Source organism: Corvus kubaryi, unplaced genomic scaffold (genome assembly GCF_017639235.1).
Source record: "Corvus kubaryi isolate FWS band 111438036 unplaced genomic scaffold, C.kubaryi_AGA036_p1.0 68, whole genome shotgun sequence".
NCBI lineage: Eukaryota > Metazoa > Chordata > Aves > Passeriformes > Corvidae > Corvus > Corvus kubaryi.
Window position 1 is genome coordinate 4,081,627 of NW_024582056.1, and position 144,179 is coordinate 4,225,805.

At 37.6% G+C, this 144,179-nt stretch overlaps 1 long non-coding RNA gene across 2 annotated transcripts; it reads left to right on the forward strand.

Annotated features, from left to right (window-relative positions):
• Positions 1-17,477: 17,477 nt before the first annotated feature.
• Positions 17,478-67,784, forward strand: LOC121674495. 2 transcript variants are annotated; one of them, XR_006019643.1, is made up of 7 exons: positions 17,478-17,550; positions 56,423-56,525; positions 58,052-58,203; positions 63,637-63,734; positions 63,844-63,991; positions 66,607-66,689; positions 67,606-67,784. It is a non-coding gene; the product is annotated as an uncharacterized LOC121674495 (long non-coding RNA). The 2 variants fall into 2 exon arrangements; XR_006019644.1 differs by having other exon boundaries at positions 58,104-58,203.
• Positions 67,785-144,179: the final 76,395 nt, after the last annotated feature.

Here is a 144,179-nt window from a genome sequence, read left to right on the forward strand (position 1 = left end):
AAAGCTGGCTAGAAAATAGCAAGCTGGGTGCTTCCTCGCTCTCCTGCCACAGTTGAAAAAAAAGTCGCTATCTCTGTGTGACCTTGAACAAGCTGCAAACTGCTTTGAAGAAGTTTTGTTCAAGTTTTCCTCCCCCCTCTCGGGCTCAGTTTAAAGGCATAGAAAGGCACAAAATTAATTCCTGGGCATAGGGCAGCAATATGGGATACACATCATAAAGTCACCCCAAGACACCTGGGTATGTGTATAGACTAGGGAATGAGATGCTGGAGAGCAGTGCGGCAGAAAGGGACCTGGGGGTCCTGATCAATCTCAAGTTAAAGGTGAGTCAGCAGTGCCCTGGCAGCCAGGAGGGCCAGCCATGTCCTGGGGTGCATCAGGCACAGCATCGCCAGCCGGGCAAGGGAGGGATTGTCCCGCTCTGCTCTGCACTGGGGCGGCCTCACCTTGAATATTGTGTGTGGTTTTGGGTGCCACAACATAAAAAAAGACATTAAACTATTAAAGAGCATCCAAAGGAGGGCAACAAAGATGGCGAAGGGTCTGGAGGGGAAGCTGTATGAGGAGCAGCCGAAGTCATTTGGTCTGTTCAGCCTGGAGGAGACTGAGGGGAGACCTCATTGTGGTCCATCTTGAGCTCTTCCTAATGGAGGAGTTGTTCCCTATTGGAAGTTTCAGCTGTTCCTGCTCCTGTTAATTGGCTGCATATAAAAAGACTGCATGAGGTTCTTCTTAAGAAATGGGATTGTTTCTGGGCCTTCGTGTTAGCAGTGATTTTTGCTATAATGTCAAAATCCTTGTAAGAATAACTACTTTGGAGAGGGAGAAAATATGAATCACTGAAAGATTTTACAGACCTTCCCTACAATTTTCCTTAAAATATTGTCACAGCTGTCCATCACAAATGTGCATATGCTAACAATTTTTTCTTTTTTCATTTCTCTGATGGAAAAAAAAAATAGAGTTCTTCAAACATCTCTGTGGCAAAGAGACAACATTTTCTTTTGCTTACTGTCAAGGAAACTGAACAAAAGAAAAATACTTACTTTTTGAAAGGAAAGAAATACTGAACTACCTTCAAAGAAGGCATCATTTTCACCAGAAGAGAAATAAAGGTTGTACCAGTCCCACAGTCCATTCTCTTCTAGTCCTCTCACATAGATGAGTCATGTTCTCTCTGTCAGCATGCTTAAAGAATCCTCACTTACACCTCCACAAGTCTCTTAATGGACTCTCTTCATGAACTTTACATTGTATAAGGTAATCTAATGAGTCTTTTCATAAAAACAGGCATCCAGACATTTTAAAGATATTCTCATCTACTCCAGTGGGAAAAGTTTCTATTTAAAAATGGGACTACAGAGTCAAAATTACTCTCCAGATCTAGCCCATAGGGAAATGACAGAATGAGCAACATATTCAGCCCACTTTTCCACTGTTTCTCTCTCTTTCCTCCACTTCCTCAGTCCCAAATGAGCACCTTTTTCATGGCTTTTAGAAGCTATGCAGTATTCCATCATATATCAGGAAAAGTTACATGAAAGCTGTACCAGTCAGCTTCTAGTAAGCAGTCTGAAAAGTTTCTGGGGAAATAATTAATGAAGGCAGAAAGAAAGCTAAGAATGGGAAGTCAGAACTACTTGGAGCTAATCTATTACTTGAAATTGTCAGCAGCAGCAAAAGTGTTATCTACTGTTTCCAGCAGGATTGTGGATATGTGTTATGCCTGGATTTCTACTTTATTTACCCTAGGGCTCCTCTTAAGGTTTGGGAAGCATTTGGCTTTATTAGTGTGATTAAATCAATGTGCTTTAAAGGATTTAGATCTTTAATTTCTGGCCACCATAGTCAAAATTGGTCCTATGCTCTCAGAAGACTAGACAAAACTGAATTTTGCAGTCAGTAGAAGAAAAGCATAAGAAAGAAATACTAATTTTGGGAGGAGAATGATAATTGATAAATCTTTCTCCTTTCTGCCCTCCGAAGGGACAAGGCTTCCATTTTCCCTGGAAGAGGTATTCATTAAGGCTATACCAACAATAGTCTGCAGGACTGAGATTCAAAATCCATTGTATTCACAACAATTCCAAGGAGATGTTGCTATGCTCAATGTACTAGTAGCATGTTGCTATTCTGGGAAAATCCAAACTTCTGTCAAAAAATTGGTGCACAGCTGTTTGCAATGGCAGCAGGACTGACAGGACTGCCTGTTAATGAGGGTGTTTTCTTACCCTCAGCAATCTACCTGGGACAAGTATTTGTCTATTGTAATAACACCAACCTAGTTTCACTCAAAAGGAGCAGGACTTTTCTGCTATTCAAGCAGAACAGCTAAAATCAGTTTTAACTTTGTTAATGCATTTCCTGGAAGACAAGGAGTAAATTGTTAGGTGAAACTAAGAGCTTAATAATTACACCTTTCTTTTTTCTCAATTTCTTCATGAGGTAAAATGGTTTATATTTATGGGTAATCAATTCTTAAATGTATTAATTTAATTGCTGTTTCAATGCCATTTTGTTGTAAGTTGTGCAACCTTATTCAAAGCATTTGAAAGAAAAGTTTAAAAATCTATAGCTCAATTATAGTTCCAAAACTAATGCTGAAGACCACATCTCATTCAGTTTGAGGTTAAGACAAGTAAATTTAGTTTTGACAGACTGGATTGCCCATGTGCACACAACATCTCTAAACTCATCTGTTCCTGACATTCCTAGGCCCAATTTGTCTTTTTAAATATTACTGTCTGCTGAGATTTCATAGTTTATCTTAGACATCTCCCCCAGGATATGTATGATACAGATGCAGATCACAAGGGAGGCTCACATCATCCTGCAACAGTAGACAGAGGCAGACAAGACACATTAGAAGAGCTGAAGTAGCACTTCCTGCCCTTGTGAGGAAATGGAGCTGAGCTCCTGATGGCAGCCCAATGCAGTGGCAGCCTCTGCAGTGACTGACAACTGTCTTAAGAAAGCTGCATGAAAGTACTGGAGGCAAAAGGGGGTTTGATCAAAAAAATGGTCATGAGTTTAGAATGCATTTGGGAATGAATTGGGAAAACAATACTGGCTGACTGACTAGGTGGAACACCCTCTCTACAGGATTGTGAATGATGCCAAATTGGAAAAAAAGGGTCTGGAGGGTTGGATTGCTGTGTAAAGGGGCTTAAACAGAAAACATAATATGACAGAAATTTGATAAAGTGTTAAAATGGTAAACACTGAGTCCTGCACCATGAACATAATAACCAAAAAACCCCAGCAGTGGCTGGACATCAAGTGAGCAGAAAGCAGTTTAGTGAAAGAGAGATGAGGGTCCTGGCAGGAAGCAAATCAGTTTGAGCCACCACTGTGCCCTTGCAGCAAAGAAGGGCAGCAGCACCTTGGGCTGTGTTAGGAGGAGTGTTGCAAGCAGGTCCAGAGAAGTGATTGATTCTTTTCCTCCCTTTGGCATTTGTGGCACTAAATCTGGACTACTGTACCCAATCTTGGTCTCATTACCACGAGAAAGACATTTTTGTGCTGGAGCAAATCCAGCAAAGGTATACCAAAGCAATTAGAGCACTTGACACATGACATACGAGGAGGGGCTAACAGATGAGTTTGGTCTTAACAAGAGACGCTAAGAGGAACGTCTCATAAATACCTTTTAACAAGCTAGTGAAAGCATACAGAGAGAACAGAGCCAGGCTCTCCTAGAATGAGAGGCAGTGGACACAGTTTACAACACAGGGAAGTCTGAATATATAAAAGGAAATCTATTCTCAGTATGAGGGTGGTTAAGTTGGCTTCCAGAGAGTTTGCAGAATGTTCATCTGTGAATATATTCAAAACTCGACAGGATAAAGCCTTAATTTACATGGTGTAAATTGGCTCGTTTTGAGCAAGAGTTTGGACAAGATGACCTCCAGAGGTTTCTTTCAACCTAAGTTATTCTGTAGTTAATGATTCTATGAAAAAAAAAAACAACCAAAGAAAAAAAGTGATATATAGTAATGTCATTAAATCACAACTTTTATATTAGTCTATGGATAAGGAATGAGTGGTTTCCAAACTGTTAAAACTGGAATATTCTAATGGTACTGAGAGTTTGAGACTAACAGTTGAGATTTTTTTCCTAATGCACCTTTATTTTTTTTTAAATTTTTTTAATTTTAAATGTTCTTGACTGATTATCTTCAGAAACACAAAAGGCTACAGACCTTGCAAAAAGAGAGTAAACATATTTCTACAGGCAGCAAACACAGAGAGAGTGTGAACTGTTAGCAGTCTCATCGGTTTGTTTTATGGGACTGGTGTATCATTGCTGTATTGCATAGGTAAATAACTGTGTATGAGAGCATAAGGAATAGAACATAAGGAAAAATGTAATTTTGTTCTCCTATACATGTAGAGAGCAGGGGTAACTTGATGATATACAAATTAAATAAAATAAACTGTTCTCTCTGCATATCCTATTTTTATACAAAGACAACTATATTTAATGACACGCCTTTTAAAATTAGCAAGTATCTCAAAAAAAAAAAAAAAGCATTTTTCCCATCTGTGGTACTTATTTAAATCCATCAAGTAGATAGATTTTCATTTTGCAAGACAGAGAGAACAGAGAAATATTGTCAAGCACAGACCATAATAGATGGGGATTACACAACTGTTAATTGAGTTGACAAGCATATATTTAGAAAGTGTCCTGGACTTTTCAAAGGAATATAGCTTCATCTTCACTGCAATGCAACAGGAGAAAAGGGCTTAAGAGAAAAATACAGGAAAAACAGGCTTTAGCAGTGGCTCACCAAGAGCAGAGATCAACACATATATGAACAAATGTACTGACTTTCCTGATAAGTGACATGTGTTGATAGATTCCAAGTATCTGGTCTCATTGTCACTATTTCTTCCATAACTGAGTTGTTCTTTTGGACCTCTCCCTCTGTTCCAAGTTTAGCTGGCACACAAATATATTGGCACAAATAAAAATACATTCATATACTGCCATGGTTCATCTCTCCAAACAATCCTGATCTCTTCTTTATTATAAATTCACAAAACAAAAATATTGAAATGGGGTAACTGTGACCATAGAAAAAAGATACATTCTGTAAGTTAAGAGACTTTGATGTTTCTGTCAGACTTAAAGAACCCTGATAAAACACTAGTTAGGTATATAAAGACAACCATATTTGTCTTAGTTAAGTGACAGTTTTAAAAATACCTCTTTAACATACATTCTTAAAATTCCCAGGACTCTTCATTTTTATGCATATAAAATTCTTTGCATTTTAGGAAGACAAGCAGCAATAAGATTTTTTATGTCTCCTTAAAGAATTCATGCAGAGTTACAAATTGCTTTTAGCTTTACAGAATATTAAAACTGTGTGTTTTTTCATACTTCGCAATTTCTCTTTCCATTTACTAAAAATATCAATGCTCTTACTAAGAAACAATTTACTAAGAATTTTACTACATCTTGTAAAGAATTTTGCAGCCCTATCTTAGGACACTTTTATCCCTGTTTTAAATAGATTATGTATCTCCTCACATAGGGAATTAAGACATTAAATTGGCTAAAATTTGCCGTAGATCCTAAGCAAAATGAAGTACATACACAACTACGAGACTGCTGCCTGTTAAACTGTTGCAGAGAGAGGGATGTTTGTTATTGTCCTCATGGAGGACTAAAACAAAGTCATGGGGCTTTTGAATTAAAATATAAATACTAAGTAAATGCAGATAAGAGTTTCAGTCAGGCAGTAGATTGCATGCTGTCAGAAGGAATGTGAAAAAGGACTTGCTTTTATCCAACTCAAACTGGAACCAAAAAAAGTAGAGTGATTTTCAATGTTACTTAGCAAAGCCTATTTTAGGAGATGATAAAGGCAAAGCTTGAAGCCATACATTATATTTCCACAGATTTACTCCACTGAATATAAATTGTGTTTAATGGCTTTATTTCACACATATTCCAATTGACTTAGGGGCATGGCCTGCAAACAAAATGGCAGTACTGACTTTATAGTCTTGCCTTTCATGCTCCTCTTAGCCAGTGGAACTCATTTTAATCATCTCACCTCATTGTCCAAGAGAAATATTATCACACAGAGAAGAAATTGCTGTCTAGGCTGCACACTGAAGATCAGTATTCATCACACTATGGAGAATGCTAAAACCAGATTCAAGAGAAAACTTCAGCACTCCAAATTAATTTGCAACGAGTTTTTATATACTGAGCAGAGTTATTATTGGCTCCCCTAAGTCAGAGTTTTGAAGAGGAAAAAATGTATTTACCAAAGCAGACTTACTGATTGGTTAGCTAAAGTTAGGGAACTCACTGAATATGAACGGCCAGCTATACATGGTATAAAATTACCTAAGCATTATTTGCAAAAGGAATTTTTTTTTTTTTCAAATTCCTGTGGGCAATTGTGAGACTTAGAGAGGACATGGCTTCTGACATGGAATTTATGCATAACACCTATAGTATTTTATACATTGTAAAAACAATAATTATGTTGAAACAAACAAAAAAAGAGAACAATTAAAATTACTGGCTCATTTAAAGAAAATTAAAATGTCGGAAAAAGGTCCGTGGACTCCGGCGGGGGGAGGAATTGCAGTCCAAACCAATATGGTTGATAAAAGCAAGCTCCGTTTATTAGCAATCCAGAGGCACTTATATAATATACCAGCTTGTTAACTCTTAAGTGGCTTAAAACTTATCAAAGCACATTTCTACTTCTACATAATTGGACTACATTGGCAAGCTTCTACAGTTATGTTATGATTAAAAGAATTCAGAGTTCAGCCTCCCTCCTCCCAGTCAGCACATCTTATCTGCGCAGCTGCATTGCTTCAAAACTCCCTTTTTGCTTCCCAGGCCTGTTTCTCACACAGGGATTTTTCCTCATGCAGCGTTTTTCTCACACAGGCCTTTTGCTTGCAGGGTCTTGCTTGTACAGTTCTTTTATTGATCCCATAATTCTATCAATGATCCATGCCCCTGATCCTCTAACCATTCTTCAATATTAAAATCCTGCTGCTGAACAAGATAATATTCCAAAGTTCATTTTACTGAGATAATTTAATTTTACATGTTGGATAACTTAAATTTAGTAAGTAATATGTATTTGGGGGGAAAAGGTAATTTCTCAAAAATTATGTTTTCTAGTTGAAGTGGCAGCAAATTTTATTTATGAAATTATTATGCTGTTTCTGGACTATTAACCAACAACTAAGTTTCTCTAACAATCTTTCCACCCAGCTATAAAGGCCTCTAGAATACACTCACAAATTAAAGAAAAAATACATTCTGTAGCCAGCAAAAAACCTGAACCTAATATAGGCAAAAAAACCCCAAACAAATTAATTCTAATTAATTTGTGAATTAAAATCTGTTTACTCAAGCATAAGCAGAAAACTATAGTTATATGACCATTTTGTGCTTCCTTCCAACCTACTATTCCAACCTTGACATCTGCTGGGAAAGTAGCACAATGAGCTGTAGGTAATCCAGGAGACTCCTGGAATGCATGTAGGGTAACTTCCTAAGCCAGGTAATAAATAGACAGACCTACCGGGGGAAGGTGATACTGGACCTCATGGTTAAGACTGGAGGTAGCCTGGGCTGTGATGATCATGTGCTGGTGGAGTTCATAGTCATCAGGGATATGGGTCAGATCAAGAGTAAAGTCATGCTACTGAACTACAGAAAAGCAAAATTCAGCTTTTCAAGGAGATAGTCAATAGGACACCTTAGGAAACTGCCCTCAGAGGCAAAGGAACAGAACAGAGCTGGCAGATTTTTAAGGAAGTTGTCCATAGAGTGCAAGAGCTATGATTCTCAGGAGTAAGAAACAAGGCAAGGAAGGCAAGAGACCAGCATGTCTGAGTTGGCACCTGCTGGTCAAACTAAAGAGCAAGAAGCAAATGCACAGGTTGTGAAAGAAAGGACAAGTACTCTGGGGAGAGTATATGGATTCAGTCCACTTTTGTAGGGATGAGGCAAGGAATATAAAAACTAAGCTAGAGCTGAACCTGGCAAGTGATAAAAAGATCAACGAGGGCTTCTACAGATATTGCAGGTAGAAAATATACCCCCAAAATAAACAAGGCTGCCAAACTGGTAACTACAGATGAGAAGGCTGAGATACTCAACAACTTTTTTGCTTCAGCCTTCAATGGAAGTCTCTCTTTCCATACTTCCTCAGTGAGTGGACATGAGACAAGGACAGGGGAGCAGTAAGTGAATATCAGGCTCGTGACCACCAGAGAATCTGATTGTACATAGCTCTGTGGGTCCTAAATGAGATGCATTCCAGAATCCTGAAGGAACTGGCTGATGTAGATGTCAAGCTACTGTGCACGGTTTTTGAAAAGTTGTGACAGTCAGCTAAAGTCCCAGGTGACTGGAAAAAGGGAAACATTGCACCCATCTTTAAAAGGGGTAGGAGGAAAGGAACTACCAACCTGTCAGTTTCACTTCTGTGCCTGGGAAGATAAAGGAACAGATGTTATACTAAGGCATGTGGAGGATAGGGAGGTGATTCGAGACAGCCAACATGGCTTCACCAAAGGCAAGTCTTGACTGACCAACTTAGTGGCCTCCTATGATGGAGATTTCATCTAGGTAGAGTTCTGTAAGGCTTTTGGCATGGTCCCCAGAACATCCTTCTCTCTAAATTGGAAAGAGATGGATTTGATGGGTGGACTGTTCAGTGGATAAGAAATTGGTTGGATGGTTACATCTAGAAAGTAGTGGTCAATGGCTCTATGTCCAGATGGAGACCTTGTGACAAGTGGTGGTCCTCAGGGATCTGTGTTAAGACCAGTATTGATTAATATTTTCACCAGCAACATAGACAAAAGGATCAAGTACACTCGCAGAAAATTTGCAGATGAAACCAAGCTGAGTAGTGTGGTTGATATTCCTGCCATCCAGAGGGACCTGGGTAAGTTTGAAAAATGTGCCCATAGAAACCTCAAAAAGTTTAATAAGTTTAAGTGCAAGGTGCGGCACCTGAGTCAAGACAACCCCCAGTATCAACACAGGCTGGGGGAAAACAGATCAAGAACAGCTCTGCTGAGAAGAACTTGGGAGTGCTGGTGGATGAGAGGCTGGACATGACCCAGCAATGTGCACTTGCAGCCCAGAAAGCCAGATGTGTCCTGGGCTGCATCCAAAGCAGCATGGCCAGCAGGGCGAGGGAGGGGATTCTGCCCCTCTGCTCTGGTGAGACCCCACCTCAAATACTGCATCCAGCTCAGGAGGCTTGGAACTAGACGGTCCCTTCCAGTGCAGATTATTATTCACGATTCTGTGATTCATTCTGACTTTATCTGCAATTAGAGTTCCAGAAGTTGTATAAGAATTAAATGTAAGAAAACTCAAAGCAAGAACTTTCGGAACAGATATTTTGTTTTAAAGAAAAATGTTTTCAGTCATTCCCACCCATTCCCTCATGTGTTTTACTTATTCATTCTTTCATAATAGTACCAAGAGGTGTATATTCAATCAGTTAGGTTACCATTACTTGTGGTGAGGCAGAAGGTAAGTTTGACAGCTCTTGAGTCATCTCTTAGTTTCTTCTTGACTGGTGACAATGAACTGATTTTTGGCTAAAATATTTTCTTTCTTATGAGTCGACACTTTGTATGGCCTGGTATTTCATCCCAAGGTCTTCTATCCCCCACTTCACTTCCTATAAATCTCTAAGCAAGGTTGGTGCCCATTGCCTTTTTTTCCATTCCTTGCAGTTAAAGGCTTTTTTTTCAGTTGAAATGACAAGAAGAGGAACCACACTTGCAAGATTTCCATCCATCTTCTGTAATAGTGTAGATCTTCTACTGAAAATCATCTGTACTGTAGTCTTGTTGCAAATACATCTGCTTCAGTGCTCACCAGCTTTTTGTGGTCAGTCACGTCCTATTTCTAAATACATGATTTTTTTTGCTCTGTTATTTCTTCTGGTACTTAAAACCCTATGCATTCCCATTCAAACTTCCCTCATGCCAGAATTTACAGGTCTCTGTGGAACACGTTTACTTCATGCACAGTCCTTCAGACAAGCACAGGTGTATGCAAAATGACAATGCATGAACAGAATTATGGCCTTTTTTACTTAAACCTACTGACACAAGCTTGTTCTACACAAGAAGTATTTTGAACACAGTTAAAGTACATGGCATCTATTACGAACCGTTTTAATCACAAAGGAGTAAAGAGAACTAGCTCTGTAAATAAAATGGAAAGAACTTTGAAGGTTTGAAATATTCCCAAAAAAATGAGATAAAAACCAAATGAGATTAACTGTTGATGTCAAAATATTGATCTATTTTTATTTATTAGTAAAAGAGACAAAGAGAAAGAAAGAGAGAAGTAAAGAAAAGTTAGAAAAAGCCAAGGTTACTTTAAAAAGCATAGGATAGGTCACCACCACACTGTGCTGCTTTTGTTGGTGCAGAAACAGGGTGGAGGGAGCAAAGGACTTTTTGCCTTTTTTTTCCCCTGAAAGTGTCTTACTGTTGCGGTGAGCTATGATCAGCTAATATCACGGAGACCAAACGGTCCAGTGGTTTGATCCTTCCACAGCCCAAACCCCCTGAAATTACAGGGAGCACCCCAAAAGCTGCAATCCGAGCCTTACCTTTAGCTGCATATCTCCCTTCCCCCATCGGGCCGCTTTCCCAGAGTGACCCAAGGCCAGCTTTATGTTCTTGAGCAGCTAATTGGTCCTTGTTAATACTCCCTGCCTACCCCTTCCTGCATTGGCTGTAATCCCTTTTCCCCGCCCCGGTAACACCCCCTGGCTGATATATTATTTGTTACTGTGTGTTTTCCACGCCTGCTTGTTGGGGTACAAACTGCCTCGCCTGATCACCTGGTGGCCTCTTCTCCTGGGCTCTTGCTCTGGAGTAATGTCTCTTCCCCCACAAGGGGCCCTCGCTTTTTCCTACCTCCTCCATGCGCATCAGCCATCGGGAGCCGGGCGAACCCAGACGGAGATTCACCCACCCTGCCATGTGCCGTGATCGGACTCTTATCTGTCCTGCTCAGGGCAAGCAGCAGTTTGCACGGTACCAGGACAACACGCTAGCCATGGGACAATACCGTTGCAGTTGGCACCCAATGTGTGGCTCAAACCCACGACCCTGAGATTAAGTCTCATGCTCTACCAACTGAGCTAGCCAGGCCACCTGGGTGGCCTCCTCTCGTGGGCTCTTCCCCTGGAATAAACTCTCTTCCCCCACTAGGGGCCCTCCACTTTTTCCTACTTCCTCCACGTGCATCAGCCATTGGGAGCCGGGCGAACCCCAGCCGGAGATTCGCCCGCCCCACGGCACACCACGATAGGACTCCATCTGTCCCGCTCAGGGCAAGCAGCAGTCTGCACGGTACCAGGACAATGCGCTAGCCACAGGATGGTACCATTGCATCTTACTTGCCTTCTCCATCCTTGGGAACAGTTTGGTTGGAATGCAGTGGCCTGTCCTCTGGAATGCAGGCACAGTGCCTGATCTCTGCAGCCAAACCTCGGTCCACTCACAGTGCTCTCGCCATGCGATGCGGGAGTAGGGATTCCACAACTCAGTCATGACTTCAGTCCAGGGGTGCAGGGTCGGGGGGGTTCTCCCCATGCATTGTATCCCGGAGGCCTCAGGGTGACTCGCAGCAGACGATGGTGGTGGTGGAAGGGGGGAAGGTGAAGGTCAGGGATTCTGTCCCTCACTTTCCCCTCCACATTTTGCACCAGTTGCACCTTCCTTTTTATGGGCCTGTAAGCGGCCTACTCATGGTCAATACCAAATGTAGTTTTCAGGTGTTTGAGAGTGATTATAATAAGCAGACATAATGACGAAGCAGTTTTTGAAGCCTTTCTCTTTTTATCAGGCTCTTACAGCATGTTAACCTCAGAATCACTGGTTCAAAAAATATCATGTGTTGGAAATCTGTCAATTGTATTCTTCTGGGTGTTTTGAATATTATTAAATTATGATAAAAAACAGGCCTGCTACTTAGTTTTAAAACCGTAGACATGTAGAACTGGAGAAAACAGAAACAGTATCCTGCTTTCATGTGTCTAAATTTTTCCAATTCAAGTCTGTTCTGGTACCTGTCTCTTCCAGTATTAGCTTCCTAATACTTCTGTCTTTCTCGTTGCAGACTCTGCAAAATTCATTTTATTTTCTTGTGATATGCTGAGGACCAGTCAGTACTATTTCTCTCTAAGAGTCAATGGAGCATGTTCTCTTCACTGTTGGCTCACTATTGGGAAATTGGACTAAGGAAAAAACCTAGACAGCTATACTTCAAAGCTCTAATTGACTACAATCATCTAAGCATTTTGGAAGATATGTATTCCTTCATACTTCTGGTTTTTTTTAAAGAAAAACAAACAAAACCAGTTACCTTTTGTATCTCACAGCACTTTCTATTTTGTCAGTCTCCTACACTTTTTGTCTCCTCAGCTATTTTTCTATGTGTTTTTCATAAAAAGTACTGCTATATACTAAGGAGAATGTGACATTAGCAAAACTGACAAGAGGAGAATAATTTTGTTACTTATAAAGTAAGTACATCCTGTAACTGAGCTTTATATTTGCCTTTTTATTTTTCTTTCCTTTATTATAATACTGTATCATTGATGTGATTTACAGTCTTTTAAATCTATAGACATATATTTTCTATTTTTGTGTCTCTCAATCTTATTTTTCCTCCTGATTTATATTATATTGCTTTTCTTTTTTGTTAACTCGATCTTACTAAATTGGACTCAAGAGTGATTTTGACAAGCTGATTCAGATCTGTCTTTGGAAGTGTTTACTCTTTTCCTGGTTTGGTGATATCTGCAAAATGTCAAAGAGCATTTCACACTCTGTTGTCTGAATCATTAATGAAAACAGTGATTTGAACTGGGTCCATCCCAGGCTTTTGCAAGGATCTCACATCATATGTTCACACAGTCTGAGTGAATTTCAAATATGTGTTAGCTGAATATGACCCGTTGTGTACTTATCTTACAGTGGTTTTTATCTAGGCTGTTGAACTTCTTTTATTGCACTGAAAAATACTAGAGAGCAGCATGATTTGAGAGAACAGATAGATGTTGAGTGGCTGTGTTTTCTTCAAGGGACTGGGCATCATGAGTGGTTCTATTCTATTTTTTTTCAGTGCTTGTAAAGGCATAACCCTTATCCTATATCTTCTTTCATGCCTTTTACTAGTTTATTGTATGCGTGTGATAAACTGATACTCTCTGACATTTCCCTTCCTTACCTGCTCCAGTACCTTTCCTTATACCTTGTGAAGTTCTATAAGTTATAACAGCCAGTCAAGTACATCTTCTAACAAAAGATTATCTATGGAATTTAACTTCAAAACTTGCTTTTAATAACAGTGCTTGAACCACAGTACTGTTATTTTTTCAAGACTCAATTCCAGTGCTGTCCTTCTTTTGGTAACCCAAGTTACTCAGGTTAGTCTAAAACTTAGGATTGTGAGGTCCATACATATATATATGTGTATGATCTGTGCACATATGCATATATTTATATAACATTTATATGTACATGTGTACAGGTACATACCCATATCACAGAATCACAGAATAACAGAATATTCTGAGTTGGAAGGGACTCACTAGGATTATCAAAGTCCAACTACCAACCCTGCACAACACACCCCAAGAATCATACCATGTGCCTGAGACCATTCTTGAAATGCTTGAATCTTGAACTCTACAAGACTTAGTGTTGTGACCACTTCCCTGGGAAGCCTGTTCCAGTGCCCAACCACACTCTGGGAAAAGAACCTTTTCTAAAATCCAACCTAAACCTCCCCAACACAACTTCAGGCCATTCCCTTGGGTCTTGTCATTGGTCATGACAAAGAAGACATCAGTGCCTGCCCCTCCTCTTCCCCTCCTAAGAAAATTGTAGACTGCAATGAGGTCTCCCCTCAGTCTCCTCTCACTGAAGAGACCAAGTGACCTCAGTCACTCCTCATACACCTTCCCCTCAAGGCCCTTCACCATCTCCACTGACCTCCTTTGGACACTCTAATAGCTTAATTGATGTCTTTTTTATATTGTGGTATCCAAAACTGCACATGGGATGCAAGGTGAGGCCACCCCAGTGCAGAGCAGAGTGGGACAATGCCCTCTCTTTCCCAGCTGGCGATGCTGTGCCTGATGCCCCCCAGGACAGGGTTGACCCTCCTGGCTGCCAGGGTACTGCTGACTCAGATTCAACTTGCCATCAGCCAGGACCCCCAGATCCCTTTCCATGGCACTGCTGTCTAGCATCTCATTTCCCAGTTTGTCTGTACATCCAGGGTTGCCCCATCCCAGGTGCAGAATCTGGCACTTTCCCTTGTTAGACTTCATATGGTTGGTGATTGCCCATGTCTCTAATTTGTTGAGGTCTCTCTGCAGAGCCTCCCTGCCTTCGAGGGAGTCACTGGGTCCTCCAAATTTTGTATCATCTGCAAACTTACTTAGTATTCCTTCAAGTCCTGCATCCAGGTTGTTCAGGTAGATTATATGCATATATGTATACAAATAGGCACACATACCGTTTGTATAGTTAAGGGTTCTCTTTTCCTAATCAAATTTTAATGAGGGTATTTTCCTTTTGAATACTTAGGCTTTGTATTAACAACACAACTCTATTTCAAAGTAGAAAACCAATATATAACAAAATAAATAATTACAAATAATAAAAAAGTCAGAAGGTTGGGCAGAACTGCAATTTTGTTAGATATCAGAAAAACCAGCATCTTACTTGTGTGAAGTTTTAGGTTTCAGAATTTCATTGATAAGGATAGAATATCACATTCTACCATGTCTGATATTTGTAATTCTTCACATGTTCTGATAATGTTTTCTCCCTCTTTCTTCTGGCTGACTGTCTTTTAATCATGTGATTTTAATCTGGGGATTGGCCTGCTCAGGAGAACACTAGTGTCTTTGCTTTCTTCTTGTTAAATTAGTTATATTTGATTTATTTGACTTAAATTAGTTATATTTGACTTACGTAACTGTAACTATCAACTTATTAGGTACATTTGTTGGCCTGTTTTTTGGAATAGGTTATGGCTTGTTAAGTTCTCCCCTGTATGATTGTTGATCAAATTGTTATTATCAGTTGCTGTAATAATAATTTACACTATAAGCCAGAGGGCTGTTGCAGCATACGTTAGATCACTACTTACATCAATTATTCTCCTGCCATAAAATAATTATAAAACCTTTAAAGTCTTAGGACATTAAATTGGCTGGTGGGAGCTGGTGTTCTAGAGGTTTTGATATTCAGAAGGATCTGCATATTACATGTGTCAATGGAGGAATCATCCCTTTTGGATTATTATTCTGAAATTACATTAATGGTTGGCCAATGGAGTGATCACAGTTTCCTGTTACCACAGCACATTGGGCCCTTCAAATTGTGACCTTTATGATCCCATTAGTGACATGGCAAGTTCAGACTGGATTTTACCTTAGTCTGGATGGATTCTGTCGCTAATCTTAGCTGAGGTTATGAAAGAGTCATTTTGCTTAACAGTTAATACAAAAAATTATGTATTATTTTTTATTATACTTCAAAAAATTAATCTCAGCTTCCTTGCAATTACAAGTAAAGTGCATTTTATAACCACAGCTTCAGTTCAGCTTAAGTTCAAAACCTGCAATAAACAAACACCTTCACTGAAATCAGAAAACGGTTTAGTGGTCAAGCTCAGAAAGGCTGAGGCCTAATTTTTACTTTTATACTGTGTTGTGCAGTAATTTCATCCCTTATGTTAGCATGTATTACACATTCTCAATATTGTTTAAATGTTTTGTTCAGATTGGGCCTATAGTTGGCTTCCTTACGAGGTCTCATGTGGCACTGTGTAAAAAGCTTTATTAAAGTAAAGCAATCTCATCTTCTACTTCCTTCTTATCCATTATACTGAAAGTTACTGTGTCAAAGGAGGAAATTAGATTGTTTTGACATGATTTACTCTTGAGAGAGCTGTGTTGGCTGTTTTTCATCATCTTTTCTTTTCCTGTAGAGTGGTTATAAATTGTCTGTTTAATAACTTCTCCCAGTATGTTTCCACACACTGAAAGTACTGTGGCTGGTCAGTGGTTTCTCAAGTCTTCCCTTTCCTAGTGGAATGAAATGGCTTGCCCTTCTTCAGTTCCCTGAGACTTCTCTCTTCTACAAGATCTCAATGGTAATGACTTGTGATTCAGATACTACTTTGGTTATTTTATTAAGTGCTCAAGGTTTTATTCCTTTCCTCCCCCCTTCCCCTGGCCCATCTAATTGTATCAAATATATTTAAATACCTTTTACCATAATATTTTGTTTTGAAATTCAGTATTAGAGTTAACTACACTTGCTCTTTGGTCACAAAGAGAAGGATAATACAGCAATGAAAACTATATCACTCTTGAAATCACATCCTTTCTTCCCCTCCCCTCCCAGACTAACAAAACACCTGATTTAGCTATATTGTATTTTTTTTTGTAGAGTTTTCTGCTGTCTCTCCATTTCTAGTAATTTCTATTTATTCTCAATACTTGTGGGTTATTTAGCAGGGTATTTTTCCATAGTAAATCAAACTTTGCTATGTCATTCATCTGATCCCAAAGTGGATGGAAACATAAAAAAAAAACCCCTTAGCCCCCCCCCCTCCCCCAAATAAACTTGTTATTTCAGGCCTTTCTTTCTTTCGGTTTACAATTTTGAACCTAAACCTCCTATGACCATCACTAGTATCTTACACATTCTAATCCTCAGCTACGTCCTGTCAGTTGCAATTGAGGCTGGAGACAGCTGTTTCCTAAACTACCTCCCATTTCACATTCTCCCCAGTGTAGTCTCTAACTTCTGTTAGAAGTTGAGTCTTTGTTCTTTTCTAACAGGTATTAGATAATTAATGTTTCCCTTTATCACTGGGTCTCACTTTTTCTGCTGCCAAAAATATCTCATTTCCTACCTGTGGTACAGTGGTTTAAAAGAGTTTCTTATCATTACAAATCTTTGTTCTTTGCTTTCTATATTCATTAAAAATAGCCCCAAAAACCCCCAAACTAGTTTAGTCTATTGCTGTGTTTTTAGAACAAATATATATTTCTTAATATTTAACATTTCCTCCATTTTTAGTTCTGTACTTGTCCTTTTAAATTCTAATCTGGGATGTGTTTTCACAATGTAGAAAAAAAAAATTCATATTAATTCCATAGAAAATATTTCATCCTTGTACAAGTGAAAAATAACTTTTCAAGTCCTTTGCCCTTACTGTGACCACAAATGCAAATAAGATTGGGTAAACCTGCAGCATGTGGCACCCCTAGTTACTGTAGTTTGTGTATCTAATCCTAAATATACGTCATGATTTGAGGAGATTACAAGATTAAAATTATTTAAATAGACTAGCGACTCTTAATTACCAGCACCCATTACTGGTGCTTTTGTTTCTCCTGCACTGAAAAGGCCTTATAGGACACAGAGGAGCACAACACTAGAAAAGAGGGAGACACTAAGAAGGTTTTGTACAACTTCCTTGTAAGGCTTTTCTGTATTAATTATGTAAGGTTGACTGACAGCAATTTCTTATTTATTACTTTTTTATTTATTACAATTCCATGTGTATGGTGTAGTTTTTTTTCTAATAAGATGGTTCTGGTTGCAACACCTTCATGGAACTCTAGCTGATCATTAAAAAATTCAGTGTTTGGGGATATATATGTAGAAGTTAGAAATCTTGCCTAAAGTCTTTATCCTAAACTAGAAAACCTGATGAACATCATCTGTTTCTTGTCTGATTAAATCTCACTTCCAGAGCCTTTTACATTAGGGTTTTATATATGTATCATGTGTATTATACACATATCATATAATTATGTATATATAGATTACACATATACAGAGTGTACACCTAGAAAATATATCTTGCTGCTCACATAGTGATAAAGATACAGGATCAAGAAGTATGTTTATTTTGTCAAGAGTGTGTCTAAACAGAGAGCTGTTCATCAGTCTTCCCAGGTTACAGGACTGACCAAACTAGGAATGTCAGGCAGGAGCATCATCAGTACAGCATGAAGAAGTAGTTGTTTCAAGCTGAACAATTCAACCAGAAAATACCTGTCAGATCATGTGCAATGTTCTATCTAAACTCCTTTCCAAGGAATATACACTTAGGTTAGCTGTAAGACCCATTTCTAAAAGTGAGATATCCAGACTTGGATGTCACTTTGTAGGATAAATTTTTAGAGATTAAAACAAAGGGGGAGCTTTCCAAAATGTTAGTACATTTTGTTTGATTGCCTTTCCCCTTACTCCTTTCCCCTTTTTACCCTTTTCCCTTTCCCCTTCCACTTTCCCTTCCTTTTTTCCCTTTTTCCTTTTGGGATAACTGTTATTAGGAAGAAAAAAGTTCACTGCATTAAACAATCTAACAAGAAAACATTTCTCTTACAATTAATGGCATCTGCAGGACAGATTCTCCTCTCAGTGCTCTCTCTGTATGAACGGCATGTGTATACTGTCTTACGAAACCTATTATAATTAAACTCTAAATCCATCATTCACTTTAATATAAACAGACAGTTGGGGAATATAAAATTAGGTGTAAAATCATGTGCTTTTCTAGGTGTATCAGAACCAAATTGATAACAACATAATCAAATACTATTTAAAATAAAGTTGAATTAACTGGTTACTCTTTCTGGTGATTAAGCTTCATTTTGATTGAAACACAGTAGTCACGTCACTTAAAAAAAAACCCCTAATAATTAACACCAGCATTATCAGCATTGTCACTGGCAAAGCAACATACAGCACAAGTCATAACAATATAAGAAATTGCATTTCCTATAGGGGATGTAGCAAACGTGAACTTATATTTCAGTAAAGTTCTGAAGCCACTTGAACTTTGTTTTGTTATCTTAAGAAGACTTCTTATATATTTTAAAACCATGATGATACTTGACTCCAGACCCTATTAATAGTACATCTTTCACTTGGAAAAAACTGCAAAGAATGCATGCTTTTGAAATATGCTGCCAGGATACATTTGGCACTAAAAAATAAAATTTAAGTGTAAGTTAGATGTGGGGAATTATTTGGATAACAGGAGTCCATTGTATTTGCACCCTGCTCTCTTCTTTAAAGTGAGATGAACTAATCTTATGTCTCTGCTCTATAACTTTACAAGGGCAAAAAAGGGACATAATTTTCTTCCTCCAGATTACTGTGTTATATGCACTTAGTGTTCATGTTCATGAATTCACACCATGAATTAATTCATGAATTCATGAATCACACCATGCATTAATGTCATGTGCTATTCATCTGATTTTCCTTCTAGCAGTGGCTAGGAAGGTGCAGAAAGGCCATGTTCAGGAGTTAATGCTCATATTGCCAATGTTTGCATGCTGAAAGAATGGTTTATTTGCCTTTCCAAACATATTTCTAAGACATTTGGTGTGTTGGTGACATCTTACCAAAAATGTGTTTTCACAGTTATTTTGTCTCAAAGACCTTCAACTATTCTACTCTTAGGAATAATCACATTAATGTCTATTGATCCCTTGAGAAACAGTAAAACAAAGCCACACTACAAGATGAAAAACGCTCAATATCAAAGTCTGTTTTGGCAATATTTACTGATCAGAACTATGTAGGGACAGAGTAAATGGCTCAAGAATTTACATAAAATTGTCTGTTTTCTGTACTGGGTAGGAGGCAATAAGCAAACCCTATATTGCTTGTCTTCTTGATTGAATGTGATAGAAAAGCTTAGCTATCCTGAGAAAACACTTTTGAAGGTAACCATTTTCTGATACTATTTCATCTTATGTAGTTCCCCCTCAGTTTAAGATCCCACTAGAGTTACTAACTGTGAACAAAGCTGGCCCTTTACTATCCTGAAACAGATTTTTTTTTTTATATCTGATTTGATCTAGTATCAGCAAAAGGCATCAGGAAGTAACTGATACAGATGAGACAGATTATCTGCAGCTTCCCATGCATAAAGCGCACACACATACAAAGTCTGTAGTCTTCCTACTGGAGCTTCATTGCCTCAGACAAACCTGTACACCTGATTCTTGGCCTACACTCCTGCCAGAAGGATGACAGCCATGAATTCTACACTTCGGGTGCCCTCGTCTTGAGTTTCTGCCTTGGCTGCTGGAGTAGGAAGCTACCTTCCAGGCCTCTTCCAGTCAGGGGTTCAACACAACTGCCATAGAAGCAGGATCCAAGGCTAACTTGAGAGAGTGGCAAGTTTTTCTGCCCTTCCCAGCAGCCTTTGAAGTATACCTAGGAGACGAATGTTACTTAGAATCACTCACCTTACACAGAACTGAAAATGGGCTGTGCTACCTGAGTCAGCATCTGTGATTCATCATCACCTACCACTTGCTATGGCTGCAGTAGCAGAGCACTGCTTGCTCCCCCAATGATTTCATATACAGATTTCATAGCTAAAATCTGTACCCATCAAGAGCCCAGAAAGCAACTGTGTATTAGGAAGAATCATCTGGCATCTGGAAAGGATGAAGTAGGTATCTATTCACAGCCAGGCATGGGCATATCACTCCTGTGATACTGCGTACCTTTCTCTCACCAGCCCTACAATAGCCCCTTGAATCAGAGCACAAACCAGATTTTTCCCATGATGTACTTGTGAAGGCAACAGCTCCAACCAGTAACAGCAGACTCCTAGTCATAGATGACATGGCTGAAGATAGGAACTTTCCATGTCCCAGCAGCATTCCTCAATCTGCTGTCAGATTTCTCTCTGGATTACCAAAGCACAACTGGCACATGAGAGAAGTTGGGAGTGTGTGTATGACTGGGCACAAGGACAATGTTTGCAAGACATACAGCAGAAAGAGTAAGAATTGGTGAACCTGAGTACTTGCTGCTCTGAATCCTCCCTCCCCTGCCTTTTTCCTGAGAATGTTAATTGCATGTCAGGCAGAGGAGACACAGGTCTCCAGATACCAAAAAATGGCAGAAATACTGCAGGCATGGCTACGGGTACACTGGCAAAGAATCGCCTGGTCCATTGGCAGTAGGATGGATGAGCCTTATTTCATTGTGTCTCCTCCACGCCATGTAAACATAGCTGCTGATCTGAAAATTAAGGGTACTTCTGGCAGTTGTTGAGCCTTCCTGGCTCATGGAACCACTGAAGTAGCTTCATCCTTCTTCTAACTGCCCATCAGTCCAGCTACAGCAACTAGACCAAACACTGTGGCAATCAGCCCAATGGAGCTAAGACAGGACCACATCCCTGTTGCTTTTATTGGTTGTTGGGGTTTTTTTTATGGAAAAGAGGCCCAGTAGCCATTCAGCCTATTTTTCCCTTTGTTTTCCCACTGTAAGAGTAACTTTGCTAATGTGATAAATTTTGCGGTCTGGTGACACCTTGCCCAGTGCATTTCCTCCCGTCTTCCCTGGGCCCTGCTTTGACACTGGTGTAGCAAGCCCACAGTCTAGGTCTGACAAATCAGAAGATGTCCAAGGCAAAGTAAGGCTTGCACTGGGAGACGGCAGGTAATGGCCTGCTCTCTGTTACTTGAAGAAGTCCATAATGGAGTTTCTGAGAACATTGAAAACTCAGGGGCGTAATAAAGGGAGAGGTGGGAAAAGGTCTTGGGGAAGGGGAACAACTTCATCAAGGAATGCTTAACAGTGCAGGTGTAGAGAGTTCCTACAGGAACTGGATGCAGAAAGCAGCCCAGGGCAGCAATACTCAGCTACAGCAAGGCTGGGGAAGAGGTAGGTAATTGTGTGTGCTACAAACCATTAAATGCTTTGATCTGATACAGCAGAAAGGAAATCTACAAATCTACTGATGGATTAACTACATATAATTCAGCAGTATGAGAAGAGTAGAAACTTAGAGAAAAAGAGCACTTACATGAAGTCTGTCTAGCACAAAAGGCTTATATTAAGATAGAATAAAAGTCTAATTAGGATTCTTGCATGTGACAGCATGATAGTAACCACTTGTGAGAAAAGACAAGTTTACAGATGTTTTCTTCTGAGATCTAGCAGTTTGGGGATTTCTTCAGCCCTACTGTTGAATCTAATATGCCATGTTATTGCTGTCATTCTTGAATTTGATTATGAGGTATCTTTTAGGATAGGATCAAATAGAATAAAATTTACTTGTTTGCTGAGAACCTGCTGTGACAGTGAAAGTAATTTTATTGTTTATGAAAAAGAAGCGTTCTGCTGTACAAGCCACCCTAAGTGGCTTAGGTATTTTCAATTTGAATCACATCATTGACATATTAATAGTTTTGCTGAAATCCATCTTAATATATATATATCAGAAACTACTGAAGATGGAATTTCAGGAGTTCTCTACCTCCACTGAAGTTTATTTCTCAGATGAAGTACATTAAACTCTATATCAGAACATAAAGGTGTAGACTGTGTTACATTTCTGTAGCACACACTTTTAGTCAATTTAGATATGGTTGAACTCAATTATATTAAAGTTTTTTTTCCAGCTGAAATGATCCTATGGTTCTATGTTTCCATGATTCTGTAATTCAGTGCCAGGTCCAGCAGCTGAATGGAGTCCACAGTGACTGTGCATCAAGTCTGCTGCCTCACTGCATCTCTCTGGAACCCATATTTGGGCCACAGACAGGAACTCGGCCTACTAGGAAGGACCAAGATAATTAGACAGTATGGTTTGCTGATGCTGTCTCATACCCAGTCAGCTCAAACAATCTGCAATAATCTATACAGATCTGTACAGATATATCTGTATACTCTTAAGTGCACTAAAACATGTCATTTATTTTTGTTCACACTAAAATAATTGGATGCTTAGTACTGAAAAAACACTGAAGTTTGGGTACTAATCCGGGTACTACCTTCAGATTAGGAAACACTTGATTCTCTTTCTACTAATTTTCCTACTTCTGCATGTCTTTCCCCTATCTGTGAAATGATGCTTAAAAAAACTCTTATTATTACAAAAATATCCATATATATAGATAGATATGGATACATATGCTCCTATATACTCTTCTATGTAATAATGCTCTTCTCTATTATTTTAACTTTCCAGTTTTAGGACCTAAATATTTTCTCTGGGTGTATTGGCAAAATAACTACCTCACCTTTTGTTAACTTAGGAAGTATTAAGAATTTGACCAGTAGGATTCTGTACCATCTGTACAGAAGTGTATGGCATTTAGCTAGAAGATGAAGCTTCTACAGATGAAATATTAGTGTTTCAGGAAAACTAATTGATATCTGTGAAAATCCAGCCTCACTGAGTAGTGACAGACTTGAAATTATTAAAAGCAAAAAAAGAGGAGACTGCAGTCAAGTCTTGTCACTTTTGCTTCCCTCTAGAGGGTTAAATAAAAATATTCAATGTTATAGTAGCACAGGAGCAAGAAAACCCACACTGTATTTATTAGGGCCTGCCAAAGATACGTTATTCGGTGTAATATGTCTCTGTATATAGCCTTGGAAATATTAAGAACAAGTAGACTCAATTGAACCATGTAGAAACTTGCATCCTGTTTTATGAAGAATTTGTCATAAAGAGTGATTCAGTGGTGTTCTATGAGGAAGAAGGTTATTATAAGATGGTTTTAGTAAAAAAAGATTGTGCTTACACAGAGGATATCTAGGAGAGCAGTGTGTATAACAGACACTAGAACTTTAGCAGCTATTCTGGACTATTTAATATAGAGGTGGATGTATAGCAGAAGAGCAGTCTACAAAAGGAGTGCAGTGATATAAACTCAGTTTTCAATCTGTTTGGCAGCTAGCCTTGAGCTGTGATTATTTTTAAAGGTTTTCAGTAAAAGTGGGTAAATTAAGTACAGAAAAATGACTCAAAAAATCAATGAGAAAGTTATCCCAGCCAATGGTATTACCTGCAGACTTTCTTACCACATTCAGTGACTTTTGCACCAATAAGTCCTATATCAAAAATGCTTTTCTATTCTGATCTTCATCATAAGATTTGCAAGGGCTGTTCTTTCACCAAGAAAGTCTACAGCTTTTGAAAAATAATTGTGAATATAATTAATGACGAAATTTAATCTAAAAATGAGTATTAAACCACAAAATGGTCAAGATGTTTTGGTGTCTCATGCTGACCAGTTTCAAAAGCAGTTTAGTACCTACGTAGAAGGGTTTGTACAGGTACCTTCCAGCTCAGAGTAAATGGGAAGCCAATCACTTAATGCAACTACTTTGAAAAATTGATCCCCAGATGAATTTAGGTAGCAAAATCTACTCATAAAATTGAAACATGGTGTATTTTACCCTTAGAAAACCTGGTATCAAAGTTATATGTAAAGAAATCTGAAGCAGATCTTTGCTGCTTGAGAGTTATGCTACTGTCAGTACCCGAACCAGCTTGTTTAGACATTCATCTTGAAATCTACCTTACAGCCTGCAATATCAAAACCTTAGCATATAGACGAGGTCTCAGTCTTACAACACCATGAACTAAATGGTGCATTTTCTAGGTCTGCTTACACTTTTTCTGAAACATTATCTTGTAAATTCTCACCTATGAGCAAATTGACTAATCAATAAACCATCTATCTGAAAACAGAAGAAAAAATAACTAAATTACATTGATTTTACTGGTAACTACTGCGCTATTCATGCACAAAACAAATATTATGGACTTAAAAATGATGGATATATCCTTTATATTTGCTCAAAGAACTCATAACATTTGTAGTCCTATAGCAAAATGTTGATCTTCTGTTGTTGTATAATGCAAAAATTCACAGTGCCATGCCTATGCATATTGAACAGAAAAATTCATGGATATAGTAAGTGTTTTGTTACCAACCATTGTCTCTCATACAAGTATCACATATTGAAATGCAATCCTCATGACTTTTGCATGAAATCACTGTTCCTAAACAAAGCCATAAGATTTTCTATGTATATCTGTTTTATTCATTCACATAAACTCAAACACAAATAGCAATTATTGTATATCTGTATTGTCGCTAAAACTAGCAGTGTCCTATGACCACAGGGCTTTAATCATGGGTGCTATCTCTTTTCATGAAAAACAGCAGAATGTGCTTCTGTCTTACCACAGCATGGTAGAAAGCCCAACAGTAAAGATGGAAGAAGGAACTTGATGTTTTTTTATGTTACTGGTATAATAAACAAGAGCTGTTTTAATTCAAAGGTGTGTTGGATATTAAAAAGTCATTACTTTTGCAGGCCAGATTGTGCCTTATAGCAAATTATATATAATATGTATTGATAGTGGTGGTTTAATATTTGTTGACATAAAAAAATGCACTACTAAATCATCCCTTGGGAAGTATAGCACAGCAGCCAGAACGCAGCCCTCAGTTACAGGCTGCCTTCCTTCTTCTAGTCTGAAAATAGTTTACTAAAGAATCTGCCTGATACAACAGTGGAAATGACATTACATATAATTGAACTAAAAGCTTTTGACTGCTTAAGTGGTGAGGAATTTCAGTGTCTACACCATCAGTTGATTGAGCCCTACAATTACAGCCACTTGAATTGTCATGCTTGATCTCAAAATACATGCCCCATCTTTTAAGTGTTAAGCCTGGGGACTCCAATGTGAGTATTTGCCTTCACAAGTGTGGAGTTACCCTTCAGCCATCTCACACTCACAGAGTGATGTTAACGTGACCGCAAGTAGCATGACCCCCCCTTGGATACTCTCACTTTCTCACCAGGCCTAAATACATTTTCTTTCTTACTCTCGGGGCCCCTAAGTAAGAGTTACGTTAAGGCCTCTCCAGATGGAGGTGGCGGTGTTTACATAAATTCCTATCCTTGGCTCTTCCCACACCTATTAGTTAATAGAGTCCTACCTTGTCCTTGATGTCAGATTAGCCTTTGCAGCCTTAAGAATAGGGAAAGCCCTGCCTCACCCTCTGTATACCAGAATCATCACTAGACTAGCAGGACAACACCTCCTTCCCATTTTAGATTTTTTTGCAAAGTTTTCTGGTTTTATTATTTTTCAATAGCACAGTGAGATTTTATTGCATGTCCTGCTTGCAATTCATATGTTAATTGGCTTTCAAATTGCCTGTTGTCAGAGGAATCTGCTGCTTTGCCAGAATTTTTGATTTGAGTTCAGTCTAAGGCCAGTACTTCTCTGTGCTGTATTTATGAGATTGTTTTCCATAACCTATTCCCCCCAGTTTCCTTGCAAAACCCTCAGATTTGCACATGCATTTACTCCTTCAGATATTTTGATAGTTCTAATTAGCATACATCTTCAACATTGTGCAATTGTCTTCAATTATCTGTTTCAGTTTTAGAGGTTTTTAAATTGCCCCTATGAAAGTGCACTGTCAACAGAGACTAGCAATAAAGGTAATCCTGAGAATAGCAGACCCCAAAATGCATGGTGACAAGGTTTGTTAATTACTGAAGTGGAATTAGAGTGTATAATTAAGATAAAATTATCCAGTTCATAGACGGAGAATGTCAGAATATGGCCCTTCAAATATATCACTCATCTATTCTGTAATTCTTTTCCTCTAATTTTATAGCATATTTGTTGGCTCAGTAAATGTCAGCTGCGAGCTGAAAACTTTTTTAACTGGAAGAAATGATTTATAAAAATGAAAGTGGTTTCAGTTACGGTAGTTAAATTCCCTAGAAATAGTCTGGAAATTGCTTGCTAATGCTGAGAACACTCAAAAGGTTTCAGCCTTTTAGAGCCATTAGTGATACTGCCTTATTAACTACCTTACCTCACACAGGTGTGAATGAACTATGTTATACAGCAGCTTTGAATTATCGTACACTCAGAAACTTTTTCTCAATATTGGAAAGAAAAAAGGTTTTTCAAATTACATAGTAATACAACATTTACCTTGTAATGTTTTGATAGCCCAGATTATGAGAATAGACTTTAATACTTTGTTTAGCATAAGAAATATTGCTGCCCTCTACCATTGGCAGCCGACTTTGTTGATGTGGTGGGATGACCTTGGCCATCTGCAAGACTCCTCTCAGTTGCTCTCTCAGTCCCCTTCCTCTAGGGAGGACCAGGGAAATGGAAAAGCATGTTGGTCAAGATGAGGACAGGGACATCACTAGCCAGTTATTGTGATGGGGAAAAACAGGCTCAACTTGGGGAAAAGTAATTCAGTATATTCCACTGGCATGCATTTCTTTCTTACTTCTCAGTTTGAGCGGCAGGTCCTTGCTCAGCCACTTCAGTTTTCTGCCTGACTTGTTTGATTCCTTACACATGGGGATGGACAGCTCTTGCACTCTAAGAAGTGCCCTTATTTTTAGTTGTGTCCTTATTTGTAATAAAAGTTATGTAACGTGAAATATTTTTGTACATTAATAATTTTCTTTTTCACTGTTTATCTGTACATCTTTTTCCCCTTTCATATTGGTAGGTAAGACTGAGCTCACCACATGCTACGTACGAAGTTCATTATACATGTGTGAACAATCTTACTGATGCCAGTGGAACAGCTTATCTCTGTAAAATACGTTTTATGTATAAACTCTTGAGATTTGAGTCCAAGTATTTATATTTGGATTCCACATAGGAAGAAAATTAACCAAAGGAAAATAAATTATTTCTTTAATATTTCCTTGTTTGATGGGAAATGGGTTTTTTGCAATGCATATGATGAAATCATGATAGTAGTTCCTTAGGCACATAAATCCTCATGTCTCCTTAAATTTACACTGTGTAATTGTCATAATTTTGAAATAAGTCTGACCAGTGATTCTTGTATATAATCAACAAATTGAACCACAATACTATGGTTTATCACATGGTTGATGTTTTAGGAGAGACGTTTGAAAGTGGAAATATAAACACTGGGATACATAAAATTAGTCCGTATGAACAGTTCTCTCATTTTTTGTGTCAGATCTTAGTGAAGATTGCAGCTACATTCCTTAGAAACATAGTCTGTAACATTTTTGTTTGAAAAATGAAAAATTAAAACTTTTCAGAGGCCTCAACTGAGTTTTTAAAAAGTCTCATTAAGTGGATGGTTGTACACTTTGGGTTTGTTTATTTCCTGATGGATTGCAAACATAATTAATCAATCTAAGAAATGTTTAAAGTATCTGTAGTAATTTCCATCAGTTGAAAGACTCAGCAGTACTTCATGGATAAACTTGTTTCCCTTCTGTATTTTAATTGGGCACTAATAATGTGCTAGTTTATAATTTAAGGGTAATTTCCATAATTGATTTTTTAGAGTTGCAACCATTCCACATCCAAAACATCAGATGCTTTTAGAAGAAAAATTCAATTACAAAATTCTTCTGCACCATACTTGACTTTTCTTAAGCAATCAAATGATAATCAGATAATGTTTAAGCTTTATTGAGTGATTTTCCCCCCAGTAATCTTTCAGTGCTCATCAACAATAAATTACTTTATGGAGAAAATGCTATTTGGATTGATAGTGGTTTTAATCCTTATTTTGTAAGCCAAATTACTTATTTTACCTTTTTTCACTAAGCAATATACTTCAAAATGCAGAAATCTCTATAATTTACTAAGTTAATGGCTTTCTCAACTCTACCCCACATGATTTTCTGTGGAAAATAGCAGACCTTAATTATGGCATCTGATAATGCTGCCTTAATTTGCAGATAGTCAACATCACTAGCCCCATATATTTTTGTTTTCCTGTGGAAAACTGTATAAGGAAAATAATATCCTGTTTAAGTATAGGCCTATTTTTGAGCTAGTAGTCAGCTATACAAGCATTTCTAAGGTTTGAGGACTATGACTTGTTGAAAAATTAGAAGGAGTGTATAAACATCAATTGTGACATTCAGCATTTCTCCACAATTCAGTGATCTTCTCCAGTTGTTCTGCTCTTTGGGAACTATGGAACATATGAATCCCGTGACAGTCATAATAAAAGGAAACACTGCCCTTCTGTACACTGGCTCTGGGGTTTTTATTCACAGAAGATGGAACTGAGAAGTGATGACTGGTTGGCCTAAAAGATAAAGCCTTTTCAACAACACAGTCTAGATGCTGCAAAAGACATGGAGCCAAAACATGGGTATTCCAGAAGAAAAATGTGAGAAGAGATTCTGTGAAGTGAGAGAGAAAACAAATGAACAAAACCATAAAAACCCTCACTTTAAATGCAAATTTTTAAATACAATTGCCCAAAGACAACAAAATTGCATGGCAGTTACTTGTTTCAGCTTGACTGGAGTATGCCACTTAAAGATTACCTAAACAATTATTTAACTGTAAGAGCGAGTCAGATGTAGACACAGAATTGCTTGCAGCAGTATTCCAATACTACTCCAAATAGAAGTTTTGAGAGGAGGGGATTTTATTTTTGCCCTGGATTTCACCTCATTGTTAAATGTTAGTTTCAAAGGAAAGCAATTCCAGAAATATTGTGTTGTAAGCAATTAAACTTTTTATTTCTAGGTATGTAACAATGTAGGAATATGACAATATATATCTATTTCAATGATATATGTAAGTATAGCAATTTACCCAAATGAGTATCTAGCTATGCTTTCTCATGAGACATTGACCTTTGTCTTCCTTTGTCTTACTGGAAGAAAAGTAAATATTGACCCCCTCAGTTAATGCCTGTAAGTCAGTAAATGCTCCATAGAACTCTATCACTGCCACCAGCCAGCTAAACTAGCAGTACAGAAACTTGGACAAACATCTGTATCACCATTTTCAAACATCTACTTCATATGGAGTAATGTATTTTTGTGTATATGACAGTCCACATTCAATATTTCATCTGCTTGTTGGAGAAGTGCATTTAAGTGGCAAAATATCTGTCTGTTGTTTTTAATAAAAACTTTTTTTTTTCCCCTGAAAATTAGTGTTTTTTAAAAGTCACATATGCTACAGAATTAAGCTTTCCTAACTTCTGGGTTGTTTCCAAATGCACTTTCAAGTAAAAATCTCTGGTTCAGGTATAAAATCATTTTAAAATCACAGGATAAATCTGCCATCATAACCTTTTTTGTTACTGTTGAATATAAACAAGGAAACAAACAAACCAGCCTGAAAATGGCTGTCATGACCTGAACTGTAGGGAAGTTAAACAATAACAGGTGTCCTTGCATTTGGAAGTAAGTTTGGATTTAGAATAAATTATCTCAAAAGTTCACACCTAGAAAAGAGACTCCAGACAAAATCCTAACCCATTTTTTGTGAAGCCTAAGTTAATAAATGACTGCATACAGAAATTCAATAGACCAGGCATATTTCCAGCTTCATCCAAATCTGAAAGGTTTATAAAACTGAATCCTGCTCTGTGATTAATACCCCTCACGGAAGTTCCATAAGCTCTAAAAAGTATATTTTTGCATCCTACCTGTTCTAAAGTTTGTACTTCTGAGAAAGATGGTATGTGCACTTTGAAATATGATTTCTTCAACTGGATTTTTGCTACTGCAAGTTTGATGAGACACATGTTTCTTCAAATTGGCAGAACACTAAATAACTGATTTCTGTACAGAAGTGCCCCGGCTGGATTACTTCAATGTGATTCCTGCTTTTCTTTTACATGCTTTTTGACAAGTAATCCACTCTTAAACTGCTTTCCAGAAACACTGTTCTTATCATAATGGTCAGTTTTTCAAATCTCCATAGTGTATGGATTTGTTTCCTAAAGAAATTTGTCTTAAAGATTTTTTTTTTGAATATGAATATTTTTGTCATTTTTTTCCTTAATTTTATAGTGCCTGTATTTAAGTTCATTATTAAGTCAGCCCTAGTCAGAGTAGTTTTCCTGTCATTCTTTGAGCCATGCAAATGACTGTTGTCCTCCAGAATAATTTCTGATAGGGTAATCATTTCTGATAGGCACTGCAGGATAAATGAACTATATTGTGGGGGCTCTTACAGACTGCATGTGTTTGGGAAGTTATTAATTGAACACCCTGGATTGCGAAAGGTATTCTTTAAGCATGGCTTCTGAAAGACTACTCAGAGTTCAGTATCATGTTATTATAATTAAACAGAAATCTTGGCCAGTGAGCTGAGTATTGTAGCCACCATTACTGACACAGGGCTATGCATATTACAAATTGCAATTGACAGCAACTTTTCCTTGCTGTTAAGTGTTGGAAAACACTTGTTGGATATTAGATTTCCTCATGAAATAGAATGGGAGAATGAATAAGATGCAATGGTTAAAGTAACACTTCTAAAGATGAAGAGTTCCTTTGAGGATGGGACTTGTCAAACAAACAGCAGTAGTGTGGGGATTGTATTATGGAGTTGTGGGGTTTTGGTGGCTCTTTTAATGAGACAGGGTAAAATTTTTATTAATGACTTGGGCTTGATTCTGCCTTCAGTGCTGTATCATGGGGATTTTTTTTTTTTTTTTTTGATGGAGTTAATCAGCATAAAGATGGAAAAATAAAATCTATGAGAATGGTTTTTCCTTCTGGTTCACTTATTTAGGTCATATTTTTAACAGAAATGAAGTAAATCATATGTTTTCATTCCACATACATCACTTTGAACTTATTGTTACTGACTCATTTGAAAGGAAAAGACTGGTCTCTATTGAAAACTGCCTTCTTTTGGAACAATTGGGGCTTTTTTTAAAATATAGCAAACAATGTAGCTGAAGTTCAGCAAGAAAATATAGAAAACAAAGACTTGTCAATGAGTAATATATATATATTTCTCCTTTAGACTTTAAAAAACCACAAATGTACTGTTAAAACCTTATATTAATTGCAAGAGAAGTCTTAGTCATAAGAGTGTTCTTATACCAGACTGAGTTTTTTGTGTGACACACTGAAAGTCTGGGTAATTTTTTTGGCAAGTTGAAGTCCCTTGAAAAATATTTTCACAGTTGAAGTGCTGACATAATCTTAACTACAGCAGTGTGATCATACAATAATTAAAATTTAAAAAAAAATCATTAAATAATCGATCTCCACAAAACAAAAACAAGTGAAAAGCATGTATCTGTACTTGCATTTCCTGAAGGGATATCAAAGTCTGGGTGCTGCCAAAGTGCACTATTTTTCTTGATATTTACTCTGCATAAAAGAAACTGATTTTTTTTTCTTTTTTTCAGCAACAGTGCTCAATTTCTATTAAGAGCATTGTATATTATCCTGTCAAGACAAAACATCACATAGCAGCTCCAGATATCTTTCTAACATTCTTTTATGGGTTTCTACTAATGTATATGTGCCATTAAGACAGACCACTCTGATGTAGTCATGTCTGTCTACAGGTGGCTGCCTGTGCACTGCACAATTATGTTGCTGAGCGTATACCAGACTTTTCATTCCATGAGTAGAACAGAAATTTACATATAAAGTGAGCTTCTTTCCTGCTCACCCTGGTGATAGGTGTTACATTTTTAACACATAGCAGTTTGTTTAAAATTCGGTTCCAGTTCTCAGGATACATTTTCCTCAGGTATTTTATTTCTTCAGATGAAGAAGGACAAGAGGCTGTGTGTGCTGACTATTTTAGAACTACTTTTTCTAAGTCATTGATTTTGTTTACCATTATACTCTTCCCTTATTTCTGTTTGGAGCTGAAAGAATTCTCCCTTACATTCTGACATAAGGATGTATCATTTTGAAGTAGAATAACCAGATCTCAGTCAAGAACCATGCAGTTTCCAACACAGCAGCATCTAACAGCATAGTGGTTTGAATCATGCAGAATTATACTTTACTGTAGGTACTTACAGTGGAAGGATTAAACTGAAATCCACTGTTTTCTTGGGATGTTTGCGGTGTAATTCATTGTCATGGTTTAACCCCAGCCAGTAGCCAGGCCAAGCAACACAGTTATTCAGTCACTCCTCTACCAGTAGGATTAAGAGACCAGAAGGGTAAAGCTGGAGAACTCAAGGGTTGAGATACAGACAGTTTAAGAGGGAAAGCATAAGCTCCACACAGAAGGAAAGCAAAACAAGGAATTAATTCACTGATTCCCAAGGGCAGGCAGGTGTTCAGCTGTCTCCAGGAGAGCAGGGCCCCATCACATGTAACAGTGACTTGGGAAGACAAACATCATCACTCCAAATGTCCCACCATTCCTCCTACTTCCCCCCACTTTATATACTGAGCATGATGTCATATGGTCTGGAATATCCCTTTGGTCAGTTTGGGTCACCTGTCCTGGCTGTGTCTCCTCACACTTCCTAAGCATCCAAAAATTCCTCTCCAGCATGGCAGTGCAAATAGCAGAAAAGGCCTTGAAAAGGCCTTGTGAAAGTCCTGCTCAAGAATAACAAAAACATCTCTATATTATCAAGCCCCGTGTTCAGCACAAATTCAAAATACAGCCCCACACCAGCCACTGTGAGGATAGTTAACTCTACCCCACCCAAAACCAGTACATGCATGTGTGTGCATGTGCTACCTCTAATGAACACTGGTTTTTCATCTTCTGCTGTTTCTCTTTGTACTCTGACATCTGGGTCCTTATTCCTTTGTTGATACTTGTGGAGAATGCGCCTGAATAGGTAGTACTGAGTAGGTATTTAGTAAATATTCCTGCACAATGAGACAAGAAGGAATACTAGAAGAAGAAAAGAGAGAAACACGCAGGTGTTGTAGCCACTGAGCCAGCAGCTATGATGGCTGAGGGGCCAAGGAGCCCCGAAATAGCAGGGGCCTGCTGGTAGACCAGTTTCGAGGTTTGAGAACACCCCCTGACCTCTTGGTGAGAAAGGAAAAGCCTCTCCCGTCACGCTTTGTGCTGCTGTGCGGACTTGGTCTGTCTGAATGGCTTGTTACCCTGCATGCCCCAGGCCCTCCCCATTGACTCCCATTCCCCAGTCCCGCCTTTGCACTGCCCCTGTGCCCTCAGACCATTGGTCTCTGATGCTCTCCCCGCTCCCGTACAAAAACACTGGACCCTGCATGGTCCGCTCCCTTTAGTGTCTGGTCTTCCTTCGCCACAGGATGCAATAAACCTCATCCATGGAATACCCAAATGGGAGAGCCCTCCTGACTCTTTGCCTCTGGTAATGCTGAGCAATCCGGCTTGAGTGTGTGTGCGTGAGAGTCCGCGCCCGAGAGCCGCGCGGGTGAAAGGAGTCAGCTTGCTGGAGTGCAGTACTGCACCCACCGGAACGATCCCACAGCCAGGGACGTTTCAGGGAAACGCAGCTACCCTTCGAGGACCCCACATACAGTGCATTACACAGGAAGAACAATTAATCTGTAGGGTATTACCTGCTAATTAGAATGGGAAAGAATTACCACTGCAACGGAAATCATCATCATCAAATGTTTGTATCCTAAGCTTGTAAGCCTGCATCATATAAATTATAGTCTGCTGTAAACCTGAAGACTCAGCCTGAGTTGAGTGTTCAGGCTGTTAATAAATCACCATGGTTTCTTTCTAATGGGTTTTGAATCTTTAATAAGAAGCAAAATTTCTATCAAATCAATGATAAAAAATTATTGCCTTTATGAAAATAAGCTTTCCAGATGAACTTCACAAAAAAAGTCAGATGATTTAAACAATAATTTGAAATTGCTGAGAAAACTTAATAGAAAAACTGAGTTCTGTGTGGTGACATTTGTCCACACATGGAGAGTATTACAGGTGTTTAATGCTTGCAGGTGGAACAGAAGGAAAAGAAGAGAATTGTTGTGTTCATTATACCATATACTGAAGCAAAATATCAATGATTCATTTATTCGTTGTACATGTATGCATATATGTTTAATTTTAGTGTACTTTGCTTGAGGGGGTGAGTTTTGTAGGAAACAGTTCAAATTTCCACAATTGGAGTATCATCTCCAATACTTAAATATGAAAAAGGCTTTCTAGGCTGATAACAACATAAGGTCATCTTTAGGCAGCTGTAGTCTTTGTATATATAGTAGGAAGATTACATTAAGATTAATCCAGAACAATATTCTGGAAAATAACAGAGATAAAGTGCAGAAGAATGCTTTTAGGCCTTGTTTTTGGAGACAGTGTCCATCTGCTGATGAAGGTTCTCAGAAAATTATTGTAGAAATAGATGTAGAAGTGATTTCATTTGCGGGAAATGGCTTTTTAATTCGACTATATTGATGTAATTTTGTCCACATTTCAAATAGTCAAGTTCCTATCAGGAGCTTCCTTTATGCAGCAAACTTCTGATAACTTGGGCAAACATCATATGACATGTGAAACCCTGTTCAGGTATATGATTGTGTGAAAATTACAATTACCATGTACTTGGAATAAACCTTCTATAAGCTGAAACTTTGAGAAGCTGCAGTGTGGCCAGATCAAATCTCAGTGGGAATGATGAAAAGCCTATCTTTGATATGTGACTAATTCAGGTCTCTGACTAGATGGAAGAAGAGGTGAGAATTCTTCCCCTGATCCTCTGCCTTATATTTCACCACAAAGCATCACCAAACAGAATCAACACCATTCAATAAGAACAGGCAAACAGCTGGCATAATATTTAGCGCTGGTTTATTACTGCTGTAAAGTGTCACTCCACATTTAGTATTGATGTATGTCATAGGATGGTACAGTGGTCTAGTACCTCCCTCAAAAATATGTATTCAAAGGAGAAAAATTTGAATATTTGTAACTTCAAACTTAAAATTTATGATTTTTCCCCCTTCAGTGCTTTGATTGACAAAATTCCCATTTTCTGAAATGTAAATTTCATTCTAACTAGCACAGAAATCCAAAACAGAATATAGAATTTAGAAGTATATCATTAGAGCTAAAAATATAGACTAACATTACCTTTTTGTCACTCTTACACTCACATAGCAATAATTTAATAGCTGAACTATATTATCACCTTCTTGCCCAGTCATGCCATGTCCTGCATCTTTCCCTAAAACAAAAGTACTGTTAATTCTGAATAAGCTTTTGCATTTCTTGAAACCAAAATTCTTTCACTTTACAGGGCAGAAAAGGCTTTTGCTGTTTAAGTGGAAAGTACATTACGTTGTTCTCTGAAAGTTTAAAGCACCTATGTTTTTAATATAACCATAACTTCTGGTTAAAAGCTTGAAGAATAGAACTCAAAATTAAGTTCATTTCCAGAGAATTTCAACCAAAGCCTATCTTGAAGCCTTATGTACATAAAGTACACTAGCAGAGAACTACGTCGCTTTTTTCTGATAGGTTGTCTGGAAAATGTATTAGAGGAATGTAAGAAATGCAAAGAAAAAGACCATGAAAGACTGTGATTTGTAGAAGTAACAGCTGATGACTGTCATCCACAAAAATAACCCTAAAGTAATAAGTAAAGGAATCACAAAAGCAAAAAAGACGTTAATATTAAAGTCTCTATTGCCAGATTTCATGGTTTGGTTTTTCCTAAATATTACAGTTCAAAAGCTAACCTGAATTGTCCGTCTTGATATTTAAAAGCACAACTTCATCATTAACATTATGTAACATGTCCTAGGCAGTACCTTTGCAGTGTCCAATATATGAAAATAATCTGGTTTACTCTCTGTTTAACATTTACTTTGTGTCACCTAATTTTCAGAGAGAAATGTGACAAAGAAACAAGATGGAGGGGCTGAAATGTCTGGCCATACATGAAGTCTCTGACACATTACTCAACAGCAGGCTTGTGGAAGGACAATACTCTCTCATTTTCACATTGAAATACAAAAAAAGTCACAGTAAGCCATGTTGGTCACAAATTAGTAGTGTAAGTTAAAGAGAGCTAGAATCAAATCAAATAAAATAACCATCCCAGCAAGTAATTCAGATTCCACATGCAATGAGTCTTCAAACAGCCATTTACCACCAAATGCCAAGACACATAAAGAGGCAGAAAGAGAAATTAAAGCATGTGGGAGACCCCACTTTCTCCCCTTCCCTCTTCCTCTGCTATGCATATGGGCCAAACATAACCCCAGGATGCAATGCAGCGGAAAAAGTTTTAAATGGGGTGATTATTTGTTTAATGGAACAGCTGCATAGGAAGCCTGCAAGAGGAGGTGCTACCTGTGATTTGGTGCCAAGCAGTGTCCAGGGTCTGGGTAAAGATTTTGTTGATGAGAAGTAACGGTTTAACAATGATTGTCATCATATTTGGCATCCTCACAGCATTTACAAAAGCCAGTAGGCCCATTGAAAAGTAGCCTGTGTAAAAATAAAGACACTTGTAAGGAAGAAATTGAAAAGCAAAGCTAAGGGAATTAAATCTGTATAGGTTTTATGGTCATTACTGAAGGATGCCTTTTGAAAAGTGCAACACTAATGAACACAATAAAAAAGGTGGTTTAGACAAAAGATAAGAAAAATCATTAGACAAAAGAAACTATCTCTAAAAATCTGATGAGAGCTTTTTCAGAAAGAAAGCAGAAAATATGAGGAACCCTGGGGAAAAAAAAAATTATGCAAAAGACTTTGAAAAGCAATTGACGTAGGAATCAATATCAACAGCAATACTTTCTTCAGATACGGGAAAAAAAAAAACATTTAAGAAGTCTGCTCAGCTAGTTGCAGAGCAGGTTGTTAAAGAGTGCTTAGAGAAGGCAAGACCTGTACAGAAAAGTTAAAATTGTCCAAGAGGTTACACTATGAAAGAATGACAGCAATTCACATGCTAGAACTCATCATAGCAGATGGCTCAGCAGAGGATAAGTCTGAAATTGAGGAGGATATGGAACAGGTTGATAGCATAAACACTCACAAGTCAGCAGGACTGTAATGGCATTCACTTTCTAACAGAACTTAGGGGTAGACCAGATAAATTGCTAATAGTATTTGTAAGCAGGAGTTTATCAGTTTTCTTGCTACAAAGCTAGGGTAGAAATTGTAGCACTGACTTTAAAAATAAAAGTTCTAGAAAGATATGGTACAGATCTATTAGCCTGACATTAGTATTAAACCAGTTAAATAAAAACAATATTCATTAATCAGCATCTGTATTTGCATAGTCTGTTTGGAAATGTATTTTTTTGAAGAAAAAGACCTCCCTACCTCCTTCTCTTAAAAGTTTTCTGAAGAAATTAGCAAAGATGAAGATAGGACTGACTCATATATCCCCGACTGATTTTTCAAAGAGTTTTACAAAATGTCTCCCAAAACTTATTTAGCCACTTCTGCTTTATAACACTATTGTTTTTAAAACAATAGTGACAAGTGACAGCTAAAGCAAGGCTAACTTCAAAATTAGCTCAACAAATGTAACAAGGATATTTAAATCTAGAGAAAATAAACTAAGAGGAATAATCAGCTCTTTCATCTTTTCATAATGCATTTCAAAGATTTAGGGTTAGAACCTCCAAGTTTTCAGACATGAAGAAGGTTAGAACTTGAACCCATTTCTCCTTCTGGATTCCATTTTGGGTTTGGCTCTGTTTTTTTCCCCAATGTAATTTATGTTTCTGCTTATTTCTTAAATGAAAGTACCAAGTTCTGTTTGGACCTACTGTTATGCAAAAACACCACTATCTGAGAAAAGTCTACTTCCTTTGTAAACCCTTCTGACAATGAAAACTCTCCAGTATGGCAACTCTAAGTATACAGACAATTACTGCAGTCTTAATAGGGGATATCATTACAGAATACAGATTCTCAAAATTAGGAGGTTGAGTATCCTTAAAATGCCTATTGTTTGTATTGAAAATGGCTTTTCAGAAGCCTTTCCTGTCTTTTATGTGTGCAATTGCAGGAACTCAGTGGAAAAATACAAATGCTAAATTGTGTGCTTGCTATGTTGGTGTTTTGATGGGGAGGGTGATTGTTTGTTTTGGGTTTTCTTTTAAGAAAAACCCACATATTTTAGTACAATTTGTAAAATAAATGGCAGGTGAAAGTAAGCTGCTGGAGCCAAGAACAGAATTTAATCAGACTGTACACACTGTTGACAGATTATGTTTAACTGCATTTTTCTGATGAAGAAAAATCTTTGGATAGATTTTTGAAACACACTTTAGTGAAGATTAAAGTGCCTCATTATATTAGGATAATTAGAGATTCCAGCTGTTATTAAATCAAGAGTGAATCTCACTAATTTTCAGTGTTACAGTTGGTATTTCCTTTGGCTTTGTTTCCAGTTAAAGAATGTTCGTTCCTTATTGCATACAGATGTTCAGCCTTCACAACCCTCTTTTTCTGACATAATAAGCTTATTAGTTTATTCCACTTCAGCTTGGAGAATACTATTAGTGATAGGTTTTGTTAAAATATTCGTCATGGGCATTGCAATACGGAGTCTAGATTCATTTTCTTGTTTTCCTACTGCATGGTATTGATCACATCAGCTCTTGGCTCCTACAATCTATCATATTTTATGCTATGAGGATATTAAGAAAACATTTGAATTTGCTCTCCTTCAGACTATCAATCCTTTTGTTCTGTGTGTTATCAAAATCCACAGCAGTACTTTAAAGTCATGTCTGCAAAGTCACTGTGTTACAGAAGTTGTTTGTATCAGACATTGGCATCAGAAGCAGCAGCTACTATAGCAATTTTAAGTTTGATGTCTGATGTTTCTCAGACATCAATTAAGCCTGGTTGAATGAGGATTCAAAGTGACATACACACTATGCTTCTCTTATGAGCTCTGTATTAAGAAAGCATCCTCTAACAAGATGAATCGTAACAGTCATCAACTTCTGTCAGTGCTGCTATAATTTTATAAACTTTAAGTGTCAGAATTTTATAACTGTCTTCTCCTATTGTTTAAAAATAAGCAAGGATGAATACGGCTGGATTGTTTTTGCCTGGCCTGTTTTGGGGAGGCGGGGGTGGGGGGCCAGGGGGGGAGCTATAGGGATGGCTTCTGTGAGAAGCTACGAGAGGCTTCTTCCATGTCCTCCAGATCAAATCCCTGATGGCTCCAAAGAGGGATGTGCACCTGGCCAAAGCTGGGCCGATTAGGAATGGTGGCAGCATCTCTGTGGCAATGTATTTGAGAAGAAATCAAAACAAAAAGTTTTTGTACAGTTTTAATTGTGGCCACAGAAGAGCTGAGCGAGAACCTGTAAGGAGAACAACATGCAGATACCAAGGTCAGTGAACAAGGACGGGCAGGAGGTGCTCCAGGCTCCAGAGCTGAGATTCCCCTGCAGGCCGTGGTGATGACCATGGTGAAGAAGCTCTACCCCTGCAGCCCATGGAGGTCCATGGAGGATGCAAAGATCCATCTGCAGCCCGTGGAGGAGCACCACCTGCCAGAGCAGGTGGATGCCTGAGAGGAGGGTGTGAGCCCGTGGGAGACTCATGGAGAGAGGGCCCCTGCTCCCAGGCTGGAGCATCCTGTCCTTGAAGGACTGCACCCTGTGGAAGAGTGACTGACCCTTCAGCAGTTTTGGGACAACCGTTGCCCATGGAATGGACTCATGTTGCAACAGTTTGAAGGGAGCTGCTGCTCGTGAGATAGAGCAATGTCAGAGAAGCTAATGGAGAACTGTCTCCCATGGGAGAGACCCCATGGTGCAGCAGGAGAAGGGCTCCTCTCCCTGATGAGTTCATCGGGTGATGAACTGACCACAAACCCCATTCCCTGTCTTCTTGCGCTGCTGGGGCAGAAGATAGGACTGGGAAGGAGGGAGGGGTAGGGAGAAGGTGTTTTTAAGGGTTTATTTTACTTCTCATTATCCTACTCTGATTTTGTTTATAATATTCAATGCATATCTCTTAAGTTGAGCCTGTTGTACCCATGACAGTATTTGATGAGCCATCTCTCCTGGTTGTTATCTCAACTCATAAACCCTTCATTAAATTTTCTCTCCTCCGTCCAGCTGTGAAGGGGAGTGACTGAACAGTTTTGGTGAGTCCCTGGTATTGGTCTGTTCTCTGAACTGGCTGTTCAGAGATTTAATTAACATATAGTGTAATTTGCAGGTATTGTGAACATGGATACATCCTTCACTGGAAATGAGCCTGTAATTCTTTGATGTAATTTTGTGATATGTTTGTGCAGATGAAATTGCAATATAAATAGCTTTGATACCTGTCCTGGTTTCAGCTGTGCACATGCATGCAGCTTTAACTTGTGATGTGGCTTTAAGTTATCAGGCTCACTGGATCTAATGTTCACTTCTGAACTATGCAGCTAAACTTTATAATCTGTTAAAAGAAAGAGATGCTCAAAGTGCAAGATTGATCTTAATCTAAAGAAAATGTTTGAAAGAGGTTATAAGATTCATATCCTAAAACTATGAATTTCATTTTATTGACTGAAAAACTGAAGCAGCACTCTCAGATGCAGACTCATGCACAGTAGATACTGAAATACTGAGAAGAAGATGAATCCCAATACCAGACAATCAGTTTCCTTACATTCTGTTTTGAGCACAGTGCTTCAACTGCAGATCTTGTGAATGAACTATTTAAAAATGTGGAGCCACAGTTACTCTCCAGCTGTTCTGTATTCGGACATTAAATATACTTCTCAAATAGGAGGAAACAAAGACTTTTCCCCTTGTCATGTGATAAAATGTTCCTATTGTACATCCCAGAGTCAGTGAGAATTATGTATGCTTAATGAAATGCCTAAGTATTTATATGGACTCTCCAATTCCATTTTTTAAAGTCTTACGAATATCAGTAACCAGTGGAGCTTTTTGAAAATGAGAGCTGTTATATAAAGGATAAGCTTTGGAATTCTTGCTAACTGTTGCACAGTAGATTCAACCCACTACAAAGGGTATGAATGAAATTGAAAGCAATTAATTAAAAAGAAGATAAATATTTAATATTCAGTACTAATTATTTTCTGGCACTCATTGCTACAAACTATGACTAACACAAAGTCTGTAGTATTAAAGGATTAATTCTTTATATTACTGAGGGTACACCCTTAGATAAGATAAATCTCCTCAGGAAGAGGAGATAAAATCTTCATGTTTCCAGGGATAAAAAAGAGATTTCCTGTGTGATTGGATTACATTTCCAGGCAGGTTTGCCTGCCACTTAGCTAACATGATGATAAGAACTGCTGCCTACTTTTGCTGACACCTAAATTTTGGTTAATGTCATATTAGGGAACTTTTACCATAACTTAATCACAACCTATTTTTATCTTATTGTTTATCAGTCACAGGGAAGTTCTTTGTCTTTCTTTGAATCACTTATAAGCACTTGGTGTTGAACAAAATCTTCAACAGATGTGCCATCAGATCTGGCATGGAGATTACAAGGCTTTCTGCAAACTAACTTAAACTGTGCTGAAAACCGTAAGAGGTGCATTCTTTAGAACAAAACCTGCTTGGGTTCACTTCTGATTGAAGCTTCTCTGTGATTTTTATTAAATTAATTAACTTGAATTTAAGATACTGTACTTTAGCCCTTTAAGAAAATCCAAACACTTAGCTTTCTTTGCAGGCTGGTGGCTTACCTTTCTCACAAACTGTATTTAAAGTTCAGGGTGGTGGGTTTTTTTTTCTGCTGAAAACTAGGAATTATTGTTTAATCGGAAATTTTATTAGTAGTTTATAAGTATCATGTCATTGTTTTTAAAAAGTATTAAACAAAAATGAGAGGAGACATGTCTGTGCATACCAATACCATCTTCTAACAAGATCAGAATTAGCAGTCAAACCCAATACTGAGCTCAGAATGCCCTGCTGGCCAGGCCTTTAGGTTTGCCTACACTGAAAATCCCCCACACTATTATTTCTCACTTCTTGGCTTTTTATATGTCACATGTAGTTGCTGACATTAAGCTTCTGCTCATTCTGCGAGCCTTCATGTTCTTCTTTTGGAAACAAAGAGTACACGTGACAGCAAGCATCACATAGTTGAACGATCAAAGATGATAGCTGTTGATAAGCAAAACCAAGGCGGACTAAAGAAAGCCAAAAACATGCTAGAGTGTAATTTTGTTTTTAAATTAATACAGATATATGCAAAGTGAACATTACAATGGCTTTTAAACCTGAAATAACTTGTAGGCTTGACACAGTCTGATCTGAAACTTGTACACTTAAATCTAAGATACGTAACCGTTGCTGTCTTGCTTCAGAATTAATGGTTTGGGACTTTTTTCTTGTATCTTTTTCTTGGTTCTTTTACTTTGCAAAGTATGACATACATGAGTCCCATTATTAACAAATAGATGCATATTCACCTGCTCTTTCAATATCATATTACAGAAAGAGGATGACTGCAACTTTTGTGGCAATTACTTCTGGCAGTTCCACAGGAATATAGAAACAATGAGGAATATATTCATTGAAGATATGAGCTTCTCTGAAATGAATCTCCTTTCAGTGAAATCGTGTATTTGTTGTTCCTATAGATAGCAAATGTAAGATAAAAGGATAACCAAAAGTCAGAAATGCTGTAAGACCAAGATTTGTTTTTATTTAAACTATGATAATAGACTTTCTTGGAAAACAATATCTGCAATCAGTTTTCTTGCTTAGATGTCAACATGAAAGTTAACATCACTATGCAATATTGAAATACCTGTCATCTATCAGCTTGGAGAATTCTGATTTGGTTTACTGGAAAAATCCTGACAGATCCAGCATATCTACAGTGCATTTCTTTAAGTAGGTCTGATTTATCCTGAATTTCACAGTGCATATTTTGGTTTTGGGTTGGGGTTTTTTCTGGGTTTTCAATTTGGTTTGATTTGGTTTTTTTTTTGCTGTTTTTTCTTTTACTTCGTATTATAGTTCCTGTTTGCTGACTTGATTTATCAGAGCATTGGAAAGATGTGGATACACTGACAATGCTTGAGGTAATTGCTCAGTGGTTGAGAGATTGGTCGATCTGTTTTACCACAGTATAAATCCTTTCATTAAGCTGTAAAAAGATTTTACACTACTGTTATGTGAGTTACTTTGGATTTCTATAGAACTTGCAGAGCCACGAAGAATGAAGTTATATTCAGTGTTTGTGTTTTTTTAAGCTGTTGTTTGGTTAAATCTTAGTAAGATGCATTTGACTTGTTAGTACCTATATATGTTTTCACATAACAGGTTTGATAAAGTGAGTTGTCTTTTAACTGGCTCCTGTTGTATTTATTCACCTCTGCATATATATGAAATAGATTTTTTGGATTATATTAAAGCATTAATATTATATGATTCTTCCATGAAGTATTCAAACAACATCCAAAATGCAATAGATTTTTTTAAAAAAACTGCGAAAATTTGAAAAAACCCTGGAGATTAGGAACAAGATGGGATGCATTTCTAATTTCTATCATGTGCAGAAACATAAGAATATGACTCAATAGTAGCTTATACCATGACAGCAGCTTAACAGAGTTTTGATTTATGTTTAGCTCATTCATCAGGGACATGGAATAAACATTGAGAGAGCAAGGTTTGCAGGTGATAGGAAAGAAGGTTATTAAACCTGAAAGAAAATACAAGGAAGCTGAGGGAGTAAATTAAGCCAATGTGTACTATGATACTGAAAGAAATTAAGTATTTATGAAGGCAGTGCAGTTGGAGGAGGGGATGACACCCTGTAACTACACAACTGCTACAGATTTCAAAATTAAATGCACCCACTCCTGAAAGTGATCTAGTTACTAAACTGGAAAACTCGCTATAGGTTGATCAACGAGCAATTTCAATTCAAAAGTAAAACCAAAATGTTTAATAAGGACATTAAATCTGTAACTGTGTTATTTATATGAGAAGCAATATAGGGTAGCTCATCTCAGAGGTCTCAAATTGCTCTGAAAGACTCACTATGAATATGATAAGCAGTGGATGAAGTAGTGTTTACACTTTTTAATCCAGGGAAGAGGATGTATAAGAAGCAGCATGATAAGAATGTAAAATCAGAAACAGCTTAAAGAAGTTAAATTGGATGGAGGATAGAAGAGCAATGGGGTGGCAATCTACCATTCAGTTTACAGGCTACTTCCTTTATTTATCTAAAATTACATCTTTAAATTCAGGGTGCTTGTGCATTCATACAGATTTTAAATTTTGTAGATGTTACAATGTGAACTTAATTGAGCTGCAAAGGGGCATATGGACAGAATTTGAGAGAGTTATGGAGGTGTTTAAGGTGTGAACTATGCAGGCATGAATTAAAACTCAAACTACAGGATATAAAACGCACAAGTAGATTTTGGTTGGATCAGGGTGTCAGTACTTCTGTTATCATACATACAGGTTTGGCCACCAGGGCTCTCAATTTATAGATGTTATGCAGGTCTAAGCTCTTAACCAGGCACTATTTTCAGGTATTTTACTTCATGGTATGCTTTTGAGCTAACAGACACACTCCAAGTAAGCAGGCTGTTGCAGAATTCAGCCCAAAAGCTGAGCAGACTGGCTGGGAGATACACACCCTCCAACCAAGTGTTCTTTTAAGGTATCTGTCCGGTAAACAAGGAAAGCCCTTTAAATCTGCATTACTGGAATACTTTGTCTGAAATAACCTGATCACTTGCCTGTATTTCATGTACTGTGTCACTCTGTAGATTAGCTGACTATAAAATAACTTCTCTGGAATAAAATTCAACATGCCTTAGAATGACATTTGAGTTTAATGTGAAAATCAGTTGATTAGTAGTCTGGAGAAAACAATACATTTATGTTCCATTAATTCCACAAGCTCTTTTTCTGCTTTCCAGAAAAACCTGCTTTTTCATCTCAGAACTAAAATTCTGTGCAGTAAGTAAATAAGAATAATCAAAATCCATTGCTGAATTTAAAAGTTGTATTTCCCTTAAGCCCTCTCCAGTCATAAACAAATTCAACAGAATACTCCTCCTTCTTTTTAAACATGTTTTAAAATTTAATTTATCACAGGTCATTGATACTGTTTGCCACCCATGAACACTGGGCCATTATTTTCTTCTTGCTATGCACCACTGGTTTATATGCTTTCTAAAATGCAAAGCCAAATTAAGAACTGTTGAAACATCACATGAAAAAGGAAATATTTTATGAATAATGGAATAAAGAAAACGATTACACAGCCTAGAATTTTAGCATCCTGTTTCCATCTTGTATATCAATAAATAAAGCTGCAATATAAAAACATCTTTAATGCCTAGAAACACTTGTAACAGCATCTTGTTCATGTATGAATAACAAACTGAAATTTTGCTTTAGAACATAAGATGTAGATGTGCCTGATATGTGGAAAGAAATCAGCCTCAGTTAAAGCAAAATTGTTCTGTGGGCTGTACATTTCCCCCCACAAAAAAGAGTTTAAAATAGCAGAAATAAAGAAAATGACTTAATGATAGACAGGATCATCAGTTTGTTTGTTTGTGTTGTTGTAAAATGCTTTCAGACAGGTGAATAATTTCACTTTTCAAAACAATATTTTACTCTTTGGTGCTATGAGACAGTTGCTAACCTCAGCTGGATTTGTGTTTTTTCCAGTTGAATCTTCAGTGTGGAGTCTTTCAAGGAGTACAGCAGAAAAGAATATATATACCTACCATTTTGTCTTACTTTGGTCTCTTTCCACTGGGTTCTGACATTTTATACGCATTTTCTTTTATTCTTCATAGAAACTTCATTTCTGTTCTCTTTGTGACGTGAAAGATAACACATGATCTGAGACAAGTTTTGACATGCAATCCAGTTTACATCTCATTATGACTACAAAGTTATAAAAAATCTAAAAAAAAACTCCAGATCAATCAAACTTTTGTAGTTAAAAGGTTAAGTATGTTCATATTTAAAGAGCAAAATGTGAGTCATCTTACTAGAACCAAGAATTTCATCTTATGGATGTTATAAATTGGTACTGTGCCAACTTCTGTGCCATTGCTTCCTTACTATCAAGTGCATTCACCCTCTTTTTACATTTAAATTTCGGTGAAAATACATAATAAAAATAAGGGGACTAGTTAAAAGAGCAATGGAACTGTGATCAGTATTGTGTTTTAAACAGATGACACATCAAAGTTTCATGTGTCGTGCACCACTCCTCTGAAAGCTTGTCTTCCATACATAGAAAAAGCTGCTGAAGATTACCTACTATTGCACACTCGTAACATTTACTTCAATTTTTTTTTTTTTTTCTGAAACAGGTATTTTCATGTAATGCACATTCACTAATATCTTCTTCTGAATTTTAACAAAGATTTGATCCCTCTGTTTTCCTTGATGCAGGGATTATTGTGTCCTAGGGGTATTAACTTATTCATAGACTATTAAGAAGAGACTTCATTTTCTTCATCTGTATATCAAAAGAAGGTTAAACGGCAGCAGTCTACATGGTGATGCAGAGCATTAACTAGTTTTTCAGAGAAAGCTTTCCTGTGAGCAGTCTGGACAATATCTTTTGTTTATCAGCTAGCCTTGAGCATGTAAGTGCATAAATGACAGTTAAAAAAAAGATTCTATTTCCTTTTAGAGCTACTAGACTAAGACTTTTTTTTTTTGTATTAGAAAAGATTCTTTAAAAATCAAAAGCAACTATCCATAAGAGACAGGCAAATTCTTTTTGAATCTTTCAGAGCAACAAGGTTGTTGGTGTAGATTTGTCAAATCACTTTGAATTTATTTAAGATATAGTTAAAGAGGTAACAGCATAAAAAATTCCCTACTTGAAATAGCAGAGAGGAAGTGAGGGGAGAAAATAACTGTTAACATATTTTTTCATACCAGATACTAATTTGCACACTCTTCTGATAAAATCTAGTGAAGAGAATTATGTTTTTGTCTCATTCTCTGAAATAATTCTGTTAATTTTTTTCAATTCAGGAAACAAAAACCATTTTAAGTAACTAACTACATCTTATCAATTGCATGCTTCTTCCTTGCATATGGTATAAAGTTTATCCAATCATTTTTAGGTTGCTTTTAAATTATTCCTCCATTTCTATGAAGAGTGGGAAAGCATAATTGATATTAAATAATGAACAAGATGGTTGTTTTCTGGTTTTGGGTTGGTTTTGTTTGTTTTTAATGGGTGTAAGGAGAGACTATATGTTTAATGTACCACTGAAATCAACAAAATATTTTCAGGAATTGCAACTTTTTGCAGTTTACCCAGCCTCAAATTTACAGTTAGATGATTCTGAAATATCTAAGATTCAAAATTCCATTGTCAGGAAAAAGTGAAGAAGCTACTTTCAGAGATCAGTGATTCCTTAGCTGTCCATTAAACAGTGTTTCAGCTGCCTTTGGCATTGAGACAAGTTGCATAAATACATGGAAATAGATTTAAAGCAATATGAGAGTTCTTGTGCTTAAGAAAAATGTCATCATACATGTTACTTCAGATGATATTATTATTATAAAGCTTGTACTAATTTAGCCCAAGCAGTACTCAAAGGTGTGATTTGGGATTTATAACTGTGCTGTATCCAGTAAGACATGCATAAAGATCCTTGAGTGGCCTGATATTCATTTTCTTTTTATCTCTCAAAGAGATGTAAGATCAGGTGTAAATTCTACGAGAGGTACAGGCCAGTCAGAACCACCACTTCATATGGTTGGTGATTGCCCAGCCATCTAGTTTGTCCAGGTGTCTCTGCAGGGCCTCCCTGTCTCAAGGGAGTCAACAGCTCCTGTGTCCAAGTAATTTGTGAAGATGTTGAAGAGCACAGGGCCGAGAATGGAGCCCTGCAGAACCCCATTAGTGACAGATCTGATGTCACCCCATTCACTATGACCCTTTGTGCCTGACCCATGAGCCAGTTGCTCACCCATCCCATGATGTGTTTATCCAGCTGTGTGCTGGACACTGTGTCCAGAAGGATCCTGTGATAGACAGTATGGAAAGCTTTACTGAGAACCAAAAAGAATACATCAGCTGAGACTTCCTTGTCTCTAAACTGAAGAGACAAGGATTTGATGGCTGGACCACTTAGTGGATAAGGAACTGGCTGGATGATTATAGCTGAAAAGTTGCAATTAGCTGCTTGATGTCCAGGTGGAGACCAGCAACTATTGGCGTTCCCTCAGGGACACGGACAGTGCTACTGAGGAAGAAATTCTTTACTGTGAGGGTGGTGAGACACTGGAAGGGGTTACCCAGAGAAGTTGTGGATGTGTCATCCCTAGAATTGTTCAAGGACAGGTTGAGTGAGGCTTTGAGGAATCTAGTCCATTGGAAGGTTCCCTGTCTGTGGCAGCAGGGATGGAAGTAGATGATTTTTAAGGTCCCTTCCAAACCCAATCTCTTTATAAATGTATGGTTCTTCTTGATTCATGAATGTATTACTTGCAGAAACAGGAAGACTACTACATAGGAAGCAGAGGTATCACATAATCAGCTTTAGCTGAGAGATTTGGGGGGATGGAGAAGAGAGTTAATAATTATGTCACTGTATTCAATTATTATAATTACCTTCTTTATGTAGCAAGTTAATGCTTCCTAGGAAAAAAGCTTCATATTTATTATTTCTGTCTGCTTTGGAGAGTGATGGAATAAGAACTGGACAGACACATTCTTGTGCTTAGATTTCAAACAGATTTGCTGATGAACTTGAATAGTAATATCTTTCAAAAATGGAAGCAATACAGTTGACCTTGGTGGGATAGAAAAATCACATCTAAAGCAAATTGATATGATCCACAGAAAATTGACAGCAAAATTCAACATATTTAGTTCCCATTATAGGGAAGGGCAATTTCATCATCATCTTTATAGCCTATGTAGGCTCTTTTTGCCTTGCACAGTTCAGCATTACTTCACTACACAGATGTTCATTTTATGCTACAAGTTTTGTGGCAGTCAGTCAGGATTAGTGATAAACAAGATGCACTAGCACAGAAAATGCTTTTTCACTGAGAACTCACTTGAAAACATCCAACTATGCTATACCCAAAGATTTGCAAATAGAACGTTTGTGTGCAGACAGGGCAGAAGCACCCAAGTACAGATTTGCCTATGTAATGATACAGTCTTCATATCCAGTGGTTTTACTGTGCCTAATTTGCAAATGCTTTCGGTGTATATTTGATTATTGTTCCCAGCAGTATTACCAATATAAGAAGCAAAATCTCCTGAGTCCTGTAATAAATACAAAAGCTCTTACTTAAAGACCTTTCTAAGAATAAGACTTGTTCTGGGGACTTCAGGTCCTTGTGTAATTCTCTAATGACATCCTGATGAGCATCCACTAAGTGGATCTGACTCCTCTTTCCATCTTAGTCTTGGGAGAAATCAGTATGTGCTCAGGGTTGTAGGTAAGGGTAGGGGGTTGACCTTGGTACTCATATTCCCATCCAAACCATCTTGCGAGCAAATGTTTTAATGAAGAATTCATACTAACAAAAGTTCTATAAAATTGTGCTGGGTAGACTGTGGCCAGATGCCAGATCCCCATCCAGCCACTCTCTCACTTTCATTTTTAAACAGTATAGGGAGGAAATAAGATGGTAGTTTGTGGGGTGAGGTAAAGACAGCCACCATCTACACACAAAGCAGACTCAACTTTGAGAAAATTAATTTCATTTGTTTCTAGTTAAAAACAGAGTCGTACAGTGAGAAAAGAGTGAAAAATCTTCCCTCTATGCCCCCTCCTTCCTAGGCTCACCTTCACTATTCCATTCCCCACTGCCCGGCTCGTGCAAGGGGGTGGGGAATGGGGGGACTGCGGTCAGCTTACGCATCCTTCCTCCTCACACATTATCCCTGCTCCAGCCTGGAGCATTCCCAGTGGCCGCAGGGAAGCCCCTGTCCCGCCGGGGTCTCTCCGTGGCCCAGGGCCATCCGTGCCGGGTCTCTCCCGCCTCCGTCCCCGCTCCCGCTGTCCCCTCAGGCTCGCAGGGCTGTTTCCCGCACGGTTCCCCCGCTCAGCCCTGGCTGCCGGGCAGCGTTTTGCCCTCCCTTGGCCAGGCTTTTTCCGGGGCTCTCGGCCGCCCGCCCGTGGCTGAGGGGCTCAGCCGTGCCCTGCGCTGGGGCCGCTGCAGCCGCTGGCACCGCCTGGGCCCGGCCCGGGCAGCCCCGGCACTGCCCCAGCGCTGCCGCCGCCACCGGGGCACCTCGGCCTGTAAAGTAAGTGCGTAGCAAACTGCCTTTGCTTACCTTCTTAAAAATAAATATTTTAAAGTGTGTAAATATGTTGCCTCATTTATTGCCAGTGTGCACCTTTCACTGTGGAATACCTGTCTAAATGGAAAGAACTGAGAGGATCAGCTGTACTCGGTACCACTGTGCCACCCCAAAAGCTCAGAGCACAGAGCTAACATTCTGCAGTATTCATACTTGGTGATACAGTATAGATGAAACAAATGTTGAAGAGTAAAAGCACTGTGTCTGGCCTCCATCTATGGGGAATTCTCCCTAGCGCTCATGATCCCTCCTGTGGGTTCAGTCTACTGGGTTCCACAAAGCGCTGTGGAAACTATTAGAAAACTGCCATGAGATGAGCCATAGTTTCTTGATAATATTTATCAGAAAGAATTCAGGTCACGAGCTTTCATTGATTTCTTTCCGTGTACCTCGAAACATATTATGAATTTTGATGTAGTTATTTAGAAGCTAGATATAGTTATTAACATACAGGGACGGTAGAATTGATGGGCTCAATAAAGCGTAAATGTTTTCCAGAAGCTGTTTGTTTGTGAGTCCTCTCAAACTACAGTCTTGTCTTAGAGAAACTGAGACAAAACTGAGAAAAATTATTGACAAATTTAATTAAAAAATATAAAAGGAATTTCATGTACAGAATGCCAGATATGTACTGGATGTGTAGAATAAACATTACCTTCAATAAATGTTTGTTTAAGCAGCATAACATTTCATGCTTTCATTGCAAAAAGCCTACGCTTGGCAAACTTTCGAAAAATATTTTGAACTTCGATAGAAACAAGTGTGCTAATGTAGTTTTAATAAGCAAAGACATGTTGGAGGTTAAGATAAGAGGGTAGTCTGTTTTTCATTACGATCAGTGCCTCATTTTTTCAATTAAAACAAAAGCCATAAAAGTTTCATGTAGTCTATTATTGTATCAGTTTTTTGGTCTTGTCTCATGTGCTTTAAAAGTCACTGAGACTAATATAAAACCTTGACCTTACATTGTGGTTGAGGTTGAATGCTGTGGTTACCTACAGTTCAAAAAATATAATTAGCTTTATAATACAAAGGTAGTGAATATGTTCCTTTCTGGGATTCTATGTGGAATGACTTCAGAAAAAAAGGCATGGTCTCCAATTTGAGGTCTTTGTGACTGTCACAGCCCTCTGGATTAAAGCTGTGTAGGGCAGTGTATGCCTATGTCAACTTGTTGGGGTTTTAGTTTAGTCTTAGTTTTTTCCTGTTAAAGGAATTTTCTCCCATATGCATGTTGCTAGGGGACAAATAGCTGTACTTAAGAAAGACAAAAAGGGGAGTGGGGCGGGCCTGGCTACTCCTTTGTCTACACCTGGGTGTGGGGTCAGTTCGCTCTGAGCGTCCAGAGAGAGAAGCTGCAGAGAAAGGAGCTGCTGCTTCTTTCTTTTTGGCCGTTCTTTCTTTCTGCTGGAAGCAACGCCGGGACCCCCAAAAGCCGCTTTCCTGCCCTGCTGGAGACCGGGCTGTGGCTGCCCTGCCCCGCTGCTGCTTCGAGCTTTCGCTACGCTGTAGCCCTGCTCGCCCTGCCTGCCTGGGCCTCCGTGGGGTTCTCCCGTCTGGATACATCTCGCCTGCCACCCGGGATTTGCGTTAGTCCCTGCCGCTCCAGTCTGCCGTTCCAGCCTGCTGTTCCTGAGAGCCCGGGATCAACTGCCCAGGGGTTTGTGAAGCCTTTGTTCCATCCCTTCCCGGGATCCCGGGGCACCGGTGCCGCGGGCTCCCCGAGCTCGCTCCGGAGCGCCCCCTGCAGCCGCGGGGGAACCATCGCACCTGCCCTGCTCACCGGGAGCCGCCAGCGCCCCTGCCGGCTGCGAGAGGAACTGCACCCGAGGGGAAAGGGCCCGACAGCCGAGAAGGCTGGGACTGGGTTTGTGATTGCTGTCACTGCCATAGTTGTTGTTGTTTTGTTTGACTGGTTATATACATATATATATATATATATAGTAAAGAACTGTTATTCCTATTTCCCACATCGTCGCCTAAAGGCCCTTGATTTCAAAATATAATAACTTAGAGGGAAAAAGGGGTTATATCTGCCACTTCAAGGGGGGGCTTCTGCCTTCCTTAGCAGACACCTGTCTTTCAAAACTGAGACACAACTCTAAAAAAAAATTGTGTCAACATCTGTGTCTGTCTACAGCAGATTTTTGTCCAGAGGAATAATCTCTATGAAAAGCTGTAGTTTGTAATATCAGAAGTCCATCAAGACCTTTGTCATTTCTCCATTGTAAAGAGCTTTTAGGTCCCTTTATAGTTAAGGGCTACCAAGAAGGGTATATAGCTGGATGAGTTCTCCTGCAATACCAGATGAATCTTTTGGATTGATCCATTCCATGTCTTCTGGTCCCTTTGGCTCTGAGTAGCTACTGACTGCTTAATGCCTGCTAAATGTTACATGTAGAAGCGAGTGCCTGGGCTGCTGGTATTTCAGAAAATCGTGAGATACGTGTGGGATGGAGGACAAATACTTTATTTGTGTCAGATGGGAAACAGTTCTCAGGGGCCTTGTTTTCCAGATGTTAAAGCACACTTTTTCTTTTATTATGACAAAGTGGAAGTTATTTGCCTATTTTTTTTTTTTTTTTTTTTTACTGCCTCTCAGGATTTTTCTTTGTGTCTCTGTCCCACACATGATGAGTATGGAGGTAGGGAGAAAATAATATTTTCACCTCATGGCTGCATAAATACTTGTATCGACATAAGTGAAGAAGCAGTGTAAAATGTTAACTTGGGGTATTGTACTGGTTTTGGCTGAAATAGAGTTAAATTTGTTCACAGTAGCTTGTATGGGGCTATGTCTTGCTGAAAAAGGTGTTGGTAAACCACTGGTTGATAACTCACTGTTTTTGTTAATGCTGAGCAGAGCTTACAATACAGCAAGGCCTTTTCTGCTCCTCAGACTGCCCTGCCAGCAGGTTGTCTGGGGGTGCAGGGAAGCTGAGAGGGGACGTATTTGGGCAGCTGACCCCAACTGACCAAAAGGGTGTCATGCTCTCCTTATAAAATTTTGGGGGTGGGTAGTGCTCAGGAATTAGCTGGGCATTGGTCAGTTGGTTTATTTTTAATTATTAAGCTGTTTTTATGTGAACTCATGAATTTTCTCACTTTTATCCTTCTGTTTCTGTCCCCCATCTCACGTAGGGGTTAAGGGGACAGTGAGTGAGGGGCTTTGTTGTGCTCAGTTGCCATCTGTAGCTAAACCATGACAGGTGATTTAAAAAATATATGAAACTTTGGCTTGCTTGTCGCCAGATGCACTTCCAGGAATGATTTAGTCTTGGATTCAGAAGTCTTTTGAGATTAAAATGCAATTTCAAAAATACACCATAGCTGTGATCAGATTCTTTGCAACCAGATTGTTTGGGGTTTTCAATCAGTACTGCTCATATCAACTCTGTTAAGTCAACTCAGTAAGTCACAAGAAAAAACATGATTGAGCACAATATGTACTTTGGTTGCTGGTCTAGTCCCAAACAGGCAAAAGAGCTAATCCAGCTGAGGATATTTTGCCCTCTTATATGTGGATATTTAACTTCTGTTAATTCCAGGTATTGCCCACATTTGTTGAGCTGCTAAGTTTATCGCCTGGACAGTGTCAGTGGAACTGATTAAAATTTATGCAGCACTGTGCTGTTGAAAGTAAAATAACATAAGAAATTAAAATTAATAAAGAGTTGGGGGACTTTTCTGGGGTTCTCTTGAGACATATGTAAGTGAAAAAAACAATTCCTGTGTACTTAAAAAAAAGAAAACAAAACAACAAAACAAACCAACTCCCTGAAAAATTTATTTTGGGGAAGTTTTCTTATAAGTATACTTTAAAACACAGATAGATATATATATAACCACTGGTATTTTGAAAAGATTCCTGTCTGCCTCAGTGACAAAATACTTTTGACCATATACAGAGGATCATATTTTATTAATGGCTGTATTTGAAACAAAATATATGATTACATACAATTTTCTGCTAAATTATGTGTCTTTCACATCATTAATATAACAGCTACCTCATCAAAATATTAGCTACCATTCCATCATGAGAAGATTAATAGAAAAGTTTAGAAAGAAGCTGAGCCTGATCAGAGTTTTGGAAATTTTGATTTGGAATGGCTTTGACCATCATTCGGAGTCTTTTGAAAGTAGAGAGATTTCAGCTGCTTTCATTTACTTGGACATGTGAGTTATTGGCAAGAATAACAAATATTCTGTGGTCATCAAACTGGAGCATGAGATACTTCACTACAGATGATCTGCTAACTTTTCATTTCCTCGTGTAGCTTGATAAATTTAAACAGGTTCACTGATGGCCTCTAAGCCCTGTAAGAGCTAGGCCTTTCAGTTCTGCAGTGCATTTTTCAGTTACAGATCACTACAAATGTCAAATCTCTAATCAACTACATGATAATACCAATAGTTAAAAAAGAGAAAGCAGGCAATAACAAAGAAATGTTAAAAGTGGCAAGTATTCTTCTGTAAATGCTGGCTTTAAATTCTTCAATTTCATTTTCACTGTAATATCTGTGTTCAATTTTTAAAATTTGATTTAGTATTTTTTTATTATAAGTTGAATGTTAGACATTTCAGTGAAGTCCTTGTGTTTTCTGTCACCCAAATAATCTGAAATTTAACCTATTCATACGAATTATTTGCATGATATCGAAAGTGAATCCACATACACAGTACAAAATCTTAATACTTCTGAAAAGAAAATACCTCTGAAGACTACTGACTCAGGCAAAGGCTGGCCTTCATGATACCAGAAACAGAACTGTTCTTCACACATTTAGAACAGGGCCCACCATGTGCCTTATCCATAACTGAGATGGTAGGTAGGACTTCTGCTATGCTGATAACAAAATACCCACTTTGCCCAAGCTAGAAAGGTTAATGGACACCATATACAATACAGTCAGACAAGGGCTGAAGTGGGATTCTGCTACAGAGAGTTGGTATCACCAGTTACAGCAAATAGATTTCTGCCAATAAGACTCTAATGCTAATGCATTGTGCAATGCCTGCACAATTGAGCTGTCCGAGATTTACACTGATTTTCCTCATTTATGTGGGCCTGGGAGCAACCCTTAACTGATTATATGAATAGATCTGCAAATTTCATAGCAAAATTAGGTGTATTTATAGTTGGGTTGGTCCTCTGTCCATTCAAAATACAGTGTATTCCAGTCACTTTGTAAAGAAGTATTAATCAAATGCTACTTAAGTTGATATAGTGACAGAATTGAGCAAAACTTATAAGACTGCTCCAATACCTTGAAAATTAATTCATTTTTATTAATTTTTGTTTTGTGTATTTGCCTTTTGTGTTTGCTTTCTATGAACACCAAGTGTTTTGCTTGCATAAATGTTCTCAGAAAAAGCATTTTACCCAAATTCTCTGAGTGCACAGCACATATCAAGGCAATCCATCAATAAAATTATGACTAAAATGAAACATTAGTAAGTAATTGAGTTTGAGTCATCCTTGGTTATTCAGCTATATGTTGTTTCTTGCAGAACATTTAAAGTATTTGGAGTATTTTTCAAAACATCCTCCTGCTTGAAGAATGACAAGTAATCAAACTTTCTATTGTAATAGGTCAAATGATGTTTTGTCATGGTAAGTACATTTTTCATTTTTAAGGCTTAGAAGACTAGAATAAACGACACATTTGTTAGTTTATCTGTAATAAGCTGTGAACATTTTTTAAAAATTGATTTCTCAGAAGCATCGTGTATCCTAAGCCTGGTCTGGTGAAAGTAACAGCTCTCTAAATAAACTACTCAACTCCTGAAAGAATGAGAAGCAGCAAACCCAAAACCATGCAAGGATTGGATGCTTATACTCAGAAACAGATCAATATTTAATGCAACTTTCAGAACATTCACAGTATTCTGAAGAAAAAAAAAATTGTTAGACTCAACACACATATTGTGGTTTAGTAGAGAATGTCCTAGACCTGCTATAACTACTGTGTGTTTTAAATTAGATTCTGCCATTGTTCTGTGTAATATCTGCTTGAAAAATAGTCCCATTGTCAGCATGGGTGAAATACTGACTGTCCAATTTAACACATCTCTCTACGAGTCTGAATTAAAAACCTCATTAGAGGGTACTTGGAACACAGGCTTGTGCCTTTGTCACACAGGCTGTGTGCCTAGGGTTAGGCAGCAGTGTGAGTATTTGTAGAGTGCAACTGCAAAGTCTACTGAAATACTGTTAAGGACTCTGATCTGCAAAAATTGGAAACAGGGATTCTGATAGGTTGGAAGAGAATCACTCTAACCAGAGACAGTATTTTTACAGTTGTAATAAAAAATTATGTACCTGGAAAATTTTGATCCAGCCATGGATTAGGACATCAAATACCTCTTAAATCCATTTGTATTTCGATCTTGTAATATTTAACGTGTCTCTTGCTCTTAAAAGTTTCTCTGTAGATGTTTTACATCTTTAAATCTGATACATATTTTCGCTTTCCATTTGCATGATTTTCACTGACAGTTTTTTGCTATTATAATAAAAAATATTATGTTAAATCTTACATTCCACCTTAAGTAAAACATTTAATAGATTCTCAGAAGGAATCTGATCACCTGTGATACCTAAAGGATGTCAACAGACAAGATAGAATGGTAACAGAAGAAGAGTGGAAAGGAACTGATACACAGTGTTGAACACAAATTCTTTGTCTTTTTCTGGTTTGATAGCTGAATTTGACCTTTTCTAAAGAATTTGGCTGGAGATAGGTCAGCACTGGAAAAAAATAAAAAGTAAGATATAACAAAAATCATTTGGGGGCTGAGAGATCATGTGGCTTATAGGTTCAAGGGAGCTGTTTCGTTTGGGAAGTGAGATGTTTGCCAAGGAAGCAAAAACTGAGAAAATAAAAATCTGTTAGAGGCAAACCTCAGTGTTAGTATTTAGAAGTTATTTAGACCCTGAAGAAAAATCAGATTTGCAGTTGATGTAGGAAAAAAAAGGAAAGCAGAAGAGAACTTGTAATACAATAGATAGGGAAGATTTCTTTATTAAGGAAACAAATTATCTGCATACCTAAAATACAATTGCAGTAGCATTTTATCATGGTGTTGGTATTCTTGGCAAGATTGGTGTTGTATTTTTGTTGGTTTGTTTTTGAGTAGAGAGTTTACTTGAAAAAGACTCTTCCAGATTGTTTGGGATTGACTTTATTAGGGCACACGTGCCAGCCTCTACACTGTGTGATGAAGAATGATAGAATGCTTTCAAGTGGAACTGAGTGTATCAGGCTTTGAGACACAGCTTCTACATAAAAGTAAGTTATTTGACTAGAAAGTCACTAAATCAAACCTGAACCCACAGGCCATGGAGACATATGTCTTGAGCTACCTGGTTTCTATAAAATCAGACTCAGACATTTTAAATGGTGTTTCAGTTTAGGAAATAAATCTATTTATGATAACCATTTCCAGATCACTTGCATAGTACTTAATGCTGTATAAATATCACTCTTGAAGATGCACTTGGTAAATGTGAGGAGTTTGTAGATTCCAGAAATTTCTATTTCAGATGATCACAGCTTACACAGATCCATTCAAATAGTCTGCTTAGTCTGACTTTTGGTAAACTTTTTCACTACATGAATTCCAAAACTACTTGTTATTTCTTATTCAAGTGAAGAAAAAAAAAAAAAAAAAAAAGCCTAAAATCCAGCAGATGCATTTTTTCACTTCTAGTGGAATAAAAATATTCCTAGAAGTATTCAGAAAATCTGTATTTTTGTGTAATATTCTTTGTCCTTTCCTCAGAATCCCTATTCTGTCAGTGGTCCAGTTCAGAGAGACTTGTTAGTTGATAGGTTCAATGAATATTATATGAAGAAAAAATATCTTTTAACATGAATGTACCTATATATGTGTCAACATTTATTGTCTTCCATGACTAAGTATTAATCCTAGCTAATCCATCAAAACTGAACACTCAATATTCTTTCCTGATTTACAGCTTTTTCTAGCAATACCAGTAAAGCTTTAATCTTCATACTACAGGACTTTAAAGATAACAGTATAAATCAGAAGATGAATATTTATGGAGTAGGTTCATCATTCCAGGTGATTATCTTAGCCTGTGATGGATGCAAATATATTGATGTTAATAGAATATATCTCTATAAGAATGAAAAAATTACCCCATACAAAGGATGGAAAAAAATCAAATCAGCTTCATTTCTTTTTCTCAAGTGAATATGCAACTCCTCCCATTTACTTTGCAAAAGCAGTTGCCTTGAAACATCAGACTATTTTACTCCATCTTCTGTATTGTTCAGTTTGTTTCAGTCAGACAAATAGAGCATATAGTCAAGACTTAATTTCCTTATTCACTGAACACAATACAGTAGAAGTATGAGTGTAATACTTCTATTGTATAGCTGTATAAGCTAATGTGAAGTGAGAGTAAAACTTTCACTCAGGTGCGCATTAGAATGCGGAGAATTTCTACAGAATGTGGCAAATAACGCTGGTTAAATAAAAAGGGTTGACATATATTACATGATCGGACCATTATTTCACTGCCAATATATGTAACTTTCTCAAAGGATTCAATGTGACAGCCTAATTTGGCTAGAGACAAAACAGGTACATTTGATTAGAGAAAATATTTTGGTGTGTGTCAACTGAACAGTTAATGACTTTTATTTCTTTCAAATGATACATTAATCTGTCACCTACCTCAAAAGACCTTAATTATTACTGGTTCTGACTCTTGATTTTGCTTATTTTTTTCTGAATGTTGTTATATACACTTCATAATCTAAAGTGCTGAAAGAGCAGATAGGAGAAATTATGGCCAGATTCTCAGACTTAGCACTTTATCCAAATTTTTTTTTCATCAGTTTCAATGGAATTACTAATGAAATAAAGCACTAATATAATCTGAGTAAAAATGTGAACCTCCTGTAATAAATCTGATGGTGATTTGACAACAGCAATCTGTCCCACTGTTGTGCCTTACAGAATAACGAAACAAATTACCATCTGTTACTGAAGGAAAGGGGTATATACCATACAAGCCTGCTACCAGAACAGGATACGTCCCTCCTAACCCTGCTTCTTGGTATCAGTAAGCAGTAGTGGGTGGAATGTGCAGAGTAGATAAAATATCAGGTATTTGATGATTATATGAACATATTCAGAAACATGGTAAAATCTGAAAAGCTACCAAACAGAGGCTTGTTGTTCTTAATAACATGACTTGCTCCAAGTGAAATTGCAAGATAATTTCCATACCTTCTGGAAAGCTCATCCTTAAAATGATGAGTCAGTCATGAATTAGCAGATGGACGTAACAGGATCTCCTCTGATCAGGCCCCTGGTACTCTGACTGTGTTTTATCGGAGCCTTTGTGGAATCTCATTCCACAGGCATTCCTTTTCTTCTGCCACTTCTCTAAAGTTCATCCTTGGTAAACCAGATAGGCTTTAACCCATAGGCTTATTGTGGCATTCAAGGTTAGGAAAATAATCATTGTAGTATCAATTAATGAAATAAGAATGAAGCCAGTTCTAATATAGTCAGCTCAGAAAACAAGATATGTTGGTTGAACACAATTACTTAAAGGTGCCTCAGAGAAGAAAATTGCGTCTGTGGCCTTTTTTTTTAATTATGAAATATAAACAAGGCCAGAAAGTTTGTTATTTGTCTTTAAATAAATGATATTTACATTCACACTGAATATAAAAAAAACCCCAAACAAATTAATCTTTCTTGGAACATTTTTCAGATAAACTAATTAATACCTTTGAATAGCAGGCAGCACTTTTTAATGTCAAACATCATGTAAAGAAGAGTAAAAAATGTTCTCATGTCACTGACATGAGTCATGCATAGGCATGAGTATTGGACAGTTATTACCTGATATTTCTGCAGACAAAATCAACTGATCTGTAACTGTTCTACATTGATTGTAGAATATTTTTAAGCAGAACCTTGCAATCATACTTATCATGGCAATGAGATTGACAGTGAATAAGCTTTACAAAAACTATACATAAAGGGTCTGAAGTTCTCCAGAGATTGAAATGACACTTCAAACTCCTTGGTTGGTCATACTGCTGAAGACGTAATTCAGCTAGCAAGGACAAGTTAAAAAACCCAGGGGTATGGGTGGGTTACCTTCTAGTGTTTGCAGCCAGCCTGGAAACTGGTCCATATCTGCTCTAATAATTTACATGCTTGCTTCTCAGCTAACCTGAAAGCATTTCCAATTGATTTTAGTGGGTTGAAATCTGTGTCCTCATTTTTCTCTGTGCTATCAACATCTACAGCACTTCTGAAGAAGGAGCAATAATGGTACCATTGCCATATTTTATGAGGCAATAATAATGACCCTAGTAAAGTTAAAATGAAGAAATGTAATAAAAGGAAGGATATATGCCCAGGAGTGTAATCATGGGCATTTTTTTCCCTATCCTGACTGAAGGATTATCTTTCTGTGAGCAGACAGATTTAGAAACAGTTCCTATGAAAGAGGAAGGTAAAGAAAAGGGCAGTGTGTGATAATAACTACTCTCTAGCTCTAAAGGGAACATTCTCAGCTGGATGGAAAAGGTGAAGATTACCATGTCATAAATTCTTAAAGACTCTCATTTTCTCCAGTGTTGTCACAAAACTCTCTCTGTTTGTTGAATAAGGAAATTACAACTTTAAGTCGCTGGAAGCTGTCACTGCCAGCAAGGATGCCAGTTACATTTTTGGAACACTCTCTTACTACACCATCTGGATGCCTTTAGTACAAAGTCCAAACATGAAATCACATGGGACCACATTTGTAACAGACATACTTATTTGAGAAGAGGAAACATTTTTCCTCCATACAGAAATACTAGACTAAATCCTTAATAATATAAAAATAAACTGGATTTCTCATATTTTTGTTACTCAGTTCTTCATCTGATCTTTCTTAGACATTTTTAATAGTACATGGGATATAGATGACAGAATGTCACGTCATGGTTTTAACATTGTGAGGTGTGCAGAGAACAGCCAGGGATTGCTTCCTTGTTTTTTCCAGTGTGACAGCTGTACTCTGTACACTGCAGTCTTACTTATCATTCATATTTACGTAAATATTAAGTATTTTACTGTCTGATAGTAAATTGTTTTGCTTACATTTTCACAATACACCATTTTCTCCTTCTAGAGGTACATAATGAAAATACATGTTCAAACCAAACATTAATTTAATTTGAAACTTTTTGCTCAAGTCTTAACCAATTCTTTTCAAAGTGTCAACTGTTGCTAAAGAAAAGTAAGAATCTGTGGCTTTGCAGTATTGAAGACTTCTGTCTTCAAAGTAGTTGAATACTTGATGACTGAGCCTTATATCTGTTACAATCACATTACAACAGCAGTTTTTGTAATAGTTTCTACCCTGTGCAACTTCCATTCTCAGCATCTGTTCTGAGGTTAGGCTAAATAGATGTGAATGTTCACCCACTCTGATGGGGTATTACTGATAAATTTTCAGTTATGCAGCAGGATCACAGTTTTTCTCAGTTCTCTTACCTGTAGTCTTTCCATATGCAAAACCAGAAAGAACAAAACATTATAAACTTACTTACACTGTTTATCTTCATTATAAATTCCAAATTGACTCTCACTTAGGTAAATAGAATCTATTATGAAGTGTTGCAGTGGGGAAACAATGAAGGGTTTAGGTCAGCATAAAACTTTGAAAATACTTCAGATTTTTCTGTATGTTTATGTGTCACATAAAATATTGGGTGGTTAATACAAATTGCTGTGGTTAGGCCTGTAAACAGAAATGACTACCTCCTAGATGTTTTCATTGCTGTAACTATAGTCAAAGAATTATTTATGTTTGTGGCTTTTTCTTGGGGAAATGCAATCTTAAAAATATATGAGACTTTTTGGTAAGATATAGTTCACTAATAATGATGCCAATGGTGCCAAAGAACTGATGCCTTAAGGCCTGGAAATAAAATCACATACAGGCTACCTTAAACCAGAAGACATTAGGCTTTCTTGAAGGCATATTAGCTCTGGGTGGTTTTCTGATTATTTCAGTTTTTCTTGTTTCAACTAACCAACAATATGGTGTGTAGTTTTTTGTACAAACTTAAACATTACCCTCAAATATGGTCCAAACCTGTGTATAGCGGGACAGTCTGCTCTTTTGGTAAGTCCTCAGTTCACAAAAGATAATACCACAATCTGTGCATTACCTGAGATGTAGTTCCTTAGAAACCAATGTACTTGTATCCATGTAGACAATGAGACAAAAGGAGAAATTGCATAGCTGCTTGTAATGTGACAGGATGCTTTATGAAGCAATAGGATAAAGCAATATGTTACTCAAATAAAGCTATTTCTGTGGCTAATTCTGACAAAGCCAGAAGAAATGAGATTTGCAGATTTGTGCTTTAACAGCAGTGTAAGTTTATTTTAGAATTGCAACCTTGAACTGCCGGTGCATCTTACTGTGACAGTAGAATTTCAGTTTTACTGAAATTGCACTTTAGGAAAAAAAATACGAGCCTGAAAAATTATCTTTGCATGCAGTCAACATTACTTATCTCTAGAAAAAAAGGATCAGAACATTTTTTGATGCTACATTCATTTGCTACATGAGTATTGAACTTAGAACTGAATGTTTTGTGTAAAGAATGGAAAATAAATTCTTGGCTTTCATGTCTTTAACTCCTCCCTTTGTTTATCTTTTGCACTAGACTGCACTAACATCTCAGTTCATGAGAAAATGTAGAGAAGTGGATCTCTGTCTCATTTATCAACTTTCTTAGGGTGACTGAGCACTAGTGGAGCATCTGTAAGTATCAGTTATATAATAAGATTATGTGATAAAGGTGTTTAAAATAAATGCAATGTATTTTGAGAATGAGGATCATTTCAATGGCATAACATTTCTTCTTGGACAGGAAAGAAAATGTGCGCTTCCAAATTAAAAAAAAAAAAAAAAAGGAAGACGAAGAAGAAAGAAAAAGAAAGGATTAATTATGCTTTTATGTTTTATTCCCTGTTTCTGACTGGTTTAGCAGCTACCAGCTACAAGCTGGACGTCAACAGGTAAGTCCTCTGTTACTCTCAATGCTTTGCAACCTCATATTTTGGCAAAATAAGCTTTAAATGCGTAAGGAAATTTATCTCAAGTCAGGAAGTTTCTTAAAAATGGTATTTTCAAAGTCCTTAAGTTACAGATAAAAAAATAATGACCTATGATTTGCAATGCCAAATAAAATGAATGGGTAGGCCAACCAGATACTAAGCACCTTTGAAAAATCAGTCTATCAATCTCAGTGTCCATTATCTTCCAGAAATGTGAAACAGGAATAACAGAAGCACCCTACAAGTTGGTGGATTTATGTGTAATTCACTGAAATTTCTAAGATGCTCAGATACTGTGGTGATGAATTCTTACAGCTACAATGGCAAATAATAGAAGTAAGCAGAATTAATTATTAATTTATGTGATGTTATTTCTTTTTACACTTACATCTGCTGAAAAGGACTAAAAATAAGATTATTTTGAACTGAAAAATAACTGGTATTTTTCTTCTCGAAAATGCAGGATACGGAATTTAAAAGCTGACTCGAAAGTGTTTGTGACTATGTCAAAACCAAATTCTGTCTTCTTTAAGGTGTAGACAACTTCAGTTAATAGTACTGATAGCTGTGAATTTCAGTTATTAGATATACATTAACAAAATAAATGTACACATCATTAATTTTTAATTTTAGTCTCCAAATTTATGTTGCATGAAAGACATAAGATGAAGAGATTTCCTTCTGTTTTAGTCTCTGCTTAGATGTTATGTGCAGTATCAAATCAAAATCTTTTTGTGTTTTCTTGCCCAGGAGAAATCCATAATGTTATTTGGAATACATTCTCCCAGTGAAATACATTCTCTCAAATATTTTCATATTTGTTTCTTCAGTGAAAATGGCTTTAGAAGAATTGTAGCATGGGAGAGTAGAGTTCTCATCTCCACCAAAAAAAAGGCTTTGAAATACTATGCCCTTGCTGAATAGCACCAGGGTGGACTTGGAAATAAGACATGTGTGTCACATAGAGGGAATACCTAAACAAAACATCCCAGTCCTGGAGTAAACTAGTAGACCACTTGAATGAGAGATGTGCACCAGTTACAGAGGGAAAACTTATGTCCTTCTTCACCTCTTCTACATCAAATGCCACTTTCACATTTTGTGCTAGTCACAAAAACAGGGTCCTCGCTTCCAGCACTTCTCTTTCTTCCTGACTGGAGTGTCCATCATCCTCCCTCTCGATCTCTATGCAGATATTCTGTCTCACAGCCTTGGACAAATTAAGTCATCTTACCTGTAACAACACAGACAATTTGCACTAGTTGAAATGGAATCAATCAGATTGCTAGGGCAGCTCTAGCTGACTTTCACACCATTCAGTTTCTTCTCTCCTCTCATGGTATGACTGGCCATTAATCACCTTTCCTCTGGGCTGATAAGTTGATCTTGAATGAAAAGTGCAGAATTCTCTGGCTGAATAGTCTGGCAACAGCTTCAGTGTTTTAGTGCAAAAGACCAGATACTCTTGACTTTGGAGTGTGGTGTACTTCTGTTTGTCTTTGGCTTCAGCTATAGCTGGCTTCCTTCTTTAGTTGTGGCAGATTATATCAAATTTGTAGCACTTTAATTTTCTGTAACTATATTATCACTGATTATGTAAATTATGTGAAAATATTCTGTTTATTGACAATGAAGGAAGAAAGATCTCGGCAAATATGCTCTTCAGAATAGTAGCCATCACTCTGTAAGGGTTGTTTGCAAGCCTACAATGTTTTAGAGAAACTATCATATGTTAAAGACATTAGATTTTACATGTAGGTAAGACATGCAAATGTCTCTACTCACTCTAAACCTCTAGTCTTCAGTTTTAGTTATTTCTATGTGAATGACATTTCCCTTGTGAGTCTGCTTCTATCCATATTTCAGTAACAGAGATGGGCCACTCAGTATTTGGTTTGGTGGGTTGACCTCATCTAATGGAACTGACTCCTTTCTGCTGTGTGTCAGGGAGAAAAAATAAGGCAGGTGATAAGATTCATGGATTGAGAAAAAAAAAAAAAGGTCTAATATGTGGAGCAAAAGGTACATGTGCAAGGAGAGAAAAAAAGGAATTATTTCTTTCTTCCTGTCAGCAGACAGAGGTCTAGCCACTTCCTGGGAAGCAGAGCTTCAGAATGCATAACAGTTACTTGGAAAGAAAATGCTTTAACCATCAACATACCTGCTTTTTTTTTTGGTTTCTTTGAGCTTTTTGAAGACAAAATCATATGGTACAGAATATTGCTTGGTCACTTGTTGCAGTTGTATCCTCCCAGCCTCTTGCTCACCTCCAGCAAACTCACTGGGGGAGCAGAGTGGGAGAAAAAAGAAGCCTTGACTGTGCAAGTACTGTTCAACAATAGCCAAAACACTGCTGTGTTATCAACACTGTTTAGTCACAAAGTCAAAGCACAGCACCACACTGGCTCCTGAGAAGAAAGTTACTTCTATCCCAGCCAGGCCTGGAACAGGTGGGGACCAGCAGAAGACTAGAAGGCTCACTGGTTCTTTCTTTTCCATATGACAGTTCTAGGTTGATGCTTGTTGCATTAAAAGGCAGATAGGACATGAATTTTCAGAACAATTTTCTTTTTCAGTGCCTGCTGTTAAAGTAATTTTATTTCACCTTGGAGACTGCAGTATTGTGAATGGCAGGGGAGATGTTTCTTCAGTATCTTCAGTAAGTACTCTGCTCTCTGGAATAGTTTTCAAGGACTGTTGCTCCAGCATAATGCCACACAATGTAAGCAACTTCTATATCTGTAGCATTTCATTTGACATTTTCAGTTCTCTGTGTGTCATTAAATGTACGTACAAACTAACATTCATTAAAGAACAGTGGCATTTTCCCCTCTTCCCAGCACAGAGTCAGGGCTACATTTCAGAATCACGTCAATGGTGGGTGAGGGAGATTGGTGGGCTGGGCTGGAGACTCTCAAACCCCAGAGGAGCCAGATGGGATATTTTATCACAGTGAGGTGTGTTCCACTCGCCCATTATTTAGAGAGTTTGTTTGACTACAGCATGAGATAAAATATCACACATTTTAAATGCACAATGGCTGCTGCAAATTTAAATTATGTTAAAAACCAAAAAATGAAAGACCAAATACCTAGGTGAAAACTAAAACTGTAATTGTTGTAAACCTTTTTGATGGATTTTCATTGGGTACTGTACTGTGTTTGTGTGATGGGGTTTGGGGGAGGTGGGGAGGTGGTGCTACAGGGATATCATCAGTGAGATGCAGCCAGAAGTTTCTGCTGTGTCTGACAGACCCAGTTCCCAGCTCCAGGACAGACCCGCTTTTGGCCATGGCCAAGCCAATCAGAGGTGGTGATAGCACTTTTGGGGTTGCATATCTAAGAATTAAAATGCTACAATAAGAAGCAAAGCAGAATCCTCAGACAGGTGCAAAAAGGGAGCTCGCTTATTGCCAAAACCAGGACTTTTTAAGTAATTAGGCCTTTATCAGTAACATTCCATTAAAGCCAAACAAGTATAATTCAACCAACCATCATAAACCACGATGTGAACACGTGGTGGTTATATAACTTGTTTTCTACGGTTAGATAACTTGTTTTCCACCTCTATTCTAGCTGAGTCATTATCTGGAATCCTTCTCTACTTAGCTGAAGTACAAGGAGTTAGCCATGATTTTACAAAGGCAACCAGGCCCTTATTCTGTAAGGCTTCGCTTATCTGTAACATTAAAAACAGAAAAGTTTTTGAGCAGTGGGGTGAGAACATGTGAGAGGAACAACTCTGCAGGCACCAAGGTCAGTGCAGAAGGAGAGGCAGAAGGTGCTCCAGGCACCAGAGCTGATTCCCCTGCAGCCTGTGGTGCAGACCATGGTGAGGCAGCTGTGCCCCTGCAGCCCATGGAGATCCCTGGGAGTGCAGAAATCCACTTGCAGCCCCTGGAGGAGACCCACACTGGAGCAGGTGGATGCCTGAGAGGAGGCTGAGAACCCGTGGGAAACACATGCTGGAACAGGCTCCTGGCAGGGACCTGCAGACCCATGGAGAGAGGAGCCTACACTGGAGACATTTTCCTGTTTTGTGACCCCATGGGGGACCCACGCTGGAGCAGGCTGTCCTTGAAGGGCTGCACCCTGTGGAAGAGTGACCCACATTGGAGCAGTCTGTGAAGAACTGTTGCTTGTGGGATGGACTCATGTTGGAGAAGTTCATGGAGAACTGTCTCCTGTAGGAGGGACTCCACACTGGAGCCAGGGAAGGACTCCTCTCCATGAGCAGTAGCAGAAACAATGTGTGATGAACTGACCATAACTTCCATTCCGTGTCTCTCTGCACTGCTTGTGGGGAGGAGGTAGATCTGGGAACGAGGGAGGAGTGGGGGGAAGATTTTTAAGATCTATTTTCTTCTCATTATTCTGCTCTGATTTTGTTGGTAATAAATTCAAGTAATATCCCCAAGTTCAGCCTGTTCTGTGACTGTACTCGATGAGTGATCTCTCGCTGTCCTTACTTCCAGTCATGAACCTTTAACTGTATTTTCTGTTCCTGTCCACTTGCAGAGGGAGGTGATAGAGCAGCTTTCATGGGTACCTGGCATACATCCAGGGTCAACAGGCCACAATGTTTTTGGTGCTGAAAACGGGGAATGAGCCAGGGACCTTTAGGGACCTTGGAATTTTTAGTCTGTCAAACTATTCTAATAAGAAATACAATATTCATCATTTATATATTGTGTTAACTGCAAGACAAATATCACTGATGCCATTTTTGAAGTTTAAAATTAGATTTGTCTCTAAACATACCATTGTTAAGTATTTTCTTTTTGTGTCTGTCTTCCTCTGTCTGTCTCCCAAATCCATACCTTATTTTACTTATTCCAAAAGAATTAACTGCTAACAAGAGCTCTTAGGTTTGTCAGCTACACTTCACAGACAGTTTAACAAGCTACTTATTATAAATCTTCTTAGAGAAAATCTTGTTTAAAATTACATAGTTTGCATTTATAATGCTGAAGTAATGCTAGTTTACAGGTTTATAGGAATAAGAATAATAACAAGAAATAAACGTAAGCTGTGCAACGAACATCCCTTCATGAAGAAAAAGCTGCAGTTTAAAGATCAACTGTTGACAGAAACATGGTTTCTGATCAAACAGCTGGAGGAAATCCTGAGTTAAAAGATGTCTTTTGTTAAGCATCTTACAAGAATTATCCATACACTTGCATAGCTAATCCAGGTTACTGATCTTCAAAAAGACATGACAACATAACACATGGGCTGTAACTTGTTAAAATGCCCATAAATCATTATGACATGAATAATAAACTTAGCTAAATGCATGGTTGTCATTTCTATAGGATTAAAAAGGTTTATTTGAAGGGTTTAATTTAAAGGGTTCATGTAAATATCCCCAAGGCTTTGCATTAATGCACAAGTTATTCTGCAAATCTGCTTTTTAAATTGACAGTGACAGCAAAAAGAGAATTTATTTTTTTTTCCTTTGGATAAAACCTGTACACAAATGCCATAAAGCCTTCATGCCATGGTGACTAAGACTAGATCTAATGAAGAAATTAAGCACCTACAACTTAGGTCCTACAATGTCTCAATGGTTAGCTCCTCCTCACTAACACAAGTACAGAAAGAGGTATTGAGTTTGCTTCAAATAAATGGGGCATTCAGATTCCACAGCATTCATTTGAAAATCTAGATGTTTATCAGGGAATTTTGGTTAGTTTCCATTCCCTCTGAAACTACAGGATGATAGGAAGATTGCTCAGACAAGGTTGTTCAGGGCTTTATCCTGAAAATCTTGAACCTTGAAAATCTTCAAGGATGGAGAGAGCACAGCCTCTCTGGGCTGTCTCTTCAACTGCTTGGCTGTCTGCAGGGTGAAAGAGTCTCCTTACAAACAACTGTTTTTCCCTGTGCTTGTCATCTCTCATTTCCCCACCGTGCACCACAGCGAAGGTAACTCCATGTTGTCAATAAACTATTCAGAGGTACCAGCAGGCTGCATTTATTTCCACCCAAGGCCATTTCTCCTCCAGGCTGAACAAGCCCTGGTCTATCAGCCTCTCCTCACAGGAAAAGTGTCACAGACCTCAGCCGTCTTGAAGGCCCTCCCTCCTTCCTGTGCTGGAGGGATCCCACAGCTTGGAGTATACAGACAGGAACTTAGGAGTGCTGAGCAGAGGTGGAGAGTCCCTCCCCTCAGGGTCCTGGCTATGTCCCTGTGAATAACTCCCAGGGTGCTGTTGGCCATCTCTGTACCTGGGCACACTGCTAGCTCATGCTCAGCTGGTGTTTCCCAAGGCCTCCAGGTTCTTTCCATCCACCTTGCCAAGGGAAGCACTAACTTTGTTGAATGTCATAAAGTTCAGTACTATGAACTGACTGAAATAATACACCTAGTATTATTTCCCAAAAGATTGAGAATGAAAATAAGATCATTAAATCCATGAATGAACCATCCATCACTGCTAGATGTTCTAGCTATCAGAGTATCGAACTGCAATCACATACTTTCTGAATTTTGGTGTGGTGCCTTATCTCTAAATCCCATTTTAGATTAGTATATCTTTTACTAAATGATTATTGATAGCTTCTAAACATATGGTCTTATAGGAGAACATTTGCTAGACCCTGTTATGTTCAAACTTATTCCAGCACTACACGGCTCTTAGTCTAAATAAGTCTTCTAGGATGTTTCCTTTGTTGTTGCTTTATAGTTTTGTTTGTCTAACAGTGTTGGTTTTCCTCAGACAGTTTCCTGGTAAGGCATATCACTCTGGTCCACCTCAGCTATCAATAAACTAGGTTTCTGCATCTACTCCAAAAGCAAAATACGCTGTTGGGATTTAGCCTTCCACAGGAAATTTATTTCTGGAGTTACTCAGAAATGAACAGATAAATATACTGCCATTGTTCAAAGAAATGAAGAAGGCAGAAAATTTATTAATTTTCATAACCAGTTTTAAAGCAAATATGAAAAGCAGGATAGTGTACAATATAAATTAAAATAAAATTCTCTAAACCCATGGAAATCTGGCAGTAAAAATTATGTGTCTCTCTTCTAATGGCTAATAGAACATTGAACTGTGGCTTTGGTATGATTTTTACTAAGGTTTGCTCTAAGTTGTCTAAGTTGCTGTACAATGTGAGCATTTATTTTATTTACTAACTAATTGGGGAGCTGTGACAACATTTAAGTAAGTTTGGGGGGTTTTGTAGGTTTTGTTGGTTTGTTTGTTGAGGATTTTTACGGTGAAGGTAAATGTTAAAGGGTGTTCTCTGAGAGGACTTTACAAAGAAAAGAAAGGTGGAATAGAATTAAATGCTGCGATCAGAAAATGTCATAATGGAATCTTCTGTGTTTATTATTTTAAGCAATTTTTCCTTGTCTTCCTGACATCTATGGAAAAATCCTGGATGTTTTTAAGGTGGTTTTTGTATCTCATATTGAAAATGAAAAATGGTAGACTGGTCCAGCATTTTTCAAACAACACAGACATTTCAGTACTTGCCTTTTTTTGTCAAGTTTGTTTTTTTTTTTTAATTGACAGCATCTGACAATTTCTGAGCTCATAATACTAAATGAAAACAATTGAAACTTTATCAAGGTCTTTGCAGGATTTGTAGAAGTGTTATAACGAACGGCCAGGCTTTTTTCACTACTCTTCCCATAATGAGATTTTGGTTACAGTACTGGAATATTAAAAATCAATATAATGTGGAATACTCAAACAGGCTAATGTCATATGAGGAAAAATTATGAACAAAGAAAATGGAATTTAAATCTTCAAATAAAAGGAACCTAATAAGCCATTAAGTGAATGGCATATGCAGATTGAAAAGGAAATTAAGGAAATCCTTCAAAGAAGAAGAAAACCTCGAAATTTCAGTGGTCTAAATGTTTTTTAAAAGTAGGCCAAGAGAGTATTTTTACAGAACTATTTGATACCATTGTAAACTAATACAAAAACAATGAAAGACTTACTCAGTTTCTAATGCCAAGTCCACTGCTGGTGTTCCTGCCCCCTGGCGTGGGGTCCTGGGAGAGGGGCCCTGGGGGGAGGCATGGGGTTTCCCTGCCCCTGGTCAGCCTCGTTCCCCGTTGGTTGTTTTGTGTTCCCCTGCCCGGCAAGGACCCTCGGGTCCCGTGATTGCGGCAGCTCCTCAGCAGTCACTGGCCATGCAGTTGGACAATAAACATCTCTCTGAAAACATCTACCAAGAATCGGTCCTTATATTTCTTTTCCACGGGCCTCGCTGTATATACGTGTTGTAGGAATCCCCATTACAACAGTCCACCAAGAGCACATATGATTATTGTACATGCTTTTTTCAAATGTTGTTTAACCAGGAAATTCAGTGTCTAAATGTTTTACTTTTTTCAAATAGGTTCCTCGGCTGATAAAGCACCAATCCTTATTCACCTGTGCTTTGGATTTGACATAGGTTGTTGGTGAGAAACTTGTTTTTTTTTTTAGCCAGTGTATATACAGGAAAAAGTACTTACATATTTTTCTTACAGAAGTTTAAGTTGTTAATTTGTTACCTTTTTATTTGCTTATCTGTGTTCATTTAAGCACAACTGGCCAGTGGGTTTAGAATTTTTTTCCCCCAATTCAAACTCTTGTCAAATTATAATTTTGTTGTTGCCTTAAAATATGCTAATATGATATTATTCTCCCTACTCTCCTACCAAATCTAGCATTGAACTTTTATGCTTAAAAGTGAAACTGGTTTACTAAATTGTTTCACAAGCATTCTGATTAGAAATGCATTATTTTCGTAGTAGAATTATTTATCATGAGAATCTGAAGGAATTATTTGGAACTGAAAAAAATCAACAAAACAAAAATAAGAATTTAAAGATAGAGGTCATTAAATAAAGAAATAAAGGCAACATCATGGCTCTTATATAACTGGTTATGAAATGGTACAGGCAAACGCTCAGTCAAGTCTGGTATCACAACCAAAACTTTTAGAAATGTTTAAAAGTTGCTTTTGCTCTGTTGTGCTAAAGCAATCTTTCAGTGCCATAGCTGTTATCAGACAAAAAAAAAAGAAAAGCAATTTTAATTTAGTCTTTAACTGCTTATGCAGGTTAGAATCCTCCACAAATACAAAAATATACTTTGATGTCTCTGATGTTACTGAATTTCTGCCAAGAAAGAAGAAGTGCTGCCAAGAAAAATTATTCCTGTTGAAGATACACTGTGACTTTTTTGATGTGGCATTCTGCCTTTTTTTTTTTTTTTCATTTTGGAAACATTGGGTGTTTGATTGAATATATGATGGCTGAAGAAACAGTCAACAGATTAACGACAGGACTGTGGGTGATCAAGAGCATGAGAATGTAAGACTGTCTATTCAAATTTAGAGTAATACATGCTACTCTTTTTATAGTCACACTGAAGGCGAAAAAAATTATTCTTTTCAGCAACTTCATTGGTTTCACATATCACCAGCTGTTACTTTTCATTGACTCAACACTTCTGTGGAAAGCTGTTGCTTCTACTTAATGTCATGAACTTGAAATTTGCTACTATATATGAAATGAGTTGTAGTTGTTCCTAAATTTTATATTCACACTTCCTTTATTATGGGAACCTGTCATGACACCTTTAAAAAGCATTTAATTCTTTCTTTCTTTCATCCAGTGTAGTCTCTGAGATATCTGTTTATTTTCATTGGATTTTAACAAGTATTTTAATTTAGTTTGAAACTAATCCAAAGTCTATACTCTGCACAGATACTGCAAGCTCTTTGAATAATATTTTTCGGTTTAAATGGATCTTAATGATTTTTCTAATACAGAGTGATTATCAAAAAATGTGATGTCATTTTTTGCTTGGTATTCTGAGGTATCATGTTCTTACCTTTTCAGTATAGTAAGGATGATCAGACAATTGATAAATTCTTTACTTAATACAGGTAGTGTAATATTTAAATGCCATGTAAGTAACCTGCAGTGATATCACACAGAACAAAAAAACACTGAATGAAAGAAGCAATCATTCTTGAAAGTCAAGAGGGTTTTGTTCCTTGAAGGAAACTATTTTCTTCAAGAAGTGTTCAAAAGAGAAAATTTAATTTTATAACTAAAGGATGTTATAAAAACAAATAACTCCTCCATACACTCCCACTAAATTAGTTTGCTTTGTGAGGTTTGCAAAAACCTGCAAGGCCAAACTTGGTAGATTAGACTTTGGCCTGAACTCTTAAGTCTTGTTCCTGTGGGGTTCATGAGATTTAGTGATTTTGCATCTGGTGGTTATTTACTGTTATTTTTTCTCCTGTTGCTCTTTCACACAGTTAGTGAACTGTTATTTTTTTAACTTATACTTGTATGCATTCCTTATTGGTGGAAAGGGATTGGTTGAAACTACAGGGAGATGACTCTGTTTTAAGAGTGCCCACCTCCTAAATTTTCTTGAACCAAGACAAGCATATGGTTATTTCTGCTGAATAATTTCATTTTTTCAGGGGAAAATAATTACAAAAATGGAGTTTTTCTGACTACAGCTTTATTAGCTTCACTGTTACGTTAAGTCCTCTTAAAAAGTCTCATTTAAGTTTTTTTCTGCAGTGTCAGATACTTTGACAGGACTGCTATAAATGTTTGTCTCCATTCTCCTTTACACATTATGGGATTTCTAGATGTATCTCCTTGTATGACAAAGAAGGAAGTAATTCTCCAGTGAGTTACACATGAGAGGTCTGACATCCCCTGTGAAGGAATCTATTTATGTAATTCTATTTCCAGCTCTGGGCAGTTAATGAGGAAAGACATGACCTTATTTTAGATGAAACAGATCATCCAAGTTGACAGTATCATTTATTCTAACAAATAGGTCTTGTCCTGCAACCCGCCTCAGAAACACCAACTCTTTTTTTTTTTCAGTTCACAAAGGAAAAAACCAAACAGGTCACTATATTTGTACATGACATTCAGGTAAAATGAGCATAAGTATCATCTTAAAGAGTCATATAGACTGACAGCACCAGGATGAGTAGTGACCAGTACCTGTATATCCTTGCATGGCATACTCTTGTGGTTTCAAGGATTTCTTCTTAGCACAGTTTTTCTGTCATCAATCACGTTTCGTACTGCCACATTCTCTGTCTGCCAAGCTATACATGTTGTTCTCATTACAGCTGGCCTTTATACTTCCTCTGTAAAGTGCTTGGTTTTATTTGTCTAATATTAAATTAAGTCTTATGTATCTGTCATGCCCGATCAACTTCATAATTTATGAAAAGATTTCTCTGTATGAATGGCTGCCTGAAGTGAACATGAGAAATGGGTAGAATTTTAGAAGATATGGAATGTCTCCCACATTTGAAAAATGTGCTTATTTACTGTGATATTTTATGCCACAGAGAGAAATACTAATTAAATTTTTTTCCACATCCTGTGATCTGTGCAGGCTATCTATATTCAAAGCACTCATTTTACATGTTGTGTTGTTTTTGCTGAGTCTGTAAAATATGAATTTAGGAAGAAAAATTATTTTTTTGTCTATAAATTGTTAGAATGCCTATTGCCACTACTTCTTGGAATGTTCACAAGAATAATTATAAACAGAAACAAACAAAAAACCCAAACCAAAGCAAAACAAAACAAAAAACCCAAACAAAGAAATAAAGCAAACAGACAAGCAAAAAAACCCCAAACTTGTATTTCTACCACTCTCCGACTTTTCCATTCATGATATGGTGAAGAGCTAATTCCTGGTTCTCTTTGGTAACCTCAGAGGCTGGACTACAAATCAAACCATGCAGGTATTGTTACAAAGAATATATGCATCTCAAACACCCTAAGATACATCACCCAGATATAACTAAGTATCACACTAAAGAAATATCATGGTAAGAAAGATGAAATTACTTTGACAACTATCCCTACATCCTACTTGCATATTATTTTCCAACTAAATTAAAGTGTAATTTATGAAGGAGACCAAAAGATTTTTGGTACCTACTAGGTTGCATAATTCTAATGCAGTCGGAAAACTGCTTATGTTTCTGATATTTGAAATATCCAGTTTTTTCAGTGCTGATAATGGCTTTCAGCTTACTCTTTTGCCAGCCAGGTTTTATTCCCCCAACACTGAGTCATTAGCAGTAGGATTAGTGCTTCCTACTGTCTTTTAGTCAACTGCATCTCCACAGAGGCTTTGCAAATGTCCAGGTCACTTTAACTAGCCGCGTTATCTCTTCGGAGTGATATCGAATGGAGAACTGTCAATATTTTGCAGGCACTTCTCCATGTCTCTGTGGGCTTACCAGGAATGTCATGGTAAAAAAGATTGTTTTAAACAAGTCTCACTTAAGAAATTATTTAAAATGCAATATCCAAACTCATTCAATAGAACTTCTCTGCTTTAGTCTGAGTACAGCATTTGCAGGAAATGCTGAGATTTGATAGACTCTGTTCTGTCAAATGATGTGCACTGTAGAAGAGGAATAAAAAAGTTATCTGCAGCTGCAGGCTGACAGACTGCATAGACAGCCCTAGCTATCCTGGCATTTTTGTACAGTGCTGTGTGCTGACATGGTGGAAAACAGAACAACTGATAAAACCCCCATAATATGAACATTTTTGCTACTTTAAATAGAGTAATTTAACTCTATATAATATAAACATATTTGCTATTTTAAATCTAGCAATTTAAATCTGTATACACTTCAGTACACTTGGTTTTATTGGAATTTGCACTTTGAGCATTTATTACGCTCTGAGACCCCACAGCAACAAAAGCATTGAGGCAGAACTTTATATTTTCCTTAGAGGAAGGACACTGAGAGATATCAGAAATCTTTTCATATTTAATGATGTTATATTGCAGCATATTTTATATTGAAATTAATTCTGAATTTTTAAAAAATCATTTTTGCCAGTAGATACAGGTTCTGAAAGTTATTTCCTCCCTCTGCCTCAGTCTTACACATTGAAATTGGGAAAATTATCACCTCAAACTTTCTCTCATTTATCAAGTGTCAAGGGCATCTTAGGCTGGTAAAGGCTTCACACAGTCTTCACCAAAATGATGACCAAGTCTCTAGGAAAGTCTGTTGGTTTTCTTCTTATCACACCAAAGTTTGGCTCACAGCTGCCCTTCTGCCACCTTAGAAAATTCCTGTCTCTCACGGGCGATGGTCTCCCTGCTGATCTGGGGTTTGGTGTGGTCCTCTGCTCTCCAAGAAAGATTCAGTCACATTCCAGCTTCTCATAGTTGTGCCTTACCCAGTGTGCAGCAGCAACAACATGGTAAAGTCAGTCTTCATACCTGCTTTTAGTCAAATATAACATGAATTTAAAATTAAGTCAATCAAATTATTATCTTGATCATAGGAAGCAAGCCCATTGAACCTCCTAGGTGTACAGAGACCACCCGCCAGCTAATGGAAGTGGAGCCAGCCAAAAAAAAAAAGGTAATTGGAAAGGTAATACCGCTGTTTGAACAACAGTCACTCCTCAACCATGTCTTAGCCATCCAATACTATTAGGCAACCTAATGAATTTCCTTTCAGAAAACTTCCAAACTTCATTTGGGAATTGCAACCTTAATGTTGCAATGAGGTAACACAAAGAACAGCACCTCGTAACTGAACTGCATTCCTAAAATTTACAATAAATTGAAATAGTTTAAAAGTCTCTGTACATGCACTGTCATATGTTTGCTTTACATACCCCACAACAAATCAGTCTTTATATAGTCTGTATTCAGAATATTCGTTTTTGTCTTGTGACACAGATCCATGCCGTAAATCAAATCTCTCCTGATGGGAGAGAATTTTTAAAGTCCTTTCTAGGAGTTAGTTTGAGACACAAACGGAGACTTTCAGCCTTCACTGATGCTGCCAGATAGAATCACTAGCATGACTCAGACACAGCACAGAGCAGAGAATGCAGGAGAAAGCCCGATTATCAAGATTTACATAGCCTTTTAAAGATAATTTAACCAATGGTTACTAAAAACGTACATTATTTTCACTTTCCTACCAATTATTCAGTAACACAGCCAGGAACTGCAGAATTTTTTGCCCAATCATCCCAAATTACTTTTACTGCAGAATATGGAGTAGTAGAAGAAGAAGAAGGTTTGGAGAACAACAACAATCCTCCATTTTGATGGTTTTTGCTCTTATCTATTTACTACAAAGAGAAGCCCAAAACCTCTAAATTTTTCACCCTGTGACACTCTTACATAGTAGTCTATCACCTAATTCACACCATTGTATTTTCTAGTTCTTGTCTAATAGTAGGCAGTTTTTTTCAAGGCTGGAGGTCAAAACAGTGTTGTTCAGGGGGGTAAGAACCCTTAAAAACAGGCAGAGAAATATTCTTGGCATTCTGGGTTCCTACAGTCTTGGATATCAAGCAATAGCTTCCTTATTATTCCTGGCAATCTGAATCCGTGTCAGAGTACATCTGTTGGGATTTTATGTTGTCCTCATCAAAAGACAAACCTCAGATGTTCAGTTTTTGCAAGCCACATTTCTTTCTGTTATTGGAGATCATAGTAACAAAATACTTTTATATAAGTAATTATTTTGAGCTTTCTGCTATGATAATTCACTGGAAAGAAAACCTGTGCAATCTGTAATATTTAATAAAGTTATATCCTTGCATACCAAAACATTCTAGTGACAGTTTGTTCAGCTCCTATTCAAAAATTAGTGAAATGAGGTGTGGCTTTCACCGGAGAATTCCCCCTGGAAACCAGTCCCAAGGGTCTTAGGGAAGTAGTATATATTAACAGTGAATTTTTGTAAAATGTACTCAGGTATTCTAAGCTATACTTTAGACTAGAGTTAAAGAGGAGGTCTCTTCGGTACTCCTTTTCCCTCCTTTCCTTAAGTTATCAAAGATTAAATGCAACACTTTCAGACAGTAAATGGGCTCACAAATTGCATTCATTCCCAACTCTGACTTCTGTCTTCAAAACTTTGCTCTCTTATGCTGGGCCTAGCTGTGTTTTGCCACATGCTTTTACTCTAGATGTGTACTTCAGCTCTCTGGCTCCTGCAGAGGGTATAAGCCAGGCAGAATAATGTTGAAATTCACAATTCGCATGTGCTGGGAAAACACTATTGTGTATTCCATAATTGAAACTATTACTGTGTCCTAAATATCCTGAAAATTTTTGTACATTAATTGTAGCCATCGTTATCAATTTTCTGTAAAACATTATCCACAAAGGTTCAGAAAGTTTCATTGGGGTTGCTATAAAAGTCAGCTATACCATGTTTTATGTCTTCTCTTAAGCTGAAATATCTTGCACCTAATAGAAAGCACTTTGTAGACCACTTGTTAAATAAATGTGTGGCAGACAAACAGTGTAGATGATTCATTTTTATAGAGAGATATGGAGTGATAATATTTGAAGAGTTAGAAGCTAATACATCTCTATCTAACGATTTTTCTTTTGTTTTCAGCACATGAAACAGTAGTTCATGCCCATTTTTCTATTTCTTTGCCCTAGTTTTGGCTGAGATAGAGTTAATTTTCTTCTTAGTAGCTGGTACACTGCTGTTTGTTGGATTTCATATGAGAATAATATTGATAACACACTATAAAATATTGGCATTTTAGTTGTTAAGTAGTGCTTACTCTGAATCAAAGGACTTTTCAGATTCCCATGCTCCAACAGTGAAGAGTTGCACAAGAAGCTGGGAGGGAGCACAGCCAGGACAGCTGATCCAGGCTGGTCAAGGGCTTAATCCATACATGACATGTCATGTCCAGTACCTAATATCATCCATGAGGGAAAGGTCGCTGCTTGGGGATGGGCTGGGCATCAGTCAGTGGGTGGTGAGCAATTGCATTGTGCATCACTTGTTTTTCTTGGCTTCTCATTCTATCACCTTGCAATGCAGTTAGTAGTTGTAGTAGTAATAGCTGTAGTAGTAGTATATTTTACTTTATTTCAATTATGAAACTGTTCTTATCTCAGCTGATGAGTTTTACCCTTTTTCAATTCTCCCCCTCATTGCATGGGGGCACAGTGTGGAAGGTAGTGAACAAGCATCTGTGTGGTGCTTGCTGGCTGAGGTTAAACCACAACTGTCTTTCTTGGTGCCTAGTGTGGGGTGATACAGCAGAAGTTTTTGAGAAAAGGAAGAATATCCCAAATCTTTCTGAAAGCTGATTTTGCCATAAACCAAAGTAAGGTAAAGGGACCTGCACAGGAGATCCAGCTTTTAGGAATAAACTGGCAAAATGTATGTTGTCAGATCCCAGTGGATGTGAAGAACAAGATAATAGCAATGTTTTCACCAACTAACACAAAAGAAACACAAGCTTTTTTTAGGCATTTTGGGCTTTTGGAGAAAGCACATTTCAAACTGCAGTCTGATTGTAAGCCATCTCTATCAAATGACCCAGTAGAAAAATTATTTCAAATGGAGCCCTCAGCAATGAAAAGCCTTTGAAAAAATCAGACATGAGTTAGTTCATTCAGTAGCCCTTGGGCTAGTCAGGACAGGGCAAGATGTAAAAAATGTTCCCTACACTGCACCTGGAAAGAATGGCCCTATTTGGAGCCTCTGGCAGAAAACAGCAGGGAAGACCTGAAGTTTACCTCTAGGCTTTTGGAGTCAGGGATACAGAAGATCTGAACCCACTATACTCCAACTGAGGAGATACTGGCAGCTTACAAAAGGGTTTGAGATGCTTCAGAAGTGATTAATACTGAAGCACAACTCCTCCTGGCACCCCAGCTGCCAGTTCTGGGCTGGATATTCAAAGGGAGGTTCTCCTGTACGTATCATGTAACTGATGCTGCATGAATTAAGTGAGTTGCACTGATCAAACAATAAGCTCAAATAATAACCCCCAATCATCCAGAAATCCTGGAAGTGGTCTATCTGGCCAAGAGGCAAATACTTGGGAATGTCACCAGAGGACGGAGTGACCTGTGCTGGAGAGGCCCCAGTGTGTAATTAATCACCAGAAAGTGAGAAGCAGTATGCCTTGATGGGTCCTGCTGGACTGTAGGAAAGCATTGGAGGTTGGGTTATATGGAGTCCCCCACTGCAAGTCACAGAAACTGCTGAAGGAGAAGGTGAATCAAGTCAGTTTGCAGAGGTGAAAGCCATCCATCTAGCTTTAGACCTTGCTGACCAAGAAAAATGGCTAGTATTCTATCTCTGCCCTGGCTCATGGAGATTGGCAAATGCCCTGTGGAAGTGGTACAGAAATGGAAGTAAAGCAACTGGCAGCACAGAGTTAAACCCATCTGAGCTGCGGCAAAATATTGTTGCTTGGGTGAAGAACCTGGTTGTGAAGGTACCTCGTGTAGATGCTCATGTACCCAAGTCGGGCAACTGAAGAACATCAAAACAACCAGCAGGTAGATCAGGTCGCTAAGATTGAAGTGGCTCAGGTAGTTCTGGACTGGCAATATGAGTGACTTATTTCTAGCTCAGTTGGCCCATGACACCCCAGGCCCCCAAGAAAGAGATGCAACATATACATGGGCTGGTGATCAAGGGGCAGACTTACACAGAGTCACAGAATATTCTGCTTTGGAAGGGATCAACAAGGATCACCGAGTCCAGTTGTTAAGTGAATGGCCCATGCAGGGATCAAAGCCATGACCTCAGTGTTATTAGCACAATGTTCTAACTGACTGAGCTAACTTAGCCATGGACACTATGGCACAGGTTATCCATGGATGTGAAATGTTCTGCAATAAAGAAGGCCAAGCAGTAAAAGCCTCCCTAGTATGAAGAGCAATGGCTGAAACATGAATATGGGGACGCCTGGCAGATTGACTCTATCACACTCCCCCAAACCTGTGACATCAAGTGCCATGCGCTTACAATGGTGGAAGCAACAACCAGATGTCTGGACACATATCCTGTGCCACATGCTACTGCCTGGAACCATCCTGGCCTTCAAAAAGCAAGCCTTATGGTGACACATACCCCAGAAAGAATGGAGTCAGAAAACAGGGCTCATTTTTGAAACAACCTCATAAACACTTGAGCCAAAGAGCATGGCATTGAGTGAGTATATCTCATTCCCTATCATGCACCAGCCTCCAGAAAGATGGAACAATACAGTGCACTATTAAAGACTACTCTGAGAGTAATGGATAGTGGGACCTTCAGACATCAGGATACACATTCAGCAAAAGCCACCTGATTAGTCAGCAATAGAGGTGGGCCCTTCGCAATCAAAACTTCTATATACTGTAGAAGGGGATAACGTTTCTGAAGTGCATATTAAAAATATGCTTAGGAAAACAGTTTGAATTATTCCTGCCTCAGACAAAGAAAAAGCTGTCTTTGGGATTGCTTTCACTCAAGGACGTGACTGCACTTTGCGGGCAATGCAGGAGGATGGGGACATCCAGTAGGTACCTCAAGGGATTTGTTTTTGGGTGAGAATAGCCAATTAATTAAGTTGTACATTGTAACTTGCTATATAACACTGTATAGCATCACCTCTATGATGGGCATGTGCCCATCACTGCACAGGAGATCTCACAGTGCCCATCTCTGCCACTCCAGATTTGCGAATCTGAACCTGATTCCCTTTTAATCGCCACATTAGTGAAGAATGGACCTTGATTAATTCAGGCAAGTCCAGCAGTGATGGAATCTGGCTTCTGCTTTCAAAAATCCAGCACCACTTTTCCTGAGCTGAAAGGCTGTTACATTTGCATCTAATACAAAACACTTCATAGACTATTTGCTAAATGAGTGTAGCAGAGAAGCAGTATAGGTGATTCATTTTTATATGGAATGATGAGAAGAGTTAGAAGCTAATACATCCTCAGCTAATGACTTTTCTTGTGTTTTCAGCACATGAAACATTATTTCATGCATTTATTTCTGTCTCTGCAAAGCATCTAAATCTGCATTTGGACTGAGCCTATTTTTATTGAATAAGTGAAATGTATTCTTCCATGTACAAGTTTTTGTAAGAAACAATGCAGATGGATTCAAAATTAAAAATTTAGACATAAGAAATACTTAGCTCACTTATTTTTCCCCATACATCCTGCAAAGAACCTTACAGGGAGGTTATGGCTTTTAGAGTAGAAAACTAGTACTGGACAATAGAGATTGGTCACTAAATGTACAATTCCATGAGGGATATAGCGACATGTTTTTCTGTTCTGCAGCAGATATTATGAGTCAATCAGATGTAAGAGGAGTCCGGATCACAAAATCGCAGTACAAAGGACCTGTGCCCACGAAGAGTTTTCATGACGGGAAATGTGATTTTGATCCTGCTGTACTTCCTGCTTTTGTGAGCATAGAAACCAATTAAACTTTCTCATGCCCTGCTCCGAGTGATACTTCAGTATGTTAAATGAACTACAGCTACTCTGGTGATAAATTATAAAGTCATATATTTTTGAATAATTTTCCTTTTTTTTTTAAAGCACTAATCAAAGATTTCATATGTGACAGGTAGAAGTGAAAAGAGGAAAAAGAGGAAACAGCACACAAGAAAAAGAGTTGAAAAACTTAGGATTAAAAGTAGGACTAGACAGCTAGCTTGAAGCTACACAAGTTCATACAGGGACATTTACTCCTATGTAGCACATCCCTCCCTTGGCCACTATCCTTTTCTATTTCTTTGACTGTCATGGTTTAACCCCAGCCAGCAGCCAAGCCCCATGCAGATGCTCATGCACTCCCCCACCAGCAGGATCAGAGAAACAATAGCAAAGGTAAAAGGTAGAAAGCTCATGGGTTGAGATAGAGGCAGTTTAAGAGGGAAAGCAAAAGTCGTGCACACGAGTAAAACAAAATAAGGAATAACTTGTTAATTCCAACAGACAGGCAGATGTTCAGCCATCTCCAGGAGAGCAGGGCCTCGTAAGACCTAGCAGTGACTTGGGAAGACAAACACCATCACTACAAATGTCTCCCACTTCCTCCTACTTCACCCCAAGTTATATACTGAGCATGATGTCACACGGTCTGCAATACCTCTTTAGTCAGTTGAGGTCAGCTCTCCTGGCTGTGTCTCCACCCAGCGTCCCATGCACCCTCAAATTCCTCACCAGTGGGGCAGTAGGAAAAGCAGGAAAAGCCTTGGCTCTGCATAAGCCCCGTTCAGAAATAACAAAAACATCTCTGTTTTATCAAACCTGTGTTCAGCACAAATCAAAAACACAGCCCCACATCAGCACTGTGAAGAAAATTAACTCTACCTTGATGCCTTTTCCCGGTCTTAAAATCAAGAGTCATACACAGTTAGAAGGGGAAAAGGGATTTTGCCTTGGTGCACATGTCCAAGTCATATGCATCGAAATGCAGCCCGCAAAAATGCCCACCCCAAAAGATCTGGTATAATATTATAAGTCTTAATAATTAGCATATCTATCAAAGATTCCCCAATGAGAGGCTCAACTGAGCCCCCCTCCCCAAGGAGCCTTCCCCTGGATGGTTCTATCTTTGTTTACAGAATGTGTTCTGGAGAGGACCTTGGGGTCTGGGGCACACTGATCCCTAACTATGAAGCTTCTAAAATGTTTAGTCTCTCAGCTTGACAAACAAGTCCAAGAATGTAGGGAAAAAGCACTAAGAGTACAGAAGTTGCAAAAAAGGTACAACAGGGGTATAGAAGAAAAGGCAAAAAATCCTCATGGCATCAACCTCAGCGAAAACTAGCACATTCTACTCCTTGTGTCCCATCAGGCTAATCTTAGCCTCCAATACAGTCAGTTGTTTGGATCCCCCTGTCACTACACGCAGGTCACTGATCAGTACAGGAAGAGTACTGTATTCACCAATAATTGCTGAAAATCCTGTCCTACTTAGTAAAATAAATCTTTATCTGTTGGGGTTCAGGACCAATAGATAAATTAATACACTTTTTTTTGGTAGGAATAAAATGCTGAAATTTGAGATTCCCATTAAATAATAACTTCCATTTCACTCAGAAATACAAATGTGTCTTGGTAGGATGGAGATTTGAAAGTATATGGAAGAGAAGAAAGAATATCCGGCAATAGAACCCTATTCTTTTGGCTCTCGAAGAAAAATGAAATAATGTTTTAATAATAATCTGCCAGTTTTGGTCCAGATAGAACTTTTAAACAAACCTTATATTTTTTCAAAATCAGCAATGGCAGGATCTGCATTTTTCTTTAAATATTTTGTTTAGTTAAAAAACTTCTTAAACCTGATCTTAAGGGAGTAGTATTTTGCTCACACGAGGTTTTCTAGTGGATCAGTTTAATCCTGTAAATCCTGAACACAGACATGGCCTATTTCAGTACAAGTATACACTGCTGTGTTAGAACTGTTGCAGTGAAGGCTACTTTAAGTAGAGCAAATAACCTCCCAAGAGCAGCAAAAAAACTTGACTTATAAAATAATTGTCCAAATATTCGTGAACAGAGTTTTGGGAACCCCTTCAAAGAGCTTTTCATTCCTCACCTGACACTCTGTGTAAAAAGCTTTAATCTTTCTTAGGAGTAATAGGTAATTTGGCACCAAATGCCCTTATCAAATTTTATCAAAAGGAAAAGCAACATAACCAGATTCCCTCAAGTAATTTCTTGAAAGCACTTTTAATATAATGTTCAACCAGGGATTTTTTTTTTATCACTTTCTTTTAGCACAACTTTATCTGGGACCAGGTTAAACTGATGCTAGAACACTTTCATCTACTATAACTCAAGTATTCACTTTTTCACTTAAACATGTCATGTTCTATTTTTAAAAAAACCTTTAGAAAAGTATATAAAACACTTCTGCTCTTTGTACACCTCCTTTGATTTGTATATAGAAGTAGCTGAAAGTAGACTGATGAATACATGAGGAAAATTGTGTTTAACTAACCTGATTGCCTTCTGTGTTGGGACAGTGGCTGGATAGATGAGGGAAGAGCAGTGGATATTGTCTGCCTTGACTTCAGCAAGGCTTTTGACACTGTCTCCCATGATATCCTCATAGACAAGCTCAGAAGATGCAGGCTGCACAATGGACAGTGAAGTGGATTGGGAACCAGCTGCATGGAAGATCTCAGAGGGTTGTGATCAGTGGCACAGAGTCTGGTTGGAGACCTGTCACTAGTGGTGTCCCCAGACGTTTTATACTGAGCCCAGTTATTGTTTAACCTAATCACCGCTGAAGGGGAAGGTGTCAGAGAGTATCAAACCTCAAATACATCAACTTTAGAATATTAAGGAAGATTTCCAAATGAAAGAAGATTGTAATGGAAGTATGTGCCCAATGTGCCTGTGCAAGCTGTGTTAGTAGGTTTGTTCTTTAAAAATCAGACAAATTTGTTTGGTGTATTTTTTGTAGTCCTTTGCATAGAGCTCTTGGTGATAAGACTGTTATGTTAACTAGTACTTGAGTTAACCTATTCATCATTTCAGTCAATTGAACAGCTTTCCTGTTGTTTTTGTTTGAGGTTTTTTTTTTTTTCAGGTAGAGTGATGATAGCGAAACAGCGTGTACTTGAGTAAATTTGAAGTTTTGTGGAAAGGAAACTAGACGTAACAGTGGGGATGGAAGTATGTGCTTTACTAAATCTTTTAAAAGAATGACAAATTTTTACAGCACTATAAATTAGGTAAAGATAGAATTACTAAAAAAAGTTTGGATAACTTCTATTGAATAGTCTTTTCTATAATGTTTGTGGTAAGGATAGCTGAGAATCTTTTTTTCTGAATATATATTCATGTTACCTGGTTTTAAATGTTTAGCTCAAAACCAGAACATTAAACAGAAATATTTTCATAAAATCCTTAAAGAACTAGACACCAACATGAATTATGCATTATTTAAAGAACACAGCCTATCTTTTTTTTTAATAAATGGAGACTATTGCATATTTTCATTCTGATGTCTTCTGTAAATTGTTTAAACTTCAGGGATTTTTACTGAATTACAAAGCAATAATTCATCCGTGTTTTGGATCAATGGAGCTAGTTCAAATGTTTATTTCATTAAATAACTTATTTGGTACAATCAGATACAATATCACGTTCTGTGTTGAGATCAGAAGCCAAGTATCAAAACAAATACAGGAAAAGCTATTACTGTATAAATTCTGTCATGTTTAGGTACGCACACCCAAAGAGTCATGTGCACTTTACAATCAAGTATCTGGTCAAAATCTTTTGCTTCTGTTCTGTTCACTAGATTGCAGAAATTACACAGAATTTCTCATACAGTCTTTGATAATAGGCCCTCTTTCATAAGAACAATATACAAGAGAAGACACAATGGACAAATTTGACCCAACTCAAACAGACAACTGAGAAGAAATTAAAATATTAAAATGCAAATAAAAATGAGCAGCTCATGAGCACAGCATTTTTGAGGTATTTTGAGGAAAAAATGTGTTTAACAACTTAGTTTGGACTCAGAGTATTTTGGTCTTGACCTTTTGGAAGTAAAGAAATAAGTAGAGTAGGAGAACTGAACAAACCTGAGCAAGTGCTTGCATGATGAATTATTGCTGATGAGTAGAACCCTGACTTTAAAAGTAAAGTGTAACATTTTCACCTATAAATGTAGAAATCTCAAGAAAATTTGATGTCCCACTTTTTCAATTGCTGCATACAGAATTTCTGGCATATTTATTTGGAAGATGCTAAAAATTCTGGACTGCTTTCAGAAGCAAGCTGTGGTAATTATCAGTGTTATAATAAGTTTTAAGGACTGACTGAAACAAATTAAACAAAGTTAAAAACTTTTAGTGATATTTCTTTCTGTTGAATCTGTAAATTCCAATCTGATTTTGTAAATTTATTCACATATAAACGGTTGTTAAATAGATTTATTCATGCTTAAACTGATCACAGATCCATGTTGCTCTCTATAAACTGGCAAAAAAATAACCATACTGTTATTGCAAAGAACACACAAAAACACAGACTATGCCTCTGCTACTCACTAGAATGTTCTTTCAGAAAAGAACTTGAAGATCATCCGTTCATTAAGATTTATAAATCTACTCCATATAGAAACTAAGATTGCATTCATTAATTCAATTTATGTGTATGTTAATATTTGGAGAAAAGCCCACGGCATTCAATACAGAATAAATGAAAAAATCTGGCAACAGATGGATGTGTCTTTTGCACACAGTTGATACACAAATACACATATATAAGTACATATACCTTTGTATTTATATCTGCATGCATATATATGTAAATAGATATAGGTGTATAAATACAGATATGTCTACATCAAGGAGAATTAATGACAGAAATAAAAATAATGCAGAGAAAGAAGACAATAAATCTGACATATATTGTAGTTTGATAAGCTGGTAAAGTCCTAGCGTGACTAGAATTAAAGCAAAGCTCCCTCACACCCTAACAGAATGAAAATTCCACCCCTTATGCTTACTTTTCTTATACAATGTCATTCAGACCAGTCATTACAAAATCAACCCTTTGTGGCAGGACGTTCCCCCTCTCTCATGGCTGGGGCATTTGGAAGAGATAACTCTGGACAGATTAATAGCCCAGCAAAGAGTCAGAGAGCCCACCCAGAAGTCACCTCCAGGCTGCTGAAAGTCTGAGTACAAGTCCCAGTATACATCTTGGTATGAGAGCAGATGAGGAAAAAGAAAATAAACATCGGTGACCAAAAGACATGGTTCTTATGTCTATAAAAGCCCACCCGAATTATCACAGAGGCAGAAGTCTCTTACACACTCCTTGGGAACGTGTGAGAAGATTTCTTCCCGAAGCTTGGATGCAACTTTGAGGTTGCTTTTCCAGGAATTGAAGGAAAGGAATTTGATCTGTGCCCCTTCAACAATTTGGTGGTAAGAAACATTGGATCCTAAGTTATACTATTTCTTAACTAGCTGTAAGTTTAATGGTACCTTTAACCCTGCATGTAAAATACTAATATTCCTTTTTGTCTTATTCCTGTGTAGTAGTAGTCTGTTTTAAGTCTTATGTCTGTTAGTTTTGAGTTCATTAATAAATAATTCATTTTATAATAGACTGAATCAGCCATTATTAAAGAACTTGGAAATGAAAGTGGGTTTTTGGGGTGCTGGACACCTCAATAACACAACTGCCTGCTGCCGGAGGCCTGGGCAAAAGGCAGAGACTGAATTAAACCTACATCATCCATTCATAACACCCTTGATATAATTTGGTTGAAGAAAAGGAACTATGTATGGGATGTGTTTTCTTCTGATCTTTGCTAGTTCCTTACAACATGAATATAACTCAAGATCACAAGGATGTCTTAAGTTTGATCTCTTACTCATTGTGAAATAGCTAATGAAAGGTAAAACATTTTCACAGTCCTTCCTTCCTTGAATGACTGTCTTGGTCATAGGTCAGACTCACAACCTATGAGTAAGAGTATTAAATCAAGAAAACATTATCATTCATGTATTCTAACTTGCAAGGAAAAATACCTCACCTAATAATTAATTAGATTGTAAACTGAATACACTTTGAGATCAATACCCAGATGAAAGTGATCATGTTGCTGAAAATAAGGACTGAGAATAAGTGGGAACAGAAGTGTGACATATAAGAGAAAGGAGTAAGACTGACTTTTAATGACAGGGAAGTTATTAGCTCATTACAGAAACAGTGCAGGAGGGACTGGGTTACCATATAACTATTGTATGAGTCAAATGGGGTGAATAAATTTGAGCTGTCAGTAGGTGACTACTTGAACAGCAGATAATACTAAGTATAATATAGATTTAAATCCATGTAGGAATTTTCCATCGTAGAAAAACATTTTGAAAGGCAGTATTTATACTCTACAAAACTACTGCTATTATGATCAAATAAAAGTTTTATATTTTGTCATTTTGAACATCTGGTCATTATAAGTAGAGATTCCTAAGCAAAAGGATTCCATTTGTTACTGTGCTTCACATGAAGTTGTGGAAACTAAGGCTCTGAAAATATCACTTTGGTATTCTAATAAGGAGCTTAATGTCATGGCACATTCAAGTTTTAAATTAGAAAACTTGATTGAGGTTTTTAGAACTCTACCTCTTTTTTTTTTTTTTTTTTAATTCGTGAAAGCTACAAAACTCCACAAGAATTATTAAAATAAATATAACTCCTATCTTGACTCATATTCTTTACTGAAAGAGTGAGAGTGGTGAGGCACTGGAAGAAGGTTTCTCGGAGATGTGGATGGCCCATCCCAGGAAGTGTTCAAGGTCAGGTTGGATTGGACTTTGAGCAATCTGGTGTAGTAGAAGGTGTCTAGATGTTTAAGGTCCCTTCCAATGCAAACCACTCTTTGATTCTATGACTTACATGGGTTTGGATATATTACTGTGATTTACTTGTCCTCAAATTTTTTCCTTAACCTCAATTGCCAGTTGTCCAGTGGAATTCCTGCCTATTTCTCTTTTTGCACATCTCTTCAATGTGCAAATTAATTCAGTAATATTAGAATACTTCATGTGGAAAAAGAGTTCTTTTTACCTGAAATTGTATTATTATAACTGGCAGGTGTCAGGATCCATCACGTGTGTCACTTCTTTTTCCAAATGGAATGGATAGCATTTTGGAGTACCGTGCAAAAAACCTTGCTTCTCAAAATGCTACAAAAAGATCAGCATGAGAAATATTAATAAGGTACAAACCTTCATTTATCTAGCAAAAGTAGGGGAGGGAATTGAAAAAATAGATCATTGTGGAATTTTTAATCAAATGTAATCTATTTACCTCTGCCCGTCTGTCAAAGTACTTGTATTTTACTGGGAATTTATTCTGAGAAAAATGATTTCACTCAGCATTTTGTTACATACAAATTCAACATGATGTGAGTGGGGCAGGAAGTCTTAGCTGCTGTGGAGCTATTTTATTACCTTCCTCACTGTTTTGGGTTCCAGCATATGTTGTCCTCCATAAAAAGAAACTTGCCTATAGACATGACATCCTTTATTATTCTCAGAGTTTATAGGATTTTTTTTTAGTTTCTTCATTTTCAAAAAAATCAGCAGCTTTTGAACATTTTCAAAACCACATGCTCTAACTGACAGCCATACAAATATAAAACAAGGTTATATGTGGGCTACTAGAACATATGTGGGACAGAACCCTTGGAATCTTTGAGATGATTAATGGGAAGAAATTACAGCATAAAAACCCTCTGATTGAGGTAATGGTATTAATATAAAAATTAAAGACCTAGTTTATCATTAGTGTTACTCCAGTTTTTCACTGGCACATGCCAGTGAAATCAATTGACTGAAGTTGCTAAATGCTATCTCCATTAGTTTAGAAACATTTTAAGTATCGGGGTTTTTTTTCCTTTTTTCCAGTGCACAGAAAATTCTGTCACTTCTATTCCTTCTAGCCTTATTAAAGCCCATTAACATTCTTGCTGATAAGTTATTGGGCTGCAAGTTTTAATCCAGTGTTTAAAATGAAGCAGTCTTGAACATTTTCTTACTACAACCGTTTTCACCTGTGCTGGTTTTGGCAGGGGCAGAAGTAATGTTTGTCATAGTAGCAGGCTGGCATGGTGCTGTGTTTTGGATTTGTGCTGGAAACAGTGCTGGTAATAGAGAGATGGTTTTGTCAGCGCTGAGTGCTTATATGGAGTCAAGGCCTTTTCTGCTCCTCTCCCTACCCCACCAGACAGGAGGCTTGGGGAAAAGTTGTGAGGGGACACAGCTGGGACAGCTGACTGCAGCTGCCCAAAGGGCAGAATGTACCATATGACATCATGCTTAGGATACAAAACTAGAGGAAGAATAAGGATGAGGGGAACATGTTTGGAGAGATGGCATTTCCCAAGACACTGTTATGCGTGATGGGACCCTACTTTCCTGGGATCACTGAACACCTGCCTGCCCATGGGAAGCAATAACTTAATTCCTTGTTGATTTTGCTCATGCACATGGCTTTTAATTTCACTGTTAAACTGCCTTTTTTCAACCCCTGAGTTTTCTCACTTTTACTCCTCCAATACTACTCCATCCCACTGGGGACAAGTAAGTGAGTGGCTGTGGGGCTTAGCTGTCAGATGGGGTTAAACCATGACATCATTTTCCAGCATTGTAATACACCAAGGTTGTACACCTAAACAGATGACTGCAAGTAGTCCTACTCCTCCTCATATGCTGTCAACCAACTGTCTATGAACACCATCAACTCTTATAATTAATTATCTGGCACAATTAGCAAACTGATGAGCTGAAGAGAGGTGCTTATGGTCTCAGGTTTAGCACTGCAGTAAAGTAGTTTGACATCTACCAGATTCCAGCTGCCTGACAGAAGTACCCTTCCAAATAACAGGCCTTTTTGCTACATGCTAATGTTTCACTCTGAAGAGAATAATAACAAGCATACTAAAAAGATGCAGAATTAAGGCAAATGATGGGATAAGCTACATGATCATATACTTTTTTTTTTAAAATATCAGACATCCATCCAGCTTACTGAATGAACTAGAGGTTAAACAGAAAGAACAGGATTTATTACAGACTGGAATATTGTATATAGTACTTTTTTGCAATAAATAAGTGCAAAAGAATTAAAGGCTGGTTACACATTACACCTTTATTGGGTCATAAGCACGTTAAGACCAATCATATCAGTTCAGACCAGATGTGCAGAAGCCCTCAATCTTATTTTCAAGAGTGAGCAATAAATAGATACATAGGAAAAAGCACTAGGACAAATAAATTATATAATAACACTCTTCTAGAGACCAGTATTATCTTAGGAACTTCTTGAACCAGAACTGCTATCTGTATGTAAATAGTCCTTGATTATTTTTTTTTGTTTTTAAATTTATTAAAATGTTTCATCTAATTGCTTTTGCAGTTTTCAGAGTTCAGAATAGCTCATGGTAGGGAGTTTCATAGCTTTATTAGAGTCTTTCTGAAGAATCACATCTTTCGATGTGTTTTGAATGTTACTTGGATTCATGTAATAACCTCTGGCATTGTTATTAGATGTGGAAGATAAGTCAACTGCAATTCTCACAGTTTTCTAGACTGCTGTCTCTTCCTTCCTGAGTTATCCTTTGTTTCTCTACATGGCAGCACTCTAGCCTATCCATTGCACAAACATCAGCTGCTTCATCCCTGTGGTTATCATTATTACTTTGTTTGAGAACACCCCAGTTTTAGCATACTCTTTCTGAAGAAAGAGGGGAGCACCAGAACCACAAGAGTTGTTCAAGATGAAAGTGGATACACAACTGTGTCCAAGCCCAGGTTGGACGGGGATCTGAGAAACCTGGCCAAGTGAAAGGTGTCCCTGCCTACAGCAGGGTGGTTGGAACTAGGTGATCTTCAGGCTCCCTTCCAATCAAAACCATTCTATGATTCTATGAAGGATGGCATAGTTTTCTCTTTTGTCCTCTATTCCTTCCAGGCAGATTTCTGACATTTTTTCACCTTCTGCCCAAGTTTTCCTTTCTGAGTGGTTCTGTCTAGCTCAAAGCCAATCTACTGCTACATAAAATTAGCGTTCTCAGTTTGAAGGTATGGCTTTTCAGGTCCTTCTATGTTGAAATGATTTGCCATTTTATTACAGAATTTTCCACATTATGAGATCCCTTTGAAAATTGGTCATGTCTGGGTAACATCTTTTTTTGCCTTGAATTCAGTAGTCAGCAAACATTATCATCTCAGTAATTCTAATCTTTCCAGACTACTCTAACTGATGTGCTTAGTACAGACACTTGACTTGATGGCTTGGCATCTTATAAAACTGCCTAGAATTTTTTCTAATAATTGACAACCCATCATCTGTCTTAGGGTAGGACAGCATTTGGCAGTTTGGAGAGGAATTTCATATGAAGTCAGTATTTCAGGTATTTTGTCCTTTGGGAGTTTTTCCCAATCATATTCTGATCCTTGTGATTTATTACAGTTCTCACTAACTTTTATTGAGTATCCTTTATCGGCAAGTTTTTAATTCAAGACAGAACTTCCCAAGGGCCACCCATGTTCTGACATGAGTATTTCCCTTCCTGTTCCTCTTGTACTGTAAAAAAAATTCATTTATTATTTTTTCAACATTTTGAAGTTGGTCTTCCTTTTCTTGTTCATGTTCATCTCTTCTGTATTCTGTATATGAACACAAGTTCATCTTTAGACCGAGTGCTTAAAACAACATAGAAAGAAGAATGCAGTATTTGTCACATGTACTTAGCTAATTCACAGTTTCTCTTTTTTCTCAACCCAAAATTCTTCTGTAGTCAACTGGCTTTCCTTACCCTCACCATTTCTAACAAGCCTGCTCAGACTCTCAGGTGTAACCTGCTTCTAAGCAGCTAGTCTTCTCCAGAAAGGCTCAGACCCTTTATTATAACTTTTGGTGATAGCTTTACCTTACCAAAAGTCATTAAAAGATTTGTCCACTGATCTGTTATCTGATCTTCATCATCTGTGCATTCAAATATTTGTCTTACACTGACCAAAAAAAAAAAAAAAAAAAAAATCATTTAATGGTGTATTTGGTGGCCAACGATTTGAAGGTGAAGCCAAACTGGTTATAAAAGAGTAATGTTGCTTGAGGAGAGGGATAAATAGATTCAACAGCAAAATATCTTATTGATATATATGAAAAGCTGTTAAATTCATTATGTAAGCACACTAATACATGGTTCTTAGTTTTGTTATTTGTGAAATGAAGCTTTGAATGAAAGAGACTGTGTTTCTGCCTACTTAATAGCCATCATGGATGGGTTAAAAAAAAACAAGAGAGGAGAAAAACACAAGAAAGAAACATTTATGTTATTTGAAAACTTCATTGCAGTTTTCTGGATTGCTTGTAAATTTTATGTTTAATGATCATATTGTGAAGCATAAGTGACTTAGATTAAAAATCTGATCATAATAGGCATTTCTTTTATTACTGGCTAAACGTAAATCTAGGGATTATCTCCCTGGCAGAGATGTCTGTTTTGACTTTGAAATTTGCCTTACAAAAATATTTCATTATATCCCTGCCAGTAAACTCCCTTCACTAAAATTATTCTAGAAAGTAATCAAAATGGGGATCATATAGAGTTAAAATTAGATTATTTTAGATAAAAATATTGGTGTTTACCTAGCTGCAAGTATGCTCTGTTTACACCTGCTTCTTCATCACTTTATGCATACACAGCTACAAATGAATAAACAGATCTCAAAATCAAAACTTGGACCCCTCATTACAGTGCTGTACCAGCATACCTCAACACTAGGAAGATCCACTTATGAGTAGTAAAATGCAAATTAAGAGACAGTTAAGGACAAATTAATATCTAAAGTTAATTATAACTTCAGGATTTAAGAATACTTAGGAGTTTTGAGTTATACTCTCATGCATACATATTTATGTTGTTATTTTTATTTATATTGTATACATGGGATATAAGTGAAGATATTAATTTCTTTCTTATCTTTACCTGTTGATAGCAGATTTGTCAAACCTTCCTCCTTTTTAAGAAGGGATCAGAAATCACAGAAATCACAGAAATCACAGAAATCACAGAAATTGATAGGTTGGAAGGGACTACAGTGTGTCTTCTGGTCCAACCTTAGTCATCTTAGAGCATGTGGCACAGGATCATGTCCACATTGTTCTTGAATATCTCCAGTGAGGGAGACTCCAGGACATCTCTGGGCAATCTGCTCCAGTGCTCGGTCACCCTCACAGTAAAGAAGTTCTTCCTCATATTCAGGCGGAACTTCCGGTACATCAGTTCCTGCCCATTGCCTTGTGTCCTAGAGGCTGGCACCACTGAGAAGAGCCTGGGTCCATCTTCTTGGCACCCCCAGCTTTAGATAGTTATACACATTGATGAGGTCCCCTCTCAGTTGTCTCTTCTCAAGGCTGAACAGGCACAACTCCCTCAGGCTTTCCTTATAAGAGAAATGCTCCAGTCCCCTTACCCTCCTCATTGCCCTCCACTGGACCTGATCCAGGAGCTCCATATCTCTCTTGTACTGAGGAGCTCAGAACTGGACACAGCACTCCGGATGTGGCCTCACCAGGGCTGAGTAGATGGGATTTCTTAATATATTGTCTCTCGGGGATTTCTTCCTTCTTAATTTCTTATTTATTACAGTTTCACATTTGAGTTATTGCTGTACCAGTTCTCAAAACCACAAAATTTTGTTGGTGATCCGTAATGTCCTCCTGGCAGAGTCTGCCTATGCATCAAAATGAAGTGTTTTCCTTTATGGACTACTTTTTATGTAGAGTTTCTTTGTGCAAGTACTCGCTTACAAGAGAAAATCTGTATTACACATAAAGCTAAAGTAAACATGGAAAAACCTTTGGGATATAGTACCTAACACCATTTGTAGGAGCAACAGAAAGGAAGAAAGGATAGAGAGCTGCTTAAACAACAGTGGTAATATTTCTGGTTTTGATGTATTTGATTTCACTTGATGTATTTGATTTGGCTAAGAAAAAGATTGTTTAAACTATCATTTCAGTACTTGGTCTCTGTTCTTTATAAATGACATGAGCATTATGTGACCCCAAGAATGAAGCTGACACAGGGAGTTATATTCCTAAATTGGGCCAGTGAGTGAGAGGTGAGGACAAAGTTGAAGAAGTAGAAGAGGCTGCCCAGTCCTCAATCTACCATGACCAATGGATTACATTATTTGCTTTGGTAAAAGTACACAGCTTGGGAAAGTGGCTTGTAGGTGCCCCATACTTGAGGTGCATATAGTCTGTTGGTATTCTGGATGATTTTCACAGTCCTTTTCCCTGCAAAATACATGGATTTGTGATGTTGATTTGGTTTTAACTCCTTTAAGCTATAAAGTTATTTTAAAATTGCTTTGTGTATTTTTTTCTGGTTTTAAATAAATATGTGCAATAGAAACTGGAAATTAATATAAATCTGTAAAACATATAACTGATTTTTGAGTGATGCAGTCACATTAATACAGGTAGATAATGAAAATACAGTAGAACAAATGGGTTTTTGTCACAGACTTTTTCTTTTATAATGCCATTATTCTTTCTTCCACATGTGTAGACAAATACTGAAAAACAGCCTTTGTTTTTCCTCTGCTGTTGTCAGTATAATTGGGATGAACATCACTGACTCCTTTCTCCCTAAACACAGCAAAAACAATGCTGCTCATTCTGGGTTACACTGTTTTGGTTGCAATAATAACTGATTTGCTTGGGGGAAACTGTCAAGTCTCTATGTAAATTATTAACAAACATATTTCTGTATTATTTATAAGACATAGAAAATACAGCTTAATGATCATTTAAAATGATGGCTTTAGAAAACAATTGTTTCTTTACAGTTCTTATTGACACAAGCTGTTTTCCATTTTATATCAGGGAATATTTCACAGAGTAGCAAAAAAGAACACAATTTTAATAGCATGATTTTTGCATTTACCTCAATATTTTCTACCCTTTTATAAACTTTTTTTGTAACAGACACAAAAAGTCTGAGGAGAGAGTTTCACTTAGTGTGAAATTAGCTTTTCTGTGAATGTAGTTGTGACGTATTTTTTTTAATATTTGCAATTTAATCATGTTAAATTGTTTTTTCTTGATGAAAATCATGAAGAAGAGACACATATGCGATAACTATTTCTCAAGTTCAAAAAACCCCTGGAGATTACTACACTAATGTTCAGGTGCTGAACAACAGAAGCTATGTAAAACACACTCTGCTCTTCTGCTGGACATCAGATAGAGAGAGAGGATGGTCTCATAGTGAGAAACAATCTCTTCCACAGATACCCACCCTGAACCTGGATGAATAAATAACCCTCTGTGTGCCTTTATGTTTCTGATTTAAATTAATTGTGTTGATAACTCCTCTGCACACATAAGGTGATGTCAGTGTGTGTTTACCAACTGTATGTCACTGTGCCCATATTAATGGGATCACTGATGCAATATTTTCACTGGAGCAGAGCCTGATTCTCATCTGGGACAAGGATGTTCGCATGAGCTTTTCTGAGAAAACTGGCTATAAAATTTTGATAAAGAGAATAAAAAAATTGCATCACCTACCTTAAAAACTTTTTGAATCAAGCTTCTTAATTTTACTCTGAATTTTATAAAACTTTAATGAATTCTTTTTCCTGTTTGTGCGTGTGTGCTATATGCTTCCATGGAGGCTTCCTCAATTTGAGAACTACAATTAAACTAGTAGCTCTGCTTGTTGATAGCAATAAGGTGTGATGTCTTAATTGTAAAGAATGAAAACAAGGCCTATTCTTGTTTAATGGTTTGTTGGACATTGTTTAGGGTGTAATTATTTAGAGGAAGCATTTTATGTTAATTATTTCTTTAGATATAATTTTGCTTATGAATTATGTAACAATTCAAGGGTATATATAGAGAAAAGCAATATTCAATGGCATCTAGATTTATTCTTAAAAGTTTGTCACTCTTGCATTTTTTTCTTCATTTATGCACATTGGAAGGTGAAGAGAAAAACTTTCACGAACAAAAATACGAAGTTCTGTTTTGTTAATCATCAATCTGTTTTGAAACATGGGGGATTTAATTTTTTTTTTTTAAGCAAAATTTGGATTTTGGAAAGGAACCTTTCTGATCACATGGGGCAATATCAGCTCTTTCCTCCAAACTATTTGGTCTTAATTAACACTCAGGTAGCAGCGGTGAAGTCAACATAGGAAATTCTTTATTCAGTTCAGCTCCATCAAGAAAACCTGTCCAGAATCTTTCTATTACTTTCCTTCTTTTGCTACTATTGCTGCACAATTTTTAACGGGATTTTGTCAAATAATGGGCTAGCACAGACATCATTGACAGTAATACAAGGAGGTAACATCTTTTAACCAGATTGTGTCTATTGATGATCTGGGTAGCATAGAAAAAGGGTTTATGGTACTGTTATTTCCATCCATCTGTACATATTTTTTAGGGCGGACTTTGTACAGGAAAGGATATGGAAAGAGTCCAGAATTTTGCAACAATTTTCTCAGAGGCAATTTTGAGTAGCAGAGCATGTTATGACATTCTTTGGGCTGTACATCTTACACTTTGAGCAGAGGTATAGAAATACTCTGAATATAAGCAGCAGTTTAGCAGCATGCTACTTCATTGCCTTATGTCATACTTCATTCTGCTTTTAAATGCATGGACACAATACATGAAAGCTGGACTGATGGGCAGAACCATTAATCAAATATTTGTAAGCATTTCTGCTGGGTTTCCCTTCCCTCCATTAGAAAAGTTATTCAAAACAGAGTTGGAGAAGAAAAAGTCAACTTGTTCACTAAAATAAAATTTCATGCATTTTCACCTAGGACTGAATCTGAAGGTTTACAGGCTACTGAAAAAGATATACACAAATGATGACACTGACTTTTTTAATACTAATGAGGTGAATGCAGCTATGAGAGAAGCTAATAAAAATATTTTTAATGCATTTGCTTGAAAGGCAATAAAGATTCTTGTTCCTTGGTGGAACAAAAGTGTAATACAGCTATTAAAGAAATTGCAAGGAGAGGGAGCTCTAAATAAAGCTGAGACATCATTTAGTATAAGGCTTAACGGCATATAGGAGTCTCAAAATGTTATAAGGCTGAGACAAAGTATATATTGGCATAAGTTTTATTCAAGTGTTAGATGAAATACAGTGTCATCAAAACTGAGATGAAGAAAAGGTCTACAATGCTAGGATAAGTAGAGGAGATAATTACACAAAAAATGTATTACTATGTGAAATTTAAACTGTGATCATATATAATGGAAAGCTTTGTTGCAATGCATCCATGGTGCCTTTTGATGCATTAGGACAGGATAAGCACAGGGATGCTTCGAGCAGCCAAAGAAGACACCCTGCTAAGAAGCAGATATATCTATGTTAAAAATAGCTGCTACGTTTAATTCATTAAAACTCACCACTTTGGAGACGAGTGGTATATGGAGCATTTCACTTTACAGGCATCTTTGATTCTGGCTTTATGACAGTGAGAAGATGAACATAAATATTTTCCTTTAAAGGTGATCCTTCCGGTAACTGGAGATATACTTCATCAGAAAAATGCTGGGAAACACTCCTACTCACCTTGCTCTTGTCTGAAAGCCATACTGCTTTTATTCCTTCCACTCTGAGTGTATCTGCATTGGCATTCTGGTTTGGATCAGGAGACACCTTTTGCTGTGTCTCTCCTGATTCACACTCACATGATTTTGATTTTAAAATTGAGTGATCTTGGAATTTATGAGGTGTATTTATCCTGAATGGTGCTAAACCACAGATATGCATTGGGAGCACACCTGGTACACTGCATCCACAAATGAACATTCAGGCTATGGACATGCCAGAGTTAGTTTTACACACCCGCTGCTCTCCATACATTGGTCCTCAATGTCAACTATTTTTCTTTATAAATTTGTGTTTATTTGCACATGGTAGTTGCTGAGGTAGATGTAGCCTTAGTGTTGAGTACTCTTCATGATTTGAGGACGTGACAAAAAAGTAAAAGATTTTAAAACACTGACCTTTAAGCCAGTAAAGTAAGCAATAAGGCATAGCTAATGGAAAGGGCTGTAAAATATTTTTGTTGTTTTATGAAAATAATCTCATTCAAAGTTTTTCTTAGTTAGAGTCTGCAGGAAAAAAGGTTATCGTTGACTATGTCCTTGAAATTTTTGACCAAAAAAGTTTTGTTTCATTCATTAACCCCATCTTTTTCCTCCCTCTAATTTTAACAAATGAGTAAGCCTAGCAGAAGGAAGGCCTGTGCAATTTATCCTAGGATTTTAGTACTGATTTTATTTGCTAAACCTATTCAATCATTTGTTTTAAGTCTGTTTAGAACATGCCATATTGAACTAATACTGAATGGATGTCATTTGCATTAGCTTAGTGCGTTGGACTAAACAGGACCTGAAAACCCCAGTTAAATCACTTGGTATATATACCATAACTGATTAACGTGTCATAAATGGTAGAGCTTATTTTGGCTCAGCAGACAGTTCCAAAAGGCAATTGAAGTTTCAAAAGTGATGTTTGATTGCCTTGCTCATTTGACCTTTATATGTGTTTTATCTTGTTTAAAGAAAAAATGAAGAGATGAGCAAAGACATCTTCTCATAAAACCAAAGGAAAATTCCTATAATCACTTAATTTACTGTTTTGTTCCAAAGTAAATGTTTTCTATTTATCCAGTAGAGGGAAATTTTAAGTTACGTTAAATCCTTTGAGCCATATGGGAAGCAAAAATCTCCTTGGTTAAAGAAAAGGAAACAGTCTTGGAAAAAAGTAATTAAACTGCAACTAAAGCACTTTCAGGAAACACGGATTAGAAAACCTTGAAGTAGAAAATATGTAATCTTACATAACAGTATTACTAGGTCTGATGATAAAAAGATAATGCAAACTCCTAATACAAATCTTATGATTCATTATAAAAAAATCCCCAAACAGTTTTCATCCAAGTCTTCAGACTGTCTCAAATTTCTAGATTTATGGATGCTTCTTTAAAATTCTAACTGTGATGCTTAAAAGTAAAGATGAGCAAATAATTTAGCAAATGCATTTATGTAGTATTCATACAAACTGTGATGCTTAATTAATGTCTCTTTTATATTGTGGCATCCAAAACTGCCCCCAGCACTCGAGGTGAGGCCGCCCCAGTGCAGAGCAGAGCAGGACAATCCCCTCCCTTGCCCGGCTGGTGATGCTGTGCCTGGTGCACCCCAGGACAGGGTTGGCCTTCCTGGCTGCCAGGGCACTGCTGACTCACATTCAACTTGCTGTTGACCAGGACCCCCAGGTCCCTTTCTGCAGCACTGCTTTTAGCATTTCAATTCCTAGTCTGTCTGTACACCCTAGGTTGCCTCATCCCAGGTGCAGAATCCATCAGTTTCTCCCATTGTACTTAATATGGTTGTGGATTGCCCTGCACTCTGATTTGTTGAGGTCTCTGCAGGGTCTCCCTTCTCCCTGTCTTGGAGGGAGTCAACAGCTCCTCCCAATTTTGTATCATCTGCAAACTTTCTTAGTATCCCTTCCAGACTTGTTTCCAAGTAATTTATGAGGATGTTGAAAAGCACAGGGCTGAGGATGGAGCCCTGCAGAACCGCACTGGTGACAGGTCACCAGCCTGGTGTCATCCCATTCACTACAACCCTTTGCGCTCAACACATTAATCTGAATGCAGGTCTGTGTTGGGAAGTCACCAAGCCTATGTGCTGTGCATTGGTATTCCATGGCAAAATCCTCCTGTTCTTTCCATACTAAATTGTAAAAGTACTATTAAATTCATAGATATTGACCATAGAAAATTGGTGTATAAATATTCATGTAGGCGAATGCTTGCATGTTTGTGGTAATAAGCTTGCACAGCAAGACTTCTACCTTAATGTTAAAGTTCTGTCTTGGAGATGACCCAGTTATTGTATCCATTTCCATTCATATATGCCAATTTTTTTTTTCCCATTTAAATGACCATTGCTAGGCATCAAAATATCAGGAGAACAAACCTAGATGTATTTTGTTAATATAAGTTTTTGCTGTGTACATAGAATTCTTGGCTCTTTATGGGTGTGTTGGAAGAAAACTTTTCTGCCAGTTAGCACTAAAGAAGCTATAGTTGACCCAGCCTTCCGATGAAAACTTTTACGAGATATTGTTGAATCTTATTTGCTACTAAAGCAGCTGTATAAATGTTTTGTTGGGTTTTTTTTCTAAGAGCTAAATTCATACTGTTTCCTATTTGAGAAGCTCAAACTTTCATTATCTCTGTGCTTTTAGGTGCTCTTTCTCACTAACCTTATTTCATTTTAAGAAATCAGATTTAGAAGATTAGAACCCTTAGGTATTGTGGTTTACTTCTTCACTCATTTCTGCCTTCTGTATTTCATTATGCAAGTATTTCTTTTTGCTGCCCTGAAGGATTTCTTTTTCATTATCTTGACCAGAATTTGCTCATGTGTCTGCATTTTGTTTGTATTAAACATTTATGTAAAAACATTTGTAAATAAGAACAAACCATATAGTTCATCTCTGGAATCAGCACAGTGATTCTCTGCATATACACTGAAACCTAAGAGACATAAAAATGAGAATTGAATGTAGTCACTGGTATATGGGAAAGCATGCAATTAATTGGCAAAACACCTAGGAAGTGTTTTAATAACATGATTTTTAATACAAGAAGGAAAAAGCCCTAATATCACAGCTTTTCCCAGACAGCCTGACGGATACAGCACTTTGTCACAACAGTAATGGAGTATGCTAAATGCCAAGCCAAATGGTCAGCCCATCCCAACCCACACATGACTTTTAAAAACCTTTTAGGCTGGGGACAAAAGTACCTTCAGAAGACATCCATACACGAAGTAGATACAAATATGATGGTTTGGCTCTTGCTCATTCTGCTTTTATATATATTAAATTGTTTGTTTAACATTTTACATCTCAGTTAAATTCCCTGCCTAGATATTAGACAAGCATATATGAAATCATGTTCTTTCTCTTATATATCCTGCATATTTATCCTTCCATCTTTTCTTGTAATCCATACTGACAGTATTTTCCTTTGTTATTTTCTTGAATATGCCAGTCCTTCTTCTCAACTCTATTTTTCCATAGGTTTCCATATAAATTTCTTCAAATATACACTGCTTAATATTCCATGAGTTTTTGGAAACTGTGCTGCTCAGGAGCCAGAGGAGGTCAAGAAAAGGTGCTCTTCTCATTTTATCTTTGATTAAAAGGCAGACACAGTGCACAGAGTGGCAGCAGGCTGGTGATCCCACAGCCGACACCTAAATCCTGATTGTAAGGCAGTCACTTGGCTTAAAGAGCTTCAGGATGATCAATAAGGGTGGCTTCCTTGACTCATTTCAAGGCCACCCCTGTTGGAGCCCCACTTAAGAAGTTTCCCCTGGGAGATAATGCTACTGATGTCTGCACCAGTTGCATCAGACCCAGATCCACATTACTGCGTCCTACTTTAAAAGAGCTCCCTACTTCCCAGCAGATGTTATTTCCAGGCCGGTAACTCTGAGTGGGGTAGAATGTACCAAAGGGATGGGGTGAGACCTTGTGGGCAGAAAGCATTCCCATGGAGAAGCAAGGGCCAGGCTGTTCATGGGGATTGCACACCAGGTTGCCTATGGTGACTGGAGGACAGGTTGCTTTGGAAAAGGAGGGGGCTTGAGCAACAGCAAATGCTTTTCTGCCACCGAGTCTGGGGAAAAAATGTCTTCATCCCTTTTGTTTCTTGTCGCCCTTCTGTGACCTGGATCCTACTGGTGGTACCTCTGATAATTTATTTACTTTGAATTTGGGTTAAAAGCAAAAGAGAAACTCTGCGTGGATTTTAGTAAAACTGCTACAATCCAGCCCCAATGTTAACAATGCCAGCAGGTGCCTAAGACTCTTGGGAACTGGTCACTGGAAACTCATTTGTTTCAGCTCAGTGCTGTGCAGGGAAGCAACGAGCTTCCTGATGTGTGGATACTCCTACATAATTTAGATTGTAAAAAAATCTTTCTCAGTTTATTCCCCTTTTTAGTTTGAGGTCCAGGGAAGCCAGTGTCATGCCACTTACTATGAAGCCTTTTTCTGTGCTGAATTTCTCTAAGTCTATGCTCATTTTGTCAATTTTATTCCATACTACTTTTCATACTGTCATTTAATATTAGCGATATTTTAGAGGATGGCAACAGGCTTACTGTGGTATTCCACCAAAAGTGAAAAACCCTGAAGCTGGAGAACAAATGATTTCTTCTTACTTCATGGTTTCTCTTTTTTTATGATGTATTTGAAACTACTGGATCTGAGACTCACAGGAAAAAGGAAAACAGGTGACAGGGGAGGGGGGAAGTGTACAGATGGCAACTTAAATACTTTTTCTGACAAAGCTGTAAGTGTGCCAGAGATGATTTCCAGGCTGTTTGTCATATTGGGTCCATCCTACTGTGTGGTAATTACATTACTGAGGGCTTGAGACTCTTGTACAATATAGGATCAAATTACAAACTAGTACCACTGATCTAAAGTCCTGTTCCTTGTCACTGTGAGCTTCCCTTTCTTACCTTGTAGGAAAGAATGATAACTGAAGAGAGAGGAGGCCTTTCAATGGAGGCTTATAACATATACTGGATAGAGAAAGAAAGATCACAAAGGCAAAACCATGTCTGTGTACACTGCTGCCTGACTTGACACAGGATTATTCCTGTTTCTTGCACCAGTTGGACTCTGAAGTTCATCAGCTGAAAGCAGCCTTTGGGCTGCAGCAGCTGTGATTCTGTAACAGCAGGACGGGTAAGAGTAGCATAATCATTACCATAATCCATGATCATCCAAACCTTATATATTGACCTAGGAAGTTGGCATAGAAGGAGCTACAGCATAGCATGTGTGATTATGTAACTGTTAACAGAGGCTTTAAGTTTTTACAGACAATGAGGTTGCCTTGGGAGAACAGTGTGTCCCTGGTTGGGGAAAATTCCTGTGATTGATAGCCAGCTCTCTCTCTCCCTGGTCACAAACACTTATTTATCCATTTGGTGCCCAGGTTGTTTATGAGGGGTAGCTCACTTTTCCTTGTACTTAGTATCATCATAATGTACTGAGATGGTTGGCATTTCCTGCAGAGTAGATTGCTCATGGCAGCCTGTAACTCATGAGGAAAGCAGGGCTCCCTCACGCATCATGGTGGCTTGGGAAGGCAAATGTTCCAACTCCAAATGGCCCCGTGTCCTTCCTCTTCCCCCACCTCACATGCTGAGCATGATGCTACATGGTGTGGAAGTTTGGTCAGCTGGGATCAGCTTTCCTGGCTGTGTCCCCTCCCAGATTCTTGTGTACCAACAGACTGTTTGCTACTGGGGTGGTGTGAAAAGCAAAAAAAGGCCTTGATGCTGTGCAAGAACTTCTCAGCATTAACAAAAACATCCATGTGTTTTCAACACTTTTTTCAGCACAAATCTAAAACATACTCCCATGCTGGCCTCTATGATGAAAATCAACTCTGTCCCAGCCAGGCCAGGTACATGAGTGCACACGAAGACAACCTAAGATACTAGCAGTCCACACATATTGCAAAATTTCTGGGCAATACCTGCTCTGTGGTGCAGAACTGTTACATAAGTGCTCTATTTAAAAACACCTAATGTCTGGTACAAATGAAGCAAATTATCAAATTGTAGGCAATAACAACAACAAAAAAAAACCCAAACAAAAACAAAACAAAAAAGAAAGGAAAGAAACAACAAAAAACAAAAACAAAAAAAACCCAAACCAAAACAAAAACACCCCAAACAAAACCTCCATCTAAATTATCTGTGGAGCAAAACACTTTATTGTGCAAAATTAGAATGATTTATGAGACATCATCCTTAAAAAAACATGAGCATTTGAAGAACATCTGAATTTTGGCAGTATCTATATGTTTGAAAATATGTGATTCTTCTGTTCAGCAGCACTTGCACTCTCTTTTCAAACAGTTCTTCATAACAAGGTCACATAACTCAGAATATGTGCAAGATTGAGGCCAGCCTTGCTATAAAAATCATGCCTCACACCCGACTTGAACTCCTGAATGGATCTTTTATGGAACAAAAAACAGTCAGTGAAGAGGGAAAGTTAACAGCTAACTGCTGGCTTCAGTAGATTTGAAGTAGCAAAGAAGAGGAATATATGTATTTCAAGACCACAGAAAATTACATCCCTTCATAAAGCAAGATTAAAAATATATGAAGTATGCTGTAGTATAACAGCTACTTTATCATAACATAAGCAGAAAGTATAATGACTGTCACCTTCTCTTTTTTACAGTTTTATTGGCTTTTTGCTCATTTGGTCAAAGAGAGAACTGACTGTGTGGTTTGAGAAGTGAATAGTAGCAGGAATGAACATGAATTTAATATGTATAATGTTTGAAATGTTGTTTAGTAGAGACAATGGTTCTTCACTGTTTAATTTCACAAATTCCTATTGGAATACTATAATAATACTGAAAAAAATACACTTTGTAAATGCAAGCTTTTAATGGTGCCCTATTTTTCTTGCAATGATTACATTTGAACAAGCCTTAATGAAACATAAGAAAATGCTAAAGCTCTCACAGCCTTCACACTTGTCAATGTCCTTTCCATTCTGTGTAAGACCAAAAGATGAATGAGCTGTAAGTCACTTAAGTCCACGCAGAAGGTAAAATGAAACTACCACTTTGAAAAACCGACCTACAAATAACTTTCGCACTAACTAAATTGCACCACATGGCAATGTCAGATTTTCTCTTCTATAAAATCCAATAAAAACTACGCACACAAGACAACCTACATTTTTCAACAATTCACAATGAGTCAATACAACTGTCTCAGAACTTATCTCAAAATCAGTAATTACAAAAAAGCACTTCACTTTTACACTAACATCTGTCTTTAAGAATCAGCAAAAATTCTATTTAATTCTATTCTTTCATATTATGTATGAGCATCTGCAAATATTTACAATGCATGGTAAATGGTCACTTAGGTCAATGTCAGTTAGAAAACACTGACACAATAGATGCACTCTTGCAGTGACCGTATGTTGTGAATATGCCAGCTTGGCAGTGAAATGTGGGCCTTTAGAGGTGGGGAGTAGGAGGATGCTTTATTCCCTCATTTCCCATTTGCTTTCTTCAAATATGCAACAGGCTGCTTTATTACTTTGGGTGCAAAAAACCCCATGCAGCCTTGAGTGGGTGCCTTTGAAAATGTGTTCAGACATGCCTTTGACAATACGAGGTTCAAATCTTCAAAGCCCAACATCAAAGAGGTTATGAAAAAATGGCAAAGGCTAAGTTTCAGAATTAAACTGAAGACCTATTCCCTGCTCCTCATGCCAAAATGTGAATGCTTAACTAATGAGGAAAGATCTGTAGTCCATTTACAAGAGGCATCTGTTCTAGGCAGGCTGTGGGAAGGCCCAGGCCTTGGGCAAGTATGGCTGGGGAGAGTGTGGACAAAGTCCTGGCAGAAGAGGCTTAGTCCATGCACAGACCACCTCTTGAGCAAGGCTGGCAAAAGCATGCCAAACCCAAGGCACTAAAGGAAATGTGAGGGAAAAAACAGTGGGAGAACTAGCATCACCATCAACATTCCTGTTCTTTTTTCATTCCTCTTTGTGTTAAGTTCTAACAGAGATTGTGCTAGTTATTTTTTCATCTGGCTTGGAAAGGAGCACAAACTTAGTATGGCAAATTTGTAGTGAACCCTTCTACACTGCTCTGTAAAACCGATTATAATTTCTGTAATCTAAATAAATGCAGTTAAATCTCATTTGTTCCAATAAAAACCATAGGAGCAGTTGAAAAAAAAAGGAAACAACAACCTAAAATCAACAACTCAAAAATGCCCCAAATATACAAACATTAAAACCAGGTAAGCTTTAAAGGAATTGTTCTGAGACAAGCCCATCAAATAATAAAAATTCTTGTATGTGTGGATTGAAGCTTTCTATTCGCTTTCTGCACTACAGGTTAGATCATGAATTCAATAATGCACAATTGAAACAATTTCCTGTTTTAAAACTGCTAACCTCTTCAATACCAAAGGCAATTAATTGCACACTAAAATAATAGTAACAAATAAATATAGCTTCACAGTAGTACTAATAGGTGTTTGTTGCCTGTTCACAATGAATTCCTGGTGAGAGCAATACTTGTACTAAAAGATTACTTCCCCTGATGGTTATCAACTTTTTGCTTCTGACAGTGTTTATCACAGGTCTTTTGCCTCTATGAGTTAAGCTTAAAATAGGAACTAAAAAGAATGTGAGGGAAACAGTGAGTGAGCTAATCTGTTTAGGAAGGTTTTGTAATTCTTCCTTCCATAAACTACTGAGAAAAAAGAGTATGCATTCTCAGTGTGCTATTTCCTATTACAACTGAATGGACAGTTTACTTTGATCAAAAGATCTCATCCTCAAATTCTGGATTGCAGATTTTTTTCTGTAGTCTGTGTTATAAACCAATTCTGAAGCTTATGCGAACATAAAGTAGTTAATTAAATTTTCTAAACCGGCAAAGGAACAAGCACATACTCCTTAAAACAGAAAAGCCCTTTTTCCTGGGTTAGTTTTCTGCAATTTTACTGACTTAATCAGGTAAGCTTCAAGTCACTATAAAATTAGCAAAGGAAGAGAGTAAGAGGACAAATGGCTTCTGTCTTTCAGAAGCAAGCTGTTAATTTGTTTCCACTCCTAAGAAGGAACTTCCATTTCTTTTCAAAACTTCAGATATCAATATATGGTCAGGTTAATGATTATACAGTATATACCTATTTGCTGCTATTTTCAATACCGATTGCTTACATTTTCCTAGTATTTTGCTTTTACATTTAGTGAAACATTTCTTTCTGAGAGATTTCTTTTTCCTAATAAGAGTTTGAACTCCTCTCAAATTTCAGAAAGGTTTGTTTAATAAACCACGTAAAAAATACTGTGGGAATTGATTTTTTATTTTTCCTAACTTGAATTCTAAGAAGACAAAATGAAAGAAATAAAATGTTTTCTTTTGAAGAACTTTTCGACTTGACTTTTGTTATCTATGAACTAGTTATGGAAAGTCATTAATCATTGATGCCTAAATGATTTCTCTAATTAGTAGTGGTAGTTTTGCATGGTGAAATGTGTCTTATTACTATTCATCACATTTAAACTTACCACATAAAATAGAAGCTATTTCATTTTCTAATAGCTTACTAACCTAGGTAATTATTGTTAGAAATAATAATCACACACTTTTTGTGTGTGATGTTTGTCATCTTCTTTGACCAAAAAGTTTGTATGCTTTTGGACATGTGTTTGGCAGAACATCTTCTAAAATGGGTCCAGTTGCAAAAGTTTTGGTTAAAATTTGAAAGTTTTTTGTAAGTGTTTGTAGAAAAACAAACAAATGCTTCATATTAGAAAAACTTTAGCCCTATTTCATTGCTCTCCTTGCAAGGGGTGAGGAAAAATGTAGGGGAAAAACAGTGGTGTGGGGAGAAGGCCCTTTTAAGGATAATGGCTTATGGCTCATACAATGGATACGTCCTGAACAAAAATTATCCATTCAGAAGGCTTCCAGTCTCTTTTAAAGCACTCTTTTAAAATCCTATCAGGCTTAAAAATTCAGTATTGTAGAGATGAAGATTACATCTGTGCTAAACTGCTTTGAGTTTCATTTATTTTATTCTTCAAACAGCCATGTTCTTAAAGGAGATGCACACACTGATTGCTACTGTGTTGACAAAATAACTTGTCTTTACAATCTTTTGTGTTTTATACATTCATAAAGGAGATAGGTCATTTAAAAAAGTGTTAGATGTTTTACCCAAAGAACAACTGGAAAACATAAAAAAAAAAAATTAAACTATGACAGTAGTTATTAAATCTTCACTGTGGAATATTTGCTGTTTTATAATCATGAACGTTATTTCTGGTAATAGCTGAAACTCATCCTAGTTTAGCAGAAAATTTTCACGGAATTCTTCTGAATAACTGGAACACATATCTTGATCAGATGATGAGTCAAAACATTAATATATGGTTTTCTTCAAATGCTTTGAGTACAAAGAAAATTTTAAGCATCCCAAAATGAATTAAAGATGTGTTTACATTTACGTTTAACATTATTACAGTATAATAGCTTTATCAGTTACTCTATCTTCATTAGCAGCAAAGTTGTGCCTGGCACCAGGTTCATTTTCAATTTTCTGTCTCTTATCCAAAATCTGACTTTCAGAGATGCTGAACATGAAAAAATCTTAGTTCTGCAGGAGCAGAAATGCTCAGTTGTGTTCCTCCAACACAGTAATCCAACTAAATTCACCACTGCTGAGGCATCCAGAAAGAATGATCCTGTGGAAATTGAGGTATTGAATTTCTTTTTGTCCTCTTTTATAATGAGCAGCCCAAGTATTTTCTAGGGATTTTACAAGGTTCTATTAATTAATGCCTATTAATTTACTTAAAATCCCTGAAGAAAAGATGTTATGTGATTGGAAAATATTAATATTCCTCCTTCAAAGTACGAGCTTTATTCCTCATTTTACAAGTGGAGCATTCTGTCTGCTTTTCTACTGGCTAAGTGCCAAAGAGGGAAGACTTTTAATTACCTGCTAGAGTGACAAGGGCCATTAGGCAGTTTAGGGTGCAGCTTCTCATTGAGAAACCGGTGCTTCCAGCCTACAGAGGATTATGTGTGCCATCTACTGCAAAGGAGTCAATTAAAAATCTGAAATGTCAACTAAAGAAGAGAAGGAAAAGCTGTGATGACATTATGCTAATTGATTCCTGCAGTTGTACTGAAGTGAGTCAGAGGACTATAGAATTAGTGATTCAGATGGATTGGAATCATGGAATCATTCAGGTTGGATAAAACCTTTAAGATCATTGAGTCCAACTGTTAACCCATACTGCCAAGTCCACCACTAAACCACGTCCCTAAGTGCCACATCTTTTCTAAATATTGGATGAGTACCATTTCCAGTAAAGATCATTTTGTTTATCTAACCTTTGATTAATGTTTTTTGAAGTGTTGCCATTTCCTGCCATGTATTGATTACTTTAATTGAAAAGTGCTCTTGTATCTCAGCAAGAGCACAAAAATGAGACATTCATCTGAGCATGTTTCTTGTACAAACAGAAATCTTATCATCATGATACTCATATTGACAATTATTTCTGTTAATATTCTAGAACATATGCTTTCTGTCTTACCATTTCCTACTATACCAAAACACACTGTGCATTTGAATTGATTTTTACTTGGTATTCATCAATACTCCAGAAAGCACAGAAATATGGAAGAAAACATTTCTTACCTTGATTTTTTGATGCCTTCTCTGTATTTTTTTTCCACAGTGATTCATGTTTAAACGTGCACTACTAGTAAACAAAAAATCTGAAAGTTTGGTCTTGTAAAGGATGAAGAATATTTACTGTCTTGCCTACACGACATTGTGTAGTAAGAACTGGGTGTATTGTTGTATCTCATGAAATCTTCTTGTACCTATTTTACAGACTGGAGAGAATTTCTGGTTAAACAGCAGCTCCATTGACTCCGTGCAATATTCCAGTACACACTGTTATGACTAAGTCAGATGGAAATATTCATTATGAATTAACTGAAATTGGGCATGCTTAGACAATAATAATATGAGTCATTTAAATCACATTGATTTATATGTATCATTCCAAATATTACTCACAGCTGTGAAGGAGGGTGAATAGGATGTGAATAGAATAATCAATCAATTGTTCTTGAGTAAACAGTGAATTAGAGAAAGGATAGCATTAAACAGAGGTTATAGCAACTGTATTTATAAAATATAGATGCTAAGGTGGGATATAGCTGGGAACTCCACAAACAACAAAGCCAGCCTTTCTAAGAAACCTTGCAAATCTTTCAGGTTTATCGTAACTTTTAGCATAATCATGCCAGAAAATACTTAGGTACATCATGGCTATTTATTAGCCAGTTAAAATTTAGAGAATTCTTAAGTGGAATAGTACTTGAGTTGTATTTTGACAACAGGCGAAGCAGTGGATGTTCTTTAAAAACTTGAGAATGGTACTTAACCACAGAACAGAACTGCACCATGCAGAGATAACTTCAATGAGAATGCAAACTACAGAACAGGGTTAGCTCATGACTGCCAGAAACCACTGTCCTTAGTTAATTATTCCTAGCTATTTTTACTGTGGTGCTCCTCTTCTGGAGCCTGCACCAAAAGGCAGGAGCCTCCACTGCCAGAGATTCTGCAAGGTGAGAATTGCTCCTTTCTCTTTTGCCCCAGTGCAGCCCCCTTTATCCACTGGTTCTGCCTCCCATGGCCTTTTTTTTTTGTGTGTGTGTGTGTGTGTGTTCTTTTCCTTTAAACTGATTGTTCACATTCCCACTTTCTTTCAACTCTGGGTTGCTTCTCTCTTGGCTGAATCTCCACTAAAGTAAAAGAACTTTCCATTCGGAGAAAGGGACTTTTCATAGTGGTACAAGGTGAAGGTTAGGGAAGAGAAACTCTGACCTGTTTTCTCTGACCTAGCTATTTGAGGATGAGTGCTGCTGGTCACCACAGCATGATCTTAGTCTTTGATTGGAGCTTGTACCTATTAATAGGACACAATAAAAAGTTTGTCACTGCTGAAGGTGTATGATGCAGTCATTCTCTGATAAGAGGAAAAAATAAAGCAAACAATGCTTTTCTTTAATTTTTTTTTTTTTTGTTTGGTTTGATTTGTTGGTTTGTTGAGGGATATTTTCTTAGTTTTGTTCCACTGTTCCTTGGACCACTATAATCTATTCTGATATTTTATTTCTGGTGTAGCTGAAGGTGTCTATTTATATTTGAAGGGCAGAACACTGCAGCTATATCTTGACATAACACAGACCAGTTGCAGATTCATTTCAACAGGACCTGGTAGCATATTCAGAAGGAACATTCTTGTCGCTTTTGGAAAAAGCTAACCAGTCAGCCTGGTTGCACAAAATGGCCATACATAAGAATTATTAGGAGGATTGTACACTGAGTGATGGTTATTTCTTAAAATCTGGGCATAAATTCTTATCTCCTATTGAGAGATTGAAAAACTTTGAATTTAACATCCCAGATAACATCTGGAAATGCTCATGTTGCAGCTCACCTGCTTTGGATTGGATTGTGCTCCATGGCCAGATCACAAGTTGTAGCCATTTTCACCTCAAAAAATGTGTAAACAGACTCTAAAAGCTTTCTACCCAGCAGAGAAAGGAAGCACTCATTGCTAGTATGAGGAACCTGGCAACCCTTGCCTGCACTGTCTGCATGATGTTAATCCTGCATTCCAAGATTTAAATTGTAGAATAAATTCAGATTTTGTGAAATAACACTTCTCTTTGGTTTATTTTAACAATCCTCATTATTGACTTAGTCAATTTATATTGACCAAGTCAATATAAATTTTAAATTATAATTATAAATTTTAAGTTATAAATTCTTAAATGGGAACAAGCTTGTCTGGTTCAGGTATATTCAGTCCATCACAAGGGATCTTTCTTTTCTGGACATGCCATCACATGTATTTTCTTGATGGAAAACAATGTTAGATTCCCATTGATCACGACACATTTCCTTAATCCAGCCAATAGTAGGTAAAGGACAAAAGCAGGAGGAAGATCCACAGGAAAGCTTTGTCTAATTTGTGTTGAGTTGGAATCAGTATGTGTGGGGGGAGATATCTTCTGTTTGGGTTTGTGCTTGGGGGTTTTTGTTGTTGTTTTTTACCTCGGACAGCTCTTTGCCTTTGAAAGCACATTTGCAGGTCAATTTTGTCCACGTAGCTTCACTGTCACCAATCTCCACGGTTAGTGAGTCCCATCTGGATCTCGGTAGGAGATCTAAATTTTTTTTTTTTTTTTTTTTAAATATTGTTTTCTTGAATCACAAATAGTCTTACTTCTGGGGTGACTCAGCATCTATATTACTGCCCTTTCCTGCCTCCCATGTCCTTTATGAAATGTTTTAAATTCAGCTTTGCTTTTTGCTATTATCCCAATTTTGCTGCTCACATAAATAGTGAGAAATTCTGCAACAAGTTGGCAAAGGGTATCTAAATCAAGGCAGGAATGAGATTTCAGTGGGTAGATAGATTTCTGTGATAGAAGCGAAATAAGAATGAGGGAATTTTTTTTTTTGTCCATTCCCATGTGTTTTGAAATAAAAGCCATGCAGCCTTTGTAAGCGTACAAGAGAAGTGACTGTAAAGGACACACAGTATTTTTGAACCAAAAAAAAAAAAAAAAAAAAAAAATCAATTTATTTCCCTGCAGAGGAGCTCTTAATGGCAATTGTTAGCACCTACATGGAATTCTATTTTTCTTCTTTCCAGGCATACTGAGCCACATTTGGACAGGAAATAAATAGCTTATTACTTTCTGGGTTAGGAAATAGCTGCTATAGAGATTGTTGACTGGGTAGATGAGACTTCTCTCTATATGAAAAGAAATGACTGACTTGTGTGTCATTATTCATTTAATTCTATCTGTATTAAATTGTTTTACATGTGTTTAATTAAGAGAGAGGCTGCTTTTCTCCAGCTGTTTTTATATGATGAATGGCCTTTCTTTGGCAATGGAAATAACTTTGTGGTCTTCTAAAAGAATCTTACTTAGAAAAAATTAACTAGTACAAAATCTGCCTCTTTCTCCCAAGTTGATTGTATATGAGTTAGGTGTGGAAAGTAGAACATAAACTTTTTTGTAAAAGAGCAAATAGACGAAGCAAGTGATCTTACATTGGTATTTTCTAATATTTTTTCCATACATGTCATAGCAAAAGCAGCCAAAAAAGGGAAAAAAAGAATATTTAAAAATATTTTTGTGGAGTCAATAAATAGCATCATTGTTTGTTTAGCCAATTATGTAAATGCGATAAACAATCTGCCCTGAAAAGGAATATCATCTTTGCTATAGACCAAGTCTACTCACTGCATTGTAAAACATAAGGCTTGATATTTTTCTGCCTGTAATTTGCATGAAATTTATAATCTTTAGGATTCTTTCAATATGATTCCATTGTCATGTTTGGGATTGGTGTAACTGGAACATTCGAGACCTCATTTGAAATTGGCATTTTGACACTCCTGCTCATCATGACACCAAACACTGAAGTGCCCAATATGGACATAATACAGGAATATATTTCAGTTTAGAAATACTGTATTTTGTTAGCCCAGGGTCTTTTGGCGCCAATAGTATGTTTAAATGTTTTGCTGATCCACCTGGCCCACGCTCACTCATGCATGTAAAAGCCATTAAAGATTTTCTTGCCCCATATTGTTTTCTGCCCTTGGCAAGCACCTGTTTCTCCATATGGCAAAATAGGCCCTATCAGAATTAGCGTTTCCTAGCAATCATTATTCAACTCATTTAATGCCCCCCTTCCCAAAGAAAAAACAAACAAACAAACAAACAAAAAACCCCAAGAATCCCACAAACTTAGTCAAATTATTAATTTGAGGTTAGAATAATTTGGAGACTTTTTTATCTGATTTTTTTTTCCTAGAATCTCTTCTAATATTTAGAGCTGTTCTTTGCAGCAATTGATAAATCCATTTGCCTTTATGAGAAGACAGATTTAAGAAGTCTATCCTGAAAGACCTGATTTTTTGCAGTACTCAAGAGTAGCTCTTGCAATATTGTCTTAGCCACCTATATGCCTCGTGAATTTTTAATTTCACTCCAAAGGTTACACTGGTTCCTAACTTTTAACCTCTTTTAATGTCGAAGAGAATTTACACAACAAGTAAACATTTAAATGAGGTTAGAAAATACCTTGCTTGTCTGTCACTGATTGTTCTTAGCTTTGCAGATCTTGGCTTATCTATAGTGCGCCACAGCCGTCTCCTGTGACATGCTGGGACCTACAACTAATCACTTAGTGCCACATGTATGGTGTACCAATTGCTTTCCAGTTTCTGGATTTACACAGCAAGGTCTGTGTGCAGGCTGCAGTGTGGCTCGGTCTGCAAAATCCTTGGGAAAGACAACAGCTTGGTGGGGATTACTGCTGCCTGAGCACTTCAAGCAGTCTGCTGTAGCCAGACTGAAATGAGCAGTTCAGGTAGGTGCTCAGGTCATGGCAATTTCTCCTTGAGGTTTACATGAACCTCCCTCTGCATCTGGAAGTTGTGTTTGGAGCATCTGGGAAATGGAGGAAAGCTCGAACTAAGTGGGTACTTTGTGCAAACATCTTTGGGTTAAGTTAACTCTCTCTGATAATGATAAAACATTAACTGTATAGGCTATTTCCACCACAGAGTATAAAGAAGAGGTAATAGATTGTGTGCAGATGTAAATAGCACTTGAGAGAGTGATAACTGCTAGAAGGTAAGATGATGCCAGCCCTATGTTTCAACTGAAGACAAAAAAGCCAGTCAGAATCCACAAGAACTTTTTAAAATCTTTTTTTAGCAAAAAGGGCCCTAAGATTACTCTTGCTTGGTATCTAAAGCCTCCTTGTGTTTAATGATAGTCTCCTGCTCCCCCCAGTAAAGGAAGTCTACTGGCGTTTAATCTGACAGAGTGGTCAGGGGAGGAAGGGGAAGAAAAGTCGAGAGCTCTTCACCAGAGGCTTTTGCCTAGTAAACAATTCCCAGGAGACCAGGTAAACTGGGACAGGCTCAGGCAAGCCTAAGGGTGATGCAGAGCAAAAGGGAGTATGTAAGGGCATCAGACTGTTCTGTTGTGACTATTACACTTTATTGAGAAGGGACAGAAAAAAAGCTAGAAAGTTATAAATAACTTGTGTGAGACTGCTTTTAGGTAGTACTCTATTGATTGCACAAAAAAAAAAAGATTCTAGTTGTAAAGTAGCAGGTTTTAATAAGGTTCCATCTTAAATCACAGTATACTATGAAATCGCTTCATATACGTTGCTAAGAAACTTTCTATGAGTAGTTCCTGAGTCCATAGCTATGGGATTTATCACTTGGTATTATCCATAAATTGTCTAGAGCATGTAAAGAGGTCATGCTGGAATTATATCATTGCACTACTGCAGGCATTATTAACACTAACGAGAGTAACAGGAACACTATCTGTGTCCCTGATTAACAATGTAGCTTAACAGAGTCCTGGGTATTTCTGGTAAATACCAGAATCTGTCACATGATTTTGGAATGATAGTGGTCCTATCACTGATACTAGAACACTGCCAGTGCACAGAAGTGCCCAGACTGTATCATTTATGAGCCTGGCAGTGTTTAGAACATTTATTTACAGTTATGGTGACATTCCAGGGTCTCAGAGGGCTGCAATCTTTCTTCACTGAACAGCAAGAGCTGTTCAGTGAAGAAGGCATGGCGTATCTCATACCCAGTTCTGAGAAAGCAGAGGTACAAATAGGAAGGTTAAAGAATGAATTCTCTTTATCTGTGGAATTGCCATACACTACCAGTCTTCCCTTTATCTTTTCAACCTTGAAGAAGAAATTAAAAGGAAAATGAGCCAGTTTTTCTCTGATAAAGCTCCTGACCCCACAGTGCTCAAGGACCAGAGGGTCTGGTGCCTGAGGGGCCAGCCTGTTCCTGGTGGCCCTTATCACCCTGACTGCCTGGGTGTGAGTGGCTCTCACTTATCTGGGGCTGTGTGATACCATCTGCCCTAAAGGCAGGAGCAGTCAAGGAGTGACAAACACAAGCTCTGGGTGTCCCTAGGGTGGAGGTCATCCAGTGAGTGCTGGCCACACTGCCCTGGGTGTGTGGGGAGGTCAGTGGCATGTACTGAGGAGACATATGAAAAACAAATGCAAGTATACCCCAGTATTAAAAGGGAAGAAACTTCTACCATGAACACCAGATTCTGCTTGACAAAGACATCAGAATGCTGATGGTTGTTGCAAAAAGACAGTGGCAGTCAATAAAGGCTCACAACTAAGAAGTTGCACAGAAATGCAGGCATAAGATTATGTGTATGTAAGAGTGTGAATAAAAATTTCCTCTCTGCTTTTAATTTCCTTAAGTTGCTGAAAACTAGGGGTTGTTGAATTTTGGTGAACTCTGTATTTGGTCTCTGCTCATCAGCACACACCTAACTCATGTTTTTTGTTTAATTGATTAATTATGACTAGTTCACATATAAACAGTACTTTTCATCAAAGCACTTTCCAAAGAGGTTGGTGTCATCAACTGCACTTTGCAGTCAGTGAAACTGCATCATAGAAGCTGATGCCTGTGACTCTAGTGTGCTGAGGTCACAACTAATCCATAGTGCTTAATCTTTTCAATACACATTGTGATTGAAAAAATTTAAATTTTAAAACCTTGCTGCAAAAAGAAAAAGCCTTTTTTAAAAAAAAAATCAAAATAATTGACAGGTTTGTTAAGAACTATGTCCTGTTTGTTACCTAAACTGTTAGTAAATCAACTCTGAAACTAGAAAGGCATAATAAAATCGAGAATCAATAAGTGTACAAGTTGTGTACAGCCTTAAAACTTGTATTTGGCAAACAACAAATCTTTGGGTTAAAAGTCACAGTTTGATAGCTTGCTGTTAACCATCCTATGACTGCCAGCTAGTTACATAAACCAAAGTATTCAAGGTTTACTCAGCCTACAGAAACAAAACACAAGTAATTTTGAATTAGAATTACATACACAAGAGCAGCTTTCTTCCTAATGTTACATAGCATAGCTTTGCTTGCTGCTAAAGCCGACCTTGCCTATCACATTTTCTTTTAAAGAGAATTTGATTGGGGTATTGAAACCTTCATGATTCTAGACTTAATGAGGGATATTTTTTTCCTTATTTCTTATTCCAAACTTATTTGGGAAAAATGGGAGAGAGGGAATGACTTTTTGAGGTAATTCCTTTATAGGAAAGAAAAAAAACACTTTTTTTTTTCCCATCTCCACAACAGTTTCCCCAAGAAGATTTTTGGTTGGTTTTTTTTGGCTTTTTTTTGTTTTTGTTTTTGGGTTGTTTTTGTTTTTGTTTTTGTTTGTTTTTGTTTTTTGCTTTTTTGTTTTGTTTTGTTTTAATTTTTTTTTTGTTTTTTTGTTGCAGTGAAATTGTTGGGTATTTATCAGCTGGAGACATTTTATTCCATTCCTCAGTGGTAGAGACAGCTGATGAACTAAAGTTATCTAGATAGAAGAACAGGGAAACAAAACCATGGAAAAATGACTGATTTGTTTAGTTGTTTCTGGAGGTAAATAAAGAGGAAAGTAGTTTAGTGTTTAGGACTTTAGCTTGAGTCTTTACATTCTCCACTTTTGGAAGACTCACTGTTTCTCCTTGAGTGTAACATTTAATCACTTCTTCTTTGGTTCTGTTTTTAAATTACAGATACTAATATTTGTCTATATCTAGACACACTAGAGAAATAAACAGACATTTATATACTACTATTTAACCATGCTTATACCACTATTTAATTACATTTATATATCACTATTAAGCCTCATAGAAGCATCAAAAGACACATAGGCATGTAGATATGTGTGGAAAAAACACCCCACAGGGAGTGTCTTCATTCTTGCCAAAAGTAGTATTTACCTATATGTAGAATTAATGGGAAGAATGCTGATTTAAAAATTTCTGTGCTTTTCATTCCCACATCCTTTTTTTACTTCCCTTTCCTCCATAGACATAAAGCTGATATACAAAGACAATCACATCAGTGTTTAGAATATAAGCTAAGTGTACACCGCAAAGTTCATCAAATGGTATTCTGAACAAAATTCCTAGGCATTGAATTTATAAGTTTATCACAGAACCATGAAATAAGAGAGTGCCAAGCAGTTGAAATGGGTCTTAAAGATCATCTAATCACATCCCCCTGCCGTGTGCAGAGACACTTCTCACTAGACCAGGTTGCTCAATGCCTTATCCAGCCTGGCTTTGAACACTACCAGGCCTGGGGCGATGCATAAGTATGTATTTTTCTACACATATTTTAAGTCAATAAAAAGAAAATAATTTTGTGTTCAAATGTAGTTAAAATCGTATGCTAAAATTTTGTAGTTCTATCTATTTTTGTCTCTGACATGTCCCTGTAAAACGATGGGAGGTGTCTTTAAACTCAGCACAAAACTCTTTTTATGTGTAACTAAGCACTGACTACAAAATTGTGTTTCTCTTCTCTTTTTTTTCTTTTTTTTTTTTTTTTCTCTTTTCATAACTTTAAGAGTAATTCAGAATGATAGCATTTTTATTTTGGTCTCTATATTTTTTTTTTGTTTGGTTTGGTTTGTCTTGTTTTGTTTTTTTCAAATTAAGATATTAATGTGTAGGTTGTTGGGTTTTTCTTCTTTCAGACTAGGGTGAGAGCAAAAGGGCAGTGTATAAACTGACATCAATGTTTCACAGCATGACCAATAAGTACTATAGCAGAGACTCTTATGAAGCAGTGTCCTGCACTGAGATGCCTTTCTGAAACACCTTTTAGAATCTGAAAAAAAATCTGAAACACAGATTACCTTTTCAGAGTAACCTGCAGGGAGTAGCATCAAAAAACCAGTGAAGTGCATCACATGACAGTTATTTGTGCTGTAGAGCAACAGATTAATCCCAGATAAAAGGCTCTAGATGCACGTCATATTACTGAGACACCTGTAGAGAACAATCAAACAAGGTCAACGAGATTTCAATACAGTGGAAATAGTGAAAAAGTTAACAAGAGAAAGATGTTAACTCCTGGCATCTGTTTGTTCCCTTGTACAAACAGCACCATTTCTGTCTCTGTTTGTCTGGTGTTGGAAAAAAAAGGTTGAAACACCACCATGTTAATTCTAGCCTAAACTAAAGTCATGCAGACATGGTGACAAGAGAAAATCAGTTGCATCCTTGCACTTTAGTTGATATATTTTAAAACATCTATGAAATACATGGTAAGTTGAATCTTTCTTGCCTATTTCTCTGTGGCCATTGCTTTAATGTCACAGACGTGTGGAGTAGTCCATGCCCAAAATGATGTAAACAAAATTTAAACACTACTAAGCTCCCATATTTTAATTTAACTTCCAGTCATTAGACTAAAATTTGAACCACAGTTACTAGGTTTACCCTCGTGACTGAAATCCCAAACAGATATTTTAATTTTTGCAGAGTTTAAGCAATATCATGAGATGACTAATAAAAGGAAGTCGGAAAAGGGGTGTAAAAGAAGTTCAAATAGTAAAAGTTGCTTCTGGCAGCAAGTCAAATCTTGATTAAGCAGGACTTTGGCACAGGCAGAGTCAGGAGTGAACAAGCACATGGTAGGTTTGTTTTGTCTGACAGGAAATCACAGCATGATATACTCAAGTGCTTATTTTCCCTAAGGCAAGGCCTTGTCAGGTCTTGATTCATGCATGGTCTTCATCTGAAACATAATGATATTAAGAACATTTATTTTTGTTTTAATTTGTTATAATTTTAGAATATATTTGCTGAGCTGATAGAGTTTCCTAAGTAATGTAAACACTTTCCTCAAATTTTTTCTTTTTTATTTTTTGGTGGAGAACTGGTAAACCTACACTCAAAATATTTGTAAATTTTCTGAAATGTATTTTGATTCCTTAAAGGTGTGTATTCATGTGGGGTTTTATTCTAAACATTTTAATTTATTTTCATTGAATTAATAAAGACAATAAATGTTGAAAGGTATATAAATATAATTTTCATATCTGAATAGATAAGGAAAAACTGTATAAATACTTTTTTTTAGATCATATCTTTGTATTGAAAATCTCTAACCATAAATATCAGAGAGAGCTAATATTGTGGAGGTTTTTCTATTTTTCCTTTTACCTTTAGTGTTCATCCTTTTTATTTGTCTTTTGCTAACCAAATTTCTTTAAATTACTTTCATCATTCAAGTCCACTCCCCCAAACCTCACACTGAAAACTTCAATCCACCTTGAAGAAATTTGCAATTTCCTACTAGGTAATCTGATCTCAATACTTACTAAAAACATCCCCTAGAGCTGCTGGACTAATTGTATAAGACCTTCTACAGACACTCTATGAGAACTTCCCAGAAACACTGCTCTGTGACTTAATTTCCCTCCTTCCTGATGAAGTATTTAAACGTGATTTTAAATTTGAAGAAAGAAAAGAAATATGACAGTGCAAAAATGGCCTGCAGCAATCTATGATCTCATGACATGAATGAATTTAAGTATGATCAGAGACTTCTAAGGAAAGCCTCATTGAATAATCCCTGTTCTATTTTGGAAAAGTAATCTATTTATCTGCTTTAATGACTTGACTTTCAAGAAAGTTTTGACCTAAAATGGAGTGTGACAGAAGCAGCTAAATGCCTTTCGCCATCCCATTCTGTGTATTAGTTTATGTGCTCCTCCTGTCGTATCTACTGCTTAAGAATGGCTTCAAAACTTATTCCAAAAAGTAGAAAAAATGGAAATTGCAAAGTAATTTTTCCTGTACTCAACTTTTTAATGTGCTTGTTTAACTGTCAGCCACTGTTTCTTCAATCATACATTGTGTTTTAATTCCTCTTGTTGCCTCAAAAGTCTTCTAGATAAAAGAGGAAAGAGAGTGTTTTAAGCACACCTGATATAATCTGGTTTGGTTTTGCTATCTGCTAGTCTCCTTCTTGATTAAGGACATGATGCTGTAAATGATTTTTCATGATCATTGATTGGAACCAGTATTTTGCGAAGTGATTATGACTTGCCCCTGAAAGTATGCAAGGCCAGGATGGGGCTCTGAGCAACCTGGTCTAGTGGAAGGTGTCCCTGCCCATGGCAGGAGGGTTGGGATTAAATGATCCTTAAGGTCCCTTCCAACCCAAACTGTTCTATGATTCTATGATTGCCTTGTTGCTATAGCATGAGTTATGTTTTATGAGAGGCTGGGCCAATGAATTAAAAACAAGCATGGAAGGAAGACACAGGAAAGAGTTTTCTCACCAAAAAGCTCATCATGGTTTCTTTATCAATTAGTAAAGTCAAAAAGAGAAAACAGTTACCCCTTGGAAAGGTCCAAACCAAGGAGTAGGAAACTTGATGCATTGACAAGCCTGGAAGCAGGACTCAAAATTTATTTATTGGTATTCATTAGCAACAGTAAGGTAGTCTTTAGCAGAAAATTGCATGAACAGAATTAGCAAATGCAAGATGCTATGTTGCATCCATGCATGACCTGATTTTTCATAATTTCTCAATAATCAGCTACCATTAGTCAGTGTCAGAGCCAGCTAACTCTAGGCTGACCCATTTGTGTATTTTGTATATATATATATATACATAAAAAACTTCTAACTCTCATTTTTTCTTAAAGAACATTTCTAAATAACAGCAACAAATAGACCCAGGTTTGTCATCTGCATTAGGCAATATAGGGGTCAAGGGTGCTAATGGGACATCAGTACATGTACAAACTAATTTACATGTTGCAAAGGATCAGGATTTTACTATAAAAATGTTTTTTGAAGGGAAATCTGTGATAGAATACTCCATTCAAAAGAATGATTATAGACAATTTTATTTTGACTTTCATAGACAGTGCACTTGTCAGACAGTAAAGGGAGAGGCTAAGGCATATAATTAGGGAGGTTATTGGTGTGGCAGAGAGTCACACAGCAGAAGCTCTTTTAGAGGGCAGCTGTACAGTCATTTGTAAGAAGATTTCCTTTCTGAAGTCAATAGGAGGTCTGAGTCTATCAAGGATTCAGAACAAGCTCATATGGGAAAGAGAAGAGACAGGAAGTCAAGTGTCTGTTGTTTGCTCACCAAGAAAGACCTAAGGGCAGGGAAGATCAATACAACCGAAGAACTAGAGTTAAGAGGAAGATTTATGAATTATTTCTCAGACTCTTCATCTTTGAAAGAAGAGAAGGAAAGAAAGCGTCCAATTTTCTTGTGTGAAGGTTTTTTTTCTTTCTTCTAGAAAGTATCAAACATGTATGTAGCATTTTATTGATGCTAAAGTTAAGATTGGAGGAATTTTCAGAAGTATAGTTTTTACTAAGCTCTTTAATCTCTCATCTTTTTTTTTCTTTCTTTTACCCCCAAACTCACTCAAGGTCAAAAACTTAAATCACGTCTTCTTTTACCCAGTAGAACTTAAACCTAGGGATTCTTCCAAAGATCATTAAACATAAAAATCCCCCAATTATCATTTTAAATATATATATAATTATACAGACTTACTCAGTATATTTAAAATAAACCTTAGTGAACTTCTCTAATCACATCTTCAATATGCAAAGTGTAATGTGCCAGTGTCTTGTATGCATATATATATTTATCTGTCTTGTATGTGTGTGTACACTTATGTGTACTTAAAGAGATAAACATTTCTGATATTCTTTGGTTATTTGAGCTCCTCTAAAGGTGTAAGGTGTTTGTAAATTTAGCTTATTTTAAAAACACATCAAAAACTCTAATTGAAAAGAAGTCAGTTTTCAGTGAGTTTTAGACTTTCAAGATAAAATTATTTTACTCTGCTTTGGCATCTTAGTTATCAGTGGGAATAGGAGGATACATACTCTGTAAATGCCTGGTTTTGTTTATAGGAGGAGCTCAGAGGAACAGCCGAGAACAAACATTTAAGTTTTATAGGTGATATCAGTACTTTTGCAATTGTATTCATCTTGAAAACGGGACTACACATTTTTAAAATATGACTTATTTATTTATAACATTAGTAGTGATATAGGCAATAAAGCATGCTCTGAGTTACAAAATAATAGGTTTGCTTTGTACATTGTATTTTTTTATGCATTATCTCTGCAGTTGTAAACTCACATTTTATATTATAAACCAGTTCTAACTTGGGAACACTTGCCACTTGTCATTTAAGGAAAAGAGAAGAGAATGAAAAAGAAATCTTAGACAAAAGGAAAAATGCCAAGGAATGGAGTCACAAAAAAGTCCCTTAAAAATCTCTTCATTTATTAAATATTGGAACCTGACAATGAGCTAAAGAAATGATTATTTAACCATAATGACTTTAATACTCCTCTATACTTCAGCAGTAAAAGAAAGAACAATAGAATTAACATTGAACATACCTTTGTTAATTTCTAAACATAAGTGGGAATGAAGTAAAACAATTATTATAGAAAAAGTTACTTTTCTAGGAGCAAGTAACTCTCTCCACTCCATTAATAGAGGGGTTCCTTACAGGTATTTTTATGCTCAATGAAACTCCTCTCCTAAGCCTGTTTTAAAGGGCATGAACTACATTGTTTTTAAGGAAAGTAATTAATTATATTAAATAATTCTTGAATTACACTGGTTTTAAGTAAAACAATATTTCCTACTGTTCAAATGTGCATCCTATTCTACTTTTTTTTTTTACTTCAAGTACTATTCTCATCTTGTGTGTTGTAAACTTGCATTCTTAAGTTTGTACTTCTATTTCCTTTATGAAAGTTCAGAATATAAGAAAATACTCTGATAGCTATATCCAAAACCAAATGTGAATCCAAGTTCTGCTCCCCTTGAAAGCCAAGTTTTCCTCCATTTTCTTCTCATGGCTAGATTTACAGTTTTGTCCACATTCTAAAGAATTATCTGAAGCAGTGTCTCTTGGGAAGCACCTGTTAAAGCTGGTATGTCTCAGATGATCTGAAGGGATAATTCCTGTCTTTTGTATCTAGTTTCTACAGTTAATGGTGCTGAGTTGATGTTGCCTTATAAATGTGTTTTATCCATGCTCCTGAGGTTGTTATGCCTCAGTTCACAAATGTATGCGGCAGGAAGAGCAAGATTATAAAACAATTCAGTTGATATGAAGTATATTACAAACAGGATCTAGGATATATAGAAGCTGCATTTGGTTGTTGCCTCTGCCTGATTTTTTTTTTTTTATTTGTTTGCTGATATAGAGTGGGATTACTGTGGGACTGTTTTGGGATCAGCTAGTGAAAGAGAAAAGGAATAAAAAATTTACATGTATGCAGAAGAACCTGTGAAATGGCAAGAAAGCCAAGTGCACCAGCAGTTTTGTCCAGTTGAAGTACTAGAAGTAGCAGTAGAAGTCCAAAAATGTACGAATTGAATCATAGCCTCCTAATCCCCTCTCTTGTATATGTTTACTTTCTTTATTAAAAATTGTTTGTGATAGGGAGAATTAGTTCTATGTGTACACTAAAGTCCATATTAAGTTCACCATGATGTGGCAGATCTAATCTATGTTTTATTAGTGACTCCTTTAATTTGACCATGACCTATATTTCTGCAAAACAGCTCTTGCTAGAAGCTTATATATATATATAAATGTCTATGATGATATAGACTCCTTCCAGATTTTCTTGCAGGAAAAATATGGTAGCTGGTCATAAAGTATAACAAAAGGAAAATAACTTTCAATTTTGTGTTATATTGAACACAGCAAAGCTATTCTTGAATCTCCAAATTATCTGTTACATTCTGGATGCAAATGCATTCATGTAACTCTTTTCAATTTCACTAGAGCCTGACTCATTTAAGAAATGAGTATTATCCTGTGTACCAAATTTAGAGGCATTGGTGCAATGAACTGAATACTAAACAAGCATTGAATCCTGGCTATTTCTACATGCAAAGTTCCCGTAAAAATACTTTTCCTATGTCTGAATAATATAGGTAATTTTTTAAAAGAAGAAAATTATCTGTCTAAAAGTCTTATTATAATAAAGGGATTTGTAGAATATCTCAAATAATACAGTAAATCAGATATTAGTCTTGGTATTTATACCCAGAAAACCATTCCTGTGTTATTTAACCTGGATAGTTTGACTGTTTCCATTTCCTTGTTTTCCTGCGCTGTCACTAATTCACTCTTCATAGGCGAGACTTCTGGCTCACATCCATTATCCTATTCATATTCCCCTTTACAATGCACTACTTTCAGAGGCATCTATGTGCCAGTGTTGCTCACATTCAGCCTGAACAACACTTTGGCTCACCATCAGCTGCAGAACAGATCATGTGCGGTTGCTCATCCTTCTAGCAAAACATAGTTGCTTACCACTCAGTTGCTGATAGCAAAAGTCTGACTTTGCTGAAGATTTGTACTTTTTCTGTGTAGCTTTTGTGGTTTTGGCTCATTGTTTTAGGGGGGATATTTTCCTCAGAGGTTTTGCTCAAAGACTACTGAAGTTTTGGGTATTTTTACGAGCTCACAAAAAGCCAGTTTTGTTATTCTGAGTTAGCACTTGGATTTCCCTACAACTTGAAATGTTTGATGTAGCTCTAAATCATCCACCATTAGGAATTACAGCATCTTAGGTAATTCTTCCTGGTCATACAAATTATGACTATTTTTTATGTAAAGACAGGAAATTATAGCTTTATAAGTTTAGTGGAATTATTTAACAACCAAATTTTATTAACTAGTTTGTCTCTTTTTTTAATATTGTTTCATCTACTTCTATGAGTCACCTATGTGTAACCATCCATGCCCACATTCACAGATTTTTCTCTCTAGTGCATTATATAAACTTGCATTCTGATCAATAGTTTTTAATTTGTATTAGGATGTTTTTGGTGTTTCTTATTTATGTACTTGGGATGAATTCTGAGGTCACATCTGTACTTTTGAAGTAATAAATGCTGAAGCATGAAAATATAGGACAACTGAACTTACAACACATGCCCTTAAGAGAATGTAGTTTTGTGAGGGATTCTTTGGAAATTAATGTGATTTAAACATGGAGAAAGTTCTGCATTTCCCTCTGTAACTTTGCTACAGTTCTCAGCTCTGAACACAGCAAGGTTTCTAGTGATATTTTTGCAGAAATAAGAATTATTTCCATCAACATTTTGGAGAACATCATTATCTGCAAGACAGTGAAGTTTCTTTGTGTAAAGCAGACCCCTATTGATATGTTCAGCAATGGCTAGTCCCAAAGTATCTGATATCAGAACTGACTGACCAACTCAAAGCGACGGAAAAACAGGATTTGAAACAAAAGGGAAGGAAATTAATTCCATTAATTGCTCTCTTCTAAAAAGCCTTAGATACTACCACAAAAACATAGCCACTGAGGAATCCAGATGGGCCCAGATATAGTCCTCCAAGTCCGTCTTTTGATATAAAATTATAAAAAAGGTCCTAGCACTAAGGCTTGTTCATCTGTCAGTACCATATAAATATGGCTCACATTATATGAATAATATGATTATCAAAATAATTTTGATACTTAATTCCAATCTATTGCAGTGTGAAATATAAGCAATAGATGCAACACTGCATTTTTAGCACACATATGTCTATATTTGATTAGTTTTTAAACACAGTTGAAGTTTTGATGCTTGTCTTCCACCCAGATTTTATGGAAGATGAAACAATTGCAAGGTGTAAGAGGACTAAAAAATTATACACAAGTGCAATCCTCTACATCTATGATACCCAATTTAATATCAAATTGATTGAATAATAGGCCAATTGGTGCACATTTCAAATGCCTAGTCTCTTCTGTTCCTAGATTTCGAATTAAGTAGTTGACTTGTTGCATTCTTTTGTCCAATCCTGTTGTAGAATTACAATGAAATAAATAAGCAGTATTAACAAGAGCTAATCCTACAATTTGAGCTCTGCAATACCAAGTTTTTGTCTAGCAGCTTAGTAATAATATATTTTCCATCCTATTTTATAGCTACAGCAATTGAATCACAGCTAGAGAGAATCAATCCATGGGTTTAGGAAGAAAACCTGTTAGGGAAACAAAACACAGTAGGGAAATGGAAGAATAGGGTTTGCATAATGAAACAATACAATTTAATAGGTTTTTATCATTATAATGGTTGCATTCTGCAGTGTAAATAGAAAAGAGAATCTATGTGATTGTCTTGAAACAGACAGTGAAAACTGATTCCTTTAAGTTCTATCTACAAAGACCAGAATATCAGAGGTCATGGCTGTTTCTGAAATATCTTGGCTAGCATGATGAACTTTAATTTTGGACCCCCCTATGTGAGAACAAGAAGTGTGATCTAACAGTACGTAAATTTTTTTCTAAGTTGAATTGTTCATTGATTATTCATTTCCTTGTTCTTTGTATTTCTAAAATAACAATGACAGCACACCTGAAAATTTTCCTGTAGATTTTTACCACAGATTGCCAAATTCCAAAATACATGACAATATAATTTCAATACACAACAATATAGATTCCCTTAAAAAATAATATGGATACCAAGGCTCTTTGCAAATTTCTAGCCCTCTTCCCACTGCCTCAATAAAAAAAGCATTTCAGAATTAGGAAATGTTTTCTTGTTTGATCTATTGTTGTATTTATGAACACGGAAAATTGCATTTCTATCAATCATGCTTGTTTGAAAATCATGAAGCATCCCAAAAATAGAACCTTACCTCACATTCTTCTCCAGTTCAATATAGAAAAAATAAACCAAAACCCTGCATTCATTAATGTCCTAACAGTCCCTGAAGTAATCCTGGTGCTACAGCCAGCTTCACTGGTCTTGGAAGAATAGATGTATTTACACCAGTTCAAACTGCAGCTGAATCTGTTTGTTCATTGCTCATAAAACTTTCACTTTTATGAAGATAAGACTATCCCGTGCATAAATATGTGAAACAATACTGAAATGCATTTTCAAATTGGGCTTAACTTAAAATATACATCCATTTTATATCAAGGACTGATTGGTTTAAAACAGTACACTATACTAGGGAATGAAAGAATGGCTGTGCTTCATTAAAGAAAAGCTTTTTTTGGTAACTGCTGCAGTCTTTCTAGCAATACTTGATAACATTAATATCTCCTAATGAAAACTGATTTTGTTTATATACAGTCATAATGGATATGGCCACATAATTAGTGTTGACTGCTACTTATTAATTAATTATAATATTTTCTTCTATAATTTATTTACCAGGAAAAAAAAAAATCAACTATGAAGCAGCATCTGTTTTTCAGTGAAGTTCTGCTTTGACTTAATTTTACAGCTGAGCAGGAAGGCAAACATGGATCTTGAGTAACTTGCCCAAGGTCACCAAGACTGAAATCTGCCTTCATTAGAGCCAAGTGCAAATTAGTTTTCATTCTTGTGTTCTAGACACTCAAGATGATGTGGTTTTAGTTATCAACAGCTGTTCCTGAAGTTACCAAGAGAGGCCACAATCTTAGATTATTACATCAACCACTTTCTGTGTATGGCAGCAAGGCAGGCAGAAGTTCTTCCCAGAAAACCTTAGTCTAAAAGAAGAGCAGTTTGAATGTGAAGAGATAAAGAACACCATATTTTCACCAGCTGTCTTCTCTTCCCCTTCCCCTTCCCCTTCCACTTCCCCTTTCCCTTTCCCTTCCTCTTTCCCTTTTCCCTTTTCCCTTTTCCCTTTTCCCTTTTCCCTTTTCCCTTTTCCTTTTCCTTTCCCTTCCTTTCCCTTCCTTTTCAGAAAGAGGCTTGGAATAATGGTAATACCTGTAGCAGAGCTGAAGCGGTAAATTAAAATCCATCAGGTGGCTGCAGCCTTACAATTGGTACCATCCATCCTGCTTCTGTGATGCATGTCCCTGCTATTAAAGCAGGCACAGCTCCTGTACTACTGCATCAGTTCCTGCAGCTGCATAGTTTTCAGCCAGGTATATTAAAATACAGAAAAATCATTTGTTTTGCCTTGATGTGTCAGGCTGCAAATGCAAAAATATCACTTAGCAACCTATCTGTGAGATGATCAAATGTCCTAGGTATGCACCTTAATCTGGAAGATTGTTCATGTGGTTTAGGTGGATCCTGCAAGAAGATGCCTCCTGATTCATCTTTTGATTCAGACATTTGCCAGACAAATAGCCTGGACCAAATAGCCTCCAAGTGCCATTTGTACTTGCCTGTGGAAGTTGGAGTACACAGGTTGCCCCTGTTCTTCTACTCTGCATCTGTACAGGGGCAGTATGCTGGCTGCACTGGCTCCAATGGGACAGATTGGATTGACATCCTTAGAGTGTATAAATTAAATCCAGCAGTTAAGCTTTAAATGAGAATGCTGTTCTACATGACTTCCAGATTGTATTCCAGACTAATTTTTTTCTTTGATCCTCTCATCCCTCTTTTTGAAGACTTCCAATATGCAAATAAAAGAAGAGAGGATTCTTGGGATCAGAGAATAATAATGAAATAATCTGACTGTAGCCCTGAGAGACAGAAATATCATTACAAAGGGAAGATGCTGGCTTCTGCAAATGCTCTGCAACCTAAAATGTATGTGCAATCCTCAACTAACTTATGAGACTACAGAGTTGCATGACTGAGTGAATGGCTGGACCTCTTCTCAATGACTTAAGCTTTCGATGTCTGCCTAAGCAGGGATTTCTATTGTGGCTTAACTTATGTAATAAAGTATACCATCACATGATATCTGTACTATCTCTTCCCACCTGTCTGCAGAATAGAAATTTCCTGTTTTCTCTTACTGCTAAAGGAAAACATATTGCAGAACATTCTTTCTGGCTGCAGAAAGAACAGTCTATCTCTCCTTTTCCTTTCTTTGGATGACTGGAAAGCTATAGCTGGTGTCACTTCTGTTGTTTGTTTTTCTAGTCTTTTCATAGCAACCAGGCAGTCACATATATAAGGATTTGGACTCAGGTACGAAGGCTCTTATTTGCAGGGTACTTTATTAATGGCAACTAAAAAAATGAAAAGTGGCAAAACAAATGGGTTCTTAAATAATTTCAAGACACCATAGTGACCCACTGAAAAAAAAAAAAACAATCAAAAATTGATCTTAGAACCATTTAGAGTTACAGAAATTTATTGGAGATATAAGGATAATATGCATACCTTGAAAAGATAACTGAAAAGATTTTTGGTTTGGAAAACTAAGTCTAATAAAGTATATGTTTACAGTGGCACCCAGGTAATAGATTTAAGGAGCAAGCTTTAAAATGTAGTGAAAGAGACAAATAAAGTTGGGCAGTACAGTAAACAGGCATTTTACATGGGTTCATGAAGCTCAAAATTCTCCAGAAACCAACTAAGAATAATTTTAAAACCGATTTTCCTCTATAAGAGGTAGACAACTACAGAAGCAATGGCTACCATGCCAGTGCCTGGGAGTACAACTGCATAAACAAATAAAGCATTCTTCTTTTGGGGAGGATGACTCCAGATTTCAGCTAAGGCTGCCACAGTGTTAATAATTGAAGTACTATTTGAAAAGTTCAAGTACTGTTGTGCCTAAGACTGCTGTCATGTGTAAGGACAACTAAAAGATACTTCTAAGCAAGAAAAAGCATAGTGCTTTTGCATGATCAGGGTTTAGTTCAGTTTTACTTAACGTATTTCTTAAGTGGTTTGATGACAAAATATATGGCACAAAAGTAAGTCTCATAATACTACAACAAAGGATTCTCACAAAATGGCTATATTACTGTATCCCGCAGCTGTAGGGAGGAGAGGAGAGAGATCCAGCAGGCAGGAATTGTGCAGCAAGATTGATTTATTTAATTATCTTACAAACTCTTTTATAGACTTTTTTCTTTATAGTCTAATAGGACAAAGGATAAGCCACCCCCTGGGATGATTGACTAGAAATCCTAAAACATCCATTGTCAAAGTACTTTCCTACTGTACCATACACATAGTTCTACAAGGTTGCAGGTGTTCATAGTTTACGGAACTCTGCTAATATCTTTGTGAGAGAGAAAAGTATCTCACAGGCTTAGAAAGAAGCGGGAAAATTTCTTGCAAACAGCATTTTTGTATCCACATGGCAATGGTGAAAATGTAATACAAAGACAGAAAATAGAAATTATGGCTGAAATTACAGGGCTTGGAACCACAACCTGAGGAATAGAAAGACGTTCTTACGAACAACCTGAGCTGAAATTTGGCTGACCATTGTATTACATGGAGAGGTAAAGACATTTATCTTTCCCTTTTTTAACTATCTTTAACTTTATAAATATCATATATTCTATAGAAGTTATTAAATATCCATTGTCTTGATTATACCCTTATATATGCAGTTCAATTTCTTTGTCTATATTTGATCTTTCTGAAAGCAACTGTGTATGAAAGAGCACCTAGGCTTTGTAAAAGCTGGGAAAGCTAAATGAGAAATAATGCAACAGACACCATGTTTGCCTAAATCTGTTGGAAGATTCAAGCTAGGAAAAACAAAAAAAGAAAATACTATTAGAGAGTTGGGTGACTAACTTGTGAGGGATCATTTTGCAAGAGGATTGCATGTGTATGTAATGGCTGAAAAGAACATGACATAATGTCTTAGCAAAGTGTTAATTTCAAGGAATAAGAAACAGTATTTAATGAAAAACTTGAAGAAAGAGGTAGGCATGGTGAAGTGAAATCAGATAGTGATTGTTGTGAGAAAAACTGTCACAGCAGTAGGATTTTGGGAGTAGTCTCCAAAGGCATGGATTGTGGGTTTCAAATAAAATACCTTAAAAACACGAAAAACCCCCATACTTTCTGGAGCCATACCTAATTTTGCAGCAATTAATAATCTAAAATATTTTCCAGTTGTAACACATCATACAGGCACATACAGGCATACAGATGCACTGGCACAAGTCAGGAGCAACAGGAAAAGCACACTAGTAAATCCTTTCTGACAACTGTAATATTTCATCATCCACATCTGCTGCTTAAATAAATCCATGGGGGTCAGACTGTTGTCTCTTGTTGGTGAAGGGTGAGGAAAAGATGCTGTGAAAAAGTAAACGGAGCTTTTTCAGACAGATTTTATATCTCTCCTCCTCTGCAATCTGGTCCTTCAGTTACTGGCTTCCATTCTTAGAATGTAGGAGGATGAATTTAAAGGCCTCACTAAAATATCTAAATTAACTGCCCAGGGTTAAAGATAGTTTTAAGGTCCATCATCTTCCGAACTCCATGGAATTTATCCAGATGTTGAATTGTGGATTCCAGGCAATAATTTTTTTTCCAAATTTTGTGTTTAAAGTTATTCTCTTAAATATGTATTTAAGGATCAAGAATAAGCTGCCCTTTTTCAAAACTTAAAGGAAAAAAATCAGAAGTTTTGATCTAAAGGCAGATGCTTTATACTTCTGATATTCTTGCTGTTACTTACTGAGTAGTCTGATGTCAGGAAGATGCAGCCCTAACCACACCTAACACTTGTGGTACAATGTTGCTGTAGTCACAAGAGCTGAGCCAGTTTATTCCAGCTGGGGACTATGTCGCCTACTACTAAAACTATTTAGCTCTGCATTAGTATAAAACTTGGAATTTTTTTTTCCGTCTTTTTTTCTATTTTTTTGGGGAGGATAGCAAAATTGTATGAATGCTGAAGAAAGCAAGACTCAGAGGTAAAGCAATTTATTTTTCTTTTGTCTAACCTGTTTGGTTAACAGAGTTCAGTATGCAAGGGTCAGATCAGATCACCTAACCTGTTGGGTAGGTGTGCACAAGAGACAGTGCAGTCCAATATCTGCGTTGTTTTTAAGCTGCTGCTGCTGCCAGATTGACATTTAAATTCAGGCAGTCAGCTGCTGCTACTGACTACTGTCATTAATACCATGGCTTTGAGCACTGTTTCACTGTTGTAAATGTTTCTTAAATTAGCTTTTCTCCCTTCTGCTGTGTTCCTTTAAAAACAGCACCAGCGAGTCTTATTGGGAATTTTGAGAGCAACCGGCCTCCATGGCATTTATTAGTGGCAGGAAGCAGGCAGAGTTTTGTGGGCTCCGACAGAGAAGTTAAATAGCTTCAAACATTTTCTATCAGCTTAAAGCAGTGTGCTCAATGGTGCAAGCACACACTTTGCTTCCTTTGCCTTAGAATCACCCTGGGACATCCACTCTGAAAGCAGATTTGAATGAACTTGAAAATTCAAGATAGGCTTCATTGCCAATCTGTCAACAGACCCTAAAAATAATAAAGAAATAAAATAAGGTGACAACTCAGAAAAGGGAACTGCTTGGCACACTCCATGCCCTGCTTTGTCTCTTCCGACTGTCAGCTATCAGTATTTATATTCAGCAGCATAAACCTGGCCAAATTAGAGACATAAGAGGGCACGGCTGAAATCAAAATTCTGTCACAACTCACAGTTGGTCTTGACTTTTGTTTCATTAAAAATGTAATTGGAACCAAACTGTGCATCACAAAGCTCATCAGTGCTTCCTGTTCACAACACTAAAGATGCTCAAACATAGCAAATTAGTGAGGAGCATGTTTACACTCTGCTCCCTTATGACTGAAAATGATTATTTGATAAACAAAAAGGTGCATCCAGGAAGAAGCCTGCATGTGTTGACAGAATTAGAGGGTCTTGGTGACTGCACCTACTACCTCTGTGTGGATCAAGCATGGTGCTTCAATGAGTGGTCTTGAAGTACTGATAAATAAAAGAGAGCATCCAGCTGCCTCTGAGCTCCATATTAACCTGAGGGCAGAAATAGCAGGGGACCCTGACTCCGTGTAGTACTGGCCATGCTGCTCTAAACCAGCAAGGTTACTTACTAGCATGAAAGGGAAGCTTGTTTGCAACACACAGAGGACAATGCACCATCATAGACAGGATCTTCCCTGTGTTCATGGTGTGTTTCTCACTCTGAGAGAATCACTCACAGGTAGAGCAGATGTTCCTGTGTAGGAAGCTATATATACCATATACACCATAACCTTCCCACTTCAAAGCTTACCCAGTCCAGCCATTCTGTGTGGCTGTCTAGAGAAAATTAAACTGGGTTTTTTAAAATTAAAATGGGCTTTTTTCTTTCCGAGGCTGTAAAAGATCAGGCTTTCCCTTGGGAATATAGGTATTGCTAAGAGTCAGACGAGCTTCTAAATGGTTTAATTTCAAACAGCTTGCAGCTGGAAGACAGAATAATAAAGATCTCTTAGGAAGGTAACAAATACCAAGAGTTCAAGAGCAATGGAACAAATCTACATTTCTGTAAATGGCTTCTTAGCTGAGATCGGGACCTATATGAGAAATTGAAACTCAGCCAAAGCTTAAACATACATGGCTAAATAAAATAAGGAGGAATAATAGTAGTGTTATAGTCATCTGTGGAAATACTAACTGGGAATTCATTAGCTTATGTATTTTTAATAAGAAAATGTTAATTTATAGGGATTAAAATTAATTACGACCCTGCTAGTTTTATTGTCAGTAGGATTGCCATAAAATTGTTGTACACTAAAAAATATACTTAAAGGTACTTGGAAAGTCTTTTGTATTTAATTGAGAAGTCCTTAAATCTGCTTAATTGGGTTTGCTGAATCACATAGGGAATAGATTCAAATCCAGAGATAGTGAGAAACAATTGCAATTTATGTGGTTTCTATTTCCTCTTAAATAGGATTCAAATTATTTTAGTAATCCCTGCCTGCAGTTTGCACTTCAACTACCCTTGCATCAGAGCACCCACAGACTGCCTGCTGGGAAGCCCAGTCAGAGTCACAAGTACCTCCTCCTGGCTGCTTGGCATAGATGTCTCCATATGGATGTGTTCCCAGTCTCCAGCTCTGTCCCCCTGCCCTTATTGCTTGATCTGAGCAGGTGCTGGGTTTGTTACTATTCCCCTCTCCTTTATCACTCTGTAAGTCTTTGGGACAACCTGTGATTTTTTTTTTAATAATTAATTCACATTAATGCTATTAAAACTGTTTCATTAAATCACCTCACACCCACCCAGCCAGCTTTTAACAATTTTATAGCTTTTATATTTTCCTGGTTTAGGAATCAGTGGTTTTATTGTCATTTAATTATTGACGACTTCAATAACACCTGCATTGGCAAGAGTGTTCTGTTACTCGATGCATTGGCTACAACACTTACTTTTGCGTTTCATTAGAGATTCCAGAACTATTATGAGAGAAATTATCTGAGACTGGCCATACAGGATACTTCTCTATTAAAATAAACCCATGGGACTGGAAATGCTTTTATTCTGATGAAAACAAGAGGCAACTATACTGGAGAAGTATCATATCTGTTTTCCCACCATGAAGCAGCTTCATCTTTAGCCTCTTAATGTATTTCACAGCCTATCATACGTGTGTGTGTGTGTGTATGTGTGTGTGTGTGAAATATATTCTAAAAGATGGTTTAGAACATTTTATTGCACAATGTACAGTAATTTAGATTTAGCCTTTGAATCCACAAAAAATTCTTGCACTTGCATAACAAAACCGAAGGTCTGTCTTCCAATTGTACTGTACAACTAAAGACTTATGCAGCCAGGTTATTTCCCAAAGTGCTAATTACATGTTTCACACTCAGCTCATCTGTATGTATCTGTGATGTTATTGTTGCTGGAGGTAAAATGAACAAAACTAAATTACTGTGTACAGAGTTGAAAAGCAAATATGATCGTGTAGCACCTTTATATTCTCCTACTTCATAAATAGATGGAAGCGCAGGTAGATTGGGGCGCAGGTGTCCCGGTGATGGCGGCAGCATCAGCAGTGCCGGGCCCAGGCGGTGCCAGCGGCTGCAGCGGCCCCAGCGCAGGGCACGGCTGAGCCCCTCAGCCACGGGCGGGCGGCCGAGAGCCCCGGAAAAAGCCTGGCCAAGGGAGGGCAAAACGCTGCCCGGCAGCCAGGGCTGAGCGGGGGAACCGTGCGGGAAACAGCCCTGCGAGCCTGAGGGGACAGCGGGAGCGGGGACGGAGGCGGGAGAGACCCGGCACGGATGGCCCTGGGCCAGGCAGAGACCCCGGCGGGCAGCTTTCAATACCATCTCTCACAGGATCCTTCTGGACACAATGTCCAGCACACAGCTGGATAAACACCACATCATGTGGTGGGTGAGCAACTGGCTCACGGGTCAGGCACAAAGGGGCATAAGGAATGGGGTGATATCAGCTGGCAACCTGACCCTAGTGCGGTTCCACTTGTGGTGCTCCATCCTCGGCCCTTTGTTCTTCAACATCTTCATAAATGATTTAGATGCAGAACTCAAGGGATACTGAGCAAGTTTGCAGATGATATAAAATTGGGACGAGCTGTTGACTCCGTGCAGAGATGCCTTGATAAATCAGAGGGTTGGGCAATCACCAGCCATGTGCAGTTCAACAAGGACAAGTGTCAGATTCTGCACCTGAGATGAGGCAACTCTGGATGTATGCACAGACTGGGAAATGAGAGGCTGGAAAGTAGTGCCGTAGAAAGGGACCTGGAGGTCCTGGTTGATGACAGGTTGAACATGAGTCAGCAGTGCCCTGTCAGCCAGGAGGGTCAGCCATGTTCTGGGGTACATCGGGCACAGCATCGCCAGCCGGGCAAGGGAGGGGATTGTCCCCCTCTGCTCTTCATTGGGGTGGCCTCACCTCGAGTGCGGGGGGCAGTTTTGGGTGCCACACTATAAGAAAGGCATTAAGCTCTTAGAGAGAGTCCAAAGGAGAGCCATGAGGATGTTAAAGGGCCTTGAGGGGAAGGTGTATGAGAATTGGCTGAGGTTACTTGGTCTGTTTATCCTGGAGGAGTCTGCTGAGGGGAAGAGGAGCGGCAGACACTGATCTCTTCTCTGTGGTGACCAATGACAGGACCCAAAGGAATGGCCTGAGTTTGTGTCAGGGGAGGTTTAAGCTGGATTTTAGAAAAATGTTCTTCACCCAGAGGGTGTTTGGGCACTGGTACAGGCTCCCTAGTGGTCACAGCACCAAGCCTGACAGAGTTCAAGAAGCATTTGGGCAATGCTCTCAGGCACATGGTGTGACTCTTGGGGATAGTGCTGTGCAGAGGCAGGAGTTGGACTCAATGATCTTTGTGGGTCCTTTCCAACTCAGCATATTCTATGATTCTGTGATTTTGCGGTTTCAACCCATGAGCTTTTCCATGTTATTTTTTTCCCATGTCCTGTTGACGACAACAAGTAAGAGAGCAGCTGGATGGGTATGTGGCAGCCAGTCAAGGTCCACCCACGACTTTAACTTAAGAAAATTAGGTCTAAACTTTTCTTTTAAATGCTTTACTTAAAAAAAAAAAAAAAAAAAAAAAAAAAAGACATTATTGAGAACTACGCAGCATGCCAAATCTTAAGGTGGTGTCAATTTGTGTTGTTACAAAGAAAAAAGTGGTACAACTGTCTGCAGACACTAAAAAAAATGAACTTGTGCTTTTATCAAATCTTTATTTGTGGCAGAGAGAAATATATGAAATGTGTACCAGTGAATATTAGAGAAGTTGAATCCTGATTTTTTATGTTTCTACTGATGTGGTCAGTGTCTGCAGAACTGATCAGTCAGCAGCTGAACCAAGGTACCAGTGCACAGTGTGGGTGTATGCAGTGTAACTTCCCTGATCCATCACCTCCTAAGGGTGTCTACTACCAGCAGCTCAAAGTGCCATTCCACTACAGAATTTCCCAGCAGAAGCTGATTCATCTGTGATCACGTACTGTCTCTCTCATGAAGAATACCGATGAAATTAAAGAGAAATAGCTGTTGTTATTGTCATTCTTCACCTCTTCCAAGGTGTTTTGCTTGGAGACAAAAGGAAGAAGGAAGCCAAATTCAGATTTTGCAAAAATGATAAGTTTCTATTTTTTTTCTTAGTAAGTGGCGTATTATTTGTTTGAAATCATTCCTCTTTGAAGAACTGATTCCTTCCCTGTTTTTTCAAGTCCCTTTAAACAGAAGTAGGATGGAGTTAATCTACCTTAGTCCACCATGGGAATAATCCAAGTGTTATAAATTAAAGGATTCCAAAGCTTAGCATATCTAGAATTTGGATGCCTTAAAGGACAGCCTAATCACTATAAATATATGGATGAAAACTCCAAATTATCTCCTCACAGACTTTATCCAGTTAGGTGAGTTATCATCAGATGAGGACATTTTTGAGAAATAGTGTGGTGCTAAACACATAAAGTTATAATTTTACAGTTTTGTTTAACTTTCCACTCAGAAAACTGCATTAAATCCAAGTTTACAGGGTTCACTTATTTCCACACAGGTTTATAATGATCATACTCCTTGAATAACGGATGTTTCATTGCCATTTCAAATGAAAGGGGAATTGTTCCCTGTTTTAGTTAATTATGTTGCTATAGCAGAAACCTAGCTTGCTATTCTTTTATGCCCATCAGCTTAATAGAATATTAAATAGTTATTGACTTTGGAAGAGGTGAACCATCATGATTTATTGAGCTGAGAGGTAAATATTCATCAAGCAACTACAATTAACCTTCTGCTCGTGCTCTTCATTTACAGAAAATGTAGGTGGTAAAAAGAGGTTTGTGAAATGTGAAAATAACTGCATCATTAAAGCCTAATTACCAGCTGATCTAAAGAGGATCTGAAGAACTGCAATTTATAAGTCAACATAGCAAAACTGACTTTTAACAAAAATATTAACAAAAAACACAAAATATTTTCTTTCCATCTTTGCTATCTCTGATGATGTACTTGTAATTCCTGAAAGGCCTAAGGAGTATAAGGAAAATGGTGAAAAGACAAATAGACTCTCCTCTTAAAACATCAAGATAATGTTTACTGTTATTAAACTGAAACAATGAGTTATTGCAAAGCTGACATCTTAAACTTAGCAGTTTTGTTGGTTGGCAGGTTTCTATCACTCCTAATTCATTAAATGAGAAACTGCCAACATTTGTTTCTAGTTTACGACTCCACAAAAGTACAGAAATAATATATCACACTGTATTTTGCTCCTCCCTTTGTATGTATTCAGAAACAAACAATGCTGTTGGAGTTTGGATGCAAGAGAGGTAATTTTATACTAATTTAGATTTAAACTGAAACTGGAACATTATTGCAACCATCACCATTTCTGATTACATAGAATGATCTGTCAACACATGCACAGAGCTAATGTTAAGTGTGATTTGAACTGAAAGAGACTGATTCAAGTCTTGCCATAAGCCCTTTACATAATTATCAGCTTAATGAAAGGATGAGTATAAAGGAAACAATATTAGTCATTTACAAGAAATTTGTGACTCATTTTACTGCTTATCATGTTGGTACAGAAATGCAGAAAGTCATTTAACCTACTCTAAAAAAAACCCCCAAAACAAGCAAACAAAAACTGAGAAACGAGGCTGGTAGGAGAATTGCATTGGCTCTACCAGAGGGCAGGTATGCCCCAATCTGTGTCCTGATCCTGCAAATGTGTGACATGCAGTGGACAACTTTTCTGCCCCAGTCCCCTGTTATGGGGAGGTTGTTTGATTCAGTCTGGGTGGTGTGTGGGAGAAACAACAAAATTCTCAGAAATTCTCAATATCTTTAAACTTTAAAACATTAAGGTAGAATAAGGTACTTGGCAAATTTTAAAACAACATCCAGACAAAGTAAATGACTTCACAAACTTTAACTTAGCAAGCTTAAACTTAGCCAACTTTAACTTACCCAGACACAACAAAGCACTTAAGAAGGCACTGACTGGAATTTTTTAGTCTGGCCTACAACATACTTCGAGAAGTTTGGAGAAGAAAGAGAGAGAGACAGGGAAAGAAAAGAGAAGTAGAAAGATGGCACCACCCAAAGATCCAAGCACAATTCTTGATTGCTGCAATTTACTTATTCATTGGTGTAAGTGATGGTTGCAGGCTTAATATGTCCTGGGTGGGGTACAAGCCCAAAAACCACAAAATTGAATGGGTTAAAGTACATTTAGGTTAACATGGGAACATCCAGGGGATGTTGTAACACTGTGGATCATGTGCAGTCCTCTGGTGGAAGGCCTCAGAAAGGAGTCTGGGGGGCTTATGACCTCTTCTAAGACATGACACTCCCTCTGATGTCAGCTCAGTGGTGGTGAGCCAATTATGCCCCATCAGAAGGGATTAACACCTTCAGGCCTGTGTGTGAGTGTCCCACTATCTCCCCTGGGGTGGCGGAGTTTAACAACTGAGCCAGCAGGGTAAGGGAGGACATTGTCACGATGAAAAGCACTATCCCATCTTGAAGAATCTGCTTCTTATCATCCTTCCCCCTGGTCTAGCTGTCATGGTTTAGCATAGTTTGGATTTTTAGTTAGAGGGCTCCATGAGTCACGGAAGTGATTCTTTGCAAAGAGGTGCTTACAGCTTCCTCTAGATACAATGGAACCAATCAACTGGCTAGTTTGAATATTGGCAAATTTTTAAGCCACTTAAGAAGCTTGACACGCCCCTGTGATCCGCATTTAAGAACAAACAAACCCCGGGAAAGCTCTCTTACTTCCGCCTTTTGGACAGGTAACTGGGGGCCCGTGCAGCCCAGCAGGGCCAGGCCAGGCCCTGCTCAGTGCAACCCGGCCGGGTTGGCCACAGCACGGCTTGGCTGAGATCTCAGCCGCTTCTGCTCGCTGGACACCCGGCACAGCCCCCTCAGTGCGGCCCGGGCTGGCCGGGAGACAGCCACCCTGGAGCCTTGCCGGCCCTGTTCCATCCGCGACCCTGCTCCACGTGAGCCAGCCCCCGCAGCGTGGCCAGGCCAGGCCGGCCCTCACCCAGTGTGGCCAAAATTCATCTGAGGCCGCTGCCCGGCAAAGATCATGTGACCAACAGCGATACGCGAATTCCAGCTGTGGGGCCTGGGTGAGATTAACTCTCTTAGTGCTGTAAAATTCTCCAGAACAGATGAAGCCTGCAGACATCAATCCTCTCCCGAGTCAGAGGAAAAGGAAAGGTGAAGGCACATGAAGAAAACACCATAAAGACACCAAAGTCAGTGAAGCAGGAAGAGCTGAAACCCCGAGAGAGGAGAAAGAGGAGATGCTTCAAGCCTAGAAGCTGAAATTCTGTTGTAAAGCTATAGTGATGAACTATGATACATCAGAGTACCCATTGTAATTTCATGAAAGCATGGGGGGTGGAGCGTTCAAACTGCAATTGTGAGCAAAAAGTATCTGTGCTGAAATAAGCAAATGTTGAAGTAGCTGTGATTTGATGAGAAGCTTGAACAGAGAGAGATGAAAGTGATGAGGACCCTTGCTCCCAGGGAAGAAGAAGATCTCTGTTCCTAGAGATGAAGAGATTGCTGCTCCCAGAGATTGGTGAAGAGAACCTTTGTTTGTGAACAGCTCAATCCTTAAAATGGTACCCCATTAGCTCAAGGTTGGACCCTCGAAAACAGCTGTGGGGAAAACCGTAAGATGAGGGAAGGGACTTTCACATGTAAGCAGAGAACCAACCCAGGCAGCTGTCACGCTGTGACATTGAAGCCATAAGAGAACTGTTTCTTGTGGAGATGTCTCCATAGCAGGAGCAAGAGAGACTCCTCTCCCTAAGTGAACTGAAAAAAGAGATTATTATAGAGGTGGTAAACTGACTGAAAATCTCAAGGGTTGTCTTTTTACGTTGTCAGTGGGAGAAGGGAGAAAGGTGGGGGGAAGAGAAGTGTTCTGAAGGTTTAGTCTGACTTTTTTCCTTTCTTTTAGGCCTGGTAATAAACTTCTTTATATTCTTTTAAGTTTTGTGCCTGCTTTGCTTTCTCCTAATTCTTATCTCACTGAAGGAAAATAAGTAAGTAATGGATATTTTGGACCAAACAACTACACTTATTTGGTGTTTCCGCCCGGTTTACAAACTGACCTGCTGGCTCAAACCCCAGCTTGTTGCTAAATAAAGGTTTGTTTGTCGTTGTCATCCTCTGGTGATCACACCTTCTGCACCTGGGCTGTTCCCTTGCGCATTGTCAGCAAAGCACCTGGTGTTTTTGCAAATGGCCAATTGAGTTATTAACCATTAACATTTCAGTTTCGCAGACACACAATAGCTTCCTCCCTGCCTGTGCACAATTTTTCCTGCAAAGGTTAGGAGCTGCAGTAGCTTAGCACAGCTCAAAAATAAAGTTGAAACCAATCCAGGTGCTAGAAGATACTCGAGTCCTTTTGTGAAGCAAGCAGTGTTTGCTCAGGTTAGAGTATTTTTTTTTTTACCTCATAAAGAAGTGGCAACTACTGTTTCT